The sequence below is a fragment of the Lynx canadensis genome, chromosome A3, assembly GCF_007474595.2.
Source record: "Lynx canadensis isolate LIC74 chromosome A3, mLynCan4.pri.v2, whole genome shotgun sequence".
NCBI lineage: Eukaryota > Metazoa > Chordata > Mammalia > Carnivora > Felidae > Lynx > Lynx canadensis.
The window spans coordinates 66,648,804-66,792,982 of record NC_044305.1 but is presented as its reverse complement, the minus strand read 5'-3'; the positions used below and the strand labels follow the sequence as shown (position 1 = coordinate 66,792,982).

At 38.2% G+C, this 144,179-nt stretch overlaps 2 protein-coding genes across 2 annotated transcripts; one reads left to right on the top strand and one right to left on the bottom strand.

Moving 5' to 3' along the window:
• Positions 1-26,806: 26,806 nt before the first annotated feature.
• FBXO11 (F-box protein 11) lies at positions 26,807-113,146 on the top strand. Its single transcript, XM_030310562.1, has 23 exons — positions 26,807-27,475; positions 86,059-86,186; positions 86,581-86,662; positions 87,084-87,228; positions 89,416-89,545; positions 90,264-90,347; positions 90,428-90,560; positions 92,096-92,202; positions 92,288-92,399; positions 92,714-92,820; positions 93,161-93,298; positions 101,928-102,145; positions 103,332-103,417; positions 104,278-104,372; positions 105,611-105,733; positions 105,822-105,907; positions 106,906-106,982; positions 107,072-107,215; positions 109,509-109,619; positions 110,514-110,621; positions 110,966-111,074; positions 111,703-111,801; positions 111,884-113,146. Exons 1-23 carry the CDS (start codon positions 27,256-27,258, stop codon positions 112,011-112,013), a joined length of 2,772 nt encoding a protein of 923 aa, XP_030166422.1. The 5' UTR covers positions 26,807-27,255; the 3' UTR covers positions 112,014-113,146.
• A 27-nt stretch (positions 113,147-113,173) lies between these two features.
• Positions 113,174-134,685, bottom strand: MSH6 (mutS homolog 6). The gene is made up of 10 exons (XM_030310561.2): positions 134,348-134,685; positions 124,387-124,586; positions 121,942-122,111; positions 118,139-120,683; positions 116,050-116,318; positions 114,849-114,966; positions 114,379-114,468; positions 113,758-113,912; positions 113,450-113,649; positions 113,174-113,345 (listed from the first exon to the last, which is right to left on the bottom strand). Exons 1-10 carry the CDS (start codon positions 134,599-134,601, stop codon positions 113,264-113,266), a joined length of 4,083 nt encoding a protein of 1,360 aa, XP_030166421.1. The 5' UTR covers positions 134,602-134,685; the 3' UTR covers positions 113,174-113,263.
• Between the last annotated feature and the right edge of the window lie 9,494 nt (positions 134,686-144,179).

Genomic DNA, 144,179 nt, shown 5'->3' with positions numbered 1-144,179 from the left:
CATACGTTTGTGGGTCTAGTTCTGGGGTTTCTATTCTATTCCATTGGTCTGTGTGTCTGTTTTTGTGCCAATACCATGCTGTCTTGATGATGACAGCTTTGTAGTAGAGGCTAAAGTCTGGGATTGTGATGCCTCCTGCTTTGGTCTTCTTCTTCAAAATTCCTTTGGCTATTCGGGGTCTTTTGTGGTTCCATATGAATTTTAGGATTGCTTGTTCTAATTTCGAGAAGAATGCTGGTGCAATTTTGATTGGGATTGCGTTGAATGTGTAGATAGCTTTGGGTAGTATTGACATTTTGACAATATTTATTTTTCCAATCCATGAGCAGGGAATGTCTTTCCATTTCTTTAAATCTTCTTCAATTACCTTCATAAGCTTTCTATAGTTTTCAGCATACAGATCCTTTACATCTTTGGTTAGATTTATTCCTAGGTATTTTATGCTTCTTGGTGCAGTTGTGAATGGGATCAGTTTCTTTATTTGTCTTTCTGTTGCTTCATTGTTAGTGTATAAGAATGCAACTGATTTCTGTACATTGATTTTGTATCCTGCAACTTTGCTGAATTCATGTATCAGTTCTAGCAGACTTTTGGTGGAGTCTATCGGATTTTCCATGTATAATATCATGTCATCTGCAAAAAGCGAAAGCTTGACTTAATCTTTGCCAATTTTGATGCCTTTGATTTCCTTTTGTTGTCTGATTGCTGATGCTAGCACTTCCAGCACTATGTTAAACAACAATGGTGAGAGTGGGCATCCCTGTCGTGTTCCTGATCTCAGGGAAAAAGCTCTCAGTTTTTCCCCGTTGAGGATGATGTTAGCTGTGGGCTTTTCATAAATGGCTTTTATGATCTTTAAGTATGTTCCTTCTATCCCGACTTTCTCAAGGGTTTTTATTAAGAAAGGGTGCTGGATTTTGTCAAAGGCCTTTTCTGCATCGATTGACAGGATCATATGGTTCTTCTCTTTTTTTTTGTTAATGTGATGGATCACGTTGATTGATTTGCGAATGTTGAACCAGCCCTGCATCCCAGGAATGAATCCCACTTGATCATGGTGAATAATTCTTTTTATATGCTGTTGAATTCGATTTGCTAGTATCTTATTGAGAATTTTTGCATCCATATTCATCAGGGATATTGGCCTGTAGTTCTCTTTTTTTACTGGGTCTCTGTCTGGTTTAGGAATCAAAGTAATACTGGCTTCATAGAATGAGTCTGGAAGTTTTCCTTCCCTTTCTATTTCTTGGAATAGCTTGAGAAGGATAGGTATTATCTCTGCTTTAAACGTCTGGTAGAACTCCCCTGGGAAGCCATCTGGTCCTGGACTCTTATTTGTTGGGAGATTTTTGATAACTGATTCAATTTCTTCGCTGGTTATGGGTCTGTTCAAGCTTTCTATTTCCTCCTGATTGAGTTTTGGAAGAGTGTGGGTGTTCAGGAATTTGTCCATTTCTTCCAGGTTGTCCAATTTGTTGGCATATAATTTTTCATAGTATTCCCTGATAATTGTTTGTATCTCTGAGGGATTGGTTGTAATAATTCCATTTTCATTCATGATTTTATCTATTTGGGTCATCTCCCTTTTCTTTTTGAGAAGCCTGGCTAGAGGTTTGTCAATTTTGTTTATTTTTTCAAAAAACCAACTCTTGGTTTCGTTGATCTGCTCTACAGTTTTTTTAGATTCTATATTGTTTATTTCTGCTCTGATCTTTATTATTTCTCTTCTTCTGCTGGGTTTAGGCTGCCTTTGCTGTTCTGCTTCTATTTCCTTTAGGTGTGCTGTTAGATTTTGTATTTGGGATTTTTCTTGTTTCTTGAGATAGGCCTGGATTGCAATGTATTTTCCTCTCAGGACTGCCTTCGCTGCGTCCCAAAGCGTTTGGATTGTTGTATTTTCATTTTCATTTGTTTCCATATATTTTTTGATTTCTTCTCTAATTGCCTGGTTGACCCACTCATTCGTTAGTAGGGTGTTCTTTAACCTCCATGCTTTTGGAGGCTTTCCAGACTTTTTCCTGTGGTTGATTTCAAGCTTCATAGCATTGTGGTCTGAAAGTATGCATGGTATAATTTCAATTCTTGTAAACTTATGAAGGGCTGTTTGTGACCCAGTATATGATCTATCTTGGAGAATGTTCCATGTGCACTCGAGAAGAAAGTATATTCTGTTGCTTTGGGATGCAGAGTTCTAAATATATCTGTCAAGTCCATCTGATCCAATGTCTCATTCAGGGCCCTTGTTTCTTTATTGACCGTGTGTCTAGATGATCTATCCATTTCTGTAAGTGGGGTGTTAAAGTCCCCTGCAATTACCACATTCTTATCAATAAGGTTGCTTCTGTTTATGAGTAATTGTTTTATATATTTGGGGGCTCCGGTATTCGGCGCATAGACATTTATAATTGTTAGCTCTTCCTGATGGATAGACCCTGTAACTATTATATAATGTCCTTCTTCATCTCTTGTTACAGCCTTTAATTGAAAGTCTAGTTTGTCTGATATAAGTATGGCTACTCCAGCTTTCTTTTGGCTTCCAGTAGCATGATAAATAGTTCTCCATCCCCTCACTCTGAATCTAAAGGTGTCCAAGGAGGACAGATTTTGAATAGGGAATTATGCGAAGGATCTGAGCAAGGAGTGACCTGAGCTGAGAAGATGACACTGCATGATATGTTCTTGGGGGCAAAAGCAGACAAGAACAGTTGGGAAGTCACTGCAGTAGTCCAGGTAAAAGATTGTGTTTTAGACCAGGGTGGTGGCAATGGGAATGGTGAGATATGGCCAAATTCTGGATTTATTTTGAAGGTAGAGCCAACATGATTTGCCAATAGATTGAGTGTGAAATGTGAGCCAGACAAAGGAATCAGAAAAGCACCAAAGTTTGTGGCCTGACCAATTACAAAGGTGGAGTTGCCATCGACTGAAATGGGGCAGAGGGACAGGCGTTGGTTTAGAGGAGCACATCTGGAGTTCGACTTTGAGCATGTTAGGTTGAAGTGTTTATGATATCAACTAGAGATATCAAATAGCTATATATTTAGGTGTGGAGTTGAAAGGAGAGGTTGGATATAGAGACATAAATTTGGGCACTACCGCATATAGATAGAATTTAATGCCACGAGCTTGGACAAAATCACCCAGAGAGAATGAGGATATGAAAGAGAACAAAGAGAAATAAAGAAAGAAAAGAAAAGAATTCCAGATAGAGAGGAAGACATGTGAGGACAAGAAGGTAAGGACAGAAATCCGGTTCGTTAAGCTAGAACAGGAGTCAACAGATTTTTCTGTAAAGAGCTAGGTCAATATTTTAGACAGTGTGGATCATACTGTCTCTTGCTCTTACTCATCTCTGCTGCCATAGCATGAAAGCAGCCATAGACAACCCCTAAATGAATTGAGAGTGGCTATGTCCAAATGAAAATTTATTTACGGACAGTGGAAGTTGAATTTAACATAATTTTCACATGTCACAAAGTATTAGTCATCTTTTGATTCTTCTCACCCACTTAAATATGTAAAAACCATTCTTAGCTCACAGGCCACACAAAAACAGGCAGCAGGACAGATTTAGTCCACAAGCTATAGTTTGCTGACTTCTGAGCTAGAAGAATATAAGGTGCAATTAGGGAGCAGTGGGAAAATAAAACTGCAGAAGTAGTCAGAGTTTACGTCATGGGTTAGAAATATCAGGTATAAAGTGACTGCTACATGGTCTGCTCTCAATTAATGGTAGATATCATTATTGATTTGATATGTCATTTACAGGGAACTAGCAGACACCTTTAAGGAAGTGAGATTTACAGTCAAAACTGAGACCTAAAATCACAGGATTTAGCATTAGCTAAACCAAGAGACAGAAGAGGATAAATGAGGCCTTCACTGAAATAAGATTGGGGGTGACTAGAGGGGCCCCAAAGGCACCAGCAAGACGTTCTGGGTAATAGTTACTAGAAATGCACACATGGATGATGACTTGTAATGATACTTTAATTTTATAAGACATATGTGGAAACTCATTGTGGTTGCAGGCATGATTCATTTGCAGTCTGTGAATGAAGATCTGAAATCATTAATACAAAAAGATGCTTCCGAGCAAATGAACCATATTTCTGTGATAGAGGAGCATCTTTAATTTATATGCAAGCTTATCAAACTGGAGATAAACATGGTGTGCCAATGTTTGAGTTTAAAGTGCCTGGGTGGCTCAGTCGGTTAAGCATCTGACTTCGGCTCAGGTCATGATCTTGTGGTTTGTGAGTTTGAGCCCTGCCCTGGGCTCTGTGCTGACAGCTCAGAGCCTGGAGCCTGGAATCCGTTTGGGATTCTGTGTCTCCCTCTCTGTCTGCCCCTCCCCCACTTGTGCTCACTCTCTTTTTCTCTCTCAAAAAAATAAACATTAAAAAAAAATTTTAAGCACTCCTATTCTGCTCAGAATCACCAGACACAATGTAGACTGAGTAGTACAGGCCTCCCCCCAAACCACCTCCCTACAGGCAGGGTGGAACTTCGGGTTTACGTCTTCTGGTGCTTACTAGTTGGGTGAACTTAGCCCAAGCCCTTAACTGTATTGGTCTTCACTCTTTTCTGTAAAATGGAACTCATTATATATTTACTCATTTGAAAACTAAAGAACAGGGGCGCCTGGGTGGCGCAGTCGGTTGGGCGTCCGACTTCAGCCAGGTCGCGATCTCGCGGTCCGTGAGTTCGAGCCCCGCGTCAGGCTCTGGGCTGATGGCTCAGAGCCTGGAGCCTGGTTCCGATTCTGTGTCTCCCTCTCTCTCTGCCCCTCCCCCGTTCATGCTCTGTCTCTCTCTGTCCCAAAAATAAATAAACGTTGAAAAAAAAATTAAAAAAAAAAGAAAACTAAAGAACACATTTTTTTTTTTTTTACTTTTCGGGGTTTTTTTTCAGTTAATTTCAACCAAAAAGACAACTGCCCAGAGAACTGACCTGCAAGATTCCCTAACTGTTGTTACCTTAAAATAAATTTTATTTTTTCCCATTGTAGATGCGAGGTATGTTCATTGCAGAAAATATGTAAAATACTGAAAAAGGAGATGTAGGGCCACACAGGGGTGGAGAAACACGCCTGTACCCCCAAGAAAAATCATTATTAAACTTTTGAAGCTTTTTTTTTTGGTATTTCTAGAATTATTATTATATTTTAAACGTTCAAACTTTTTGCCACCATGAAATACCAGCTCTCAGGCTTGCCATAAAAATAACCTGAACATACAGAAATGTATTATTATGGAACCGACATTTTCCATCTTTGGTACACAAAACAAAACTTCACAGTCCACCAACAATATATGATTGAGATTCTTGAGGATGTGCTTCAGGGAACTGTTTGTTGAATACTTAAAAATAAAAATCAGTGTTCCATTTTTAAAGAACAGCTGGCTGTGGATCTTCTGCCGTTTTTGCTTTATGGTCCCTTCTGATTCTTAGCTGTAATTAATTTACCGGAAAGATTTTACAGGGCTGAATTAAGAATGCGAACACGCAGTTGTACGATAAAAGTCTGTGCTGTTGTTCTTCACGTCTCTATATTTTTACAAATCATCACTATTTCTCAAAGAAGCTATCAGACACAGATCAAATTGTATTATGTGGAAACAATAAAGCTCCTTTCACCACAGTTAAGAACATTCTCAAGAATCATCTTACGGCCTGCAAATGAAGTTGAAGGAATATTTGACAAAATCAAAATTCCCATCTAACGAGGGATTGTCCCTTAAAAATTGTTTAGAAAGGAACTAGAGCCATGACAAATTCACACATGGCGGTGGAGCATTTCCTGGCCTTTGCTTCAGTTCTCATATTTCTCTCTTGCTCTTCACAATATTATTGTTGTGAGGGGGGGAAAGGTACATGTTGTTAATGATTTCTGTGCCTGTTGTTTTGTCCACATTCTCCAGAAAGCCCTTTCAAGAGTGTTCTTTGGAATCAGCCTTTATGTACACGCTCCAAGTGAAAGTTGGGCATTTGCCAGTGAATTCAATGTCAGCGTCAACTGTCAGGGTCCAGGAACCCTTCTGTGAGAGGCAGCTTGGGATAGAAGAAAGAGCACTGGACTAGAGTTCTGGGTCCTAATTCTGACTCTGCCACTTATTAGTTTTGTATCCCCTGACTATTGACTTAAACCAAATGAGCTTTTGTTTCCTCATCGGTAAAACGAGAATCATAATAACTGCCCTGCCTATCTCTCAGGGTTGTTGTGAGGAACAAATAAAATACTGCAAGTGAAAGTGCTTTTAAACAAGTGCTCAGAAAATGTCAAACTTTTTTTTTTAATTGTGGTAAAATATACATATAAATGTTACCATTTTACCATTTTAGGTGTCAAGTTCAGTGACATTAAGTACATTCACCTTGTTGTGCAATCATCACCGCCATCCATTTCCAGAATTTTTCATCCTCCCCAACTAAAACATTACCCATGAAACTCTAAGTCCCCATTCCTCCCTCTCCCCAGCCCCAGGCAACCACCATGTTACCTTTTGCCTCTACAAATCTGAGTACTCTAAGTACCTCTTTTAGTGCATCATACAATATTTGTCCTTTTTGTGACTGACTTCTTTCACTTAGTATAAAATTTTCAAGGTTCATCCATGTTGTGACATATATCAGAATTTCCTTCCTATTTAAGACTGAATAATATTCCATTGTATATATAAACCATATTTTGTTTGTTCATTTGTGGACAATTGGGTTGTTTACATTCTTTGGCTATTGTGATAATGCTGCCATGAAAATTAGTCTACAAATATCTGTTTGAGTCCCTGCTTTCATTTCTTTTGGGTATACACTGAGAAATGGAATTCTTGGATCATATAGTAATTCTATGTTTACTTTTTTGAGGAACTTCCCTACTGTTTTCCACAGAGGCTACACCGTTTCACATTCCTACCCATAGTACACAAGGATTCCAATTTCTCCCACATCCTCACCAACACTTGTTATATATATATGTGTGTGTGTGTGTGCGCCATCTTAACGATTGTGAAATAATATCTCATTGTGGTTTTCATTTGCATTTCCCTAGTAATTTGTGATGTTGAGCATCTTTTCATCAGCTATTGGCCATCTGTTTATCTTCTTTGGAAAAATATATATTCAAGTCGTTTGACTGCTTTTCAATTGGGTTATTTGGTTTTGCTGTTGTTGTTGAGTTGTAAGTGTTTTTTATATATTCTGGATGTTAACCCCTTGTCAGATATGTGGGTTGCAATTATTTTCTCCCATTACATGAATTGCCAAATATTTTTACTTTCATTCATGTACCAGAGCCTATAAAAAAAATGTTCAGTCATTCACCATGGAGTTTTAGGAACTGAGAACACTCTCCCAGAGTTTCTGTATATAGACATGATACCATAGTTTAAAGACCAGATGAGAAATTTTCATTGGCAAAATATTTTCTTCTGATTTAAGTAGTAAGAAAAAGTACTTCAAACTTCCCCTACTCTCAACCTGTCTCAGTAAGATATTTAATTTAGTTGTAAGTTGGAAAGTGATTTTCTTTACCTGCTTATACAATAACTAGATAGATTAACAGATTGGCCAACAAAAAGCAAAGAGCTACAGTTATATATGACTGAGGGGAGAAAATAGAGACACTTTTTTTGAGAGAGGGAGCATGTGCATGTGCATGTGCTTATGCACAGGGGAGGAGCATGGAGAGAGAGAGAGAGAGAGAGAGAGAGAGAGAGAATATCTGAAGCTGGCACCATGCTCAGCATACAGCCTGGAGCCCGATGCAGGACTCGATCCCATGACCCTGGGATCATGACCTCAGCTGAAATCAAGTATTGGAAGCTCAACTGACTGAGCCACCCAGGTGCCCCCATACACTTTTTAAAAATAACATATCCTGTTTATGCCTTGCCATTCACCATCCACAAAGGAAAAATGAATAAGCCATAATGCTAGCAAAGAATAATCACCCTCTTCACAGGCAAACTGTTAAATTGCATAGGTGGAAATAACAGTCAAAAAAAATACTGAGTATCTACAGATCTTTCATTCAATAATTTACTTTACAAACTTGATATTCAGCTCTGTGTTAGGCACTGGATACACAGAAATGAGTGGGCACAGTTCCTGCCTTCAAGGAGTTCCCACTCGGGTGGAAAAAATGACCAAGGCAAAAGATAATTACAATACTATATGGTGACTACCAGGGAGTTCTGAGGAGTGTTTCCATTGTGGATAATTCACTGCTGACTTCTATGAAGAATATCTCAGAAGTATCAAGTAGCGACTTATGAAATCCATCATGAAGATAAAACTTTATGAAATGTTAATTATTGTTATTACATTCTTGGTAGTCTTTTAGTATTAAGAGATATGGTGTATAAACCACAGAGCATTTTGTGTCTAAAATTGTTTAAATTTGTTTTCATTATCAAAATAATGCATTCTTTTTATAGAAAGTGCAAGCAACACAGAACTCACCAGAGGTAAACACCACTAACAGTTCACTATGTTCTAGTTCATTTAAGATAGCATCCTAATTTCAAAGGTACTAAAAAGTGGAGAGAAAAAAAAGAATTTTAGTCAGCACTTGAAGTCTAGGGTCTGTATGAGCAGAAGGCAGAGACACCAAGGCAGTCTTAAGCAAACTGTGCAGAAGAATTCACAAGAAATCTGGCTTGCATGATTAAAAGAGGATTATATTCATTTTCATACTAATGTTTTATACTTCCAGGCCTTGTATACTACACTAGGAAGTATCTTTGTATATTGCATTCCAAAAATCCCCGGCTCTTAGAAGATGCTCCCAAAGTTTATGTTTCCAGAGTTGTACTTAATACCTTCTGAATAGGTTAAGAATATGATCTTCGTTGTTTGGAAGATTTATTCTGTATTACTCAAGTGAATCTTTGCCTGGAAGGAGATAAATCTCCAGTTTCTGAAACATTGGTCAATAAGTATGTATTGGTCCCACATGGACAGATATGAAGGAGCACATGACTTTTTTTTTCTCAGTCATTGGCCTGTATTTATTTTCTTTTCTAAAATCCAAAGGGTTTTAAGGAATGAAAACTGTTGGGATGCAGCCTGTCCAACTGTCAGGTCTCTTTCTTTTAAAAACATTAAGGAGACAGCACAGTATAACATAGTACAAGAGGAAAACATGTGTATGCAGACCTAGGTTCTTCCACTAATTAGATGTGTAATTTTAGATAAATCACTTAACCTCTCTAGACCTCTGTTTCTCATCTCTAATTGCTCTACCTAGTTCATAGGTTATTGTGAAGATCAAAAGAAGTCATAAATGTGGAAGCACTTCAAAAAATATAGCACATGCATACTATAAGGTATCATTAATACATACATTTATCATCGGTCTGTGATGCCACTCTTAGACTCAGGCAAGAGGAGCACTTGCCCTGGGTGCTGTGCTCCACAAACACAAACACATTCAACTTTATTAAATATCTAGCAGCACATTCCTAGTATGGCCTCAACTCTGGCAATGGCAACAATATTATCTGGAGTGATTTAAAGATTATATACAGTACTTTCTGGATCTGGCCCAAACTGGATCATCTTAATCAAACACATGTCAGATTTGACCTCACAGACATTCTGGTTAACAATGGAGATGCCATTTAAATGCTTTTGGAGGGGGCACCTGGGTGGCTCAGTCGATTGAGGGTTCATTTCAGCTTAGGTCATGATCTCATAGTTTTGTTGGTGGGTTCCACCATGTTCTGTGCTGACAATGAGGAGCCTGCTTGGAATTCTCTCTCTGTCTCTCTGTCTGTCTCTCTCAAAAAAAAACAAACAAAAAACAGAAAAAAAAAAAAAGGAAAGAAAAAAATTTTTTAAAGATGGTCTTGGAGAAATTAGATTTAATTTAGATAAGAGGGTGAATTGCACTAGGATAGTTAAGTAAAACCATAAAAGATCCTCAAATAAGGAATTGTGGTCTATGGTGGAAAATACTTTTAATTTTGTGCTAACAATAGTTATTTGGTATGGACTGTTGCTTGCTATTAATGATGTTAGCAGAAGCTTACTAAGACATAGATCTAAACTTGCCTATTTCACTTTTTAAAAAAATTTTAATGTTTATTTTATTTTTGAGAGAAAGAAAGACAGAGTGCAAGTGGGGTAGGGGGAGAGAGGGAGACACAGAATCTGAAGTAGGATCCGGACACTGAGCTCTCAGCACAGAGCCCAATGCGGGGCTTGACTGCACGAACCGTGAGATCATGACCTGAGCCGAAGTGGGATGCTTAACTGACTGAGCTACCCAGGCGCCCCGCCTATTTCACTTTTTAAGTAATTTAAAATGCTTTTTAAATTTTTAAAGAAAATGATTTTTCTAAGTAGAAATATGCTAAATGTGACAAATACAATGAAAATGATATTCCAATAAAATAACAGAAAATTAAAAGAAGGGAATAAAAATGTTTGCATAATTAGGAACATGCTTGTATACAACTATATATCTATATATTATATATCTGTGTCTGGAGAGGTAGATGCTATTTTCTATACATTATAGGTAGAGGTATGTTCCCCTCTGAAAAGAGATTTAAACAAATTGAACCACATATTTTTCTTTCTGTTTTTCTTTATGTCTCAGCATGGAAATAACTGAAAGAAAATTTAACACTGTATGGATATAGATATTGCTGATAGGCTGGTGAAAAAAAATTATAAGTGATAGAATTTATATGACAAAATTAAAATTTTGTAGTATTTTCTCTGATAATAATCATGATTGCAGCAGCCCCATTAAAACGTTTGAACATGATCTGTAAAATTTGTGGTTTATTTCCAAATATAAGCACTGATTTAGAAATTTTATTGACAATTCTAGTTGCTACTGCCTCAACAGACTAAAATTTCTCCAATTCTATCAAAGCAAATTTTTTAAACATCTAATATTAAGGAATTACTTTCTTTGCATGAAAATAGTATTAAGATTAATTTTTTAAGAGATCCTTTTTTCTAGGGATGCATATTGATATATTCATGGATAAAATGTTCGGATGTCTAGGATTTGCTTCAAAATAACTGGATATAGAGAGTTGGGTAGTATGGATAAAGCGAGACTGACTAAGCATTAATACTTTTTAAGGGTGGGTGACAGGTCCAGTGGAGTTCTTTATGCTCTATGTCTACGTTTGTAAATGTTTTTACATTTCCATGGTAGAATGTTAAACAAGAAGCTAAGAAGTCTATTGATTTAGGAAAAATTTTGCTATTAGTGTCAACAGAACTCAAATTGTGTGGATTAAAACACTAGAATTAGGGTTTTCCTGGAAAAAAAAGTATAAAATAAATATGTAGTAATTTATGACCTATGTACATCTTTATCTTCCTACTCATCCAAACATCACGAGCCCATCAACAGAACGCCCAAATGTATAATAATAATTAAGTTCAGTCATTTTTGCTATTTAGCTGACTTTCAGTCAAATAAAAACCATTGCTTTATACATTAAATTTTTTTTGTCACAATAACGGTATATTTATCAAGGAAAATGGATAGAACACATTTATTTAATTTTTTTAACCTTGATTCATAATTTTTAAAAATCAAAAATTGGACCTTTTGTATGTAGCCCTCTATCTGCACTCTTGTCCTGGGAACTCCAAATGTTAGGGACAAGCATGCTCTCAGAATTTCCATTTTATTCTTTATTTTGACAGCTAAGATTGGCAGTGAATACCTAGAAAAGTGCTTTTTTTCAACTTATAATTGTCTTCCTCTATATATTGTAAGAAAATATGTGTATTTTTGCTCAACATCACAAATGGGGCTCAGATATCTCTGAATGTTCTACCCAAGGCAAGAACCATGTGTAGTCATAGTAATGTTGACAATCTGCCCCCTCCACAGACCAGTGACCAAAGCAGTCATCACCACTTTAGTGAGAATAGGTGAGATCAAGTTACAGTCATTTCAGGGAAGACTTTAGGAGTTGTTTGAGACCTTTGGAGTAGATGGTCATCTACATCAAGGATGTACTGTGGAGAGTTCTGTTTATAACTCTGGCCTCTTATTTAATACAGATATTAGACTTTTGGACAATTTGTGCAGAGAGAAAGTTTAAGATCCTCTATCTTTTTTTTTTTAATTTTTTTTTTAACGTTTATTTATTTTTGGGACAGAGAGAGACAGAGCATGAACGGAGGAGGGGCAGAGAGAGAGGGAGACACAGAATCGGAAGCAGCCTCCAGGCTCCGAGCCATCAGCCCAGAGCCTGACGTGGGGCTCGAACTCACGGAAGGTGAGATCGTGACCTGAGCCGAAGTCGGATGCTCAACCGACTGAGCCACCCAGGCGCCCCAAGATCCTCTATCTTTTACATGATAGAGACATTTAGCTTCATATTTTCTTAGCTTCCAATTCCCAAACAAGGAGATGTAAAAGGGTGAAGGAGGTTAAGATAATTATCTGGACAATTAGTCCATATAAGCAACTAACAACTAGTTTCTTTTGTCTAAGTCATTCATATATTCCCACCCAAAAGTCCTGTTTCTGTTTGAATTAGCTGTGTGATCGCTCCAATCTCCACATGCAGCAATAGCTGACTCTTCAAAAAAAAAACTTATTATCTCCAGTGAAGTACATTCATACCACACTTCTGCAATTCTAAGATACTTTTGATTGTAGGATTGACCAAAGATGTAGTAACCACTTTTTTAGGAGATAAAAGAAAGGGACTGTAAAATTAATTCTAACCTCATAAACACCAAAATGTATGTGGGGGGGAGAGGAGAATGTCTTAGAATTGAGAAAACACTAAAATATGATTTTTGGAAGTTACTTTAGAATAAGAAAGTTATTATAACTCTTATGGGGAGTGATGGGAGACAGAGAAAGGTGTACATGTGGGCCATTACGTAGGAACAGCATGGTGGCCCTCTGCTCTGGTCAGAAAGGCACAGCATGAGAGCATGAGGACCTAGCAGGAAGGACAGACACCAAGAGTGGGGAGAAGGGGGCTTGAAAGCAGTCATGGGTCAAGTGGAAATGGTGCATAAAGAAACATTATATTAGGAAATTTGCCTATAGCTGGCTCTGCCTCCAAATAATCCTAAGTAACCAGAAACCTACAAGAAATGATCAAGGTGAGCCCTCAGTTCTGTAACTTCTTCCCTTAGGTTATTATCAAAACCTAAGCACCAGACAAAGCACAAGACCTTTTAGCTAGCCTGCTTGAGAAACAGGGCTGAGTGTTCTACCTCCTGGAACATTAAAAATTACACTTAATCTCATTTTAGTGTAATGTTAAAATACTTTTAAGTCTGTATGGTAAGAAATGCAAAATGTTTTGAGACAAAATACCAAAGGGTATAGTCATTAGGTGTTACTGTGTTTACCCAGTAATTGGCTCCTTTCCTATAATGGATGAATCTCTGTTTCAAAATGGAAAAATAAATTAAACAGTAAACAAATTCCCTACATAAAGGTCATATGAGCTCTTTGTAACCAGAATGAGGTATTTCAGTAAGTTTACTGAGCACCTGGTATTTTGTTCAGGTGGCTTGCTTCACTCTGTAAATGCCAATAACTAGTGTTTATAAGTCTGAACTATTATAATGGTCACTTTCATGTAATAATCGCATCCTTATTCTCTGGCTGGAAAAAACAACATAAAAACTGTGAACACTATGTGACTAAATACGGAAAATAAATATGCTTTAATAGTTTGGGAATAGGAACAGTGTTTGAAGGTAGAGAATAGAAAAGAAAAAGGCATTCTGCATTTCCTTGAAAATTTTGATTCTGCTGTCACCACTTCCAAAGTCTAAGTGGGTACAAACAGCCACAAAACATCTTTCTGGCTCCGTATTCCTTATTCCCAACTCCTTTCGAGGTAGAGAAAACACTTTGCTTTTTATGTGTCCTTCTATTTCTTAAGTCCTGGAGAAAAGGAGATCGGGTAGTTACCGAAGGAATTGCCTCTTTGATTGACTGAACTCCTACTATGTGCCAGACACTGTGCTGGACATCATGCAAGATGCAAGATGACAAGATAAAGTCCCTACTCTTCAGAAGCTTTAATGTGGTGTAGGGAGAGTGGTCAGGGATTGGGATCACACAGGTAAATCACTAAACTACCGGGCATTGATGGCAGGTAGGGAGTACCAAACAGGATTGCCTAAATCAGCTTGTGCTGTGTGTCTTGGGGGTGGGAGGGGGGGCAGTGGTGGTGTACCGGAAGGCCTTCCTGGGAAGGAAAGACACGATTTAAGGTCTTAACCAATGAGTAGAAATTAGCCAGATGAAATGCGGCAAAGGAATGCAGAAGAGCCTTCTTGGCAGAAGGGACAGAAATAAAATTGGCAGAAATCAGTGAGTCATTAGATGGGGGCTGGGTCAAAGAGAGAGGAATCTTATAGATGGGCAGGTTGTGGCTGCAAAGGCACAGGCAGAGCAGGCAAAATTGGGTTTTAATGAGATGTTTCTTTGGTCAACTCTCCTTTGTGGAATGCCCCTTTTGTCCTGGCCCAGGTCATGGCTTCTAACCTGGCATCAGTAAAGAATAGACCAGTAACTAATCTCACCCTCTGGGTTTAGCACTTTGGCAAGTACCATCTTTCTAGCTTCCTCCTTGCTCTCCATCTCTGACATTCATTCTTGTTAAACCTCTTACTCAATGCATTTTGCTGCTTGTTTGGCTGGTGTTCCAGATGCCTAATAGCCAGTTAAATTAAACTTACCTTTATAGTTATTGATCTTTCTTTGCTTGAAAAAATACTTACTCAAAATAACAGCTTAGTTTTTTTTTTAATGATTTCCAAAGAAATAGCCAAGAGCCAAGGGCTAAGGGCCAAGAAAGCCAATAATAATGATAATAGCTACAAAAATGGACTTTTGTTGCTTGTCTCCACAGCTTCTTAGCTGTTTCCCACCCCCACCAAGTCTCTCCGTTTTTATTTGAGGAATCCACCTCTCCCCACGCAGCCCATGTGCTTCCAAGGAAGATGACCCACTACCTGGTTAGTTTAAACCAACCATCACATTTCATCTTCCCATGCACAACTTTTGGTTCCAGGGAAGGCTTGTGATTTAAGCAACTGAATATCAGGATATTTGCTAGGCTGCTGGGGCCCAGTCATTCTCCCTAGATGTGGATGAGGGAACATGTACTTTTTGGAGGTGTAGGCAGTCATCTTGTGATCATGAGAGTTGCTGGCTTTAGGATAAAGCTGGTAATGCAGAAGGCTGAGTGGAAAGATGGAAAGACACTGAACCCTTAGTGACTAAAGACTTAAACAATCCTCAGTAAAATAAATTAATCCAAAAGCCTTCCATACCTCTGGACTTTTCAATTTCATGAACCTGTACATTCCTTGCTTAAACCAGCTTGAGTTGTGTTTTTTTGGTACTTCCAACATAAAATATTCTATGCTATACAGTTCCTATTTGTTGAGAGCCTACTATGTGCCAGGTATGGTAATGTGTGTTCTACAGACTAATTTCTACAACCATATTTTTTCTTTTTCTTTACAATTGTGGTAAAATACACATAACATAAAATTTCCCATTTTTATCTGTTTTAAATGTACAATTCAGTGACACAATGTAATACAGCCATTACCACTGTCTACTTCCAATCATAATCATATTTTGAGGTGGGTATTCCTATCCTCATTTTACCAAAAAGAAAAATGATCATCAGAGAGATGCATTAGCCACATCAGATCACAGTTAGTGGTATAGTCAAGATTTAAACCCTAGTCTGTGTGACTGTAAAGCCTAGATATTTTTCTACTTCATTATAGTGCCAAATGAAATTATGAAGCAAGGAAACAGGAAGTCTTGGTTGAATTATCAGCTCAGGGTCCACAGCATAGAGATTAGGATCTTGGGAGGTACAGATCCAAAAAACAGGATACAAGGTAAGGAACAAATAGTGATCAGAATCCAAACCATCAAAGGTTGGACACTAGAGGTGGAAATCAAGGGAACAGGGAAAACCGTTTAGGTTCAAGAAGTAAGGTTGGAAAGGGGGCTCATCAGTGGACGCTTTAAGAATATCTGGTTGTATTTACTCACCCAACCCTGGTTTGTAGGTGAAAAATTACTGCCTTGTTCACTTATTTCTTAAAGGATTTTGACCTCAAAACTAATAACAAATAATACTTTAAAACAAAAAAATAGCCCCAATGCTATGCTAAGCATTCATTAAAATAAGTCACATAATAAAGTTGATCCGTATCAAAAAGGAGACACATCCTGTGATGGGGCCTGGTCCTTTAAATGAGGTCTGTGATGACTGAAGAGCTCTATTACCTTCTTGTTGGGACAAGATGGATTCCAAGCAGTGTTTCCTTAAAAAAAGAAAAAAAAAATTACAAGCTTCTATGCTAAAAGCTGTCCACCTTTGATGAGTATCTCTTAATTGTTTACTTTTTAACTAAGGGTTTTTAACTAGGGCTATTAGGACTCCAGGGTGTTTAATCTGTTGATCTGTTTGTTTTCAAAAGTCTAACTCCTTTCATTTGTGATCCTAGGTAAGCAGTAGCTTGGAGGGTTTTACTTATACAAAAAGATCAGTTCCTTAATTTTCGATTTCCGTAAGTGTAAATTTTTGCAGTGTCAGAGGCTCTCTTGAAGTGGGGGAGGGGAAGTTATGAGAATGGATTGGGTAAGACTCCCCACTGTTTTCACACCCCAAAACCTAGACCTCCACACCAAGGCCCCTTCTCCAGTTGGGTAGTGAACAAAAATACCAACATTTTCTCATCAATTATTTTTTATGTAAATCTAAGTGCTGACCTTAATGATTCACTGCATACTGAATAGAAATATGACAGGGAAAGGAGCTTCATAAAGCCAATGTCATTTGACATGGCTGACACATGTATGAGGCTTATCACCCTTTTCCCTCTAAAGCAGCATTTAGGCCACTAAATGCTCCATGGTTTACATTAGGGTTCACTCTTGGCATTGTACATTATATGGGTTTAGACAAATTGATAATGACCAAATCCACCATTATAGTATCATACAGAGTAGCTTTATTGTCCAAAAGATCCTCTGTCCTCTGCCTATCACACTGTCCCACCTCCCTAACCTCTGGCAACCATTGACCTTGTTACTGTCTCCATAGTTTTGCCATTTCCTGAATGTCATATAGTTGGATTCATACAGTATGTAGCCTTTCCAGATTGGTTTCTTTTACTTAGTGTATGCACTTAAGGTCCTTTCATGGCTTGATCATTTCTTTTTAGTGCTGAATAATATTCCATTGTCTGAATGTATCAGAGTTTATTTACCCCTTTACCTACTGAAAGACAAGACTTATATAGAGAGGTATGAATAACTGAGCAAGTCCACCTACCTGACCAGGTGCCAGGATTATGGTTGGCCTGCCAGATCCATTGAGTTGGGAACAGAAAGGGGAGAGGATGACAATTAGGCCTCCTTACCAGAGATGGCCCATCACTACTATGCTACCATCATTCCTCTGGAGAGAATATGTCGCTTCCACGTTTTGGCAATTATGAATAAAGCTACTATAAACATCGGCGTGCAGGTTTTTCTGTGGACAGAAGTTTTTGACTCCTTTGGATAAATACCAACAAGTGTGAGATTGCTGCATCTTATGGTAACAGTATGTTTTATTTTGTAGGAAATCACTAGATGTTTTTCTGAAGTTACTGCACCATTTTGCATTTCCACAAGCAATGTACAAGCGTTCCTGTTGCTGTTCACCTCACCAGTATTTGGTGTGGTCAGCTTTCTGGATTTTAGTCATTCTAATAGGTATGTTCTGAGTCTCCTTATCTTTTCATTTTTTACCCTTGTCCTCTCCACCCCCACCACTCCTTGCAATAGCCTATCTTTTCAAAAGGACCCATGGAATCTGAGGGCTGTGTGGTAGGTGGCACAAACAAAGCCACATTAGATAAATGATAGAGTGGAAGGCTGAGAAAGGACTGGATCAAGTCATACGGGAGCCCTGGGGAGAGGAGTCACCTGGCACCCTTTCAAACCAATAGCCTTTAAATAGCTGAGGGCAGAGAGAAATTCATTTTCTATTAATATAAAATGTATAGCTCTTTATGGTTAAAATAAAGAATTTATTACATGAATTGAATATAATAATGTTTCGACTTATTTGGAATTGTCTTTCCTTTCACATTTTTCATTCATTTATAACTTGAAGAACAATAGTTTATTCACCAAGCATAGAGGTAAATTACAACTGCAGACTCTTGTTCAAAATTAAGTTCTTTTGTTTTTTTTTCCAGTTTATATGTCACAAAAACAGTTCTAACTTTTCTGAAGGTCTTGTTCTTTTTTTCATTTTTCTTCTGGGAATTTCTGAGCTAGGCAACATCTTGTAAGACACATTCATGGCTTTAAAATGTAGAAAATAACCATCTGTCCCCCAAAACAGTATTAAAAATTGGTGGTAGAATTCCAAAATCAAATGCTACCTCCACCTCTTCTACTGACCAACTTATCTGAGGGAACACACATGCCCATGTCTATGCCCCAGTGAGAACCCCAGTACCATTTTATTAGTAAGCAGGCAAACGCCCAAACTTAATGCTTGGATCAAGGCTGGGTAGAGGCCAGAAGGTCTAAGTGAGGCCTCTTGGGCAACCTTTCCAACCTCAAATCTAAGTCCTGTGACCCACCCTCAAGTAAGCCAGAAAAGAGAAGAGTAGTAGGAGTGAGAATAAGAACAGGACATATAGAGAAGTATGAATAGCTGACTATAAGTCCATCTACCCAACCAGATGCCAGGATGAGACTGGCCTGCCAGACCCATGGAGTTGAGAACAAAAAAGGGAGAGGAGGACAATTAGGCCTCCTTAGCTGAGATAGCCCATCGCTACCATGCTACCCTCACCCCCCCCCCCCCCCCCCGGAGAGAGTATCTGCAAAGCATTCTTCTAGGGGTAGGAAATAAAAAAGCAGGCATTAGACTTGTAAGAAAGGAAAGTGTCTTTCAGTGTCATGATCCTTCCTTCTAGTGAAGTGTCTCCAGAGTCTCTGACCAGGCTAGTCACTTTTTCCATGTGGAGGATGTAATAAGAGGGTAAATAGAGGCAGAAGCTTGAGTGGAAATGTCCTCCTTCATGAGCTCTGACAGAAGAGCTGAACAGCCCTCCTCACCCCACCCCCCACACCTACCCCATTACTTATTTATTTATTTATTTAATCTTTAACAACTGGGCTTAATAAGCAAACTTTGTTCAGCTAAGTTTGTCCAATTAAGATTAGCAGCTCCCTTGGTCATTACCACTGCTCCTTGCTCTAACTTCCTGGGACCACTGAGATGCACAGTTAAGCTTAAGCTGGTCTTCCTAAGAGTTTCGGTAATGGGTCACAACAGGTCATGAAATCAATTTAACTTCCAGGCTGTACTGCACCCTTGGCCAAATATTCACCCCCTAGTTTATTTCCCATCTGAAATCATACCTAGTCATACTGTCCAAAACTGGTCAACAGAGAATATTACTCTCAAAAGACCAAATAAAACAACAAAGAATGGTTGGAAATGGAATGACAATAACAGAAATTCAAGTCCAAAATGAATTCCTATTTGTACCATAACTTGAACTCAAAGACCTTCAGAATCCAATTACTCTTCTCCCTGGTTTCCTGATCCTTTCAGTACCTGTCAGAGGATTCTCCTTCAAGTGCCTTGGGTTCCTTCAGCCTTCACTGCACCCTGAACCTTCTTCCATTACAATGGGTGTAGAGCCTTCAGCACCTTAAAAATGAAGTAACCCACCCAAATCTCTCGAGTCCCATAAATGTAGAAGCAATTGTGACTTCTGCAGCAGCAGCATTTTGCAAACCAAATGATGTTTCTAGGATCCAATGAACAGACAGCCCCTCGTTGCCGTTGCCTACCAGAGATTACAGCAGACTGAGTGTTACCTGGGGGAAGCAGAATAATGTATGGGAAACAAAGGATGAAGAGAGAACATCTTTTTGGTTTCTGCCTTGCCAGGAGGCCTATTAGAATATGTCAGTTTTCCAACTGCTACATGTGAATTTAAATCAGTTGGGATAAACTTCCAAATAAGAGGTTAACTGTGACATAGGACATCTTAGTTGCTTTTAATAGGGACATAGTTGACTTCCTATACAACATCTTCCTCTTTTTCCTCAAAAAACCCTAATTTTTTTCTATGAACCCACATTTCCTCCATCAGCTGACCACATCTGAAGCTATAGGGGCAAGTCTAATTGGTCTAAGAGTAATCCTCACCCTCCCCAGAGGCTCATTCAAGAATGGGCATAGAGGGGTGCCTGGGTGGCTCAGTCAGTTGAGCCTCTGACTTCAGCTCAGGTCGTGATCTTGTAGTTCATGAATTCGAGCCCCACATTGGGCTCACTGTTGTCAGCCTGTCAGTGCAGACCCCACTTCAGATCCTCTGTCCCCCTCTCTCTGCCCCTTTCCTGCTTGTGCTCTCTCAAAAATAAATGAACAACAACAACAAAAAAGAATGGGCGTAGAACCCAATCAGGTACAAAGAGAAATGAGGTTTTCAGAGGTAGCATCCCTAATGTCTAGATCACACCCAAATCTTCCTTCTTTCTCTTGGTATCCTTCCCATGTTCTGAACCCTTCTATTTCCATTTCCCTTTTGAGTCTGGTATTTCTGGCCGAAAAGACTAATATTACATTGAACCAGGTCTCTGTGAAGTGACATAGCTTCCACCTCCACAGCACTCCACATTTATCATAGGCAACCTGGGGGGCCTGGGTGGCTCAGTCAGTTGAACATCCAACTTCAGCTCAGGTCATGATCTCATAGTTTTTGGGTTCAGGCCCCGCATCAGGCTCTGTGCGGACAGTTCAGAACCTGGAGCCTGCTTTGGATTCTGAGCTTCCCTCTCTTTTTCTACCCTTTCCCCGTTCATGTGCTCACTTGCTCTCTCTCTCAAAAATAAATAAATAAACATTAAAAAATATATAATAACAACAGGCAACCCTGTAGTCCGTGCTTATAGCCTTGCAGCTGGTCTTCTCTGCATTTGTCCACTCCAGGTCCAAAGCCTTTTAAACTTCATGACACAGCTGCTGCCGCTGTTTCCTGCTCTAGAACTCCTTAAGTCTATTAACCTTGCTTGCAAGATCTGCTCTCCTGAAATGTATCTTAGCTGGATTATCACTCTCAACAGATTCCTGAATCTGAAGCTTCTACTGATGCTTCCAAAAGCGATAATCTCAGGATCACAGAGGAGTCTAATTTGTCCTCTGACATGTGCTCCTCCCCTAAACCCCACTTCCTCTAGCTTTCAGATTCTCCAGTCCTTGAGTAACTTCTACTACTTCATGTATTACTTTCTGCCACTTCTTTCTCTGCTCCTGTTCCATCTCTTTCTATCATCCCTACTCTTTTCAAGGAGGCCCAAATGAGTTCGTAAATTTTAATCTGGTACTTAAACGCAGCCAATTCTTCCACAAACACAGATACACCTCCAACTGCTGTCTCCTTTCGAGGCCTATGCATCCATTTCCTGACCTAATCCTTGTACTCTCTCTTAAGAGGCTACCACAGTGAGAAGATGCCAGAGTATTCTGCATCTGCCACAAGATCCTTGTTCAAATACTGCCTGAGTGGAGAAATCCTGCAGGGAGGTCTCCCATCAGTCCATGCCTCATCACCTGCTGTCATTCAGCCTGACCCTCCCCTTTGGTGCTGTCTTGTACGTGCCTTGTAAAAAGTTTTCTAGTACTATTCATTTTCTAGGCATACTTCCTTATAACAAGAGCCATGTCTGCTTTCCTACATATAATGCTTATGTGTTTTTGAAAATCACCAAGTATGGCCTGAAACAATACCAACACCAACGGCAATAACAACAATGGCTAACACTTTACTGAGCCCCTTCTATGCACCAAGCACTGTCCTAAGCATTTTATAGGTATTGATTTGTTTAATCCTCATAATAATACCATGAAATAAGGACTACTGTCACTCCCATTCCACAGAGGCAGAAACTAAAGCACAGAAAGGGTAAGTGATTTGCCCAAGTCCAAAGCTCCCTGTTAGTCTGCCACTCTGACATCTACCCACACGTTGGTCACCTACCAGTTCTTCCAAGATATAATACACTCTTATCATTTGGCCTCATCTTTTCTCAGTGCTTGGAAATTGGGTTCTGCTTTTAAAAAGCAAAAATAAAGATTTACAACTGTCTGTCACAGCTCATCCTAAATCTTGAACATAATTAATTTTTTTAAAGAGTGCCATGTCTCTATTATTCCACAGGGAAGGGTATTAAAGTTTGAATCTATAATTCTTTAAAGATAACCTCTATTACAAGTATCATTGGAGTGCGTGCTTACCAGGTTTTCCCACATATACATTAAATTTAAATCCTTAGTTCCAATTTTCACTGTCTAACTGATAAAATATTATCTGAGCATGTACTAAAGAATGAATTTCTGCAGCTTAGTGAGATAAGTCATTCATACTCTAACAAGGATATTTTAAACAGCTGGTTATTCCTTCAGGAAAACCATATTCAGATCAAACTAATTTCCTAAATGACATAAAAGGAGTGAGCAGCTCTGAGGTGTCTTATGTAACTCACTGAGTGCTGATGGCTTGGGACTAGATGATGGAATGACAGAGGAAAGGGAGGCTGAATCTTTGACATGCTAAAAATCACAGTAAATATCACCTGCCAGGTATTCAAATGATTAAAGGGCTTATTTTTTCCACATCCCTATTGTGATAGGTTTTATAAACAAATAACTTTACATACACTATCCTGTTAAGCACCAGTAATTAGTTGAGAAAAACAAACACAAATGTACTTGAAGAGAGAGCAAACCCTGAGGGAATTTAGCCCTCTGAAATTATTCTAAGTGTCTACTGAAATCATTCTAGGAGACTCCTATCCCAAATAAAAACCCCCTTTAAGTTTTTTTCCTGTCACACATAATATCTATCCTAGCTAATTGACAGGAAGGAATATTTACTGACACAGGTGGACCTGGCAATGGATAACAATATCTGGAATATTTGGGGTTTTCATGGGGGAATTGGGTCTATACATACCTGTGAATGGAATGGGCACTGTACTGGCAAACAGTAACTTTGCTACTAAGCAGTTACAGGATTTTTTTTTTTTTTGTCACCTTACCTCTTTGAACTTTAGCTTCCCAGTCTGTCAACTACAGAAATGAAAATTACATGATCTCCAAGGCCCAGTCTAACAACTCCCAAGTTCCACAATTTTAAGATGCCTTTGAACACTTTTGCGTGAAGAAGATTCTAACATTGAATCCTGTAAGATAGACTAAAAATATGTAGGAACCAGTGATCTGGGGATAGGATAATATTTTTTGTTATCTCCTAATAGATGTTCCATTACTGTTAAACTAGTTTCTCTCTTGCACTCCATCAGCCATCATGGCTCCAAGAAAGGGTACAGAGCAGATACCATCACAAGAATGAAGAGGATATGGTACATAAGGAAAGCTCCTGACATTTAAGAAGGAGAAAAATTCCTCTTATAGCCCTGAGGGATGATGGAGAGAAGACAGGGGTACAAGGAAGAGGTAATCAGACCCACCATGCTTACCTTCCATCCCTTCTCAGGGTGGAAACTATGATTGGAGGTATATAGTTGAAGGTATATAGTTCACACAGATTTGGGGAGATCCAGGAAAACTGGGGATAGTGGTTTGCTTCCCTGAGCATGCCTGTGAGAGGCTGAGTCCTCTAGAAACTCAGCTTTCAGCTTGATGGCATGTTCAATATGACGTAAGGAGGATAATGCAACATTGGTGGCGGGAGATGGCTCAATAGATAAGCCTGAAGCAAGGCTCCTGGCTCATCAAGGCCTACATGTGGTATTCAGGGAATCCGGAAGTTCCCATATATCTCAGTGAGAAGAGAGAGTGGCATTGTGAGAATCAATGGACCTGCAGGGACTTGGGGTCAGTCAGTATTGAGGTTGTAGTACATAAGGCAAATGGCTCATGTATGTACTTCAGTCAAGATACCAGCATGATACCTCACAACACTAGAAATGACCAATTTTACCTCTAGACTATCAGTCCTGCTTTCAGACCATAGCAGCCACTCCATACCAGTGGATAACAAAGGACTGGCATGCCTGGCTTCTCTGATGCCATGTAGGCCTTCCCATCCCCCACGGCTGCTACCAACCCACTAGTCACGGTGTAAATTAGAACAAGACACTCCCTTTCTTAAGACACTTTACTTCCATCTATCAGAAAATTGTCAAGTATATGCTGGTTTGTTAGAACAAGTCATCTTACTGCCACATGCCAGAGAACTGTCATAATAAATTTAGAAATCTACGATGCCAAAAAAGTGAAGGACATTCTAACTGTACCTTATACAGTAACCTTTGGCCTTCATACATATCTTGGAATGAGAGGGGGATGGAGAAACAAAATCTCAAAGACTGATCATTTTTATTAAAAAAGAGGGGGCGGGGCACCTGGATGGCTCAGTTGGTTGAGTGTCTGACTCCTGATTTTGGTTCAGGTCATGATCCTAGGCTCGTGGGATCGAGTCCCGCATTAGGCTCTGTGTTGAGCACTCAGCATGGAGACTGCTTAAGATTCTCCCTCTCTCCCCCCCCACACCCCTCCCTCTCTCCTCCATTCTGTCTCAAATTAAAAAAAAAAGAGAGCAAGAGCAATAATGTGGGGACTCAAAAAGGTTAAACATTACAGAAACAAGCTATAATTTCTTTGTACATCTGAATTAATGTAAGTAAATCTTTGACTATGCCATGCCAAATTACAAACTCTTTATGCCCAAGATTTTACCTTTTTATTTTTGGTATTTCTCTTAGCACCTTACAGAGTAATGCAGAAGGGACAGAAGGAACTAATAAGTGCTTGTTGAATAAAAAAGTAAACTTTTAGAAAAGTCAGAATTATGGGTCCACTTATATGTATAATAGTAAATAATTTTCCTCCCCCCTCATATTTATTTCCACCAAATCTAAAATTTTACCCATTGGCACCTAGCTAACAATCATAAAAACCTTAGGTTCTTCAGTTGTTTTCTAACAGCCCCCTCCTCAAATATTTTTTGGAAAAGGAAACTTAGATGTAAATTTCAACATTTTAAGGACCAAAGAGAAATCATCTCAAAATTACAGCATTTTTAAAAACTGAAAATGGGATTATGTAGTCCAAAATAAGTTCTTTTTAAGGTGAGGGACCCTCATTATTTAGAAAGGTGATATGCCCGAAGTCACATAATTAAACCCAGGACTCAAACACCCTGCACAATATTGGCTCATCTCTTCTTGCCCCTCTCTCCACTCCCTCCCCAAGTACATACTTTTCTCCCTCTCAGCGTTATTTTATCACCCTCTGCAACCACTTAATTCCCTATCTCAAACCTAGATAGCAATTGATCAAACTCAAACAAGAGAGAAATCACCCAAAGGTCTGCAAACTAGAGAAATCAGGTAAACTGCCAGTTTTGCCACATCCATAAAATAAAAAAAAGAGCGGAGAGAATTGAGAAAGGGCACTTTTTCTGCCATCACAACAAAGCTAGGGAATAAAAACGAGTTTTCCTTGGGGACAGATTATGCTGAGGGGACCAGATACAGATACCAAAGATAATTCCTCTTGGGTTTTTTTTCTTTTCCTTTGAGTTTGTGGGATCAAAAAATAAATAAATAAATAACAGTCATAACCTCAGCACATTTACTTCTCTCCTTTTTCTCACATATTATTTTCTTGAACATAGACCAAGTTTCCAAAAAATAAATTGACCAAGGTCTATTGCCTGTTTACCAAAACCTCTTCAAGACTTAGGTGACTCCTCTTAGTCACGAAGATTAGCAAAGTACTCCAAACTTCGGTTACAGGCTGAAAGCTCGGTAAATTGGATCTTCAAGGTTTGCAAATACCCTCAGCTGGGCTAAAGGGCACAAAATCTCTAGCGCTCCCTACAGCTCACACTTTGAACGTACCTACCACAGAAAACTCAAGTTACCAAGGATCGACTCCCTAGCTCCACTTTTTTTTTTTTTTTCTGCTTAAAAAATTGGGTGAAGGTGGTGGTGGTGGGGCGGGGGGAGGACTAAAAAGGCGAATCGAAGGATTAATCACTTCTCCCCATTACATCAGCAGCCCCCGCCCTTTCCTTCGAGCACCTCCTCTCCTAGAATCGTCGCTACGCACTAGCGCTCTCTTCGCCCCCCCCCCCCCCCGCTCTATTATATGCCCTGATACCTCCCCATTATCACCCGCCCCACCACACTCCCCTTCCCTCCTTCCCCCTCCTAGGCGAGGCAGGGAGGAAACCCGAGAGAGGAAACAGGGCGTTGAAGGAAGGGACTTCGCCATAAGACCAGAGGCCCCATTGGCCCGAAGGTTGTATGGGCGCCCCCCATTGGCTGCTCTGCCGAAATCCCCGCCCCTCGGCTTCCCCGCCCATTCACCCCTCCCCCCCGCCGCCCCGCGGCCCTCCCCCGCGCCCCTGGCCAGCCCCGCGGCGGGGAGGGACCCACTGGGCGAGTGGAGGCTCCGGCGGTGTCAATGGCTCCTCCTGCCACGGAGCAGCAGCAGAAGCAGCGGCTACGGGGTTGAGGAGGAGGAGGAGGAGGAGGAGGAAAGGTTCCTTTAAGGAGGAGGAACGACGACGCCTCTTTTTCCCTCTATCTCCTCCCTTCACACTCATTTCCCCTTCGCCGAGGAGAGAAGGGGGGGAGGAGAGAGAAGAGGCCGAAGAAAGAGAGAAAAAATTCCTCACAGAAATCTCTTTCAGGGGGTGTGGGGGGAGGAAGAGGAAAAAAAAGAGCTGGGCGCCCCCTGCTCCCTCCCTCCCTTCTCTCCCTCTCTTCTCCTCCTTCTCCCTTCCTCGCCCGCCCGCCCACTCCCCCCGCCGCCTGAGACGCCGCTCGGGAGTCGGCGGGACCGGAGTCTGTCTCCTCACCCGCCGACGCCGCGCTTCGCCTCGGGATCCCCAGGCGGGCGGACGCCCTTTCTTTCTTTCTCTCTTTCGCTCTGCCCGTCTTTCTGTCTCCGTCCCTCGCGGCCGCCCCGCCCGGCGGCCTCGGCCTTCCCCGTGCGTCAGGCCCTCCCGCCCGGCCTCGCTCGGTCTCTGTCTGTCTCCGCCGGCCTTTCTCTTGAATCGGGGTCTCGTTCACCCCCTCCGCCCTTCCCATCTCCCCTTCCCCTCGCCCCCTTTCCTTCCTCCCCCTCCCCACCCCCTTCTCCTGCCCCGCAGCTCGTAGTGCGTGTGTGTGTGTGTCCCTCCGCCAACGCCGCCACCTCAGCCCGGCAAATGAACTCCGTCCGAGCCGCCAACCGGAGACCCAGGCGAGTGTCGCGGCCGCGCCCGGTGCAGCAACAGCAGCAGCAGCCCCCGCAGCAGCCGCCGCCGCAGCCGCCCCAGCAGCAGCCGCAGCAGCAGCCTCCGCCGCCGCCGCAGCAGCAGCAGCCTCCGCCGCCGCCACCGCCGCCTCCGCCGCTGCCCCAGGAGCGGAACAACGCCGGCGAGCGGGGTAAGGCCGCGCTCCTTCCCCGCCGCCCTCCGGCTCGGGCGCCGGCCGGCCGGGACCCGCGGGGAGGAAGGCCGGGGCGGGCGGGGGAGGCCTGTGCGCCCCCGGGGTGGGAGACGGAGGCTGAGCGGAGGCGGGTCCCCCGGTGCCGCAGTGTCAGCCCGGCCCGGGCCCCGGACGGCAGGAAAAACCGCGGCTTCCCCACTCGCCCGGGCTCTCGCTCAGGCCGCGCTTTGTTTGGTTGCGGGGGCTCGGCACCCTCTACCCCCACCCATCCTTTGGCTCCTTCGCTGGCTCACGGACCCCGCAGGAGTCTGTTGGTGGCTGGGGTGGGGGGAGGCAAAATGTGGGATTTCCCCCTTTTCTGCTGCCTTCCACGGTTTAGCCTCCCCCTTCCTAACAGAAGGTGGGGGGGGGACAACTGGGAGTGATCGGGCGGTGGGGCTGGCTGGGGAACTTGTTTTCCCCCTTTTCTCTGTTAGCCTCCCCCTTCCTGTGGAGGAGGGGGAAGGGGGGGAATCCGAGTGGTCTGTGGTGTTGGCCGGGGAACTTGTTTCCCCCACCCCCCTCCCTAGTCACGGGGTAGGGGGAGCAGCGACTACTCTCCCAACCCCATAATGTTTGCTGCGCAGTTTGGCTTTAGTTACAGAACCCCTGGGAAGGACCCGTTAAATCAAGACCTTTAAATAAATAAATATAGAATCCATCGGCCATTTCCAGTCCCCTCCCTCGCGTCAGTGCAGTTACCCTTCGGTTCTATCGACCACCCCTCTCGCCTGTCCTCCCCTAGCAAACCCCTACGCCTCCGTGCTACCCTCCGTCTCCTAGTGGGGTTTGAACGCCCCTTCCTTGGAACTGGCCCCTTGGGAGAGTGTGAGTGTGTGTGCTGTGTCCAAGGCCTAGTGAAATGTGTCATTTGGACCCAACTGTGCAGCTCTGTCTGGTAACCACCATTGTCTAAGGGCTGAAGCTCCCGGGGGTTGGATTCTTGCTTTAGCAAAAATAATGTTCAGTTCTACTTAGATGATGTGGTTATTTTGGGAGATATATGAGGTAGGATGTGGCACCTTGGTCTCCAAACGTAACTATTCTCTTTATTAATTAGCTGCTCTCAGTGGGAGTGGAGGTCAGTACCATATTTATGTGTACGGTTGTTGTTTTAAGGAGGAGGGGAATTGTTAGGAGACATTTTGCGTGTTTTCGTTGGCGGATTAAGGTTAATTTTACATGCGTTGGTTGTCACACCTCCTTTGATTAAGCGAATTGAGATTAAATGCGTTTTAAAAATTATACATTCCTTCCTTAAAAACTGTTTCAATGTTGTACTTAGCTAAAATACTTAAAAAGAGAGATGAGAATCTTTTGAAAAATAGTTCAAAGGGTTTTCACTAGTCTCTGTTACAGATGGTCCTTGAGAAAGCAGTTTGCTGTATGTTGCTTGAAAGAATGTGATGTTTCAAGCCAGTTAGAGGTGTTGTGCAACAGTATTGGTAAATATGTTTTGATGATTCTCGGATACATTTACCATGTTTTTGTAAATTAAAAATATTTGTAGTTTCATCATTTCCTTTCACATTTGCATAGCAGGGTTTTCCTGTGTTCCATTCAAATAATAGTCAAGTCCCCTTCCACCATATACTGTAGAGTTCACAGTCCTTTTTGAGAAAACAATGATACTAGATTGAAATCCTAGCATAGTAAGGATTTAATTGCTGGAAGTGTTTTTAAGATGTACTGATTTGTTCATACCATTAGGGCTGAATCAAATCTGTTTGGCCAAACTTAATTTAGTCCCATTGTGTATTTTAAAATATTTATTCTGAATCTCCTTTTCATGATGTGTGTAATTTCAAACTTAGTTGAGGTACTTTTATCTTGGGTACTTTTCTTAACATTTGTTTGAATTATTAGCCACTAAAGTCTATTTCCTTTTGAAGTAAAATTACTTGGTTGTTGGCATTAGCATACTAGAGTGTCAGTTTCCTTTTCATTCATGTCCATAAGCTGGCTAACAAAAAGATGTTCAAGAAATCAAAATTTCAGTATACACCTAACCAAATAGTAAATCAAATGCACTGTAGAATTGTTGCTTTGCTGCAGCTAGTAGAAACTGTTCTGGTAATTCCATGTTGACACAGAGGGGAAAAGAACTTGCTGATTAGCCTTCAGGGAAAATTCTGTGGGTCTTTTAGAGGGCAGATAAATGGCTTTAAAATGAATAAAACATTAAGATAACTTAAAAGAGTAAAATAGTAAAGATTTTGCCAGTTTTAAGTAAAATATGTCTTTCTACAAAAATTGGCGATTTGATTACTTTTTAAAAACGTACAGTTCACACGAGAAGTTAGTCAAAGGAATAACCTCTCTTTTAAAAGTTTTATGGAGCATGGGAAGTGTCACTATTTTTTGGTCTGGATAGGAGAGGTTTTGTTGTTTGAGAATATAGTGGGTATCATAATTTTGACAAGGTAATTAAGGAACTACAGCTAACATGTATGTGTGTGTTGTACTTTTTACTAACTCTTAATGGGTATGTAGCTCTTGCATTAGAGTTTGGATAGAGTTACATAATAGTGGATCAGACAGCTTTCCAGGTCAGAAATTAAAGTCAGACTCACTGTTTTTAAGACAAGTTATTCATTCAATATAAAAAATTACTTACTTATTTCACATCAAAGGATGGACTTTGGCTTTTTAGTGGTAATAGTATAGTTACAATGTAGTTTTTATTTTTTTTCAAGCAAAAATTTTGTCAGGGTTGGATTTTTGTTGCTCCTTTACCCACAAGATAATTGGTCTAAAAACTTCCTTGATACATCCTTTCACACACACACACACACACACACACACACACACACACACACTTTCTCTTATATGCCATGGCCAGTGTTTGAAGAGGAAAAAAACAGTCTAATACAGTGAATTCTTATGAGGACTTTTCAAAACCTTCCATTGGGGACAATTACTTATACCCACATTGGGAAATATTTGGCCTGAGTGTTTCATGGAATGCTGTCTTCACTCATGTTATCTGTAATGGCCCACTGTCTTAACATAGAATACTAATCATTAGCTGGTTTTGGTCTTTTAGTTTAAGTTCCAGAGTTTAAGATTTCACATACTACTTTAAATTAGTAGAAAATAATTGGTGTTCCACATAGGGACACTTTGATGATATATTCCAGATTCAGTGAATCTGAAAGTAGTGTGGGGTAGATTTTTTTATATTTATTTTCTTTTGAAATCCTGAAAGGTTTTAGCTTTTGCAGCTTGTTGTGATTTATGTTAATATCTTTTTGATAGTCTTTTTCTAAAAGTATGAGGTAAGGTTACAAGTCTGCAGAAGTGCTATGTATTCCGAGCATTTTTAGTTTGTAGTTAAAATTGGTTACTTAAAATAGGTAATAAATACAAATGATTTAAAATTCAGAAGTTTCTTGTCTACACCTGCCTTCAGCGACCAAATTCTCCTGCTTGGAATCAATCGCTATTATTAGTTTGTCATTTATTGTGTTTTAATAAAAACATAAAAAATGAAACTTGACAACTGAAAGTCTTGATATCAAAGTTTTTGAAAATAGGTGTAATTTTTTCTGGTTGGAGAATTCATAAGATTCTTTTGAAGTGCTGAAGTTTTAATTATATAATCATTGATAGTTCAAGAGATTTAATACAATATATTAATGGTATTGCTATTAATTTCTAGTCTGAAGTAATTGTAGAGAATAAAAACATAGTCTTTTTAGTTCCATATTTGTGGGATAAAAATCTCACCGATGACCCTGGAATTAGAGTTTTGTTTTAACTAAACGTGTTGAAATAATGCAGTATATACAGTATATGTGAAATATTCCTAATGGAGCTACATATTATAATATGCAGCAGCCAGGAAACTCCTTAGTGTTCTAGTCATGCATGCTAATCATACCTTCTGTGGGCTTGTTCTAGCTCATGATATTTTACCTTCAGGTTCTTCAGAATAAGGAACTTACAGAATGCAAGAATAAGGAACTTCTGCAACCTTTTTTGACAGAAGAGTTCTGGGCAAAGGACATGATTTTTCCAGTCTTAGGAATTAAGTACTGTGGGCCACTACTCTCCCATCTGGTGGCCAAACCTTCAAAATATTTACATCCATGAAAGGAGAAATGCCACCCAGTTTTTTGTGGGAGTAGGGTGGGGTGGAAAAGAGCCTGTTTTCTCAAAGCTTAACAAGTTATTTGAGGGATAGAAATGAGATAGTGGGGTGCCTGGGTGGCTCAGTCAGTTAAGGTATGACTCTCAATTTCTGTTCAGGTCATGATCTCACAGTTCATGAGATTGAGCCCTGCATCAGGCTCTGTGCTGACAGCATGGAGCCTGTTTAGGATTCTCCCTCTCCTTCTCTTTCTCCTCATCCTCCACTCTTGCTCTCTTGCTGTCTCTCTCAAAATAGATAAACATACATTTTCAGAGAAAACATGAGATAGTGTGACAAGGCTGATGTGAAAATTCTGCTGATTAGGCCTATGGGTTGTCCCTATACTGCTTTTCTCTTTCTTTACTGGAAATTCTGGCAAACCCAAGGACAGGCCAACCAGCTTGGAAACCTACCAGGTAAGGCAAGAACTACCCATAGATCCTGACCTGTTAGGACCCCTGGACTTAGATTTGGGAGAATTCAAGGCTAGTGAGTATTTCCAAGTTTGTTTGGTTTTTTTCCCTATGTGTTTTAATTTTGAAGCTAAACAATCTGTAATAAAGAGTTATTTCAACTTGAGGTTCCTTATAGTCCCCGTATTTATTACTAACTAATAAGTTAACTCTTGTGTTTTTCTTGTCCCACTAGTCTCTGAAGAGTTATTCTGTTTTAGACCTTCCATTTTATTAATTTAATCAGCCCTTTGAATTAATTACATTCTCAACTTCCAGAGAATTCCAGTTGTATGTGAGGTTACTAGCAAAGTACCCCCAAATTGCAGTGTTAACCCTCTGAAAATAAAATGATAAGCAAAATATGCCAGTTGAGACAGTTGGGCAGTATGATAGGGAGAGCTCAGGGGTGCCTGGGTGGCTCAGTCGGTTAAGTGTCCTACTTCGGCTCAGGTCATGATCTCACAGTTCTTGGGTTCGAGCCCCGCGTCGGGCTCTGTGCTGACAGCTCAGAGCCTGGACCCTGCTTTGAATTCTGTGTCTCCCTCTCGCTCTGCTCCTCCCCCACTCACACTCTGTCTCTCTCTTTCAAAAATAAATAAACATTTTAAAAAAATTTTTTTAAAAAAGAGCTCAGAGTTACAGCTAGCTAGTTCTAATCCTGGTTACACTATCAACAAGCTGTTTGACATGGCGAAAGCAATATAAACTCTTGGAGCCTTACATGATTATCTTTAAAATGAAGATGGTAATACTTGTCTTATGGAATAATTAATGATGAGAGATTTAAGTATCTAGGACTTGACAGATGCTCAATAAATGGCAGCTTTTTAAAATAGTAATAGGTGCACCTGGGTGGCTCAGTTGGTTAAGTGTCAGGATCTCATGGCTCCAGAGTTTGAGCCCGCACCAGGCTCTCTGCTGTTAGCACAGAGCCTGCTTCAGATCTTCTGTACCACCCCCATCTCTGCTCCTCCCCTGTGTGCGTGCTCGCTCTCTCTCTCTCTCTCTCTCTCAAAAATAAACACTAAAAATAAAATAGGGGTGCATGGGTGGTTCATTCGGTTAAGCATCCGACTTTGGCTCAGGTCATGATCTCATGGTTTGTGAGTTCAAGCCCCACATTGGGCTCTGAGCTGACAGCTCAGAGCCTGGATCTGTTTCTGATTCTGTGTCTCTCTCTCTCTGCCCCTCCCCTGCTCACGCTCTGTCTCTCTCTCTCTCTCTCTCTCTCTCTCTCTCTCTCAAAACTAAATAAAATTTAAAAATTAAAAAAAATAAAATATTAATAATAGTAAGCAATGGAATCAGTTATATATAAAACTAAACCCAAGAGATAAAATGTGCACGAGTCATTAATTTCTGGCATACCCCAAAATGCAATCTAGGTGACTTGATAAAACCTTAGAGAAGGGCACCTGGATGGCTCAGTTGGTTAAGCCTCCAACTTAAGCTCAGATCATGATCTCACAGTTTAGGAGTTCAAGCCCCGTGTTGGGCTCTGTGCTGACAACTCAGAACCTGGAGCCTGCTTCAGGTTCTTTGTCTGCCTCTCTCTCTGCCCCTCCCCTGCTCACACTCTGTCTCTCTCTCTCAAAAAATAAAATTAAATAAACAAAAAAAACCCCAAAACCTTAGTCTGGTTTATAATTATAAATCATTTTATAGCCAACAAATTGAAATATTCTTTGAAGAAAGAATAAGGAAACAAGAAATGAGTATTTGAAATATAATAATAAACATAGATCACTGTTTTTGCTTATGTACTAGAGTCTAATACACTCTCATTTAACCCTTTTAGCAATTCTGTAAGATGGACATTAGTCAGCAGTGAGTAGTCCTAGTAAATAGCAGAGATTTTCAAAATTGATTTATATCACTGAATCTTCCCATAAACAAGAGGAGAGATAACAAAATACATTTGGCAGAATGTGTCCATCACATTCAGAGGAGGGAATAACCTAGCCCTTGAAGCACATCTGTCTCCTTTCATATCCCATTTATTTTATTGAAGACTGGTACAGTAGTCTGATGCTATATATTGTTAGATACCTGCTTTAACATTTTTTAAATAACCTTCTGATCATAACTTTACCTCTAATGTAGATTTGTCTCTGGAAGAGATTGCACTGATTGGCCAGCATGTTTTTCCAGCTTGTTGAGATCACTAAGTACTCATTGTGTAAAGAGGGGTAGATTTCTCTTGAATTACTCATAAGTTATGAATAAAAGGTGTTAAGTCATTTTAGCTCATGGTTATAGACTAGCCTATTTCAGGAAGCAAAAATGTGAGTTAAATTACACTTCAGTGGTAATTTTGACAGGTTTGTGGACTAAATATCCTTTTGTCACCATAGCTTGATGTCTTTGCATGTATAGCCTGGGGTTTTTATATGTTTGGTTAACACAGAAATGTGCTTAAACTTAATCCTTAGAAAATAGAGAAATGAAACCAATTAACTTCCCTTGTATAATTTATTTTAGTTTAAGGAAATATCAAAAATATGTACTTTGAAAATGAATACATTGTGTATTTTTTGTTTTAAAACATCCAAATTAAGATAGTATATTAAAGCAAATGTAAGTTGCTTATTGTCCCCAATTTCTAAAGATCCAATTGTCAGTGTTTAGTCCTTCTAACAAATGAAAAATTGTGTGTGTTCAAAAGAGGAGAAAAAATTATTAAATGCTGTTCCCTCAACTGGTGAATAAACCTTAAAAAACATAATGGAATATTTCCACATCTCATGAAGGAAGAGGTACAAAGAGAGCCTACTTTTCTGTTTTCTCAAAGCTTTGAAATTGAGTGATAGAAATGGAATAATAACCTGTGCTTTAAAATTATTTTTCTGGTAACAGTGAAAATCTTTACTGATTTCTTCTAGTGTGCAGCATACACTCATTTTCTAGATGTTCAGGTTGGGTTGTGTCAAAATCTTTGACTACTAAAAATTTGTCCTCAGAATGGAATTAACTGGCTCCTATAGGGGTTCAGTCTTTGACATTGATTTCTTTAGTACCATGCATTGATAACTGACTTGAATCAGTTTAGCCTCTGCTGGTTTGCTGCCTTTACTTGAGTTTAATGAGAATTCTTTTTTACACTGAAATATTGATTTTGTATCTTGCATCCGTAGTCTATAACATAGTATGTATAAGACCATGTGGCTTTGTGAGAATCTGACACTTAAGAGGAAGCAGGTGGGGAAGAGAAAGAACATACAGCTCTTTTTTATTCACCTGTTATATTTTGAGTTGGACAGGGTTGGTATATATATGTCACTAGTAATTGTTTCTTCCCATATAATCATACATATTAAAAAAAAAAAACAGGCTTTAAGGGAAATTAGAAGTGAAATAGAATTTAACAAATGGAAAATAGAAATCATTCTGGGTTTGTATCATGGCAGAGAGAAAGGATCAAAGAAGACTTGTTTAAAAGAAATGGAGGTGGGTGAAGATCCTATATTTCGAAATTGAATTGTTGGCAAAGTGATTGTATGGTAAAAGAAATGGTGGAATCACTCATTTTTCTGTGTTTAAAGTAGCCACAGAACTAATTCACCGTTGTGTGTAAATGACTGATATCTTCATGATCCTTTGAAATGCATTTGCATTTTTGAGAAACTGATCCCTTAGTCAAATTTTGGTATTTTAGGCCCAGTAAAAGAGATAGAAATAAGTGATTTGGACAAAGGCTTTGGGTAGGAGTGCTTCCTCAGAGACAAAATAAGTATGTCAGGGGAAGGTGAGGGTGGAATAGTCTTGTAAGAATCACTTCCCTTACACATTCATTGTTTTTACTAATCTACTTCTGACCCTAAAATTTTCCTAAAAGTTTCACATTTTATTTTTTCAAAAGACTAATTTTGGGTTGAAGATTGGGATGGAGAGAAGAAAAAGAATTAGAGCAGGTAGGAGTGACAGTATGTGTGGGTCATTTTAAATTAGCAGTGGTCATTTAAATTAGAAAGTCTGTATGTAATTATACACACACACACACATACACGCTATATATAACCATATATAATTATTTAAATTGTGAAAAATCTATTAGTTTTTTTTTAACTAAGCTTTTTTTAATGTTGATTTTTGAGAGAGAGCATGAGTGGGGGAGTGGCAGAGAGCTAGAAGGAGACACAGTCTGAAACAGGCTTCAGGCTCTGAGCTGTCAGCACAGAGCCCAACATGGGGCTTGAACTCAGGAACAGCAAGATCATGACCTAGGCTGAAGTCGGACGCTTAACCCACTGAGCCACCCAGGCACCCCCCTAAACTGACATTTTAATAAAAATACGCAAGTGCACAAATCATTGGTGTATAGCTTGATGACTTTACACAATGTGAACACGTCTGTGTAGCCAGTAATACCTAGATCAAGAATTAAACGCTACCAGTATCCCAAAGGGGTGTCTGGGTGGCTTGGTCTGTTGAGCGTCCGACTTCGGCTCAGGTCATGATCTCACAGTTGGTGGGTTTGAGCCCCGTGTCGGGCTCTGTGCTGACAGCTCAGAGCCTGGAGCCTGCTTCAGATTCTGCCTCCATTTCTCTGCCTCTCCCCTGCTCATGCTCTGTCTCTCTGTCTCTTTCTCTCTCTCAAATATAAAATAAAAAACAAACAAAAAAACCACTACCAGTATCCCAGAAATCACCATTCTGTGTGTTGTCCCAGCCCCTTGCCTTCCCAGTCACTATCCCCAGCCCTATCTTTCTTACTGCTTGGATTGCTTAGATTAGTTTTGTCTGTTGTCTGTCTTAGGTACCAACTTTATATAACTGTAATCACTCAGTCTGTATTCCTATGTGTCTGGCTTCTTTCCCTCAGTATTTGTTTATTTCAACCATGTTGCTTATAGCAATAGTTTGTTTAGTCTTGTTGATCTGTAATACTACATTGTATGAGTATATGGCAATTTATTCATTCTATGATTAAGAGACATAGAACTTTAATATTTGGCTGTAAGGAATAGTGCTGTGAGCATTTTATGTATATCTTTTGGTGAATACAGGTACCCATTCCTGGTAAGTCTTTTACCTCAACATTATACCATCAGTTTTCTTTTCTCAAAGACAAAGCTTCCATTTACTTGGGAGATAAAACAACTTTAAGACAGATGTGAATATGGGGCACCTTGGTGGCTCAGTCAGTTAAGCATCCAACTTCAGCTCAGGTCTTGATCTCACTGTTCCTGAGTTCAAGCCCCACATTGGGCTTTCTGCTGTTAGCACAGAGCCCACTTCAGATCCTCTGCCTCTTTCTTTCTCTCTCTCTCAAAAATAAACGTTAAAAAAAAAGACAGATGTGAATGTGTCCTCTCATAATTAACGCTGCCAAAACAATTGATTTTATTTCAGATATTAGTATTTTTCTTAAGTCTTTGGTATATCTGCTCTAGCATCCTTTAACAGTGGTGTTAGGAAGTTTACCCGTCACCTTAATATACTTTAATTTTCCCCATAGGTTGTAGTTTGGGTTATTTTGAGGAGGAGGGAAATCGTTTTTTATATTTAGGAATTTTCAAAATTACTGTGGAATTTAATGTGATTCTAAGCCTTCATTACAAAAATTATTTGTTTTTGCAACTGCCATAGTTTGTTTCTCCATTTCAGTGTGGAATCCTTTTTTTTTTTTTTTTTTTTTTTTTTTTTTACTACTTTTAAGCTTACCTTTTTAACGCCTGTGAAAATATTTTGCTTTTATTTGGTTAATTGTTTAATTTATTTTTTTCTGCATATCTTGATTATCCTTTATTAAATTATGCTTATTTTAAAATTACAGAAGCTTCATAGAAAAATTGGGATGCATTTTGTTCTCAAGTTGTTTTTCTAGTCCTTGACCAGATCATCAGTTCCTGATGTATAAGAAGAAGGTGTAAAAGTACCTCTGCCAGTATCATTGATAAGTTTTTCCTCAGCTGAAAGCTTGTGCTGAAGTGTGCTAGTTAGTGTCTTATAAGCTTATGCTCCCCATGATATAAGTATCCCCTGAGAATGGCAGGCCATCAATGACTGAAATGGGGTTCTGTTGTTAAAGAACCACTTGCTTAAAACAGATAATATGGTAGCCTTAGATATCAAAAAGTAAGATCTTATTATTTCACGTCTGTTCTTTCAGCACTTACTAGTTCAGTGTTAGTGCTAACAGTTGTTCTTTCTTGTCCACGATAAGCAGTGTGGAGGAGACTGCTACCTTCCTGTCTTTTTTTTTTTTTTTTTTTTTTTAAACACCTATCCAGGGGCGCCTGGGTGGCTCAGTCGGTTAAGCATCCGACTTCGGCTCAGGTCACGATCTCGCGGTCCGTGAGTTCGAGCCCGGCGTCGGGCTCTGGGCTGATGGCTCAGAGCCTGGAGCCTGCTTCGGATTCTGTGTCTCCCTCTCTCTCTGCCCCTCCCCCGTTCATGCTCTGTCTCTCTCTGTCTCAAAAATAAATAAACGTTAAACACCTATCCATATCAAGTAAATGTTAAATTTGGGGATAAGGAGCCTGAGCTTTTTCATCAAAGTGGCTTTTTTTTTTCCTTCCCTTCCTAGAATTAAATTTCTACATCAGGGGATTTTGAATAAGGTGACTTCTGAGTTGCTTTAAAACTCTTTCTGTGTCATTTAAATTGCCAGTAGAAATCAGTGAGGTCTGAATTTGTTAGGTATTACTATACAGACATGGTTCTTGCCTTTATGGAACTTATAATTGAGTTAGAGACTAAATTTAAATAACATTTGAGACCAGAATGAATTGCAAATAAGGATGTTGATATTGTTTTCATTGTCTTCTGATTCATATTTTTAAGGATACACACACATATACGTGCATACATACATATACCACATTGGAGTTTCATTCATAACCTTATCTGTCCACTGTTTCCAAGTCCAGAGTCTGTTGGAGAGTTTTTTATGAAATGGTATGAAGATGAAGGTTTGTTTTGACTCCCCGTAGTCTGATATATATTCTTCCCTTTAATCATTTATTGAATTACCTCTGTGCCACACTTAGAAAGTTGTTGCAGCCCAAAGTTTAAGCTAAATTATAGCATGCTTGTGTGTAAGTTATTAAGAAAGAAAATGTGCCTAGTGAAAGAAATTACCTGCAGAGTTGGGGTCATTTATCTTGTTTTCATGGTGTAGTCCTTCTTCATTGTATTCGTTATTTTGCTTATATATCCAGAAACTGAAGGTAGACGGACAGGTTTATTTTATTTTATTTTTTTTTTAAATTTTTTTTTCAACGTTTTTTTATTTATTTTTGGGACAGAGAGAGACAGAGCATGAACAGGGGAGGGGCAGAGAGAGAGGGAGACACAGAATCGGAAACAGGCTCCAGGCTCCGAGCCATCAGCCCAGAGCCTGACGCGGGGCTCGAACTCACGGACCGCGAGATCGTGACCTGGCTGAAGTCGGACGCTTAACCGACTGCGCCACCCAGGCGCCCCAGACGGACAGGTTTAAATAAAATTATATGTTGCCAGAATCTAAGATCTTCAATTGCAGAGGTAAAACAACACTTTAAGGTCCTTCATAGCAGCTGTAATCCCACATATAAGTTAGTTGTAAAGGCATACTCTGAAGGTGCTTTTATGGATTTTTTCTGATGCTCTCTTAGTCTCTACTGCAACATCTCACAGGGAAACTTCCCTCTATTTCTGAGTCATTTGAGAACCTCTTAGCTGAAATCTTTAAAGCTGAAAAACAGAGCTGAGACATCTGGGTGTAGTGAACTTGTCCAAGGTTTGTAAAGTTAAGTCTGGTTTTAGAGGGCTACAGAAATGTCACATACCAACATACATATGCATTGATAACACACACAACACTCTCTGAAACTGGGAATATGCACTCCTGATTTTGTGAAGTGTCTAAAAATTTTTGGTGAAATGTTAGCAGTAGTATCTTGGGATGGTGGAGGGAGGTGATTTTTGTTACTTCTTTTACATTTCTTTGTTTTTCAAATACCATATATGGAATCTGGAAGGAAGGAGGTTTGTATTTTTTTAAAAGATTTTAATGGTTGTGATTGATGATTGTGATTATTAGTAGTTGGTTTGATGACATGATCCTCAGATAGGTCATTTTAATTTGAATACAAGCTTGAAACTTTACATTTCTCAGTTCTCTGTGTTTTGAGTGCTTATTAATTTATAGACATTTTTAGTTTTTGTATTCACAGCAACTTTAGGATAATAATTGCTTATATCATTTGCAGGAAATGAAGATGACTGATGATAAGAAAGTCAAAATTCGAATGAAAAACAAATTTGTTATTTGGGGTTTTTTTTTTGAGCCAGTGATACTGTCTTTCTAGGACAAGTTTGTGACTGTAGATTATTTACATGCAAATACATACAGTTTTTTCATTACATACATGCCTGGTTGAATGATGGAAATTTAGCATACAAACTGGATATATGAAAGAAAAGTGAAACTTCTTATTGGTCAGAACAAGTGGCTATTTCTTTTGTACTCTGGTGGTATGGACTCATGTCTATTTGATAATTTTATACGGAGGATTTTCTTCCCATAAAACTGGAGATACCTCTGAAAAAAATAATGACTATTAAGTTGAAACAGATTGCTAAGAGATTGTTGCATCATTATCAGTAAAAAATCTTCCCATTCTAAGATACTGTATTCTTAGAAGTTTTGGATTGTGGAACCTGATGTGTTTGAGAATAAATAAGAACCCACAGTGACTTTCAGAAGATACGGACCTTTGAAGCCTAAATTTATTAGATTTGGAATTAACTTATCTCACACTTGGCCAATCTTCTGATCATCTTATAGACTCCTTATAAACCTTAACCAAGAGAAAACATTTTCTTATTGGAAAATACACTAAAAACCTTCATTGAAAGAGGTGAACTGTTTGTTTTGTTTTTAATGTAGGGGCTACTGTGTCGTTTAGGGAAAATCAGTCATTAAGTATAGATTCTAGATAGTAATTATCATAGTTTTATGAAGAGCTGATTACAGATGAATTTATTTTCCTGAAACAGTGACTTTGGGTAGCTGAAGAAGGAACAAAAGTAACATAGGTGTATTTAAATACAGCTTTTATTCTTTTATGAAATAGTCATATTGGTGTTGTGAGGTTGGGGGAAATTTTTTTAGGTTGAATTATATGGAAGCAACAACTAAAAAATAACGCTAACCATTTACAAATAGACATTTACAGAAATTTAGTAAATGGTTGTTTCTGTTTCCCTTCTTTTTCCTTCTCTGGACTGAGGTTTGTTCATATTACTAATTTAGGTTACTATACATATTAAGTTCATAGATTTAAAAAAGCAGGGGCGGGGGGATGCCTGGGTGGCTCAGTTAGTTAAGCGCCCAACTCTTGGTTTCAGCTCAGGTCATGATCTCATGGTTTGTGAGTTTGAGCCCTGCATCAGGCTCTATGCTGACTGCACAGAGCATGCCTGGGATTCTCTCTCTCCATCTCTCTCTGCCCCTCCTCCGCTCTCTGTGTCTCTCAAAATAAATAAACTTAAAAAATTTTTTTTCTCTCTCTCTTTTTTTAATATATGAAATTTATTGTCAAATTGGTTTCCATTACAACACCCAGTGCTCATCCCAACAGGTGCCCTCCTCAATACCCATCACCCACCCTCCCTTCCCTCCCACCCCCCATCAGCCATCAGTTTGTTCTCAGTTTTTAAGAGTCTTCTTCTGCTTTGGCTCCCTCCCACTCTAACCTCTAAAAATTTTTTTTAATAAAAAAATAACAATAAATAATAAATGCGCTGAGGTTAAGTACCTCAAAAATCAAGAAATAGAAGTTAAATTACTTTGAATGGGCTGTTAAACAAAAAAATGAACCTTCATCTTTATAGGAACAACAAAAAAATGAATAATCACTTAGAAATGTTGAGCCAGAACTAAGTATGGCAGAAAACAATATGGACTACAGGTGAATCAACCTAAAGTGTGTTTGTGTGTGTGTGTAAACACATGATAATGTATCAGAGTAATAAGACTTGTAAAATGTTGCAATGGTTGAGAAAATATGTCTATTAAAAAAAAGCAAGTGTTATTCTAAAGAGGGATAAGCTGACAGGTAACTAAACCTTTCACGTGATTGGAAGTATATGCTCAGAAGATAGCTAGGGAAAATGAATTTAAATTATTTGATGTTTAGAGATATAAAGAACATCTGGTAAACATCTTCAACAGGTCGATAAAGAAGATTATATACTTTGCTCTTTTGGTGTCAGCTATTATGATTAGATATTTTAATTATCGTAGAGATGGTAAATTAGTTAGAAATTATAGAATGTTGGATGTAGAACCATAGTCCCAATTCTTGAGGTTTTTTACTTGTTCAAGGTGGTGGTTGGAATGAACCCAGATCTCCTGACTCCCAGTCAGTGATGATGGTGTTATCTGTTCTTGCTTCAGAATTTTATTAACATTCTGTTCATTTTTTCAGTTTAGTGATTTGTTGAACCTATTGATCAGATAAAGTTTTCTGTAATTTTTTTAGCTGAAATAAAAATTAATTTTGTTAGAATAATTATTAAGTTATAGTTATTAAGTTATTGTGTTCAATAACTTAAAATATGCAAGTAAATTTTAATAGCTTTTTTTTATTAATTGACTTAATTTTTTGTTTTGTTTCAACCAGTTGTGACGGGTTGAAAAAAGGCAGTTATGTTATTCCAGCAATTATATTATTTACTGTTCAATAAATGATACTGAGACTATTGATTATTCATTTGGAAAAAGCATTCAGTTAATTTCCTACTTTGTACAATACCAAAAACTACATTTCGAATGATTAAAGAGCTTGACATTTTTTTCAATTGAAAAATGTTTTATTATAGTAAAAACATTTAACATGAGATCTATCCTTTTAACAAAGTTCTAGGTGTATAATACAGTATTATTAATTGTAGGCAAGGTGTACATCAGATCCGAAGAACTTACTCATCTTGCATTACTGAAACTTTATACCCGCTGAATAGCAACTCCTTATTTCCCCTCTCCCCCCAGACCCTGGGAACCACCATTATATACTCTAGCTTCATAAGTTTGACTATTTTAGATACCTCACGTAAGTGGAATCATGTAGTATTTGTCCTGCTGTAAGGGGCTTATTTCACTTAGCATAATGTCCTCCAAGTAAGAGCTCAGTATTTTTAGAAAATCATAGAAAACTTAGAAGAAAGTACTTTTTCCTCAGCAACACCAAAAAAAAAAATGAAAATCATTAAAGAAACATCAAGAAATTGACTATGTAAGATAAGTGGAAAGTTCTGCGCAATGAAGGTTGCTAATAAACAAAGTTAAAGCAAATGATAGACTGAAAGAAAATTTGCACCTCTCTAACATACAAATGATCAATATCATATGTGAGTTTTTATGAAAAAAATTATACATAAAATTAGCTAAGTCTTTTTTAAAAAGAACCTTTCATCCCATTCCCTTCCTCACTTTTACCCTCTCAAGAAGCAACAACTGTCATAAATTTGATATAAATCTATTCATTCCATTTTTAAGTACTTTAACATATTTGTGTGAATCTGTAAACACTTAGTTGTATGGTGTTATGGTTGTTACTGTGGGAAGGTAAAAGCTTACCTTCAAGGTGTTTCAGTGCAGTAAACAAGAACATAAAATATTCTTTCAAAAAACGTTTAATATGTAAGTGCCAAAGAAATAGATAAGTCATAAGCCTGGCACTCTAGAAATTTTTGAGTGATTGTTAAGTGAATTAATGAATATAGAAGGATATCACATTTAAAGGAAAAGTCCTCTCTTCCCCTGACCTACCACTCCCTAGAGGTAACTCTTAACTGTGTGTGTTTACTATAGAATTTTTTAAATATATGTGTATGTAAACACATACTCTTTTTATTTAAAAAGAAACCATACTATATTAATTTGTAAATTGTGTTGTTTTTTACTTAAATATATCCTGGGCATTTTTCTGTATCAATATAAGTATAAATAGCTCTTTTTTTTTTTTAACAGTTGCAGAATAGTTCATTATATGAATGGATTATGATTTATGTTAAATGTACCTCTATTAATATTCAGGTTCTTATTTTTTGCAATTATAGTAAACATCTTTGTACAAGTATCTTCACATGTTTATGTCACAGTTTCAGTTTCATAAAAGTTATTGAGTCAGAGATATTTGCATTTTAAAGTTTGATAAATGTCAAATTTGTTTTTTAAAACAATAATCCCACCGTTAATATATGAGATTAAATGTTATTGATTGAATGTATACATGAAATACTTAAGAGTGGAGGGGAAACTAGTCTGAGGCTGAAATGGTTTGAAAAGACTTGCCAGAGAAAGTGAATGCTTAAACTAGATCTTGAAGAATGAGTATGTCACAGATAGAAAAAAGGGAAAAAAAGGATATTCTTAGTAAGAGGAAATGGGCCAGAGAACATGGAAGAATTACCAGGACAGATTTTTAACTCTGTCATCATATTCTGTTCATCTTACAGTTCACTTTGTCTTGGTGTTTCTTTTCCAAAAAAGAAGTTAAAGTTGAGTTAGGCACTCTCCACTTCAGGTCTTCCCACGTGTAGAATAATCTAAATTCTTTAACCCAGATTCAAAATGCTCTATACTTTGCCCTTTTTTCTTTATTATGATTCTGTTTTGTCATTGACAGACTTACCTATAAATTGTTTTTGAATGATCCCTGTATGTTGCTACTGTCTTTTTTTTTTTTTTTTACACTGTCAGAAATTTTTGAACTCAGTGGTTGCTTGACTTCAGTGTTTAATCACTTGCTTTTCTGTCTCCATGCTTTTTTGGTAGCTACCCATATCTCAGCCTCAAGTGCTTGCTGTCATTTACATTTATGTAGTAAATAAATATATGTAAGCATAAAGGTCATTTATGTTTAATGTTTGGAGGATTATCAGTAAATATTTGATAATATTTTCTATAGTAAGCTCATCTTGTTCGATGTCCTGAATGTTTTTATTTATAATACTATTTGGCAATGAAGTTTCTGAAAACTTACCAGAAGCTATGGGAATTCCCTATTAATAGATATCTGATATCAGTGTAGGGACTTTCAATACACAGTGGAAATGATGTATTATATATTGCATATATAATATCAATGTATATATTAAGCATAATAAGAAAATACTTTTCAAAGCACTTAAGTAGTAATTAGCTATTTTTATATCCATGACAAAACACAAGGAATTTTGGTAATTCCTGCCCAGTAGTTGTGATATTAATAGACACCATTTATTGATCACTCTATTCTTGGTAGACAGTAAGTGCATGTTTTATTTTTGTAACAGCCCCCATCATGTAGGTAATATACCCCTTTTATATATGAGGACTTTGAATTGAAGTAAAACCTAAGTTTCCATATTAAAATTGTACATTACTGAACGGTTGTGTAGCGGGATAAATAGCAAAAAATGTCTGCTTTTAAATCCTTGGTAGTGGGGCGCCTGGGTGGCTCAGTTGGTTAAGCGTCCGACTTTGGCTCAGGTCATGATCTCATGGTCCGTGAGTTCAAGCCCCGCATCTGGCTCTGTGCTGACAGCTCAGAGCCTGGAGCCTGATTCGGATTCTCTGTCTCCCTCTGTCTCTCACCCTCCCCTGTTCATGCTCTGTCTCTCTCTCTCTCTCTCAAAAATAAATAAACGTTAAAAAAAATTAAAAAAAAATAAATGCTTGGTAGTGAAATTATAGAACATAATAAGTTCTTCTTTCTTTCTTTCTTTCTTTCTTTCTTTCTTTCTTTCTTTCTTTCTTTCTTTCCTTTTTAGAGAGAGAGCACATGCACGTGAGCTGGGGAGAGGGGCAGAGAGAGAGAGAGAATCTTAAAGCCAGTCTCAGATCAATGCACAGCTCGATCCCACAGTGCTGGGATGGTGACCTGAGCCAAAGTCAAGAGTTGGCTTGCTCAACTGACTGAGCCACCTAGGCACCCCAGGAGTTCTTTAAGATGGTGAAAAAAAGAGTGCCTACCCCAAAATATGAGCTATAATGACAGTATATTTACCAGGACAATAATTTCCAGAAGATAGTGGAATACTCCTTCCTTAAAATATAGAGGTAATATAACTTTAGTTTGAATTCTATACCCATTTAAACTATCAATTATCAGCAAAAATGAGGCCCAAAGTCAGGCTATACACAAAATTAAGAGTTCATCACCTATACAAACTTGATGCAAGGGGCGCCTGGGTATTTATTTTTTTGTGTGTATTTTTTTAATGTGTATTTATTTTGAGAGCATGTGTGCAAGAGAGTGCACAGGAAGGGCAGAGGGAGACAGAGAATCCCAAACTGGCTCTGAGCTGTCAGTGCAGAGCCTTAGAGGGGGCTTGATCCCACCACCATGAGATCACGACCTGAGCCGAAATCACGAGTCGGTTGCTTAACCCACTGAGCCACCCATGCACCCCAAAGTAAAAAAAAAAGAGCACCTGGGTGGCTCAATTAAGTGTCCCAACTCTTGATTTCAGCTCAGGTCATGACCTCACAGTTCGTAGTTTGAGCTCCGCATTGGGCTCTCTACTGTCAGCACAGAGCCCACTTAAGATCTTCTGTCCCCCTCTCTCTCTGCCCCTCCCCCACTTGTTCGTTTTCCCTCTCTGTGTCTCAAATAAAAACTAAAAAAGAAAAAAGAATACGTCATGAGTGAAGAATTAGTAAAATATGTTAATAAATTGAGTAGACTTGATTGTAAATATGTATAATATTTTTAAAGGTAGAGCCAAAATACTAGGCAATAACAAGAAAATTGGAAGAAAGGGGATTATAGCATGTCAAGAGTGCTACGGGGTGCCTGGCTGGCTCAGTTGGTAGAGCATGCGACGCTTGATCTCAGGGTTGTGAGTTTGAACCCCATGTTAGATGTAGAGATTACTTTAAAAATAAAATCTTTGAGAAAGAAAAAGAGTGCTATAATTCTTTTTTCACTGAGAACTCTAGGTCATCTTGTAAAAATAGCTATTTCTGTGGCTCTGCAGCCAGACTCTCTGGACGAAATCCTAGCTTATGCCTTACTAGCTGTGTGACATTAAGGTTACTATACCTTCCTGTGCCTAAAATTTCTTATCTACAAATAGGAAGGCAATAACCCTCAAAGTGTTATGGGGAGGATTAAGTACAATACATGTAAAGCCATTAGAACACTACTCAGTACATGTAAACACTCAATATATATTTGCTGCTGCTGCTTTCATTTCTCTTTTACCTTAAGGGTAACCCTGAAAAGAACAGAAATAAAATCTATGGCTTATGAACCAGTAAAACTAAAATAAGAGAATGAAGAAAGCTTAACCCTTAGTGTACTGTCAAGAGCAGTTGCACTAATTTTAGTTTTTTATTTTCTGAGCACTTCTAACTTAAAAAGCTTTGGTATTTTATTACTTTTATTCTTCTTACAGATCTTCCAAAAAGCAGAAAAATTTTTACTTAAAAAAATCAATCTATGTTGCAGTTATATGAATCCATCAGATGCTTTTTGTAAACCTAAGGTACATTATGGAATCTTAGAGATCTGTATTTTGAAATATTTTGCAATTTCTAGGAATTTTATCATTGCCACCAATTATTTCCTGCTGTGTTAAAAAAAAAAAAAAAAAAGATTTGATAAAGCAAGAATGGTGGAATCCACTGGAAAGAAGGTATAGTGAAATAGTCATTTTTTAGGTTTTTTAAATTAATTTTATGTTTTTATTTATTTTGAGAGCACACTGGAGAGGGGCAGAGAGAGGAGAGAGAGAATCCCAAGCTGGCTCCACCCTGTCAGCACAGAGCCCCATGTGGAGCTCAGACTCACAAACCATGAGATCATGACCTGAGCTGAAATCAAGAGTTGGACGCTTAACCTGCTGAGCCACCCAGGCACCCCTTTTTTCAGTTTTGTTTTGGTTTTTAAAAATGTTTAATTTAATTTTTTTTTACTAGCTGTATTGCATCCTTCAAAAAAGGTGTAAAAGAGGATGAGAGACATACAGATAAGATAAATACAAGGAGAGGGGCGCCTGGGTGGCGCAGTCAGTTAAGCATCCGACTTCAGCCAGGTCATGATCTCGCGGTCCGTGAGTTCAAGCCCCGCGTCGGGCTCTGGGCTGATGGCTCGGAGCCTGGAGCCTGTTTCCGATTCTGTGTCTCCCTCTCTCTCTGCCCCTCCCCCGTTCATGCTCTGTCTCTCTCTGTCCCAAAAATAAATAAACGTTGAAAAAAAAAAAAAAGATAAATACAAGGAGAGAACTAGTATTCTAGACCTGGGCTGTCTAGTATGGTAGCCACTTGCCACATGCAACTACTTATATTTAAATTAATTAAAATCCATAGAATTTAAAATTCACTTCCTTGGTCACATTAACCATGAAGTAGTTATATAGAGGGAATATAGCTCTCTATTAGCTTCATTTCACTATGGCTACCATATTGAAATGCAACTATAGAACATTTTTATCATTGCAGAAAATTCTATTGGATATCACTGCTGTAGATGCTAAGTATGATAGTGAAATTGATCATATAAGTGATAGTAATATGGATCATATCCATGAAATTTCAGATTTTGAGACTTGAGATGTTCTGTACCTTCCAGGGATGGTATTAAAGAGTGCAATTTGGGAAAACTAACTTGTCTAAAACCATAGACTTAACCAGTACTGACGCTGAAACTTCCTATGTCCCAACTTTATTACTCTGAAGAGCTTTTTAAAATGTGGGTTATAGCTGTTTACTATATCATAAAGCATATTCTCTTACAATAATATATTAATATACTCTCATGAGTAATAGCTTTTTAAAAACACAAATAATGGAGTAGCATTGTTTTACATTTTTGCAAATCTGGTGTCTACCTTAAGAAAAAAATCAGCTGGATTTTAATATCTACCTCAGCATTTGGTCAGTTGTGATACCCCATGTCCTATATGTAGCTTCTGAAAAACACTGTATACTTGTGAGAAAATGAGAGTGAAAAGGCATATGATGTCTTACTATTAATAATGAAAATAGTTTGGACCTTAGTACTCATTGAAAGTCATCCTTTGATGACTCCCAAGGGTTCCCATACCACACTTTGAGAATACCTTCTCTACCCTAAAGCCTGCCAGTCATAGCCCCATACAGAATTTAGAAACCACATTTAATGCCTTACTCTAGTATATAAATGGACAGCTGATGATTATCAGACACTTGAGAAAAACCTGTGAAGTGAAAGATGGAAGCCAAAGCAGAAAGGTAGAAACAAGTGATTGAGAAGAAGTATAAATGGTACTGGGGAGAAGAAAACTTGTAAGAAAGTAATAACCTCAGAACACTAAGAGGTTATTATATGTGTGAAACCAGAATCAGATGTTAAAAATAAGGACCGTCATAGAGCAAGAGGAGCTCCAAATTAAAAAATCAGAGCGGAGGGGCGCTTGGGTAGATTAGTTGGTTGATTTTGGCTTAGGTCATGATCCATGGAGCCCCACATCGGGCTCTGTACTGGGCGTGAAGCCTGCTTAAGAGTCTCTCCCTCTGCTCTTCCTCATGTGCGCACATGCGCATTCTCACAAAATCAGAGTAGATATGAAGTATGAAAAGTATAATTAAAAATTATAATAGAAATGTTGACAGTTTATGTTTGTAATGTAATGGTAGTGAAGGACTTTGTATACAAAACTTCAAAAGCACATGGCATGAGTCAAAAAATGAAATGAATTTGTTTACATCAGAGTTAAGGCATTCTGTGGATTGAAGGGACATCATGGTAGAATGGGAGAAGATATTTGTAAAATATAAAAACTAACAAGGGATTTAACATCAAGAAAATGGAAGAAACTCCTAAAAATGCAAAGGGAAAAGACAGCCATACCAAAATAAAAATACATAGAAAATATGTAGAGGTTCTAAAGAGGCATTTATAGAAGGAGAAACCCCAAAGCTAATAAGTCTGTGTAGATACACTCAAAATCGTTAGTTAACAGAAAATTTTAAATTAAAACAATAAGATATCACATTTACCCATTAGTTTGGATAAAACAATGTATTAGTTATCTATTTCGTCATAACAGATTACTCCCCAAATTTAGCATCTTAAAACAAAATGTGTATTATGTCACAGCTGTGAAGGACAGAGAATCTGGTATCAGCTTAGCTGGATGGTTTTAGCTCAAGGTCTCTCATGAGGTTGTAGTCCCACTGTGAGCCAGGGCTGTAGTCATTTGAAGGTTTGAGTGGGACTGGAATATCTGCTTCCAGGATAGCTCACTCAAAGCTGTTGGCAGGAGGACTCAGTTCTTTGCTGGTTGTTGGCAGAAGATCTTAGTTCTCCACTGCATGAGCCTCACCACAGGGCTGCCTGAGTGGATTCTGAAGGCTGCTTCTAATAACATGGTGTTACAGATTGAATGTCATGTTTCCTTTCTCCCCCAAAGTTTGTTTAAAGTTTCTATGTTGAAATATAACCCCCAGTGTGATTGTGGAGGTAGGGCCTTTGGAAGCTGACTAGGTCACAAGAATGGAGCTCTCATGAATGGTATTAGTGCCCTTATAAGAAGAGGCCGGAGAGTTAGCTCACTTTCCCCCACCATGTTAGAATACTAGAAGAAGTCAACTGTCTGTAGCTTGGAAAAGGGCCTTCACTGGAACCTAACCATGCTGACATTATGATCTTGGACTTCTGGCCTGTAGAACTGGGCAAAATAAATTTTGGTTGTTGATAAGTCACTCAGTTTATAGTATTTTATTATAGCAGCCTGAGTGAAGACACATGGCATCTGGCTTCCCCCAGAGCAAGTGATCCAAGAGTAACCAAACAGGAAGCCATTGGTGCCTTTTATGGCCTCTTCTTTGAGTGAAATTTCTATTCATTAGAGGCGAGTCACTAAGTCTAGCCAGTACTTAAGGGGAGGAGAATTAAGGCCTCACTCATGAAGGGAGAAGTATCAAAGGATTTGTGGACTTTCTAAAACTACACTGTATAATGCCAAATGTTAACAGAAGTATGGACTCTGCAGCCTTTCCAGAGCTCAACCTAGCAGTACTTAAGAATATGAACACCCTGTGGCCCAGTAATTTCCTTTCTGGATATGTATCTCAAGAGTTTCATAGGGGTTATGTACATGGGTGTTCACTGCAGTAGTATTTGTAGCATCAGAAGTTAGAGTCAACCAGGATGTCTCATATACTGGTTTGAGTGTAGATGGGTAAAATTTGTGAATGCACATTGTATTAGTTTCCTAGAGCTGCCATAACCAAGTATCACAAACTGTGTGGCTTAAACAACAGAAATTTATTCTCTTACAGTTGTGGAGGCTAGAAATCCAAAACCATTGTGTGAGCAGGGCCATGTTCCCTCTGAGACTTTGGATAGAATCATTCCTTGCCTATTCCTAGATCATGGTGGTGGCTATTAATCCTTGGATTGCAGCTATATCACTTCAATCTTTGGCGCAGTTGTCACATGGCGTTCTCCCTGTGTCTCTTCTCATAGCGTTTTCTTCTTATAAGGGCATCAGTCATATTGGATTAAAGCCCACCCTAATGATCTCCTCTTAACTCGATTACATCTACAAAGATTATTTCCAAATAAGGTCACACAGGTAACAGTGGTTAGGACTTCAGCATATCCTTAAGGGATATAATTCAATCCATATACCTGTGGACTATTACTCAGAAATTAGGAGCAACTAATTAGATGTACACCTGCACATAGTATATAGCAGGAAATACAAGAAATAGAATGATGGAGTAGTAAAAATAACATTTTTGTTTTATTTTAAGTTTATTTATTTTGAGAGAGCAAGCACATGTGCACACAGTGGAGGGGCAGAGGGAGAAAGAGAATCCCAAGCAGACTCTCTTCTACCACCACAGAGCCCGAGGTGGGGCTGGATCCTATGACCATGAGATCATGACCTGAGCTAAAAGTGAGAGTTGGACGTTTAACAGACTGAGCCACCCGGGCACCCCAATAATAACATTCATATAAATGAAAAATCAATGTGTAGGAGAGTTCTCCAGAAAAACAAAACCAATAGGATGGAGATAATCTATCTGTATTTATATCTGTATATAATTAGGTTGAGAGATACTGAGAAAAAGGAACTGGCTCACGTGATCATAGAGGCTGGGAAGTAAAAATCTGCAGTGTGGGCTGATAGGGTGTAGAGACCCAGGAAAGCTGATGGTGCAGATGAAGTCCAAAGACTGTGCTAGTGAATTTCTTCTTGCTTGGGGAAGCTTGCTTTCTTCTAATTAAACCTTCACCTGATTGAATGAGGCCCACCCGCATTATGGAGGGCATTCTGCTTACTCAGGAGTTTACCAGTTTAATGTTAATCTTGTCCAAAACACCCTCCAAGTTGACACATAAAATCAAATATCACAAGTCCACTCCATGTCAAACTGACACCCATAGACCTCTTCCTTAAACCATATTTAGAATACAAATAAAGACAATAACAAGGTCATACTTCTATCTAACATACAAATATCCTGTGTGTAGCCAAAAACACCCTAAGCCTTTTCCCAGAGGAGGATGCAAAATCCTGATGTTTAACTCTTCTCTTTGATATCCCATAACTTAAATATTATGTTGTTTTTATGTGTGTTTTGTATATTATGATATAAATTCAGTATACCTTAAATGATGAGATAAGAAAGGGAAGAAAAACAAAAATATTTGTATATACAAACACACAGGCACACAAACATATTCATAATAAAATAAATACATGACAGTTACAGTCCTCTTTTCTGTAACATCACATGGTCATAGGTGGTATTCATAACTACTTTTGCCTACTACCTATTTTATATTACTTTTTCCTTCAGCAGTTAACTCAGCTGGTCATAGTTCTTTACTTGGTACAGTGACCCAAATCTTCCTTCCTGAAAGGTCTGAGCCATTAGTAGTCTTGCCTGAATTGGGTTATAGTTTTCCATTGATTTTAATAACAGCATGATAACATGGAGAGATGTCCTTGGGGATCTCCTATATGCCAGATATACTCTCTTACCTCCATTGCAGAGTAGCAATCCCATTTCCCCTTAGTCCCAACCATTCAAACAGCACAGTGACTTCCTGCTTTGACTGTTTATTCAGGGGCATGAGGTATCTAGAATGTCCAGGTGGCAGTTTTAACTTCCAGTTCAGTGAGATCATTGTTATGTCTCCTGATGGAAGCATTCCTTTCTTTGGAATTAAGACCTATACACCACTAGGAGAGCATAAGGTCATGGAGAGAAGAAAACAAAAATTTTGCAGGTGGATCACTAGGAATAAATAGTGGTGCCACTTCTATTTCTACCCCTTGATTCCTGGATCTATGAATCCTGACTATGGGGGAAACATCACCATATATTGAATACTGATACACAGCCTCCTGGAGAGTCTTTCCCCATTCCTGCAAGGTGTTGCCAAAATGACAAAAAATCATTTCATTATTCTATCAAGCCAGTTGCTTCAGAATGCTAGGGCACATGATAAGAACATTGGATTCCGTGAGCATGGGTCCACTGCTGTAACTTGCATGAAGTTACTTCCCTTGATCAAAAGCAGCATCATATGCAATACCATGAACATGAGTAAGGCATTTGGTCAGTCTACAGTAGTTTTGGCAGAAGGTGTGCATTCAGGGAAGGCAAATCCATATCCAGGATAAGTTTCTATTACAGTAAGAACAAATGCTGCCCCTTTCATGATGAAAGCAGGTCCAATGTAATCAACCTGCTATCAGGCTGATCACACCAGGGAATGGTGCCCTTTAGGAGATTCCGTGTTGGTCTCTGCTGCTGGCAGATGGGCCACTTAGCAATGGCTGTAGCCAAGCTTGCCTTAGTGAGTTGAAGTCCATGTTGCTGAACCCATGCATAACCTTCCTCCTCCACCCCAGCCACTTTGTTCATGAGCCCATTGGAGGGAACAGAGATGGCTGTTCCATTGGGAACAGAGATGGCTGAGAAGAGAGGCTGACTGGTATCCACAGAACAGGTCATCCTATCCACTTGATTATTCAGGTCCTCCTTGGTTGAGGTCACTTCTCCAGGGGCCTTGACATGAGACACATGATGTTTTCACCCATTCAGAAAGGTCTGTCCACATACTTCTTTCCCAGACTTCCCTGTCACCAGTTTTCCAGTTGTGTTCCTTCCAAGTCATCCCGTCTAGCCAAACCATCGACCACAGCCCATGAATTGATATTTAATCACACGTCTGGCCATTTTTCCTTCAAAGCGAAAGGAACAACCTGGTGAACCGCTCAAAGGTCTGCCCACAAGGAGGATTCCCCTTACCTCCGTCTTTCAGGGATGCTCAGAAAGGAGCTGTAGTGCCGCAGCTGTCTGCTTTCAGGTGTTGCCGGCACGTCATGCAGAACCATCTGTGAGCTAAGCTTGAGTTCTTTCTCCGTCGTCTGATTGGAGGGAACTCCCTGTGAAGCTGTAGGTGCGGGCTGGGAGAGAGCCGATACTGTGGCAGGGGTAGCGACTGTGGGCACTTGGGCTGCCTCTTCATGGAACTTACTTGCGCCTTCAGGATGTGTTCGGGTCCCGTGTCATAATACCACCTCCATTTGATGATGGAATGCTGCAGTGTATGCCCATCTTTATGGCGTGGTGGGTCAGGTAACACCCAGGTCATGACCAGGAGCTCAGATCACATGGGAACTTGATTTCACCCATGGTTAAGTGTTAAGTCTCAGCGAGGGCCCAGTAGCAGGCCAAAAGCTGTTTCTTAAAAGGAGAGTAGTTATCTGCAGAGGATGACAGGGCTTCGCTCCAGATGCCTGAAGGCCTGTGCTGCGCTTGTCCTGAAGGAGCTCACCAAAGTTTCCAAACGGCATCCTCGTCTGCCCTCGACACTTTGTGCACCATTAGATCTTTTGGATCACAAAGCCTGTGTCAGAGCAGCTTACACAGCAGCTTGGACCTATTGCAGAGCCCTCTTCTGTTCTGAGCCCCACTCAAAATTAGCACCTTTTCGGATCACTGAGTAAATAGGCCAGAGTCACAGACCCAAATGATGAATAATGCAACAACTTATCATTCACCTTAGGAAGGATATCTCAACATGCCTCATACCACTGGACCCGTAGAAATTTCAAAGAAGTTAAAGGTTCCTGAATTTTTGTCAGATTTATTTCACATCTCCTGCCGTGTAAACTGCACAGTAGGTCCAATCAAGGTGGTGATACCAGTGTGGTATCTTGTGAAAGGGAAAGGTGATCATGATCCCTCATCACACCATATATATAAACTAACAGTTTATATACTGTTATAATAAAGATTAACATTAGATATTTTAGAATAGTTGTCTTTGTATAAACAAGAGAATGAAAATGGAAAATGAAAGAACAAATTCAACAAGAATTTAAAATATGCAAATGGAATTGTTAAGTCTCCCAGAAAACTAGGATCAGAAGACCAAAAATACGGAATATGGGTAAGAAAAAGAGAAATAGTAGAAAAGAAAAGTAGAATGTTAGTCTGGGAGACACAACTCTGAAATCGGAGGGGTTCCAGAAAAAGAAAATAGAGAGGAAGTAATTCAAACACGTATTTCAAGAAATTTTCTTCAAAATAAAAGGACATGAATTTTTAAATTAGAAGGGCCCATAACACATTCATGAGAGTGAATGACAAAAGGCCCTCATTGTGGTAGTACATGATGAAATTTCAGGACATCAGGGGATAAAGAGAAAAGCCTCAAAGCTTCTGGGAGAAAGAGGAGTCACATACCAGTGATCTGGAGTCAGAATATCCATGAACTTCTCAAAAACAAACCTGAAAGACACTTTAGCAATGTCTTCACATTCGTGAGGAAAAACTTAGTTCTGCCTTTAGAATTCATTACTTTTAAGCACACTGTCAATCAAGTGTATAGAAGAAGGTATAATAGTCTTAAAATCCGAGGAAATTATAAAGCCAAAAGTACAGACAAATGGACAAGTCTGACTACATAGTCACATTTCACACAATAAAGATACAGAAAATTAGCCAATACAATTGACAAGCTTGATTTTAAAAGATGTAGAACCCTGTATGCACACAAGCACATACATAAGTAGAACATATACACAATTTTCAAGTATACAAAATTTAAGTTAACAAAAGTTAATTTGTGTTGTCACAGGGGAAATTTTATCAGTTTTCAATCAGTGCCATTTAGAACATATTCTTGGACCTCAACTTAAATGAGAAATCAAGAATAATGAGTTTAAAAAAAACAATAATGAGTTTAAAAATTATATCTAAACAACTTTGAAGAACTAAGTATAGTACTTAATGAGATAAGAGAAAATATAGTAGACATTACAAAATACTAGAACTCTGACATAGACACTACATGTCAGAAGTTGGAGGTTGCAACTAATGTGAACAGACATTTGTGGTTTAAAAATACTGGTTTTTCAAAAGATTGAATATAAAGTAATTAAGTCTTCAACTCTTGGAATAGAAAGATAACAGAAGAATAAAACCAGAGACAAAAGGATAAAAATAAGTATAAAGGAGAAATTAATGAAATAAAAGACAAATAATTGGATCAATGTAAAGGCCAGTAGACAAACTCTACTATTAGGGGAAAAGATACAAATAAGTAATGCTGAGACAGAAAGAAATATAACCACAGATAGAACAAGAATTTTAAGAATCTTAAGGTAACTCCATGAATACTTTGTCAATAACTTTGAATCATAGATGATACAAACAATTTTTTGGAAAAATGTAATTTGCCAAAATTAACCTTAGAAATAGATAACACTGATAAGTTAATCACCAGTAAATACTCAGAAAATAAAAGACAAATTTACACATACCAGCTTCCCAAAGGTACACCAAACCTCAAAATTTTATAGTTACAGAGAAAAAGAAGAGTTCTCCATTGTACCAGACTAATCATTCAACAAGTATTTCTAGAGTGTTTAAACTATGTGCATTAGTGAAATAATACAAAAATATTTGATACGTAAAGTAGGCAAACAGTGCAAGAAGATATAACGTAATCTTATGAACAGGTATACAGAAATCTTAAAATATTAGCAAATTAAACCCAGCTTATATTAATGAAGGAAAACATCACAATCAAGTGGGGTTAATCCCAGAAATGCAAAGTTGTTTTAATACTAGAAAACCTCTTAATGTAACCTGTCACTTCCAACAAGTTAAAGGAGAAAAAAGTAGTCCCTGTACTCATTGAGCAGATATTTAGTATCCATCATAAACCAGGAGGTAGGCATTAATAGTTTAGCAGTGTACAAACCAGAGTCCTGTTTGCATGGAGCTTACAGTCTAGTGTAAGAAAAATTATAATGTTAGGTAATCTGATAAATGCTATGAAGAAACATAAATCAAGTAAAGGGAACAGAGTGATAAGTATTATTAATAAACATTTACATATTAAATATAAACCCTCAGTCTCCTGTTTTTTCCATCTCTCTTCTTTGTCAGCTTGCCATTTATGTTTCCCTGAACACTGTAAAATAATAAGATAATCAAATACTCCTATCCAGAAAATAAGATGACGACCACTAAAATTGGCCAGCAAGGTCGGTCTTGAAATAACTCAGTCATTATCAGTTGAAGTTTAAAAATTTGAGTCTAGGGGTAATAATACATATGTATGGAATATAAACATTTATAATATATAGCATACTTATATAATCTGTGTATTTATATAATTATATAATTGATAATAAAATTATGGAATAAATATATATGGAAGTTGTGTTTCTTAGTAAAAACTTGAAATTCAGAGACTGCTCATATATAATTTTTTTTCTACATAGAATTTTTAATTTTCATAGAAGGAATAAAGGAAAAAACTGTTTTCCTAAGGTTATTAAGTATGGTAGCACAGTATCTTTAGCATAACACTAGAGATATGAAGAGCCGGGAGTTAAGTTTAATTTGAACACAGTGCTAAATGAAGCAAAAGTCATATAGATTGGGGCACCTGGGTGTGTTAGTCGGTTGAGCGTCCAACTTCTACTCAGGTCATGATCTTGTGGTTTGTGAGTTCAAGCCCCACATCAGGCTCGCTGCTGTCAGGGAAGAGCGCACTTCAGATCCTCTGTCTTCCTCTCTCTGCCCCTCCCCAACTTGTGCTATCTCTCTGTCTTTCTCTCTCACTCAAAAATAAATATTAAAAAAAGTCATATAAATTAATTTCACATAGAAAGACCTGTTCCTAATCCCAGATAAACAGTCTCACAAATGCATCCCCATCAGTCATTATTAGGATGCACTGTGGAATATCTGTGGCTTTACAAAAAATGTTTATGTACTCCCAAAACAACCCAAAGTCATGGCTGTTTGTGTTCCATAGTAAGCACTGTATATGAAGGACAGTATTTATTTCAGAAAAATCTGAACTCTTTAATTGGATTTGGAAGATCTTCTTTGGATATAAGTTTGTTGGTTCTCTTTGTTTAATTCTTGCCAAAGAACTAAACTCTCAGGCCTTCACTTCATTAAAATAATACATTAGGAGCTTCTGCTAAAAGATGCTTATAGTAATTTTTATATTTGTGTATTTTAAGTAAGTTCAAAAGCAGAATTGTATAAGGTATTTTAGGTCTCTTTTGTCAGACTCTTAGTTTACTTCAAGATCCTTCCCTCTAGTAAAATAAGGGTTTATTTTTTCTAAGTTGCCTCTGAGACAACAGTCAAGAATTGGGCAGCTTCACAAAAGATGTGTGCACAAAAGGTCTTTGACTTTGCCTAGCCCAGAGGTTTCAGATTTGCAGCCAGCAAACTGATCTGGCCAACAGAATGTTTTATTTGTTCTGCATACTGCTTCTAAAAAATCAGTTGGTTTCCAACATTTTTAAATGTGAAATTTCACATAATCTCAATTCCTGAGTTCGTTTAACATTTCAGATCATCTGATACCACTGGCTTGAATTTCTACATGGCTACAGTTGACCAGGGTTTAGCACTGGGTGAGGATTGCATGAACCATAAACTGTCCATTTCTCTGTATTCCCACCATTTCTTAATGTTTCACTTCACTCATTTTCTTCACCTGTGACTTACATAGGTATTTAAGTATGTGACCCTTGCTAACTTACTGGTTCATGTGGACAGCCTTTTTAAAATTTTTGTTATGGGGTGGGTGGGGGGGCCTGATGGCTCAGTTGGTTGGGCATCTGACTTTGGCTCAGGTCATGATCTCACAGTTCACGAGTTCGAGCCCTGTGTCAGGCTCTGTGCAGACACCTCAGAGCCTGGAGCCTGCTTCAGATTCTTTGTCTCCCTCTCTGTCTGCCCCTTCCCTGCTCATGCTTTCTCTCTCTCTCTCTCTCTCTCTGTCTCTCTCTCAGAAATAAACTTTAAAAGAAATTTTTTTTGTTATGGGGCACCTGGGTGACTCAGTCAGTTATAAGCAACTGATTCTTCGACTCCTGTCATTATCTCAGGGATTGTGAGTTCAAGCCCATGTCAGTCTCTGTGCTAACGGCACAGACCCTGCTTGGGATTCTCTCTCTCCCTCTCTCTCTACCTCTCCCCCCCAATGTGTGCATTCTCTCTCAAATTAACTAAATAAACAAAAGAAAAATTGTTGCTTTTAATTATTATGGCATGGGAAACTAACACTGACTAGGATAAATTAAACGTTTTTAAAAGCCTGAATTTGGGCTAGCATTGCCATCTTTCTTTCCCTAAGCTGTAGTATGTCTTTAGGAGAATATACAGATATGCTTATCAATTCTTTATTCACTTACTCAAAGCATTTGATATGGATTCTCCTGGAGTCTGGTAGTTTCTGTAAGAAGAATGTTGTGACTTCAATGAGGTTTGTTAAGATCCTAATTTTGTTAAGTGATGATATGACTATTAGAAGTAATAATTTTTCAAATCTGTATCACTAAAAAACATTTATTTAACCTCTTTCTGTGTCATTAGGCTAGGCATTTAGTGTAGTTATTTATACTGCTTACTAAATATTTTTGGCTCTCCTCCATCTGGCATTTTCTGACCCCTCTGTCATTGGGCTATGTCAACAGTTCTGGCCAAAGAGTTGTGAATGGAAATGAGTGTGTAATTTCCAGGCCAGTCATTTAATTGCCAGTATGAGCTCTCTTTCCTTCTGCTGCTGCCACTAGCAGTGTTTCAGAGAGTGGCTGCTCCATAGTCTGAGTTCCAGAAGAGGATAATACGGAGCAGAGCTCTTCACCAACCAGTGATAGGTATAAAGTATGCAAGAAATAATTCTGTTATTTTAAGCTAGAAATTTTTGGAGTTCATTACTGCAGTTTAACTTAGCATATCTGATGCTATATTGTAGCAGTGAAGAAAGAATTAACTTATTAATTAAAGCACTTAATTAAAGGTAGCTGTGCTAACCAAAATCTATAACCTGTAAGCTATTAGAAAATTGTTTTTAGTCTTTAGGGTAACTCTTTATTTATAAGTTGTGTCACCAAAGGCCTTAAGTCTTAGAAATTTCAACTTTGTTTGAGAGTACACATACAAGATACTAGCGATCGCTGTACATTTTGCAGAGTCAGCACTGTGTTATGTACGTAAAGTCTGAAGGTGATTAAGGCCTATCATGTTTAATCCTACTTGTTATCAAGGAGGTGTGTGTGTGTTTATTTTTTTTTCACAAGAATAGCATGGAGCTGAAAGTTTTTAAGCAAACTTTCAGGATAGATTATAGACTTTTGTGAGCTGACATAATTTTGTGATGGAATTTTAGAGCTGGAAGAACGCTTAGGTATCATGTAATACAACATTCTTTATAGATGTTGAATGCTATAAAAGACTAAATGAAGAACATGTTCCAGTTACTTACTTTTACATTATTTTTAGGTCTTAAAATACCTTTTGAGAAATTCCAGCTAATCCCTTTGCCAGCTAATATTTTTCTTAGCACTCTTTGTTGACATTTGTATTCTTTTTGCTTCCTCATTTTCCCTTCATTATATTTGATCCTCATAGTAATTCTAAGAGGTAGATAGTTTTCTGCCATTTACAGTTCTGGAGACTGAGACTTAATTGAAGTGAAGTAATCTGCCCAAGATCATATGGCTAAGTAGCAGAGCTGGGATTTGAACAGGTTCTGTTGATTCTAATAATCCATGTTGTTTCCACTAATGTCTTAAATGTATTTAAGATTCTTATACAAATGTAGAGAATATTTTACTTTGTGTGACTATTAAAATTAGATTTGTCAGAGTGACAGGAAACCCAAGACAACAGTTGTCTAAAAAGATAGAAGTTTATTCCCCTCTCTTGTGATTAAAGTCTGGAGGTAAGCATGTAAGGTTAGTATGAAGGCTCTCCACCATGACTTTATGGATCAATACTTACTTCTGTTTTGTTTACTCCACTATCCTTAAACACATGACTTCTGTTTTATGCTTCAAAATACCAGCTCGTGTTCCAGCATTCTATCTAGCAGGAAGCAGAAAGTGTAAAGAAGCACCCTTTTCCTTCCCTTTAGTACCTATTCCAGAAATTATATAGGACACTTCTGCTAATATTCCATTGGCCAATACCAAGTCATATGGCCAACTCATTTGTAAGGGAGGCTGAGAAATGTGGGCTGTATTCTAGATGGTCATCTGCTCAGCTAAAAATCTAGGGTTTGTGACAGACATAGTTGACTAGATTTGAAGTAATAGCAGTTTCCCTCACAATGATGTAATCCGGTTTTGTTTCAGATTGTTTATTCATAGGTATTTATTGAGTACTTATGTACCAAACACTGTCATAAATATATATGATGGTAAACTGCATTAGTTCTTATGTTTATTTTTACAGGTTAGGAAAATTTTTCTCTAAATAGGTTAAAATAGTACCCAGATGTTTTCTTTGCACATATATAAGGAAAAAAAAACATGTTTAGGTTTATATTTATGATCCAATAAAACGTGCTATATGTTTTCAAAGTGAGCCAGTACTTTTGAAAATTTTGTGCCACAACCCCAAAATACTGTATCTAATGAACACTGTGAAACTTTTGAAATAAAATTATAACTTTCACTTAGGTACTTTATAAATTAAGATCTGTTTATAGACCCTTTATTTTGAACACTTTTCAAAAGTGAGACTCTTATGATCTGAATGTAGGTTTCACTTAAGTTTTCTGTAACTAGATTGTTTCAGAGCCATGTGAATGAGCTATTTAAGAATACTTATGGAAATTAGAGTATATTCTCATTTAATTCTGTTCCCTATTAGCCTTACAGCAGAACACCTATAAAATCAGCTAGTGATTATTCTTGACAAAAACATATAAATAGAATTATCATTTAATAATTAGTTCATTAGCTTTTTTTTGTACCAACACATCTGCGGCATTTTAAACTTGAAACAGTATCATATTGAGCTAGTTTAATGAGAGTGTTTTGGTTTTATTTTCTATATTGAAGTAGATTTGAAGTCAAGGGGAACATTGCATTTGAAGCTAATTTAAGTCTTTGTACTAATTGTTTTAGATTTATTTTAGTTATTAAACAGTATTGGTATGCCTAGTGCTATGATAATCACTGTTGAAGGAGGATTCAAAGAAAGAATTGTGCATGTGTGCATATTTTGAATTTGCAGTCACATTTTTATGGTTAAGAGTTTGCTCCCATAGATTAGGTTTGGATTCTTACTCTTCCCTTTTCTTCCCAGTTCTTGACATCACTCTGCTTTAATTGCTTCTGAATTTCTGATTATTACTTCTGTAGTCCTGTGGCTTTCAGCCCTGGTTGTATGTAATGAACAGTAGAGCTTTTTCAGAATTCAAAATGCTTTTGAATGTAGCTTAAATCTCACTCAAACTGGCTTAAACTGTAAGAAAATTTACCTCATATAGTAAGTTTTGTCTTAAGTTTTCCTCAAGGACCTAGGCTGGCTGCCTATCATAAAAAAATGCAACATCTATCCTTGTTTGTATCTACTAGGAAAAGAGAGAAGGACCTCTCCTATCCAGAAGCCAAAAAAGCAAACTACTTCTTGTGCCCCACTGGGCCAAATTGGCTTAGTCCTGTTCATCCTTGAAAAGTATGGAATTACCATAAATAGCCAGACTATGTATATGCAGTGGAATGGATATTATGAAGTAAAGCACAATGCCCATTTCATAGTAAGTGAATTGTGGATATATGTGTTTTTACAGGAGCTACAGCTGATTCAGTGTACCACTAATTTTGAGCTCTACTACACTTCCCAGTTCAAAAAAAAAAATAGGGAAGAAGAAAACGTAATTATTTTTCCTTTTTCCAATGGAACAAAGAATGGTTTTGGTTTAACTTATTTGATTTCTGATGAAGAGGCTAAGTTTGGGTAGCGTTGGTTAAGGCTTCAGGATAAAGTAATTGTTAATTAAGGATTGGATTGGAAGATCTGTATTCATAATTGTCATTTAAATTTATTAACCATGTGGAAATACAGCCAATTTCTAACGTGGTGGCTGTTGTTAGAGGTCCTTTGGCTGTGTACTATCTGGCAAATGAGTTTACCACTCAGAGTACAATGATAAAAAGTATTTTAACTATTTGGAATAAAGCTGCCCAGCGATCTCATTTACCTTAACGCTGAGGCTAAAGCAATAAAGACTTTGAGCAGCATGACATAGTTCTTTTTTTTTTTTCCACGTTTATTTATTTTTGGGACAGAGAGAGACAGAGCATGAACGGGGGAGGGGCAGAGAGAGGGAGGCACAGAATCGGAAACAGGCTCCAGGCTCTGAGCCATCAGCCCAGAGCCCGACGCGGGGCTCGAACTCACGGACCGTGAGATCGTGACCTGGCTGAAGTCGGACGCTTAACCAACTGCGCCACCCAGGCGCCCCAGCATGACATAGTTCTAATACTCATGGTCCTTTATTCTCAGAAAAGTTTCCTAAGCTCCTTTTTAGTGCCTGTTTACCCTATTAATTAAGATATGTCCAGCAAGCTATTATTTTAGATTATCCAAGAAAAGAGAAGTTTATAGTTAGTCTAATGGACAGCTTGGAAGAAGCGACAGCTGACAGCATGACAGCAAGAAAGGGAGAAAAAAAATCTGTAAACTGTAGGAGTAACACAAGAAACCCAGCAGTGTAGGACAATTTATTCTAGAATATAGCTTTATACTCATAAGTGGGTCCTCCGGGGGGGGGGGGCGCCTGGATGGCTCAGTCAGTTAAGCGTTGACTTCAGCTCAGGTCATGATCTCAAAGTTTGTGAGTTCGAGCCCTGCGTTGGGCTCTGTGCTGACAGCTCAGAGCCTGGAGCCTGCTTCGGATTCTGTGTCTCCTTTTCTCTCTGCCCCTCCCCCACTTGTGCTCTGTCTCTCAAAAAATAAATAAATGTAATAAAAATAATAAAATAGCATGAATCTCCCCTCTACAATTCTATAATCAAGTGTTGCATTATTTTAAGGGTATTCTTCTAAAAACAAAATAAGGTAGGGGCACCTGGGTGGCTAGGTTGGTTAAGAGTCCGGCTCTTGAGGGGCGCCTGAGTGGCTCAGTCGGTTGAGCGTCTGACTTCAGCGCAGGTCATGATCTCACAGTTCGTGGGTTCAAGCCCCGTGTTGGGCTCTGTGCTGACAGCTTGGAACCTGGAGCCTGCTTTGGATTCTGTGTCTCTCTTTCTCTCTCTGCCCCTCCCCTGCTTGCACTCTGTCTCTCTCTCAAAAATAAATAAAACATTAAAAAAAAAAAAGAGTCCGGCTCTTGATTTCAGCTCAGATCATGATCTTGTGGTGTATGAGTTCGAGCACCAGATTGGGCTCTGCACTGACACTGTGGAGCCTGCATGAGATTCTGTCTCTCTCCTCCCTCTGCCCCTTGTGCACTCTCCCCCTCTCTAAATAAATAAATAAACTTTAAAAAAAAAAAAAAGATTAAGGTAATTTACTTCAGAAACATTTTCAGTCAAGATTGATTAAAATTCTATTCTGAGGTGCCTAGATGGCTTAGTTGGTTAAGCATCTAACTTTGGCTCTGGTCATGATCTTACTGTTCACTAGTTCGTTCGATCCCTGCATCGGGCTCTGTGCTGAACGCTTGGAGCCTGGAGCCTGCTTGAGATTCTGTGTCTGTCTCTCTCTGCCCCTCCCCTGCTCATGCTCTGTCTCTTTCTCTCTCTCAAAAATAAATAAAAACATTTTTTAAAAATTAAAAAAATATTTCCTGGTGTTTAAAGGGTGTAAAACCCTCAGGTATCCTGAAAAAGTAACTATGAAAACATTTTCTTTGAGGGCTACGGATAAGAAAGACATAGTAAAGCTTTAGCTATTTGTATACAAGAAATTGGACCAAAATCTTTCTTGAGATCTCATCCATTTGTGAATTTATGAAAATGTGCTGTTTTTCCTCTGTGTAAATCATCCAGAGGCTATTACTTTTAAATCTTGCCAAGTTTCCCCCCCCCTTCCCCTAACCCCAATCAGTGCAAATTAGTTTAATCCTAAACTAACCCAGACATCATCAGAATTAATCATTGATGTTGACACGAGTTGTTCCCCAAATCTCCAATTATTTTTATATTTTAATCTTTGAGCTCTGGATGATTTTGAGATGAGTGGATATATTTTGTTGTAGTATTCCTCCTTATACATCTTAGAATCAAGAAGTGGGGGGCGCCTGGGTGGCTCAGTCGGTTGAGCGGCCGACTTCGGCTCAGGTCATGATCTCACGGTCTGTGTGTTTGAGCCCCGCGTCAGGCTCTGTGCTGACAGCTCGGAGCCTGGAGCCTGTTTCACATTCTGTGTCTCCCTCTCTCTGACCCTTCCCCATTCATGCTCTGTCTCTCTCTGTCTCAAAAATAAGTAAATGTTAAAAAATAAAAAATAAATAAATAAATAAGGGAAATACATTTCTGTAAAGGGTAGCTTTAAATAACCCATATTGCTAATAAATTCTGTTAGTGCCATTAATTGTTTACTCTGTAACTCCTTTGTAAGAAGTAAAACTTAGTAAAACCCAAAGTACTTCCAATTCAGATTTTTGCATTAAGCAGTCTTGTGTTTTTCAAGAAGTATTCATGCTCTAGAACATTGTTATTGACATCAGTCTGTGGGATACCACATGAAAATCTGGATAATTTATAAATTTTAAAAAATATTTTTCAGTTCTAATATGAAAAGTTTTTTTCCTTTTATTTAATGATTTACATGACTCAAAGCATTAGTGAAAAAAAATATTTTGGCGCCACCTGCTGTTTAATAGGATATTTCATCTACTCTGGTAAAACTTGAAGGTAGATTTGAGTATGTATATATTTTCTATTTATTCCTGTAAAGCAGAAAAATAATGGAGTTATTTTTTAATCTGCCTGCGCTGCCTTGTGATTCCTATATTTCTGATGCTCAGACTGTTTCCTTGGTAATTTTGGAAATAAGCTTACTGAAAAATATTTCTGTACTCTTACCTCTGCCACTTTTGTATATTCATTCAGTGCCTCTGGGTTCCTGAAGACTTTTTCCTCTACCTTCCTTTGTCTTCCCATGAAAGCTTTGAGTAAGACAGACTCACTGGGCTTCTTACTTAACTTTTGCTTTCTTATGTCCTTTTCTGAAGACCTAGTTTTTCATCCTTCATAGTCTTCCTGCATCTTATCCTCAAGCCGCACCTCTGTCTATTCTGTGAAGTCGTCCCCTGTGATTCTGAGCTACATTTATTTTTACTGCTCTTCTATAGTTTCTTTTATATAAATACAGAAGTAGCATCTTATTTTATATTCATAGTCTCTAATTGTCAGACATGACCTAGTACTCTGGTGTATTAAGAGGGAGAGAGTGAGTTTGTTCATTAGTTGTCATGTATGTCTCTTCTCTCCAAACAAGAGTCCTGTTCTCTGTTGACTGGGGCAATTTATATACTGATTTTGTAGTCTTTAGATAACAAATGTTTATGCACTTTTGGGTATAAAAACTTGAAAATCTGATGCCTTGATTTAAAAAACTGTGCGGGGGTACTTGGGTGGTTCAGTTGGGTAAGCATCCGACTTCAGCTCAGGTCATGATCTCGCTGTCCCTGAGTTTGAGCCCTGCATTTGGCTCTGCTGACAAGTCAGAGCCTGGAGCCTGCTTCAGATCCTGTCTCCCTCTCTCTCTGCCCCCTCCACTGCTCACACTCTGTCTCTCTCCTCTCTCAAAAATAAATAAAACATTTAAAAAATTAATAAATAAAAAACTGTGTACATAGACTAAAGATAAATGAGTCCTAAGCAGTGAACTTTGAGTAAAGTTGATGAGTTTCTGTGCATAAGTAGCATGATGTCTCTTTTGGCTGATCAAATCTTACTCTGTTTCTCCATCAAATTTAAACATTGTTGATTTCTGCTGTGTTGATTTACTTACAGCATTCCTACCACTCACCTCAACCCAATAAAACTTTGAAACATGTATTTAAAGCTTAATTTTACATTTCCTCAACTAAGAATAATATCTCTAGACTTCCTCTTTTGTAAGATGAGGATGGATACTCATAGTTCTTGCCTTTCACCACAAAGGTGGTTACAGCTGTACATTCTCATTATCAAGGTTAATAAATGTTTGCCATGTTGTTAGTGAAGTGTTTTTCAGTGATTTGTACATAAAATGACTTGAGGTTGAAAAATGAGTGTTTACTATGAATATGGAGATATTTTTCTCTGTAGCGCCAAGTATGTGCTAGTTTCTCTTTCTCTACTCCCTAATAGGCCACTCAAAAGAGATCATTCCTAACTAGTCTGATGGGTTCTTTTTTTTACATTTCACCTGTTGCCTTTATCATGTTTTCAAGTTATTCCAAGCTTCTTACTATCTAACCTGTTAATTTCCCTATGAAATTTCTAGGAAATTTTCATTCCTGCAGCTCTTTGGAGTCCTCTTCTGATCTGTAGTTCCTTTGGGCCTGCTTCACAACCTTTATCTTGGAATTTCTTCCCTTTGTTGCTTTTCTGTGATAACTTGATTAATTTCTGGATCCCAGATCATCTTCTTTCTATATTTACTGCCTAGTTTTGTTGAACTATGTCATCAAGTAACTTCCTAAGGAAAGTTATATAGGAGACCAACTTTCTAAGTCTCAGCCTGTCTGGAAATTTCTTTATTCTCCCTTTATTCTTGTGTGGTGGTTTGATCAGACTTGACTTCCTTTTATTGATCAACAGTGAATGTCATTCCTTTCAGATTCACATACCATGATTGTCCTTTACTGTAATTGCATTTTTCAGAGTTCAAAGCTCCTCTGAGGTTTTGAGAGGATTTGACAGCTCCCTCTTCAGTTGTAGCCTCTAACATGCTTTAGTAGGCAGTAGCTTCTTCTGCTTTGCTTCCGCAGTCAACACTCATTTATTTTTGTGTCTTCTAGAAATCCATTGAAATCTTTTGTGTACTGATGGCTTTATCCTGTTCTCTCTTTTGTAGCGGTTTGTATCTTTTTATTTCCTTACTAATAATGTAAGGAGCCTTGGGGATAAAATGAGTCTATCAATCCTGCCATTTTCCCCCAGGTTTTTTTATTTTTAAAAGTTTAGGGGCACCTGGGTGGCTCAGTTGGTTGGTTGAGTGTCTGACTTCGGTTCAGGTCATAATCTTGCGGTTTGTGAGTTCGAGCCCCGCGTCAGGCTCTGTGCTGACAGCTCAGAGCCTGGAGCCTGCTTTGAATTCTGTGTCTCCTCCTCTCTCTGCCCCTCCCCTGCTCATGCTCTGTCTCTCTGTCTCTCAGTAATAAACATTAAAAAAAAAAAAAAAAAAAAGTTTAAAGTTGACCTGTACTAAGAAAGTAACTTGAACATTAGATCCCTATTGATATTATAGTGATTTTACTGTGGCAGAAAATTATTCCTGATTTCATGCTGTGTTTTCTAAATAATAGTAGTATGTATACATACAGCTTTCCATTGGATAATTGCAAAAACTTTATCAGAGAAGAGTGACTGAATCACAATTTGGGTTTGTTTGTTTTTTCCTCTTTTTTACTACCATCACCTTAATCCAGGGTTTTCTGGTTTATTGCCATTATTGAAGGAGTCTTTTTATTGTACCCTAGTTTCTTATATGCCCATTGCTGCCTAAGCCACCTCTTAACAAAAGGTTTATTAAATGTTACAACTCTAATTGAAAATTTTCCTTTTTTTTTTTTTTTTTACCACACCATTTACCTTGGCTTTCAAAGCCTTTTTGTGTGTGTGGCCCCATTGATTCTCAAAAATGTGACTCCTGACCCAGCAGAGGCAGCATCCCTTGGAACTTGTTGGCAGTATAAATCCTTACTCCCATTCTTCCCTTTCTGATTCAGGAACACCGAGGGTGGAGCTCAGCATTGTGTTTTTACAAGATCTCCACATGATTCTCATCTGTACTGAAGTTTGAAGACTGCTGATCTAAGTCCATCCCTCTCAGTTTGCAGGCAAAGAATTGAGGTATAGAGAGGTTAATTGGTTTGCCCAAAGTGATACAACTAGGTAGTTTTCTTTCTAATACTCTACATTTGATTTGACTTTTTATAAGTTGCAATTAGAAAGCAATACAAGAGGCACCTGGGTGGCTCCATTGGTTAAACATCTGACTTCAGCTTAGGTCCCAATATCACTGTTCATGAGTTTGAGCCCCGCATCGGGCTCTGTGCTGACAGTTCAGGGCCTGGAGACTGCTTCGGATTCTGTGTCTTCCTCTCTCTTTGGCCCTCCCCGATCCTACTCTGTCTCTCTCTTCCTCAAAAGTAAATAAGCATTAAAAAAAATTAGAAAGCAATCCAAAAATGGAAAAGTTGGGAAAGGCTTTATAGATAGAGAACATGGGACTTGACAGAACACTAAACTATATAACCTTATGTAAGTAGAGAGAAAACAGACGGATATTGTAAGCAGAAAGAACACAGTGAATAAAGACACATAGATGTAAATACATATGTAAACATATCCTAGGAAGAGAATAGTCTAAGTTGCACTAATACTAGCTCTGCTTCACAGGAGATGGAGATAATATATGTAAAATAATGATCACACTACCTGGCACATTGATAAAATGTTAACTGCACGTTATTAGTGCTGGTGGCTGGGTAGTGTCGATTATGTTGTTGATGTTGTTGTTTGGGAGGTGGTATGGAACAGAAGACTGTGTCTGAACCAAATCCCAGCCTTGCTGCTTACTAGCTGTTTGACTGGAAAGTTAATCTCTCTAAACCAACTATTTTTCAGCTTGTATCTGTTATTATTAATAAGTTATCTTATTTGACACTGAATGACATAAAGCTAATGTCAAAAATCCTATCTTTCCTGAAAGGGTGAATTTTTGTCTTGAATTGAAAAAATTAACAAAAATGGCCAAGGAAAAATGGAAACTTTAATAAGAGCGGAGTAGTTAAATAAATTTAACAAGAGACTGTTGGAATAAATCATGGAACATTTATATTCTGTAGCCATTGATAGCCATGTTTCAGAAAAAATTTCATGACCTATAAACATACTTCATGTTCATGGTACAGTGAAAATTAAAAAGCAAGATATACAAAGCAGTATGTACAGTATTTCAATTATATCATTTGATAGGGAAAAAAACTGGAATATTCTAAAGCATTAATGGGAATAAAATTATGAGTGATGGGATTTTTCAGTAACTTTTTTCCCTTTTGTGTTTTTCTTTACATTTCCTAAGTGAACATATTTTTATAATAAAAAAAAATGAGTGTAACAAATACTTCAATTGTGGCAGGATTGTTGGAATAATTTTATAGCCTCCCAGAATGATATTTTAAAGGGGATAATACTCATTTTTTTCTGTGGTCAGCCCATGGCATTTGTGGATTTCACATTATATTTTGTGCTATTTAAGAACTCCTCTGAACACCCATCATAGGTAGTTTGTACTAGTAATTATTATTTCTACTTCAGCTTTTTTTTTTTTGAAGACTGAATTGGATAATATTAAAAAGGCTTCTAACTGGAATATTTTGAGTGGACCTGGCTAACTTTCAGCATCCCATCTCATTTATGGATGTCTCTGCCAGGTACTGTGTTAAGTATTAATGTTTACAACATTTTATGAGGTAGGCACCATTATTTCCATTTTATGGATGCACTGAAAATCAGACAGAGTAAGGAATTTGTCCATGATTGTAGAGCTAGCGACTAAGCCAAGATTCTAAGCCAAATAAGTACCGTTTTCCCAGTCTGTATTTTTAATCACTGTACTATACTGTATCCAAGTATTATTGATATTTATAATACAAAAAGATCTAAAGAGGTGCCCATTATGAAAATAAAGGGTCTGACTTATATGTTTTGGTGTTTTTGTATAAAATGTTAACTTACTAACACTTAATAAAGACCTGAAATAGTATGATTTTTTTAAATCTTGTAAACATTTCCAAAAGAATATGTTTTATTTCATGATACTCTTCTGTATGATAAATACTCCTAGTAATAAGTATATCCAGTAATATTTACCAAGATTAATTTGTATGTATATATGTATTTTTACTTTTTTTAATGTTTTTATTTTCTTTTGGGAGAGAGAGAGAGACAGAGTGTGAGCAGGGGAGGGGCAGAGAGAGGGAGACACAGAATCTGACGCCAGCTCCTGGCTCTGAACTGTCAGCACAGAGCCTGATGCAGGGCTCGAACTCACAAACCGTGAGATCATGACCTGAGCCGAAGTCGGAATCTTGACCGAGTGAGCCACCCAGGTGCCCCAAGACTAATTTGTATTTAGATAGTACAGTGGTTAAGAGTATGGGGCTCTGGAGCTAGTCTGAGTTCAGATTCTGCCTCTGCTACTTAATATTGCATAACCTTGGGCAAAATGCTTAACCTTTCCTTGACTGGTTTCCTTCTCTGTAAACTAGGAATCAAATAATATGTTACTCATAAGGGAGCCTAGGTGGCTCAGATGTTTTAAGCGTCCAACTCTTGATTTCAGCTCAGGTCATGATCTCATGGTTCTGGGATCAAGCCTCCTGTCAGGCTCTGTGCTAAGAGCATGCGATCCCTGCTTGGGATTCACCTTCTTCTCTTTCTCTGCCCCTCCTCCCCCATCTTGCTCGTGTGTGTGTGTGTGTGTGTGTGTGTGTGTGTGCGTGCACTCTTTCTCTCTCAAAATAAATAAACATTTAAAAAAGTAATATATGGGGTGTGTGAGTGGTTCAATTGATTGAACGTTTGACCCTTGATCTTGGTCAGGTCATGATCTCCTGGTTCGTGGGGTTGAGCCCCATGTTGGGGCTACTTGGGATAGCACAAGAGCCTCCTTGGGATTCTCTCTTTCCTTCTCTCTCTGCCTCTCTCCCATATGTACTCTCTATCTCTCTCTCAAAGTAAATAAATAAACTTAAATAATAATATGTTCCTCATAGAGTTGATACAGTGATTTAGTGACTTAGAACAGGGATACTGTGTTTTTGTTTTTTTTTTTTAATTTTTTTAACGTTTTACTTATTTTTGAGACAGGGAGAGACAGAGCGTGAACAGGGGAGGGTCAGAGAGGGAGACACAGAATCTGAAACAGGCTCCAGGCTCTGAGCTGTCAGCACAGAGCCTGACGCAGGGCTCGAACTCACGGACCGCGAGATCATGACCTGAGCCGAAGTTGGCCGCCCAACCCACTGAGCCACCCAGGCGCCCCAGGGATACTGTGTTTTATTGCTCATCACTTTATATTACAGATACTGCATTTTTTACAAATTGAAGGTTTGTGGCAACCCTGCATCAAGCAAGTCTATCAGTGCTATTTTTCTAACAGCATTTCGCTCTTTTTGTGTGTATGTGTCGTGTTCTGATAATTCTTGCAGTATTTTGAACTTATTCATTGTTTTGTGGTGGTCGTCTGTGATCAGTGATTATGACTTCCTGAAAGCTCAGTTAATGGTTAGCATTTTTTAGCAATAAAACATTTTTTAACTTAAGTATGTATGTTGTTTTTTTAGACATAATGCTATTGCACAACTAACAGACTACAATATAGTATAAACATAGCTGTTATATGCACTGTGAAACTAGAAATTTATTTGACTTGCTTTATTGTGGTAGTCACTTTATTGCAGTGGTCTGGAACCAAACCTGCAAATCTCTTGAGATATGCCTATATGTGTATAAAATATCTGAAACAGTAGTGTTTGCCACATGTAAGTATTCAGTATTAGGTACACTAATAGTGGTAGTACTAGTAGCAGTAGTGGTACTGCTGCTACTACTATTAGTCTAATTACTATCATTATTCATATTATAAAATAAACTTTTGAGACATTCAAATTACATATATACATACATACATACATACGCACATACATACATACATACATACATACATAAGATTGTACTTAGAGTCCATTGAGCTGAAACTTACTTTGCTTCCACTTACTAACTTTCTAACCTTCAGCATTTCCCTGAACTTTAATGTCAGTAAAACAGGCTGATAATATTCTTTCCTGTCAGGTAATCTCTTGATCTGTAAAACATTACTAGAAATCATATAGTTCTAGAAATTATGGTCTAACTTTAAAACTATGAAAGAAAGAGAACTGATGATGCTCTGCCTCCCCTCCCTTCCGTGAGGTCCATTTTCTTTCTTTCAGAAAAATGGTTTCTCAAGTGAGTTGACAACAAAGGTTAAGCATTTAATGCTTGTTAGATTATAATAGTCTTATTCTTATTTCGATTTTCATACTTTACTCTCCTGGTCTTGGTATTCCTTCTCTATAAAACTAAAGTAATAAAAGGTATTTCTAAAAATTTCTAAATTTAATGTGAAAATAAAATTAGGGACAAGCTAAATTGTTTTCTTTTAAGCTGTGTGTATATGGTGATTAACGTACTCTACCTCATATTTTCCTAACACCTTGTGTATGCCTTTAATATGGTGGTTATTATAGTGATTCAGTTGTTTGTATGTCTAGCTTCCTACTGAATCAAGCAGATCTTTATATTCATTGTGACTAACAAATAGTTGGAAATTAACAGGTTTTTAAAATTTGCTGACTTACATGAATCCTAGATTAGCCCATAATTAATGAGGTTTGTCTTAATTGCTGACTTGGTGCCATGGTCATTCTGATCTTAAATTAATGATTCACTTGATTCCCTGGTCATATCAGCTTCTACTTTAGATGTAATGTTGCTTTTGAATAATATCATTGTCTAAATCCACTTAAAGCTACTTAAAACTTATGAAAGTTGCTAACTTTAAAAAGATTCTTTTATTTTTCATCAAGCTAGCTAGAATTACGAACTCTTGTCAATTCTGGGACCCACAGATATTTTTTATATGTGGTATTGATAATTTTGACCTCAATAGGTAACAATCCATTATACATTATATAGCTTTTTCTCAAGGATTGGATAGCACATTAGTATCAAGTATCTATATTATATCATAGTATGTAAATAAGGATAGCTAAATCTATGCTTTGTAACTCTCTGCTCCTACTATAGTATATTTGCAAAGTGATAAAATTCTCTCTTCAAATCACTCATTGAAACTTGAGTTTTGTTGAGAATCTCCACTTGTATGTCCCACAGTACCTCAAAACTCAAAACCCAAACCTGAACTCATCTTTTCCTCCCCATTCCATCCCTAGCTTGCCCACAAAGATCCCTGCCCTAGTGCATGGCACCATCCCTTGGATTGCCCAAATCAGTATTACTCCTGGCTGCATCCTCTTCTCTACCCGCCCCTCATATCCATTCACTCATTAAGTTTTATGAATTTACCTTGTGCATGTATCTCAAATCTATTCACTTCTTCCTTTTTTATTAACCATAGTTCAAGCCATGTTTATCTCTTCTCATTTGTATTTCTGCCATAGCATCCTAAACTGGTCTCCCACCACCATTACCATCCATTTCCAGTTGTTTTTACACTGTTTAAGTAATCTTCCTAAAATACAAATCAGAGCATGTTGCTTGCTGCTCTGTTTAAAACCATTCAGTGGTGGGGCTCCTGGGTGGCTCAGTCGGTTAAGCATCTGACCGGCTCAGGTCATGATCTCATGGTTCATGAGTTTGAGCCTTGCCATCAAGCTTTGTGTTGACAGTGTGGAGCCTGCTTAGGTCGGTCTGTCTGTCTGTCTCTCTCTCTCAAAATAAATAAATAAACTTAAAAAAATATTCAGTAACAATCCTTGACCTTCAAGATAACATCTAAATTCTTTAAAGTGTTTATAGCACCCTTCATAATCCAGCCCCTACTACATGATACAGCCATATGGAGCAACTTGTAGTTCCTGGAGACCTGTGCTGGAGGTGAGCACCTTCAGGTCTTGACACACACTATTCTTCCTGCTTGACTAATTCCCAATTGTAATCAGTCTCATTTTGGAATTTTTTCAAGAAACCTTCACTGATACCCCAGTATCCTACTCCAACATCATCTAATATTGGATTAGATATTCTTGTATATTTCCATAGTACTTTCTGCTTATCCCTGTTAACAGCATGTGACATACTGTATTGTCATCACTTATTTAGTTGTCTGCGTCTCTCCTGAATTCCTGGAGGGCAGGTACAATATTGTTTTGGTTGCTGTGTTTCATTTCATTTCATTCTTTCTTTTTTTTTTTTTCCTTTTATGGTTTGCCAACGTTGGAGCTACTTTCTTCAGATGTATCTCTCTCTCTCTCTCTCTCTCTCTCTCAATTAAAATTTCATTTATTTTTTTGACTTATTTAGCCTGGAGACAAAAACTTTATTTCTCCCACCATCCACCCTCTACCTCTAGCAACTGTCATTCTGTTGTCTGTATTTATGAACTTGGTGTTCAGGGCAGGGGTTGGTTTTGTGTTTGGAGTTTTTTATTTTCTTTTAGATTCCACATGTAAGAGAGATCATATGGTAGTTGTCTTTTCTTCATCTGACTTACATCACTTAGCGTAATGCCTTCAGGATCCATCTGTGTTTCCACAAATGGCAAGATTTCATCCTTTTTTATGACTGAATAATATTCTATTGTGTATATATACAATTTTTTCATCGATTCATCAATCAGTGGACACTTAGGTTGTTTCTGTATATTGGCCATTGTAAATAATGCTGCAGTGAATATGGGGTGGGAGGTGTATACATCTTTTCAAATTAGTGTTTTTGTTTTCTTCAGGTAAATATCCAGAAGTGGATACCAAATGGATCATATAGTAGTTCTACTTTTAACTTTTTAAGGAAACTCTATACTTTTTTCTATAGTGGTTGTACCAGTTTACATTCCCACCAGAAGTGCACAAGAGATCCTTTTGGTTTTTTTTTTTTAAGTTTATTTATTTATTTTGAGAGAGTAAGCAAGTGTGAATGGGTGGGGAAGAGGCAGAGAGAGAATCCTAAGCAGGTTCTGCACTGACAGTGGTGCTTGAAGTCATGAACCCTTGACATCATGACCTGAGCTGAAGTCAAGAGTCAGATGCTTAACCTCACTTGCTTAACCGACTGACACACCCAGGCACCCCAGAGATCCTTTTCTCTACATCGCCAACACTTGTTATTCTAGTCTTTTTGATAATAGCCATTCTAACACGTGTGAGGTGATATCCCTTTTGATTTGCATCCCCAATGATTATAAATGTTGACATCTTTTCATGTATCTGTTGGCCTTCTGTAGGTCTTTGGGAGAATGTCTATTCTAATTTACTGCCCATTTTTTAAATTGGATTGTTAGGGTTTCATTTTTGTTTTGCTGTTGAGTTGTAGGAATTCTCTATATATTTTGTATATTAGTTGTTTATCAGATACATGATTTACAGATATTTTATTCCATTCAATAGGTTGTCTTTTCATTTTGTTGTTCCCTTTGCTGTGCAGAAGCTTTTTAGTTTTGAAGTAGTCCCATTTGTTTATTTTTGCTTTTGTTGGTTTGCCTTGGGTGTCAAATTCAAAAAATCATTGCCAGGACCTGTGTCAAGGAGTTTATTGCCTATGTTATCTTCTAGGAATTTTACGGTTTGAAGTTTTTAATCCACTTTGAGTTTATTTTTGTGTGTAGTGTAAGCTAGTAGTTCAGTTTCATTTTTTTGTATTTGGCTGTCCAGTGTTTCCAACATTGTTTATTGTGTCCTATCTGCATTGTGTATTCTTGGCTCCTTTGTTGTAAATTAATTGACCTTATATGTGTGGGTATATTTCTGGGCCCTCTATTCTGTTCCATTGATCTATGTGTCTTTTTATGCCAATGTAATACTGTTTTAATTACTATGTCTTTGTAATATATTTTGAAATCTGGGAGTGTGATGCCTCCAGCTTAGTTCTCCTCTTTCAAGATTGCTCTGGCTATTCAGGGTCTTTTATGGTTCCATACAAATTTTAGAATTGTTTGTTCTGTTTCTATGAAAAATACCATTGGGATTATGAAAGGGATTGTGTTGAATCTGTATATTGCTTTGAGTTAGTATGGACATTTTAACAGTACTAATTTTTCCAATGCATGAGTACAGAATATCTTTCCATTTATTTGTTTCTTCAATTTCTTTCATTAATGTCTTCTAGTTTTTAGTATATAGGTCTTTTACCTCCTTAATTAAATTTATTCCTGGGTATTTTTTTGTTTTTGTGCATTTGTAAATGGGTTTTCTTTTTAATTTCTAATAGTTAATTCTTCATGTATGCAACAAATTTTTGTGTATTGACTTTGTATCCTGCAACTTTATTGAATTTATTCTAACAATTTCTTGATGTTTTTAGGGTCTTGTATATACAATATGTCACCTGTAAATAGTGACAGTTTTACTTCCTCCTTTCCAATTTGGATGCCTTTATTTGTCTTACCTGATTACTCTGGCTAGGATTTCCAATACTGTGTTGGATAAAGTGGCAAGAGTGAGCATATTGGTCTTGTTGTTCCTGGTTTTTAGAGGAAAAGCATTTAGCTTTTCACCATTGAGTATGTTAGCTGTGGGTTTATCTTATATGGCCTTTACTGAGGTATGTTCCCTATACCCACTTGGCTGAGAGTTTTTATCGTAAATCGTTGTTGAATTTTGTCAGATGCCCTTTCTGCATCTATTGAGATGATCATATGATTTTTTTCTTTTATTTTGTTAACGTGGTGTATCACATTGACTGATGTGTAGCTGTTAGGCCTTCTTGCATCCCTGGAATAAATCCCACTTGATCATGGTGTCTGCTCCTTTTAATGTATTGTCGAATTCAGTTTGCTGATATTTCATTGAGGATTTTTATATTTATGTTCATCAGGGATATTGGCCAATAATTTTCTTGTGGCATCCTTATCTGGTTTTGCTATCAAGATAATGTCTGCCTTGACTTTGGAAGAGTTTTGTCCTCTTCTATTTTTGAAAGAGGTTAGAAAAATTGATATTAAATCTTTGAATGCTTGGTAGAACATAACAAGAACCCATCATAAAAGGAAGAAGACCCATCATATGCTGCCTTACAAGAGACTCATTTTCCAAAATAGATTATATGTTAGGCCACAAAAAAAGTCTTAATAAATTTAAGAGAATTGAAATCATATCAGGCATCTTTTCCAACCATAATGGTATGAAACTAGAAAATTAATTATATAAAGAAGACCAGAGAATTCACAAATTTGTGGAGATTAAATAGTATGCTACCGAACAACCAGTGGGTCAAAGAAGAAATCAAAAGAGAAATCAAAAAATACCTTGAGACAAAAAAAATGGAACTGTGACAGACAAATACGTGGCATGCAGCAAGAGCAGTTCAGAAGGAAAGTTTGTGGCAATAAATGTCTATCTCAAGAAACAAGAAAGTCTGAGACAACTTTATATTTCAAGGAACTAGGAAGAGACAAAAAGCCCAAATTTAATACAAGGAAGAGAATAACAAAGATTAGAGCAGAAATTAATAAAATAGAGAGTCAAAAGACAATAGAGAAGATTAAGGAAACTAAGAATTGGTTCTTTGAAAAGATAACAAAATTGACAAACCTTTAGCTACACTCACCAAGACAAAAGGAAATAGGACACAAATAAAATAAAAAATGAAAAAGGAAATATTACAACTGAGAGCACAGAAATACAAAAGTTGGGAGAGGTTTTTTTTTTGTTTGTTTTAGCTTTGGAAGATTAGAATGAAGTTGTATGCCAACAAATTGGACAACCTAGAAGAAATGGATAAATTCCTAGAAATATACAACCTACCAAGACTGAATCATGATGAAGTAGGAAATTTGAACAGATGAATTACTAGTAGGGAGATTGACTCAGTATTCAAAAACCTCCCAGCAAACAAAAGCCCAGGACCAGACTGCTCCACTGGTAAATTCTACCAGACATTGAAAGAATTAATGGTTGCTCTGTCTCACCAGTAACTCATACGGTGCATGGCACATTTCGTTCGTTCATTCTACATTTATTCAGCAAATATTTGTTGAACACACTTTATGTTCGGCAGTTTAGAATGAGTTGGTCTAAATTTTTTCTGTTGAAATGAAGCCTTGTTTGAGTTTTCAGTAAGTGTTGATAATATAAAAGAAGTGGCTTCTAAAGATTATTATTCAGTGGTCAAAGTGTAAATATTTTTTCTTTTACCAGTCTTAGATAATCCCTATAGTTCATGTTGTTTTGGAAATTCAGAAGTGTGTGTATATGTGTGTAATTAATAACTGAATATGTGAATGGAATATGTAATAATATCTTGAATAATTACATATTATGACTTTATTTCTGGACTCTCTACCTTAAAATATTTAAGAAAAATTTTTAAGTAACATGCTCAAGTTTTAAGTAAAATATTTAAAAACACTTTAAATGAATTTTATCTTGATTTCAGTTTATTCAGTGGATTTTTTTAGTAGTTGGAAAAAGCTGTGGTAGTTCGCAACTGTGTTAGAAACAGTTGTCAAGTGTGGTTCTTTACAATGTGAGACTGGGAGCTGTTTCTAAACACACAGTTACTAGCACAGATTTGCTTAAGTTTCCAATCTGATCTGTGGCTATGGGTAAGTAATGTGGAATATGTATAATATTTGTGGGGTGTTGGAAACCACTGTAAATTAATTTCCATAAACTCTAACTTTAGGTTGGTGTATAACCTAGTGTATAGATTTTGAACCCCATCCAAGCAGTAATACAGTTTTTTTGTAAACCTTTAAGATAGTTAAGTATGTAAAAATTAAGGTATTCTTCTAGTTTCAGAATGTATAGACTTAAGTCTCTTCTTTTGTTGGAATAAATCCTAATATAAATTTTCAATGTATTTAATATCAAAGATTTCAAAGATTATTTTTTAGCTAAAGAAAGAAATGTGCTTATTTTCCAGAAGGCTTTGCTTAAACCTTGGTTCCTATTCATAGTGAAGACTCTGGTATATTAATGTTGGGTTTACAGTAAAATCTAAAAATTATAAAATTAAATCTGTGTGTGTGTGTAAGCATCCCTTTAAATTGCACACTATTATCTTTTTGAGCACTGATAAGGTCTTAATAAAATGTGTGGGTGTGTACACTATCCAATTTGGGTAGTCACTAGTCACATGTGACTGTTGAGCACTTGATATAAGGCATGTCTGAAAATAAATGTGGTAAAAATAAGTACTGATTTTCAAAGATTTGGTATGAAAAAAGAGTGTAAAATATCTCAATTTTGTATTGGTTAAATGTTGAAATACATTTTAGATATCTGGTTAAATTATACTAGAATTAATTTCACTTTTTTTTTCAAATACAGCTACTAGAATATGAAAAATTACATGTGTGGGGGTGCTTGGTTGGCTCAGTCAGAAGAGCACGTGACTCTTTAACGTTTATTTATTTTTGAGGCAGAGAGAGACAGAGCATGAACAGGGGAGGGTCAGAGAGAGAGGGAGACACAGAATCTGAAGCAGGCTCCAAGCTCCGAGCTGTCAGCACAGAGCCCAACGCGGGGCTCGAACTCACAGACCATGAGATCATGACCTGAGGTGAAGTCGGAAGCTCAACCGACTGAGCCACCCAGGCGCCCCGAAGAGCACGTGACTCTTGATCTCAGGGTTGTGAGTTTGAGCCCCATGTTGGGTAAAGAGATTACTAAAAAAATAAACTTAAAAAAAATTTACATATGAATCACATTCTGTTTCTATTAGACCTCTCTGGTTGAGAACATTTCCTAACTGAAAATTATGTTTTCTGTAAATTATGGTTGAAATTGAGCATTTTTTGTATTGAGATTTTTTTTTTAGTTTTAGATTACAGCTTGGCATTTAAATATGGACATTCTGATACTAGGTGTAAAAGTGAAACTATAAAGTTAAAATTTTTTCAACAAAATATTATTTTGAGGGCTTGCTTTTAGACTTCGTTGTTGGAACAAAGCCATAAATAATATTTTATGATTTCTTGATTCTTGGATTGGAGCTAGTATGGCAGTTACCATTGATCGTTCACTTTATTCATTGTTTCATTTATTTATTTAACAAAATGTTTGTTTATTTGCTTCATATGTGCCAAATCTATCTTGGGAATACTTCATAATTTTAGGAGGGAACAAAAAATCATACATGTGCATGTATATAAGTTCATTGGAGTTGAAGGTAGAAAGACATGAAGCAGTTCCTGTCCAGATTTTTATTTTCTGTAAAGTAGTATCTAAGGTCATCATAGTTCACCACTAGGGATGGTTTTTGGGGAATACTCCTTGAATTGAAGAGGTTCTCCATAGATGTGAATCAACATTTTTTTGAGTACCTACTGGACAACAAAGTAGATACTGAGAAAAAATATAAATGAGAGACCTGGCCATCAAAGCTTATATTTTTGTCAAGAAAATATGGCATATACCAAAAAAGTAAATAATAACATAAAGTAGCTATGATATTGCAAAGAATATATGGTACTTACACACTACTACAGATAATTATACAGTACTACAGGAATTCAAAAAATGAAGAGAATACTAATGACTAGAGTTGTTTTTTAATCTTTCTCCTTTGCTTCATATTGCAGTAGTGGCCAAGTGATCTTTTCAGAATGACCCCTTTTTAAATACCTTTTAGAACAGTCAGTGGTAATTTATTATGAGAACTATATAGAAATTTAGCACAGATTCTTTACCTCAGCACAAATAAGAATCAATAACAGTTCTTTTAGAACTGAGCTTTGAGTGCTTTAGAACAAGACAGTGTTTACAGATAGGAAGTTGAGGTTACTATGGCATTACACAATTCAAATTATGTAGCTTTGTGTATCTGTTTGGTGTGAACTTCTGGGTGCAGCTGAGTTAACCAACACCTTTTCTTTCTGTTAGTACCTCTGAATTCCTTACTTTTTAGTCTTTAATATTTGCTGTGTTGATGGTGAGAAGGAAAGGATTCCAGGGCAGGATGGGTGAGTGAGTTAGGTATCTGTAATAATAAGATCTATAGATTTGAGGGTTTTTGTTTGTTTTTAGAGAGAAGGCACGAGTGGGAAAGAGGGGCAGAGGCGGGGAGAGAGGGAACCTCAAGCAGGCTCCATGCTTAGCCTGGAGCCCAATTCAGGGCTCAGTTCCCATGATCTTGGGATCATGACCTGAGCTGAAATCAGGAGTTGGACACTCAACCATCTGAACCACCCAGGTGCCCCAAGATCTATCGATTTTAAACAGGAATAGGAGTGGGGTGAGAAGAAGGTTGTATAGGATGAAAAGTTTTGAGAATGTACTTTTTTGAGTGTTGTAGAAACTGATTGCTAGCAGCATTATAACCAGGGTGATAGAGATATTATCCCCACATGCATACCTACCACAAACATACAGAAATGTAACACAAAACAAGGACAGAAATGTAAATGCGTAGTTAAGCTCTAAAGAAGGAAAGAAGAAGCCAGAAATGAGAGAAGTCAAATCAAAGCAGTAAGTAGGAGTAGGTGCTATTGTATAAAATAGCACAGGGACTTTTTGGTTCTGGACTATATGTCCTAAGGGATCTGGGTTGGAGTTTTAGTGCATATATGGGCATGGGAGATATGTGGTCTTAGGCATTTTCAAAATAGAGCTAGCATTAAAACCTAGGCATATGGCTTAGAACCTGAAACAACTTCCGTAATTGTACAAAAATCTAATTTTTTTTAATGTTTGTTTATCTTAGCCTGAGCGGGGGAGGAGTAGAGAGACAGGGAAATAGAGGATCTGAAGCAGGCTTCACACTGTCAGCAGTGAGCCCAGTGTGGGGCTCAAACCCATGAACCGTGAGATCATGATCTGAACCGAAGTCGGACACTCAACTGACTGAGCCACCCAGGAGCCCTGTCCTTGCTTTGTATTTTGTAATGACCGCATAATAGTCTATTGTATAGCTGTACCAAAGTTTATTTAACAGTTATTGATGAACATTTTGATTGTTATCCCGCAGTATTATAAACAACTGCAGTGAATATCTTGGTACATACTACTTTGCCCATATGTGTGAATATAGGTGCAGAATCAATTCACAGAAATGGAATTCCTTATTAATAATAGCAATTGCCAAACTGCTCTCCTTAAAGCAATTAGGAATCTTTTTTCCCTCATGCTATCCTTTAATGATACTAGTATTTGATCACACTTTTTGATATTTGATAACTTGCCACGTAAAAAATCTCATTGTCAGGGCACCTGGGTGGCTCGATGGGTTAAGCATCCAGCTCTTGGTTTCAGCTCATGTCATGATTTCATGGTTTGTGAGATGGAGCCCCACGATTCTTGGGATTCTCTCTCTCCCCCTCTCTCTGGCCATCCCCCTTGTGTGCTTGCACACGCTCTCTCTCTCTTTCTTGTGCATGCTCTCTCTTTCAAAATATATAAACATTTTTTTTAATCTCATTGTCATTTTTATTAGCATTTAAACTTAATTCTGTCTTGTCTATTCATGTCCTTGGCCTGATTTTCTATTGAATTGTTTCTTTTCCATATTGATTTGTAGGCATGCAGATAAAATAAGGAAATTACCCTTCTGTGACATGTATTGTAAAAATTTTTTTCCTAATAGGTTGCTTCTTGATTATGTTTGTGGTGTTAATTTTCCAAGCAGAATTTTAAAACTTTTTATATGTTACTCAAATTGATTAGCTTTAAAAAAAATCAATATGTTTATTTGGGGGGAGGTGGGGAGAGAGAGAGAAAGAAAGAACAAGAACAAGTTGGGGAGGGGCAGAAAGAGAGAAGGAGACATAGAATCTGAAGCAGGCTTCAGGCTCTGAACTGACAAGCAGTGAGCCTAATACAGAGCTTGAACTCATGAAGGGTGAGGTCATGACCTGAGCTAAAGTTGGACGTTCAACTGATTGAGCCACTCAGGTGCCTCTGTTAGCCTCTTTTTTTTTTTTTTTTTAAACAATTCGTACTTAAAAGTATAATACAAGGAAGGTTTTTTCCTTCTGAACCCCCACAAAAGTAAGTTGCCAGCCTGTTATCCTGCTACCTCCTAATACGTTAGGGTGTATGTTTCCTACAAACAAGGATATTCTCCTAAATCACTGTACTACAGCTATTAAAATCTGAAAGTTAACATTGACCCATTACTACCTTCTAATCTTTTAACTCCCATTCAAGTTTCACTAATTGTCATAATGGCAAATTTTTAGCAAAAGGATCCAGTTCAGAACCATGTTAGTTGCCATATCTCTTCCATATTCTTCAACCTGGAACAGTTCCTTAGACTTTGCTTGACTTTCATGACTTTGACAATTTTGAAGATTATTCAAAACAAATTAGAACAAATTGAGCTTGTTTGAGGTTTCCTCAAATTAAATTTAGGATATATATCTTTATCATAGCAGTTGTGATCCTGTTGTATGCTATCAGGTGGCACACAGTTTCAGTTTGTCCTACTGATGATAGTCATGTTGATCACTTGATTAAGGCAGTGTCTGATGGGCATCTCTGCTATCGAGTTACTGTTTTTCCCTTTCTACTTAATAAGTATTTGGGGGGAGGTACTCAAACGTGCCATTCCATATCAAACTTTAAAGTTAACTATTTATCTCTAGCAATATGAATTTATGGGTTGCTTTCTATTCATTGGATTATAATACTTTCACTGTCATTATGAATTTTGATGTTCCAACATAATTTTGCTAGTGAGTGATCATTTAAGCTGACCTCTGTGTCTTTTTGACACATCTTCATCATTCTTTGAGCATTTTCTTTTCTCTGCCACAAGATATTCCAGGCTTGTTTTGTAATTTCCAACGACCTAAAATCAGCCATTTCTCCAAGGAGCCCTTATCCTTTTTATAAAAAATGTTATCAGAAGCCAAGATCCAAATGTTAGTCATACTCATTGGTACTGGAGTGTCAACTGCTTTCTAGGTTCTGTCAGTGGACAGAGCTAGGAAATATACGCAGGTACATTTATCCACATCCAAACATTTACATATGTATTTATGTATTAGAAAACCATGAGTTCACATTGATAACCTCCAATTCCAGTCTTAACACCCAAGTTCTTATTCTAGTTTTCTTTTTATAATTTAACTCTCTTCTCTGATAGAAACCTGGCTTCCATTATTGTTTAATTATTTGATGAATCCTTCTGTTGTATGCAGCCAATCTTCCACTTCCACCATCCCTTTTCCTGTATGCCCTTCTCTCCTTGCTCTTGCTCTGACTCTCCATTTCAGGCCACCCCTTCTCCCACACAAGCTTCCTTACCCTGTTGAGCTCTAGCACCCTATGCCAGACCACCGTCTGCAAAATGTTGTTTTCATCCTACTTGATATGTGATACCCACCCTCCACTTAGCTGTCCCTCTGCATGGACACCCTCCTCATCCCACTTTGATTCTGACATCTCTTGCCAGGCTACTCTTCTCACCCTACTTGGGCTATAATCATGTATTAGTAAGTCTTCCCATTCCTCATCAAGTGAACATGCTCCTCACCTTTTTTTTAAATGCCTTCCAGATTTTGTGTTCTACTTCTTCTCCGCTTTAACATTACAAAAAATAATTACCTTTGGTTTCTTTTAGTGATAGATTTGTTTGTACTTGAATACATGCTCCATTTTGGAATTTGTTTTGAAGTAAGAAATGAACTAGAAGTCTAGCATTTCTTTCAGATGTTTGTCCAGTTGGCTGGAATTTTATATAAAAGTTGTACGTACCCCTTCTCCCCCTATCAAATTTATGAAGCTTCTTAAAAGTATACTGCATCCATAGAGCTTTTTTTAAAAAATGGGTGTCATTTTTCATATTGCTTTTTTTTATAACAGATGATGATGTACCTGCAGATATGGTTGCTGAAGAATCAGGTCCTGGTGCACAAAATAGTCCATACCAACTTCGTAGAAAAACTCTGTTGCCAAAAAGAACAGCGTGTCCTACAAAGAGCAGCATGGAGGTAAATAAATGTAACTCCTTTTCTTTTTGTAATGAAGGAATTGTTAAGAAACAAAACGGGAAATGTCACCATTTAAAAGAAATTTTTTTTAATGTGTATTTATTTTTGACAGAGAGACAGCATGAGTGGGGGAGGGACAGAGAGAGAGAGAGAGAGAGAGAGAGAGAGAGAGAGAGAGAGAGACAGAATCTGAAGGAGGCTGTAGGCTCCGAGCTGTCAGCACACAGCCTGACATGGGGCTCAAACTAAAACTGCGAGATCATGACCTGAGCCGAAGTCGGACGCTTAACCGACTGAGCCCCCCAGGTGCCCCTGAAATGTCACCGTTTTTTAGAAATAATGATTACGTATGGTAAAAATATTTGCTTAATTAGTTTTCCTTTTGTTTTTGAAGGGTGCCTCAACTTCAACTACAGAAAATTTTGGTCATCGTGCAAAACGTGCAAGAGTATCTGGAAAATCACAAGATCTATCTGGTATTTCCTTTGGGAAAACTAAGGGATAGAGTTAAATACTCTTTTTAATTTTGTTTGATAGCAAAAATTAAAATTTTATTAAATATAGATTAATGGCACATTTTGAATTGAAAAGGTGATACTATAGAATAAACATGAGAACCTGATCTCTTTTGACTGTAATTGTTGTATAAAAATACATTTTATGTGTTTAACCAGTTTCTGAAATGGTACATAACAGCTAAAAGAAAGAATACTTAAGTTAGGACAAAAGAAGGTAAATGTGTATATTATCTATGAAAGTAAAATGCTTATAAAATGATTGTCATCAAACAATAAAAGCTATTCATTAGATAAAATGAAAATAATGCTCTTTACATAATGAGAAAGTTGTCACTACCGCAATAAATAGTTTAAATTCTGTTTGTTAATCTCTTTATAGCAGCACCTGCTGAACAGTATCTTCAGGAGAAACTGCCAGATGAAGTGGTTCTAAAAATCTTCTCTTACTTGCTGGAACAGGATCTTTGTAGAGCAGCTTGTGTGTGTAAACGCTTCAGTGAGCTTGCTAATGATCCAATTTTGTGGTAAGTGAAAATTTATTTCTTATTATCTTGAGATATATTATTTGCTGCCCTAAATGCTAAAGATGGTAGGGAAGTTGAAGTGTGAGGTGGTAGTTAAAATTAAACACTTGAAACAACATTAGAATGCTTATAAATTCCATGTTACCTGTTTATCACAAATGTAGGTTGTTGGTCTAAGCGGTATTTATAAAACAAAAAATGAAGTACTTTCTGTGCTATTTATCAGTTAATAGCAACTGAGTGATTGTGGGAAATGTTCATTTAAATTTAAGCTTTTTAGAAATAGAACTGTGTCTAATTTCAAATAGGTAATTTTTTAAGAAAAAGAAAACAGGTAATTCAGTCTGATAATTTAATGAGAGTGTGTGTAGATTTTGTTACATCACTTTTGGAAAACTGTTAACATCACTGAGTTTGACAGTTGTATTTATGAGCCTTAAAGTATGCAAGCCCTTTGACCAACGTAATTCACTTCTGGAAATTTTTTTTCCTTATGTACAAATTTTTCATAATGGCACAGTTAATAATAGGGAAAATTAGAAATCTAAATGTCTAGCAAGAAGAAATGGACTAATAATGTAACATCTACTTGGAGGATGATGATACAGGCAATTAATAGTGATTTTTACAAGAGTTGCTACTAACATGGTAAAATGCTATGTTCTAAAAAATATTTTTATTTTTTTTTTATTTTTGGGACAGAGAGAGACAGAGCATGAACGGGGGAGGGTCAGAGAGAGAGGGAGACACAGAATCAGAAACAGGCTCCAGGCTCTGAGCCATCAGCCCAGAGCCTGACGCGTAAAAAATATTTTTTAAAGAGCAGAATACAGAATTTTATATGCTATAGAATCATAACTGTAATAAATGAAACTATCTGTAGATAAAAAGACTGCAAGAAAATACCAATTTTTACAGGAAGTGATTAAATAGTTACTATCAGTACATTTCTGAGATTTGTTGGCTCTTGATAATAACGTAAAGATATACAAAGAGTTAATTAGGTTCAGAGTATTTCACTGAAAGCCATCCTTTAATTATTTTTTTCAAAGTTTATTTATTTATTTTGAGAGAGCATGCACATGTGTGAGTGGAGGAGGGGCAGAGAGAGAGGGAGAGAGAGAATCCCAAGCAGGCCACGCACTGTCAGCGTTGGAGCCCAATGCCCGGCTTGATCTCACAAATGATGAGATCATGACCTGAGCCGAAACCAAGAGTTGGGTGCTTAACTGACTAAGCCACCCAGGCAACCTAAAAGCCATCCTTTTAAATCATAACCGTATGAGCCTTTTACAGTAAGGGTGGCCTTTTTTCCCCTAAGCAAATTTTGAAGAATTGACACTTCTTATTTTGGGAGGTGTACTATTTTTTATATGTAGTTACATATTGTTTTTTAATGTTTGTTTGTTTATTTATTTATTTATTTTCTAAATTTTATTTATTTTTGAGACAGGAAGAGACAGAGTATGAACAGGGGAGGGTCAGAGAGAGGGAGACACAGAATCTGAAACAGACTCCAGGCTCTGAGCTGTCAGCACAGAGCCTGACACGGGGCTCGAACTCACGGACAGCCGCTCAACCGACTGAGCCACCCAGGCGCCCCTGTTTATTTATTTTTGAGAGAGAGTGAGTGGGGAGGGAGCAGAGAGAGAGGGAGACACAGAATCCTTAGCAGGCTCCAGGTTTCTAAGCTGTCAGCACAGAGCCAGATGTGGGGCTCCAACTTGTGAACTGTGAAATCATGACCTGAGCTGAAGTCAGATGTTTAGCCAACTGAGCCACCCAGGTGTCCCTATATGAAGTTATATTATTTTAGCCAAAAACCATTTTACATTTAAAATTTTGGTTTTTTATATTCTTATATGTTTTAAAGCATCAGATAATTTTTCTAGTTGTTTTATTTTTATTTTTATTTTCTTTTAATGTTTTTTTATTTATTTTTGAGACAGAGAGAGACAGAGTATGATCAGGGGAGGGGCAGAGAGAGAGGGAGACACAGAATCCGAAGCAGGCTCCAGGCTCTGAGCTGTCAGCACAGAGCCCGATGTGGGGCTCGAACTCACGGACTGTGAGATCATGACCTAAGCCGAAGTCGGTTGCTTAACCGACTGAGCCACCCAGGCGCCCCTTTCTAGTTGTTTTAAAGGACATTTTATGAAGAAATCTTTCATTCCTTTTCTCCTCCAGGAAACGATTATACATGGAAGTTTTCGAATATACTCGCCCTATGATGCATCCTGAACCTGGCAAATTCTACCAGATTAATCCAGAAGAATATGAACATCCAAATCCTTGGAAAGAGAGTTTCCAGCAGTTGGTATGAAGTATAAATGGAAAATACTGATTTATATTTGTAACTAAAAGTTTCTTTTTAAAAAATTTATTTAAACTTAAGAATAGGTTTTAAGGCAATGAATATTTATCAGTCAACAAAATATTCAACAATTTTTTTAACTACTGATGTATTTATTAATAATTTAAACAGTGGCAGTAAGCATCAGTAGCCCAAGAGCAGTTATACTTTATATGGATCTCTTTGAACTTTTTCTTAAATTATTAGTGTTCAGTAGTTGTTTTGAAGTTTCACATTTACCTTAATTTTCCTATGGTCTTTTATGAGTGGTTCTCAGGTAGGGATGGTTTTGCTCCACAGGAGACATTTGGCAATGTCTGGAGACCTTTTTGGTTGTCACACTGGAGAAGAGGATTCTACTGGTATCTAGTGGGTAGAGGCCAGGGATGCTGCTAAATATTTTAACAGTGATGCACAGGACAACCCCACAACGAAGAATTATCTGTCCCAAAATATCAGTAGTGCTGAGATTAGCAAATTTTGTCCTTTCTTACTGGATATTACTGAGTCATAAGCTGTTTCAGAATTTACATTGCACTATGCAACAGAAAATTAGAATAATTAAAACCTTTTTTATATTTAATAAAAAAATATATAATACAAAATTAATTTAGAATATAATGTTTATATTAGTAGTTAATGTTTCTGGTTTTTTTGTTTGGTTTGTTTTTTGACATTTTAGTATAAAGGTGCACATGTAAAGCCAGGATTTGCTGAACATTTCTACAGTAATCCTGCAAGATATAAAGGAAGAGAAAATATGTTGGTATGTTTGATTTGTATTTTTACAAGACTTAAGATGGTAATCTTTCAGTTCTGTACTGATGCTTTTGGTTTTTTTTGTAGTATTATGATACAATTGAAGATGCCCTTGGTGGGGTACAAGAAGCTCATTTTGATGGACTTATCTTTGTTCATTCTGGAATATACACTGATGAATGGATATATATTGAATCTCCAATCACCATGATTGGTGCAGGTATTTTGAGATGCACTGTCATTAAAAATTTAATATATTATTTATGTGATTTTTTTTTTTTTTTTTAACACTAGTGACTTAAAATCCAGGGGAACCTTGGTAATACCTTAATGGTAAGAAAGAACAGGAATATTGCATATCACAGAAATGAAAACATGACAGTTCAGACATTATAGATGAATTTTTTTTTAAGATGTATATATTTCTTGATGTCTGTACTTTGTCCAACTGTCTTATTCATTAAAGAAAGAAAGATACTTGTTTTATCTTTTATTTGAAAATCAAGATGGTTAATGTTTTTATTGCTGTGTTTTTAATGAAACAGATATCCTTTGTAAATTTTTTTTGTGCTATTGGTCAGGTTTCTAAGAATTAATGTAACAGTTGTTGAGCACTGATCAGTCATTTCAAGATTTCTTCTGCCTTTTTTAAGGACACTGTACCTGGACCATTTTAAGATAGCTAGCATTTATTACTTGTAACTGAAATTTTTATTTACTGCCCCTTGTGCTTCCCTGCTCCATTTCCACGATAGAGAATAGGGGGGGAAGGTATAATAAATTTTGCCTAGTGACTTGCAGTACTTTCCAAATCAAGGCCAGTTTAGAAATAAGTTTAAATTGGGAGGTTTCTCTCCTTCTCTACCTACTTATCATCCCCCTTCTTCTTTCCCCTCCTTAAGCTTCTTTTTCTGGTGTTGCCAGAGGTGATTTTATTTTCACAAGAAACCATTTTTTAATCTGTCATTGTATTTGATACTAAATACTATTAGTAGTTAAATATTATTAGGAGTATTGTTATATATGAATGAGTATAATAGTACTCAAATAATATCCACATTAAATATGATGGCCTGTAGAAAAGGCCAGTGAAACATAGTTACCTGATAAAATGAATATTCTTATATATTCAATACTAATGTTTTTTTAAAACTTCCCCCTCATATTATGCTAAGTGAAATAAATTAGACAAAGACAAATACCAAGTGATGTCACTTATATATGGAATCTAAAAAACAAAACAAATAACAGTAAAAAGGAAATAGACTCATAAATACAAAGAACATACAGGTTGTTTATAGAGGGGAGGTAAGTGGACAGATAGATGAAAAAGGGGAAGGAGATTAAGAGGTACAAACTTCCCGTTATAAAATAAATGTCACAGGTTGAAAAGTATAGGATAGGGAACATAATCAGTAATATTATAATAATTTTGTGATGGTGACAGAGTAATTACACTTCCATAGTGAGCATTTTGTAATGTATATAATTATCAAGTCACTGTATTGTACACCTGAAACTAATATGTTAACTATACTTCAATTAAATTTATTAAAATTTTTCTTAAAAAATGAAAAAAAAATTTCTCCTCCAAAAAAAGTACCCAACTTAAAACAATAAAAAGGATTTTTTTTATTATTAGTTTTATGGCAGAATATTTTTACTGATTAAAAAAATTTTTATTTCAGTTTCATCTGATAAATCATGTGCTTTAAAAAAATAAAGGTAATGTGTTTTAAAATATCTTCTCCACAGCACCTGGAAAAGTAGCAGACAAAGTTATAATTGAAAACACTAGAGATTCAACCTTTGTCTTTATGGAAGGTTCTGAGGATGCTTATGTTGGATATATGACAATAAGGGTAAGGAATTTAAGATTTAGAATATGTATGTTGAAATCGTTTAAGGCAGTGGTTGTCTGTTTCAAGCAGAATTTCTCCTTTTCAGTTTAACCCTGATGACAAATCTGCTCAACACCATAATGCACACCACTGCTTAGAGATTACAGTAAATTGTAGCCCTATTATTGATCACTGTATCATCCGAAGTACATGTACAGGTTAGTGTTTCCATTATGTTTTATTATGAAATGAGTTATTGGGGTGCCAGGGTGGCTCAGTCAGTTGAGTGTCCCAACTCTTGATTTCGGCTCAAGTCACGATCCCAGGGCTGTGGGATCCAGCATTGGGCTCTTCACTGAGCATAGAGCCTGCCTTGGATATATATTCTCTCTCCCTCTCTCTCTCTCTCCCCCTCCCTCCCTCCCTTTTCCCCTCTCCCCTGCTCTTGCTCTATCTCTCTCCCTCTCTCTCTTAAAAAAAAGTCACTGTATTGTTGTCCAGTAGATTTTTAAATAAATTTTTCTTCTTACAGTTGGCTCAGCAGTATGTGTTAGTGGTCAAGGAGCATGTCCCACTATCAAGCACTGTAACATCAGTGACTGTGAAAATGTTGGACTTTATATAACAGATCATGCACAGGTATTTTTTAATTTTGTGGGTTTTTTTTCTTTTTTAAATTTTTTTTAAAGTTCTGCTAATGTCTGGGACGCCTGGGTGGCGCAGTCGGTTAAGCGTCCGACTTCAGCCAGGTCACGATCTCGCGGTCCGTGAGTTCGAGCCCCGCGTCAGGCTCTGGGCTGATGGCTCGGAGCCTGGAGCCTGTTTCCGATTCTGTGTCTCCCTCTCTCTCTGCCCCTCCTCCGTTCATGCGCTGTCTCTCTCTGTCCCAAAAATAAATAAAAAACGTTGAAAAAAAAAAAAATAAAAAAAAAAAAATAATAAAGTTCTGCTAATGTCTATTTCTGATTAATTGTTGCAGGGAATATATGAGGATAATGAAATTTCCAATAATGCTTTAGCTGGGATTTGGGTTAAAAATCATGGAAACCCAATTATTAGACGGAATCATATCCATCATGGACGTGATGTTGGTGTGTTCACATTTGATCATGGCATGGTAAGAACATTTATTCTTAATTAAAAAAACCTGACTTCTTATCAGTTAAGCTATTTTTTAAAAGATTTTTATTTTAGGGACACCTGTGGGGGCTCAGTCGGTTGAGTGTCTTGACTCTTGAGTTCAGTGAAAGTCATGATCTTATAAGTCATGGGATCACGCCCCACATCAGGCTCTATACTGACAGCATGGAGCCTGCTTGAGATTCTCTTCCTCTGTCTCTGCCCCTCCCTTGCTTGTAAACACACACACACACACACACACACACACACACACACACATTCTCTCTCTCAAAATTTTAAAAAGAAATTTCAGCATCATATTTTAAAATCAATGTGCAGTAATCTGTAAATTCATGAATCTAATACTATGTGCATGTAGAGAAGATGGTGTCCTTAGGGAATTGATGAATCTTTGAGGGGAGTAAGATCTAATATAGTAGTTCTCAAATGTAAGTGTGCATAAAAATCACCAGATATAATAAATAATATAAATGGGGATTAGGATATGCATTTTTAATAAGCAGTATAAGTGAGTTGAATGCAGGTTGTTTTTAGACTACACTTGGGAGAATTAATGGTTTTATCATTCCATTTTAGTGCTTTAAAATTTTTTTTAACTGGCAGAATTTTAATAAGAGATACAGTGATAATAAAATATCAGTTCTAAAACTGATGCAGCAGTTAATTAGTGTCTTGATGGATAATATTATATTTTAAATACTATTATGTCATTTTACACAGATTTTTAGAGGCACAACTTTTTGAGCTCTCTTAGACCACTATTTTAAAATAATGGTCTTTGGTGTCTATTCAGGTATGCTTTTCATTTAATGTCTAATTTTCATTGAGGCAATTTTTAAGTCCTAGTACAACGTTGGCAACATTTTTTGTTAAGGAGTCTGAGATGGGAGAAGAGGTGATGATATGGTGGGCAAATCGGGTTACAGCGAAGTTGTATTGCTGTTGTATAGCATGAATCAAGCAACAGGAATGTTGGATTCACATATACAAATCATCAATTAGTGAAGGAAATTTTTTATTTTTATTGTTTGTTCCAAAGCCCTAATGTAGAACTGTTTTATTTTTTTTTAATTTTTTTTTCAATGTTTTTATTTATTTTTGGGACAGAGAGAGACAGAGCATGAACGGGGGAGGGGCAGAGAGAGAGGGAGACACAGAATCGGAAACAGGCTCCAGGCTCTGAGTCATCAGCCCAGAGCCCGACGCGGGGCTCGAACTCAGGGACCGCGAGATGGTGACCTGGCTGAAGTCGGACGCTTAACCGACTGCGCCACCCAGGCGCCCTGTAGAACCGTTTTAAAACTGATCTAGACCAGGAGGGAGCACTCTTTTATGAAATTCTGATTAGATTTAATGGTTTCAGACCATCCAGTGCATCATATTCCTGGGGTAACTGTAACCTGAGAAGAATAGTTCATTTAAAATGTAGGCTATAGGGGCACCTGGGTGGCGCAGTCGGTTAAGCGTCCGACTTCAGCCAGGTCACGATCTCGCGGTCCCTGAGTTCGAGCCCCGCGTCGGGCTCTGGGCTGATGACTCAGAGCCTGGAGCCTGTTTCCGATTCTGTGTCTCCCTCTCTCTCTGCCCCTCCCCCGTTCATGCTCTGTCTCTCTCTGTCCCAAAAATAAATAAAAACATTGAAAAAAAAATTTTTTTTTTTTTAAAAATGTAGGCTATAACTTGGGCCTTTAAATAAGAAAGCAGAGTGGGGGAAATAAAATAAATAAATAAACAAGCAAACAAATAATAAAGAGTGGAGATGACCACTTGCCCGTCTCCAGCTGGAATAAAGAAATTGACATTTCACTGTAAATTGTACCTCTGTTTTCCAAAGAATAGAGAAATAGGAAGCATGGGAACTGGGGAGTCTGGGCAAAGGTATGGAGGATATCAAAACATAAGAATCTTGAAAATCTCCCCTTCTCCCCTGGCCTATATTGCCTATAGTTCCTAAATGGAACTCTCATTTTGTAATGGCACCACTATGCTAGTATTTCTCTGCTCGCGTTGCCTTTACACTTTGCCCCAGAGTTAACGTACAATTCTAGTATCACGTTTTTGCATTCCTCTGGTCTCATTGACAAGGGAGATTTGAGGTGCCAAGATAATTTTAATCTGAGTAAACTTCCTCATTTTTAAAAGACCTGTGGTGATGGTCACTTAACTAAAGTTCATCATAATAATTTAGTCCTCATTGTACACCTATATTTGGGCTTACAAATTTTTTAACTTGTTTTTAAACAATTCTAGGCGATGCTACAGATAGATATTTTCATTAAGGATTGATGAAGAGATTTGTAACGTATTACACATTTGTAAGGGAAGGATGGAAATTAAAGCATAACATCTTTTGGTAGGATGTTCTTCCATTTCAGGTATTCTTTTGGCTTGTCTTCTTCATCGTCTTTGTGTTGACAGCCCATGATCGGTAGGATAACATCACTGTGAATAATCTTTCTAAAATTTGGCTTTGTTATCTATAGAACTTCAAAGAACATTAGAATAAACATTTAAAACTAGTTTCTATACTGTCCACTTTCTTTAAATAGACATGTATTCTCTGAATTTTTTTCCTTTACTTGCCTGCTGACATACTTAGACTTTAAATTCCCATACTCATAAGAATTAATCATAAAAGATTTTATACTCTTTATTATAGAGAGTTGTTTTCGTAAAGAAACTACATGCACTAGTATAAAGGACACCTCTAGGATTAAGTATGAACTCGTACAAAAAATGAGGGAATGAACACCTTATATTTCAACCTGTCACCATTCCGTCATTTATATTCTTATTTTTCTCTTGTAAAGATTTGTAACATTTGCATTCCTATAGTTATTGGTGTGTATTTATTCTATATTTGTTTACCTTTAGTCCTTTTATAACAGTTTGTCCATTGCTGAATTTTTTTGATTCATCCTTTGTATGGCTGGACTTTGTCATTTAGCCATTCATTATTTGTTTTTTGGTTTTTTTTTTTTAAGTTTATTTATTTAATTTTGAGAGAGAGAGACAGACACAGAATTCCAAGCAGGCTCCACACTGCCAGTGCAGAGTCCAGTGCCGGGCTTGAACTCACAAATTGTGAGATCACTACCTGAGCCAAATCAAGAGTCAGATGTTTAACCAACTGAGCCACCCGCCACCCCTTTTATTTATTTTTAAAAGAGGGGTTTACAAGTATTGTAGCCTGAATTCTTACCACTTGAGAACACCTACCCCATTACCTTTTAACTTGGCTAACTATACACAGTTTTGAGTGCACTTTTTTCCCCTCTGAATTTTGTAGTCATTTTTATATTTCTAGCATCCAGTGTAGCTGGCAAGTCTGAGATCATTCTGGGTTTTTTTTGTTGTGTTTTTTTTTTTTTTTTTTCTTTTTCTACTTCAGTATCCTTATGTAGGTTTTTGTTGATGTTGTGTTTTACTGGGTTTTTTTTTTATTCCATGTGTTCCTTTCTTTAGAAACTTGGCTCTCTGTGTCCCTTACTATGTTTCTATAGTTCTTTTTTTCCTGTTTTGTTTCCAGTAGGGTTTTTAGCTCTAATTTTTAATGCATTTTGTTTTATGAAATTTTTCTAACGTACATAAAAGTAGAACAGTATAGTGAATGAATCTCCACGTACCCGCTTTCCACTTCAACAGCTATCTCAATTCATGGCCAATTTTGTTTCATCTGTACTTAATCACTTTACTCTCTACTCTCTAGATTATTTTGAAGCAAATCTTGGACATCATATCATCTGTATACATTTCAGCATGTATCTTCAAAAAATGAGGATTCTTTATTTTTCTTTCTTTCATATAACCACAGTACCAGTCTCATTCCTAAAAACAATTTTTCTGTCATTGTTCACAGTTCCCCAATTATCTTTTTTAAATATAAAATCCATTCCAGAGTATTGTTTTGTATAAAATGTAATTAGAATACCACAGCAATACCAAACTGCTATAAAATTTTTTGAGACATTTATTCTTAATTTATGAATTTGACACATGACAGATGACAGAAATTTTGAAATTGCCCTCTCTCATTTTCCTTTATTTTGGATAATCTCCCTTAGATAGGAAGCATAATTTCATGCTTAGTGTGTTTCTTACTCACATTTACTTCTTGTGCCTGGGATATTTCTATGAAAATGATATGGAAATATCTCTTTCTTATGTTCCGTTCATGCCATTAGATCTCATCACTGTAGTATTGGCTAGGCTCATTGGAACCTTCAGCTATTTGGGGAAAACTACCTTGCTAAAGGTAGAAGATAGCATTTGTTAGGTTTCAGCACCTACTCTTCCTTATCCAGATTTTGCAGTATTTGGCAAGTGTTCTGTAAATAGTAGTTTGCATTGCAGACATTTATTTCAATGAAGATAGCATGCTTTTTTTCCTCTATTTTTCATTCTTGTTTTCTTTGGAGAGTTTTAAGAGAAATTCTTGAATGCCTTTTACTTTGTCATATTTAATAAAGACTGTTGTATTTCCAAAAAATTTTAAATGAAAAAGCCCTTCGCCTTTTATTTTTATATCGGTGTTAAGTTTTTAACTTTATAGAAAGTTAATTTTCAAAAATTTATATTAATGTGTATGTCAAGGATTTAGAAACACTTGTGGTATCAAGTTAACAAGCCCTTATTTTATATATGGAAGAAGCTTGGGGTCCCTGGGCAGCTCAAGTCAGTTAAGCGTCCAGCTCTTGATTTCAGCTTGGGTCATGATCTCATGGTTCACATGTTCAAGCCTCACTTTGGGCTCTGCATTGACAGCATGGAGCCTGCTTGGAATTCTCTCTTCTCTCTCTGCCCCTACCCCCCTTTGTGCTGTCTCTCTCAAAATAAATAAACTTAAAAATGTATATATGGAAGAAGCTCTTAGCAATCTGATATCTTTGAAATGATTTTTTGGGATTCTCCAACAAAACACCCTTGCTTTTGGAGTTTTGTACATATATGTTGAAGTTTTTGTGGTTTGCATCTTACAAGGCAAAGTAGAATTCTGTCTATATCCAACTTAACATTTCTGTATTATTAGGCTATTTTACACTAAAGGCATCTCTTAAAACATGCATTCCATTAAAATGTATTTTAAAGCAGAATTACGTTAACTGAACCCTTTAAGCCCATAAGAGATAGATTTCTTTGTAAAATTATTAAACTATAAGTCAGTCAATCATTGTTCTGTAATGAATGTAATCAAATGACAGTTGTAGCAATAGAGAGGCTTCTGGTTTTCAAAGCATGTAGTGGGGGGGCGGCTCCTGGAGCATGTGACTCTTGAGTGTAGGGTCGTGAGTTCAAGCCCCACATTAGGAGTAGAGTTTACTTAAAAAAAAAAAAAGTATGAAAGAAAATAATGTTTTTTGCTGCTTTCTGTTCTTGAAAGCTATCCTCAAACAAAAAATACAGGTTACAAACACCGTCTTTGATAAAACCTAGGAGACATTTTAACCTTTAAATTGCAATGTTGTAAAAAAAAAAATAAATAAATAAATAAATTGCAATGTTGTAGGGGAGCCTGGGTGGCACAGTCGGTTAAGCGTCCGACTTCAGCCAGGTCACGATCTTGCGGTCCGTGAGTTCGAGCCCTGCGTCGGGCTCTGGGCTGATGGCTCAGAGCCTGGAGCCTGTTTCCGATTCTGTGTCTCCCTCTCTCTCTGCCCCTCCCCCATTCATGCTCTGTCTCTCTCTGTCCCAAAAATAAATAAAAAACGTTGAAAAAAGAATTTTTTTTTAATTGCAATGTTGTAAATGACTGCATGCCTATGACCAGGGCAGCCAGTCCAGTTTAGAGCAGATTATAAAACCTTATGTTCAGGAAGATAAATTGATAAATCTGATGTGAATATAAATATATTCAAGTGTTTAAAGAACTGATCACAGGTTTAGGATAGAATTATCACTAGAGACCTAAGCAAAGGAGAACAAGATAATTACTAACTTCAATAAAAAGTTGTATGGCAAAGAATACGTAGTTGTACTTTATGGCTCAGCTCTGAGTAGCACAGTAATCTTAACCAAAATTGTGATATAACTACATTGGAATGATACAGTGTGAATGTGTGTGATGGGAGATAGAAATAGAAAGAGCTAAATTGTTACCTTCTATAATAGGAAGTCAGTGGATAATCCCTAAAACTGCAAGCTGAAGATACAATACAAGTTGTTTTTTGGTGTTTTTTTTAATGTTTATTTTGAGAGAGCGAGCGAGCACAAGTGGAAGGGGCCAGAGAGAAAGGGAGAGACAGAATCCCAAACATCTGTGCTGGTGGTGCGAAACCTGCTTAGGATTCTGTCTCTCCCTCTCTCTCTGCCCCTCCCCTGCTTGTGTGCCCGCTTGCTCGCTCACTCACTCTCAATATAAATGAACTTTAAAAAATAGATAGATAAAAAGAAACAGCTAACGAATGGAAACGGGGGCCATTAGATCAGGGAAAATGAGGAGAGGAGGCTGCTGTTTGCCTTAATAAACTTGTGGATCTAGTTGACTATCTTAGGGGTGCCTGGGTGGCTTAGTGGGTTAAGTGTCCAACTCTTGGTTTCAGCTCAGGTCATGATCTCACAGTTTGTGAGTTCAGGCCCTACATCAGGCTCTGTGCTGATGGTGTGGAGCCCGCTTGGGATTCTCTCTCTCTCTCCCTCTCCTTTCTGTCCCTCTCCAACTCGTATGTGCTCACACTCTCTCAAAGTAAAAAAATAAACTTAACAAAATAACAACAACAACAAATAAATTGCTTTAGTTGACTATCTTAACTATACAGAATCAAAACCTAAAGAAAACAGAAAGAACATCCCTGCATTTGAATCATGTTTACCCAATACATAGCAAAATATACTTGCAGTACTGTATGTTTAGTATAGTCAGTAGATGACAGTGGGCTGTTACTGAAATCTTTATGGAAGCCCAATAAGCAGCACATTTCCTTGCCACATTCTGAACAAATTAAGAAATAAAGCCATGAGGTAGCAGGAGGGGGCTGAAATAGCATTTTATTAACCCTTAAAGAGCTAAGTTGGAGAATACAACCTAGAACAAGAACCACATGGATCTAGTTGTAATTGCACCCCAAAATTAAATAGGCTTACCCACTTAGTCCTAAGATTTGTTTGTGGAATAGTAGCAGAAGGCATGCTCCCTCAGGGCAGCTCACTTCTGTGAGGAAAAGAGTAAAGCTGAATGAGCATACCCAGTTTATTCTTCCCCAAGTTTACCAATCAGAGAAGTCATTCAACTCCCAGCAGAAAGAAACTAGGAGCCTAATTGAACTCCTTTCTCAATAATGAAAACATCAGAAATGTGGATTCATTCCAACCTAACATTAAGTCCATTTGGTCTGAACTCTTTAAATTAAATTTCTTGATTTTTTCTTTGATGCTCAGTTTTGCCATAATAGTCTGTATATATATCCATTATACATCCTTTTTTATTTGGTGTAAAATCAAAGAAGCTTTTCATATTTAAAGAAGTTATTTTTCAAAGTTACAGATAATTTGTGCTTGTAGAAAATGAATCCAGAAACTACTTCTGAATGTTATTCTCAGAGGTGTGTCTTTTTAAAGAGTTAAATATATAGTAAACTATTCAGATTTACATCCTGTTTTTAGCCTCTACTAGATTTTGCAAAAAGTTAATTAGTTCTTACTTGAGTGTTTAGTGTGTGTGAAGTCCTGTATAGCTGCACCAGAAATTAGTATATTCATTTCTATATAGGAGCTTATGATCAGTTAGAAATGGATATGACCAATATGGAAGTAGTACAAAGCAGTACTTAGAGGTAGCATAAGAAAGTACTTAGTATTAAAGAGAATTTAAAGAATGGAGAACACCTTCAGTTTTTGAACGGAGATAGACCAGGAGGTAAAGTGCCATCTTAGGAATGTCTTATTTTTTTCTCTTAATTATTTACTCTTGATTGGATCTTAGAATTTAGGATATCAGTATTACAGTAACTTTGACTCTCATTACAAGTAAGTGAAGCATGTCCAAAAAATAAAAAAAAAAAAATAAGCATGTCTGTTACAGAAGATTTAAGAAATTAAGAGAAGTGTAAAGGATACAAAAAGTCATCCATAATACTTCTCAGATAATCATGCCCTCATAGTTTTGTTTTATTCTTCAAGTTTTTCTTGAAATAAAATTGAGATCATATTTAATGTATACTATCTTCGATAGCATGTAGAGCATAAACATAAGTCTTCAGAAGGGTTTTATTGTCTCTGATTATGTCCTTAAGTCAACTTTTTAGAATTTGATTTCTTGGGGCATTTTTAACAAGGATTTATTTTATTTAATACGTAATAAGTCTTTGTTAAAGGATCTATATATTTATTGGGTAATGGTGTTTATTTGCATTTATTGAATAAATCTTTCCCTATTTTTCTTTCCTGGCTTTGAGTATACTCAGACTAATTAGAGAATTTGTAGTTCTGTTTTACTAAAATACTTAAATCTCTTCGTTTATCATTTGAAATTTAGTGTATATCTGTGTTTTATTCTTACTCAACATTTCTGATACTTAATTTAGAGGTATACATTAAAAAGGTCAATTTTTTTAATGTCATTTCTTTTTGGAAGGTAGCCTTACCTACAGTTTAATTTCTGTGTTTTTCAGGGTTACTTTGAAAGTTGCAACATACACAGAAACAGAATAGCAGGCTTTGAAGTAAAAGCCTATGCTAACCCCACGGTGGTTCGATGTGAAATTCATCATGGGCAGACTGGAGGAATATATGTGCATGAGAAAGGAAGAGGACAATTCATAGAGAATAAAATCTATGCAAACAACTTTGCAGGTGTATGGATTACCTCAAATAGTGACCCAACAATAAGGTATTTATATGTAATTATGGATGGAAATTACTTTGTCACATTGTTTTGTGTTGTAAGAAAAGTCAGGATACTTAGCTTTAACTCTCGGTGTTTTTCCTAGACACCTGACTGCTGTAAAATAGATTTTCCTAGTAAATGTCTATGCATCTGAATGAGCATAACAATTGCTTTTATTTTAGGGTGTTCGTTTTTTAGTGATCTAAGCCATGCATTAATAATATTTTATGAACAATTGCAAATGCTGAGATTTTTATTTTAAATTTATCAAACTGCATTATAAATGGGTATGTAGAGCCATGAACTTTCTCTTGGAACCTGAATGATCTTGTCTTCTCTTTTTGTCTGAGAGCAGGTAGCATAAATCAGGAAAGTAGCTATCTCAAAGATTCTTGGACAGAGTCCAAGAATAACAAAAAGTCAAAACTTTCCTTTAATAGTTCCTACCACTCCCTCTGGCCACAGTAAGGAAACAAACAGATACATTCTGAAAGGCATTGACAAAGACTGTAGAACAGAACTATTATAATTTGATCAATGATAATTTATTTTTAATTGCCAAGTTTTATTTTCCACTGGCTTTATGAAAGTAGATTATGGGATTTCCATCTTGTTAATATTCAGCAAATGTTTCCAGATCAGCTAAAAAACAGTTCTTCTCATTGTGTTAGCTATTTTGGGGGGGGATTTTTAAGAATGTTATTTTGGGGGTGCCTGGGTGGCTTGGTCAGTTAATAAGCGTCCAACTTTTGATTTCGTCTCAGGTTATGATCTCAGGGTTCATGGGATCAAACCCCACATCAGCTCTGCACTGACAGAGCAGAGCCTGCTTGGGATTCTCTCCCTACCCACCGCCCCTTTCTCTCCCACCTCCCCCCCCCCCCCAACCCCTGCTTGTGTGTACCCATGCTCTCTCAAAATAAATATTTTGGGGAAAAAAAGAATGTTATTTTGTCTCAAATACCAGGAGGCTCTTCTAAGCTTCAGGTTTTAGAAAGAACTGCAAGGGAATTTAGAAATCATCTAATCTGAGTCCCTCATTTTACAGATTAGGAAACTGAGGCCCTTAGAAGATGAATAATTTTTTAAGGTCACATGATTATGAGTGGCCTTACAATTTATTGTGTAAAACAAGTAAGCTTGTAGATGTTTGAATAGATGTTTATTTTTTATTATTTATTAATTATAGGGGAAATTCTATATTTAATGGAAATCAAGGGGGAGTTTACATCTTTGGTGATGGACGAGGCCTTATTGAAGGAAATGACATTTATGGTAAGCATGTGGTTTTGCTGTATACAGTCTTGGAGCTTGGCCTTTCTTCTTGACATTAACACAGTGGACCACTTTGAAACCATCCAAATAGGATAATTGATCCAGTTTCTTTAAACTCTCAATAAAGATTATTTCTGATATCTATTTACTTAATAGTCATTATTCACTTAACATTTACTGAGTACCCATTGTGTACCAATCACTATGCCAGATTATCAGTGATGAAAATATAAATATGACCTTAGTCTCAGAAGTATCTACAGTTTCCTTAGATTCACTTCATTAACTTTGGTACTAACTATAAAAGGAAAATACTCCTCATTAAAACTTTTTGAGATATTAATTCAGCAAACCATTATTAGGTGTCTGTATGCCAGACACTGATATGTTCCTGGGCTTTGTCTTTTGCTAATACTTAACATAAAGCTTACTTAGTTTCGGGCATTATTCTGAACACCTTATCTGAATTAAGTCATATAATATTCACATCAACCCTGTGAAGTAGACACTATTAAATATCCCCACTTACTGATCAGGAAACAAAGGTATGATGAGGTTAAGTATCTTACAGTCACACAGGAAGGTAGAATTCCTGGGATTCAAAATTTGGCAGCCTGACTTCTGAGTCTCTACTCTTAACCATTATACCCATACTTCCTACGGTTTTTCTTTTTATACTCCTGGTTCCCTTAGTTTTTTTTAATGTTCATGGACCACAAATATCTTTCTGAATATGACATATTCACAGCCTAATGCTTTTCCTAAAATTGTAAAAATGTTTAACTACTGTGTAATGCAAAACTCTTACTGTGTTGCACTAGGCTCCTTATGTTGACATTGTAACTTTTATTTTTAAATAGGCAATGCACTAGCAGGAATTCAGATTAGGACAAACAGTTGTCCAATTGTTCGACATAACAAAATTCATGATGGCCAGCATGGTGGGATTTATGTGGTAAGTTAATGAATATAGTTCTAGAATGCCATGCATTAAAACCAAGAGAGAGGGGCACCTGGGTGGCGCAGTCGGTTAAGCGTCCGACTTCAGCCAGGTCACCATCTCGCGGTCCCTGAGTTCGAGCCCCGCGTCGGGCTCTGGGCTGATGGCTCAGAGCCTGGAGCCTGTTTCCGATTCTGTGTCTCCCTCTCTCTCTGCCCCTCCCCCGTTCATGCTCTGTCTCTCTCTGTCCCCAAAAAAATAAATAAACGTTGAAAAAAAAATTAAAAAAAAAAAAATAAATAAAAAAAAAAAAAAAACCAAGAGAGAAGGGGTAGGCCACATTCAACTTATAGAGTATGAATTTATGACTCTCTTTAATATTTATACAATAAGACTCTTGTTCTTTCTGCCAGTATATATGAATAACTTACTTTTATAGTGTGGGTAGTGTTCTGTAAAATTCAGTCAACTGACTGAATTTAGGCATAGAAGTATCTTCTTACTAATTTTTTAAAGTTTTATCTATTTAAGAAATCTCTGCCCCCCAGCGTGAGGTTCATGACCCTAAAAAAATCAAGAGTCGCACGCTCTTCTGAGCGAGCCAGTCAGGTGCCCCTAGACTTGAATCTTTTTGAATATTTTTTGAAAAGCCATTTTCTCATTTGAATTTATGTTGAAACATAATTGAGCATCTTACAAAATTGTAAAAACATCTATTAGTTCTATGTCTTCTGTTACCATGATGTCTGAAACTGTTACAACCGATTCAAGTGAGAAAATGCAGGAAGTTTTAGAAAGGTCCTTGTGTAATGCTAGGTGTGACTGTAATTTTTATTTTCAGTTCTAGAAATGTCCATATCTTAAATCTTCTCAAAAATTTTAGTAACCTAAGACCTTTTTTTGAATTATTTCATCAGTAATAAATTTGAAATAACTATTAACTTACTAAATGAAAGATAAGCTTTTTTGCTGAAGAAAATTGAATGCTACTACTCTTTCTATAATAGATTTAAAAGTACAAAGCCGCATAACAGTATATAAACTTCTGGAGCTTAAATTCGTGTAGAGACTACATAAAAACAATGTAATCATTACCTCTTTAACCAGATTAAAAAATAAAAATTGAGATTTTTTTATGATAACTGTTTTTAAAGGGGGAATATAAACTATTTCTAGAAGATATATATGTATATATATATTGTAATGTTTCTAAAAGATATGTATTGTAATTTATTGTAATAAATTTCATTTAGCATGAGAAAGGACAAGGAGTAATAGAAGAGAATGAAGTTTATAGTAATACTCTGGCTGGGGTCTGGGTGACAACTGGCAGCACTCCAGTACTGAGAAGAAACAGGATACATAGTGGGAAGCAGGTAAAATTATTTTGGACTCTTATTTGGGAAACACATTGTTTGGTAAACACTTTCTTGTCATTTGAAAAATAATTTTTTTTAATTTTAGGTTGGCGTTTATTTTTATGACAATGGACATGGAGTGCTAGAGGACAATGATATCTATAATCATATGTATTCAGGGGTTCAGATAAGGTAAACGTTTTCACATTTTGCTTTCGGGAAAAAGTTGGGTGGGAGTATGTGGGGCATGTAGAACTTTCCTTGTTATTTAATGCTCAATCTTTATTCCTCCATATATGTATTCACTCTCTTATCACATGCTCAGCTTTGTCAGAATATAACTTCTCTTGAACGACCTGAAGATGGTAGCCAGTGGCACATATGCCTGCCATAAGTGCACATTTCCTCTGTTCTCCAGTGTAACGGTTGTAGTTGCCAGTGTACTCCATCATACTTGGAAAAGTGGAAGGCTGTATAAAAACACTTATGAGCTATCCCTGGCATGTTGTAGGCACTCGGTAGATGGGAGCTTCTTTTTTTACACTATTTCTGTAAAATTAATAGTTTTTTAAATCCCTCTTTCCTGTATTTTAACAGTTTTAAAAACTGTAATAGTACTTAAATTCAGCCCTTCATTTTATATATGAGGGGAGCATGCAGTAATAGTCGTTTAATCTAACTTCCCTCAGTTTAGTTTGTATATTATTAGGAGACTGTATAGTAGTAATATAATCTATAACTAAGTGTATTCTATAGTAAATAGAATTAAGCAAAATTAAATCAGTGTCTTTACCAATAAATTTTCTCAGAGCATTTTGGAAGGATGCCATTGTTATATTTATTCTTACTGTGATTAATATGAATTTTTCCACTGTTACCTCACATAACATGGATAAGAGAGTAAAGGCAATTTATTTTTTAACGTTTTTATTTATTTTTGAGACACACGCACGCGCACGCACACACACACACAATGTGAGTGGGGGAGGAGCAGAGAGAGGGGGACACAACAGAATCCGAAGGAGGCTCCAGGCTCCAAGCTATCAGCACAGAGCCCAACACAAGGCTCAAACTCATGAACCACAAGATCAAGACCTGAGCCGAAGTCGAATGCTTTAACTGACTGAGCCACCCTGGTACCCTGGGAGTAGAAGCAATTTAAATGGCATTATTTTCTATTGTATCCATAGGACTGGAAGCAACCCCAAAATTAGACGTAACAAAATTTGGGGAGGACAGAATGGTGGAATTCTTGTTTATAATTCTGGTACGTTTAATCTTTCATCTTTTTGTCAATGCTAATTGCCTTTAAAATATACTTTCCAAATAACATAACCTACATTTTTACACTTGTAGGTCTAGGCTGTATAGAAGACAATGAAATATTTGACAATGCAATGGCTGGAGTCTGGATTAAGACAGATAGTAATCCTACACTAAGAAGAAATAAAATCCATGATGGAAGAGATGGTGGCATCTGTATATTTAATGGGGGTCGAGGTATCGTTGTTAATTTTGCATTAGTAAAAAATCAAGTTTTTCATTATTCTTCTTCCATATCTTTAATGATTAGTGACATTACCAATTAATATGTTATAAATGAGTGAATCTCAAGATTTATCAGGTCTTGAGATGGTTTAGGAGATTAGTGCCTAGAGGTAAAGGAGACAAATGTTAACGTAATTTTTTTTTCTTTTGTAGCCATCTTGACTATGCCAGTTGTTAGGCTTTTTTAAGGTAGAATTTGTTTACATCCTCTCTCTGGACTTAATATTTAGAATAGTTATAGGATTATAATAAACCTCAAAGTCCAATTACATAACTAGATGAGAAATTAATTGGGTCTGTAAATATATGAAAATGTCTGTAGTAAAGAAATATTGCTTTGTAACTGTTTACAACTGTGTTGGAGAATGGAATTAATGAAGCCCAGCGGGCATGCCTGGTTTTGTATACATAAAGGTCAGCTCATTTTGCATTGAGGCAAAAGTTCCACAGTCCCTGCCCCTTGCAAATGCATGTTGCTTATAGAGAGAGACTAGGGGAGAATGTCAAATGCAAATTTATCATCATTCCTGAAATGTCAGTAACCCAGCACTGTACATATCTTATACCGGATAGCTAGTTATTGCTACAACATACCAGTCAACAAAGTTTACTACTACAGCCAAGCAGTGATGATTCCATTAATGACAGAGACTCTGAAGGAGCTTAGAATTTAGTAATAAAGTAACATATCTGATAGGAGTATTTACAAGATATAACGAGGAAACACAATACAGTGGATGGTTTTATTTGTAAGGTGTTGAGAAAAGGTTCATGGAGTAAAATCACTCTTGAGCTGTGCCTTGAAAAATAAGTATTCACAGGTCAATGGGGTGGGGAGGTCATTCCAGGTGTAGAAAGCATACTTATTTCAGTTTCATTTGTTCTGTACATATTAACTGAATACTCATGTACTAACAACTGTGATACCGATGCTAAAGATACAATGCTAAATAAAAACAGTACTACATCCAGAAAGTTTATAGTCTAATGGCACATTAAAACAAAAGTCTAGAAGAAACAAAGTGGTTTAGTAAGGCAAAGAGATACTGAAAGGTGAGCCTAGAAGAGGCAGAGCCCAAATCTTAAGAGACTTTGTACATGGAATTCAGACTGGATCTTAGCAAAAGCAAACTTACAGATAGGGACTTGAAGCAATTTAAGGTCAAGACTGAAATACCACAGATGGGTCAAATGTCTACAGAAATTAAAAACCATGTTTCACGTCTTCAGGGGGCAGAGAAACACTAGTACACAACTAATAATTGTCTATACATAATTAGGTTTTATAGGAGTAATATAGCTTAATATTTTAGTGCTGTGTACTTTTACATATAGTAATTCATGTGATCCCCATTATAACCCTGTATGGTAGGTGCCATTATTCCCATTTTACAGATAAGGACATGGAGACAAAGAGAGGTAAGTAATTTACCTACTCAGAGCTAGGAGGAGGTGAAACCAGTGTTTGAAGACCAAAAGTCTAATAATTCCTCAGCTCACTATCGATCATTATGTTATACTCCCAGAAGAGAGAATAATAAATTTGATGGAGAGAAACTAAAAATCTTCCAGAGGATGTGACATTAGGAAGAAAGAGAGTAGGACATTCCGGAATGAGGAAATAATACAAACCAAAGCATTAAGAGATAAAAACGTATAGCATATTCAAAGCATAGGTAATGTAGGAAGACAGAATAGGTTGGGGAATATTTTGAAAGGCTTTAAATGGCAACTGAATTTTAAACTTTATTCTGAAAATACTTTTTAAGCAGAGAGGTATGTGATAAAGCTGTAGGTAACTGGGAAAAATAACAGCAAAAGAGACTGGAGTAAAAGAAATCGGTCAAATAATGATTATTATAGTAATGGCCAGAAATAATCAGGGCTTGAATGAAAACACTGAGGGTGCTGCAGAGGTTCCAGAAACATTTGAAAGGAATTAATTTTAATTCAGTATTTTTAGTGAGAAAAACTATGTGCCAGCCACTGGGGATGCAATGGTGAATGAACTGCACATGGTTCCTGCTACCATGGGATTTCCAGTTATTTGTTAGTATGGTTACATGGCAATTTTCAGTTAAGTCTTACATTCCTTTGAATTACTAATAAACTTTACTTTCAGCTGAAAAGTTAGTCCTGTGAATTTTATACAATGCAATAAGAAACTAAAATACTTAAATACCACCAAAACACCTAGTAAAACTTGTGTGCATTAGTCTTAATCTGAGGAAATATTTTATTATAGGTCTCCTTGAGGAAAATGACATTTTCAGGAATGCTCAAGCAGGTGTTCTCATCAGCACTAATAGTCATCCAGTCTTAAGGAAAAACAGAATATTTGATGGATTTGCTGCAGGTTTGTATTTTCTTTTGTTACCTGTAGCTTGTTTTCTATAAAGTGTTTGATTTTTGGTCTATTCTCTTTTGCTTAATAACTAAAGGTGTAAATTGTATTACAAAAGTGGCTGAATGCCTATCAATTTACAATCGCTTATTAGAGTACCCAATCCAAGTTCTGGATTCTTCTACTCTAAGCCCAACTTTTTTTTTTTTTTTTTCAACGTTTATTTATTTTTGGGACAGAGAGAGACAGAGCATGAACGGGGGAGGGGCAGAGAGAGAGGGAGACACAGAATCGGAAACAGGCTCCAGGCTCTGAGCCATCAGCCCAGAGCCTGACGCGGGGCTCGAACTCATGGACCGTGAGATGGTGACCTGGCTGAAGTCGGACGCTTAACCGACTGCGCCACCCAGGCGCCCCTCTAAGCCCAACTTTTAAGAAATGTCTCTCTTAATGTCCGGTAGTAATTATGAAACATTAATTGGGATAGAATGCAGGCTTGTACTACAGATAAATTCAAGCCCTCTGGCCTCACAAAGTATTACGCATATATTTCAACTTTTTGCCAATGAAGATGACAATTATTTTTATCCCAAATAACCATTCAGCTCCTTTTTTCTTCATGTATATAACTAATGGCTACCTCACCATACTTCTGAGTGTTTATCCTCTTCTTAGTTTGCAAAGAAAGTAGTAAGTTATGAACCATCTGTAGCATTGCTCACTTTGGCAAGGAGAGTGGACTAGTAACAGTGGAAAATAAGTGTTATTCTCAAGAACTCTAACATTTCATCTTATTCTTTAGATATTAAGAGTTAATACACTTGTTTTTATTTGCTGTAGTGCAGGTTTCTTTTAGGAAACTGTATAATGTGATGATGTATCTACTGTTTGTAAATTTTACTTCAGGTATTGAAATTACAAATCATGCGACTGCAACACTAGAAGGCAATCAGATTTTTAACAACCGGTTTGGAGGCTTATTTTTAGCATCTGGTGTTAATGTGACAATGAAAGGTATGTTGGAGTCTGCTCTGCCTATAAATATAGAAAATACGCCATGAAAAAATAGTGGTATCAGAAGCCATTGGTATTTGACTGCTTTGTCAGTCTACCAAGGCCTATTTTCCTGTTTACCAAGACTGCAACTCACCTATTTTCTAAGTTTCAGGTTGTTCTAAACAGTTGGAATCTCTTACACAAGGAAAATCCTTTAAGGTGTTTTACTCAATTGGCTAGCCTTCTTTAAAGATATTAAAAAGTGACTCTTCTTTAAAATAATTCTATCATCTATTTTTATCTTAAGTCTTCTATATTTTGTCTTTGTCCTCTAGAATTTTACTTATTTTTTTTTATTACAGACAACAAAATAATGAACAATCAAGATGCCATAGAAAAGGCTGTTAGTAGAGGCCAATGTTTATATAAAATATCAAGTTATACCAGCTATCCCATGCATGATTTCTACAGGTATATTTCTAAATTACTTGAGTCTTGCAAAGGGGGAGTTCGTGATTTTTCTTTGTGTGTGTGTGTGTGTGTGTGTGTGTTTTCTAAACTGGCAATACCTAACATTTTTAGATCTCTTTCTCTTAAGGCAGAGGAAATGGGGTATTTGCCAGTGGAAAGAAAATATAACTGTGAACTTTATATTTGTCCACATTGAGTTAGTTCTGTGGTCAGTCTACTTGAGGATTGTGTGTTGGGGACCATAAATATGAAAATATAATACTGCAGTAACTATTCCTATCACTAGAAAGATGGAACACAATGCTTATATTGTTTGCCTAGGAGTTTCAAAGTAAAGCTGTCATTAAGTGTTCCATATACCCTAGTCACTGAGTGGTTTTTGACTCCCTTCTCCCCCAAGTTGATTCAATACAGACTTTGATAGGTTAAATTGCAAATCAATGGCTTTTCTCAGAAGACACAGGAGATTCACTTATTACATTTAAGTCCTTTTGCAGAATTAATGTGGCATGGGGCCACAAAATGGTTTTGGTCCTCTTTTCTTGTAAACCAAAGGTCATAGGGTGAAATACCATGTTTTGAGGAAATCTCATGTTCAAGAAAAATAATGTAAGCTTTTGCTTTTTAGATGTCACACTTGTAACACCACAGATCGAAATGCCATATGTGTGAACTGCATTAAGAAGTGCCATCAGGGACATGATGTAGAATTTATTAGACATGATAGGTATGTAGCACACTTACTTGCTCTATTACCCACTTATTTTCCCCCTCACTTTCCTAATTTTTGGGTTTTCATTTTGCTTTAGGTTTTTCTGTGACTGTGGTGCTGGAACACTGTCTAATCCTTGTACATTAGCTGGTGAGCCTACACATGATACAGATACACTATATGACTCTGCTCCACCTATAGAATCTAATACATTGCAGCACAACTGAATTCCTTCCCTAAAGAAAAAGTCCTGCCATTCTAACATCATAACTTAAAACATTTTTTTTGGAAGAAGATTTAAAATATTTGCCCATGCTACAGGAAGAGACTGTATTAAAAATGGATACACGAGGTCAGTTGACACTATGAAGCTCAAGCTACCAAAAAGAAAGTGGCAATATATTGACTCAGGATCTCAAAGCTGGGTGTTTTAGCATTACTGTGTAAAGACTTTTGAAGGGACAGAAGTGAAGAAATAAGCTGCAATTTTGTACAGATACCAACTTCTGAAAAAAAGCTGGTGTTTTTACAACTAGCATTGAATGCAGTCCAATTTGCAGTAGTACTCTTCAATAGACAAGCAGCTTTGTTGCTGCCTTTATGGACATGGGTACCAATTGCTTTTGTAATATGGTAAAAATGTGAGCTAGCACTTCTGCGTTTCTTTTGATTTTTTTTAACATGTATTCAGATTGAGAAATATGATTTTAATGCTTTAATCTCATGTAGTTTGTTTTTAATTTCAAGCAAATCTTCTTGTACTTGAATGTGCCCTGTTTTGTTAGCACACCTAGACTTGCTGTAACTGTACTCATGTCCCAGTATGTACGTTCTTTCTATGAAAGAGAAAACACTAATCTTAAATTATATCCAGCAATGTTTCTGGTATCCTTTAAGAAAAGTTAAGACTATTATTTCCTTCCCTTCCCTGTGCAGCATTCAAAAATCACCCCTAGAAAAAGTGAGTGTTTTAATGAGACTTCCTAGGAAGGGATGCACTGTAAAACAAAAGTATTCTTGTAACTCAGTTTTGTGAAAGGTAAAAACTACTATGTTTTAAAGTACACTTTAGAAAGTCTCTTCAAAACAGTCCTGTATTTGAACTCTGTTCATAGTTTTTTTTTGAACAGTTTAGACAAACTGCTGGAAATTAAAAACAATTTCCTGCATTAAGCTGAGACAAGTATATATACAGCCCTATACAGTTTCATAGCTCCCCCTCCCCCATTTATGTGTATTGGTGACAGTGGGTATAAACAGCCTGAAAGTGTATGCATGTACCATAACATCTAGACTTAATATATTGTGGAGTATTCAATAACCATTATGTAGAAGGTAGATAAGAATTAAAAGGGTTTAATTTCCTAGAAAGAAAATGGAAAAATGGTCATTTTTAAAAAATAAAGTTTATTAGATCATAATGTTGTCTGAATTTACCACCTTTGTCAAAAAGTCAACTCAGAGCTTCCAATGTAGTCTATAATTCCTTAATCAAAGTCAGCAACTTAGGGACAGCTTCAGCATCTATAGTCGACCTTTCACTAGCCAGGCAAACTTCCCTTAAAATTAAAAAAAAAAAAAAAATTGAGTTCACATCAACCATCCCCCTTTATGGTTTTAATAAGGTTGGCTGCATGGCAAAATTATATCCAAGTATAATTACCGAAATAATCGCAGTGATTGGGTCATCTTCTCAAATTCTCTTGCTTTTCTATGTCCCTTTTGAATAATCTCCTCTGGAAGATTAGCAAGCTTTGCTGCATTAAAGCCATAGCTTTTAGGACAAGCTCCCTTAATGAATTTATATAGGAAGGTAATAGTCTCCTGGCTCGGATCCTCACATTCATTTTCTACCATGCATGCCTAAAAAAGAAAAATATTTTATTACGTTATATTCATGTGCTAGTAATGGAAGTACCTGACTGGATTCCCTCAAAAATCTAACCTTTTGCATAAGCAATTTACACATACCATGTGTCCCAGGCGCACTGCAACGTTTTGAGAATAATCTTCCACTAATGAATGGTAATGGGTAGAAAACAATGTACGACACTTTATGTTCTCAGCAAGTTCTTTAACAACTGCATTTGCTATTGCTGTTCCATCAAATGTTGCAGTACCTCTTCCTATGAAAGTAAAATATGCATAAATTACATATCTGCCTAATACCCAAAAGGATCTACCTTACAATAGAAAAAAAGAAAAAAACCAAGATAGAACCGTAACATCAATTAGTGCATCCAAATAATAGGCCCTGTTTAGCTAAATAGGTCTGGTCTCATTTAGCAGCCCTTGGAGTGGGATGCATTTCTTTAAAGCATACTGTTCAGGTACCAGTCATCTTCAGAAATGTCCTATTGGTTTCTCCTTAAATATCCATATTTTGATAGATTAATTACCAAGGCTTGAGATCTCTTAATACTGAGAACTTTTTCACATTATCTCTTCAATTTCTTATCTCCAACTATGGTCTGTGGCGCAAAGGTGAGTGCATTCTTTTAGAGAACTGTCCTGTCAACCATCTTCAAGAAAAGTAATTCTTTGTACTAAAGTTTTAAAAATAGCCTTCAAATGGAAATTGTAATGTCTTACCTAATTCATCCACAAGCACCAGAGAATGTGCTGTTGCGTGTGTAAGGATACTGGCAGTTTCACTCAGTTCAACAAAAAATGTACTTTCACCTAAAACACACACATATGTGAAGGAGAGCTTTAGAATCCTAAAACAGTACATTCATCTTTAAGGTTCATATTCTTTGAATCCATGAGCTACCCAGGTTAAATCTTTTTACACAGATTACGCATGCAATTCTTGAAACAATAGAATGATTTCAAATGTCTGAAAGCATTCCAGAAGAAAAACATCAAATTTAAATGACTCATATGCACGCAGATATATTTATCTGATATATCTGAAGGCAGATATATTTATCATTTAAAACATAGAAATGAATTGTCAAATTCATCAGATGTCTGATATATCTGAAGGCAGATATGTTTATCACTTAAAACACAGAATGAATTGTCAAATAATAAAGCCTTAGGTGGAAAAGAAAACTCACCTGACATTATTCTGTCTGAGGCACCAAGTCTAGTAAATACTCTATCAATAGGTGTGAGCCTGCATACTTCAGCAGGTATGTAACAACCCGTCTGGGCCATTACAGCTAACAGGCCAGCCTGTAAATGGAGGAAAAGGTCATTTCTAATTGGCATTAAAAACATAGATACATAGACAGATACAGATCTATATATATCCACAAGACAGCAACGCCAAGCTAATAAACATTATCTTTCATAAGAACAATTATGGTAGCAGTCAGGCACTCCTAAAAGGCAAAGCGAAGCCTAGAGAAGGCAAAAGGCTTAGGGCCTAACTGGCTTGAAAACCTCAGCCTGTGAGGTCTGAACCCACTACATCAGTGATTTTTAACCCTGGCTAGCTACACAGTAGAATCACCTGGGAGCTCTTTAAAATTGCTGATGCCTAGAAGCAATTCCAGACCAAATCAATCTGGGAGGATGGAACCCTCCTGCACTTTGTCAAGCTCACCCCATTTTCATTTTTTAAGATCACCTGGAGAGCTTGACAGAAATACAAAAAAATCAAAACCGATCAATCAGAACCGTACTGTCCCTTGCTAGTTAGGAAATTTGATGACCATAAGTATAAGATTATACAGGAGAGCAGGGGGTCAGCAAACATTTTCAGTTCAAGGGCCCAATGTCTCAGTCACATTTTTTTTCCTTTTTATAACCCTTTAAAAAATATAAATCATGGTTTAGCTCAGTGGCTGGCCAACCCCTTATGTATTTATTGTCTTCCCTAAAAGCAGTTTCCAACAGTTACTCGAGGTCATAAATTTTATTTGCTTTCCTATCTGAACAAGTCAGTCATGGTTTTTTATAACGATTCCCACAAATGAGTCGAATTAAAGGACAAACCTGCAACATTTTCATTCATTATGAATACACCTACCTTCAGAGGAAATGAATCCAGTCAAGTCAAAGTTTATAAAGACACAACTTGAAATCTTCCTTGCCTTTTTATTTTTCTAGCCTTTTTAAATATAGGCTTCCTGTACATCAGACATTTGATGAAGTGAATACAATTCTGTTTTATAATACATTTTTCCTTTGTTTCCTAGTATTCTAGTGACTGAACTCTGTTATTAATGTGCTATTTGGAAAAGGGCCTAAATATGTAATATATTCCTAAAGCGTACAAGTAACTTTGTTGTAAAACCTTAAAGGTCAGTTTACCTGTCTCATGAGTGTCGACTTGCCCCCCATATTAGGTCCAGTAACAAGCACACAATAAGCTTTGCCACTTTCCTCCTCCTCTTCCTCACAGCCTATTAGAATGTCATTAGGAATAAAGTCATCTCCAAAAAAAGTCTTCGTAATGCAGGGATGACGTGATCCTCTAAGGTCCAAGAAGGGGGGTGTGTCTTCTTCTGGAAACAGAATTACTGGACGACACATAGGACCATCACCCCCTCGACTGTAGTTAGCCAGGCACAGTAAGACATCTGTTAAGGTAAAAGTGAGGCTTGATTTTTGAGGTCTGATAAACACAAAGACCCAACTAATTAATATAAAAAGCCTGCTGGGGATTGTGTCTCCCTCTCTGTCCCTTCCTCAGCTCACACCCTGTCTTGTGTCTCTCAAAAGAATAAACGTTAAAAAAAAATTGTTTTTAAACAAAACAAACACTTTCTCAGTGGAGGGTGGTGGTATGTTCTACTTGCTTTTCAGACATAGTGTTTTTTCTTTTCTTTAAAAGGCACTCCAGAATACATAAAATGCTTTGTTAATGCATTCAATAACCTAAAATCAGTCATCAGCCTAAATGTTTTAGGGGTCTTCTATTATAGCATTTGTAATGAAAAGAGAACTCTCATTTTTGGCCCCAAATCCCACTTCTCACCCAATCTCAAAAAGACTTAGTCCCCTAACATCCAGACCAGAGGAATGCCAGGGGAAGCTAAGAGATACAACTGGGAAATGCTATACTGACCTATTTTACTTGATCTAATCCTGGAGCTAACACTTCTTAGAAGCAGAATGTTTTCACAATAGGCACACTGATATAAAACAATCTTTTTTTTAAGTTCTTTTAAATGTTTATTTTTGAGAGAGAGAGACAGAGGACAAGTGGGGTAGGGGCAGAAAAACAGAGGAAGACACAGTTTCTAAAGCAGGCTCCAGGCTCTGAGCCATCAGCAGAGCCTGATACAGTGATCAAACCCATGAACCTAAGATCATGACCTAAGCCGAAGTCGATACTTAACCAACTGAGCCACCCCAGGTGCCCCTAATATAAAACAACCAAGAATAAATTCACAATTTTGAACACCTGTGCCGAGGGAAGTTGTTTGTTTTTTTTTTTTTTTTTTTAATTACCCACTGAACTATTCAAAGCTGTACTGGTTTAAGGAATAAATGTGGCACAGGGGTGCCTGAGTGGCTCAGTTGGTTGAGCATCCGGCTCTTGATTTTGGCTCAGGTCGTGATCCCAGGATCGTGGGATCCAGTCCCTGAACGTGGATGGGGCCTGCTTGGGATTCTCTCTCTCCATTGCCCCTCTCTACTGCTAGCATGCACTCTCTCTGTAAAATTAAAAAATAAAAAATGTGGCACAAAAAGGATGCCAATTCTGGACAGCCGTGTTCAGTTCAAAATAGTTCTGTTACAAATTTGGTTAGTTTTTAAACCACAGGGAAAAAAACCTAAACTGAAACACCAAGGGCTCCAAGTAAGTTGGCCATGAAATTTATAGAAAAAGGATATTAAGCTTTTGAAAAGGTTACCAAATTACAAATCTATAAATCAGGGCTCTGAGAAATCAACTGCAGGAAAGAAAGTGTGATAATTTGGGCTAAAAAAGATCCAAATCTTGAAATATGCATGTAAAGAAAAGAGATGCACTGAAAATACAAAAAGGATGCAAAAGTTAAAATTAAGAAGTGATGGGCCAAGATTTTTTAAGCTTCTATTTTTTGTTAGACTAAATTAAAACAGTATCAAATACTAAAAAACTCCACTGTAAAGGAAATTTGATCTAAAACACATTGCCTCATTAAAAGTACTAAAAATATTTTATCTTTTGTTCAATTATTCAAGTCTGAGTAAGGCCAAAAAGTGAACAACTTAAATTGCTATGGACAAACTAGTCATTTTGTCTAGTGAGGAGGCAAGCATACACACATCAAGACGTATATACCTTGTTATCTATGTTCAGAGATACACCTCACTGGCAACTCTCCAATGGATGTAAATCTTAATGTACAACTAGGACATAACGCATCACTAACCAAAGCTTTAGGAATAAACTTGTTCAAAGTCTTACCCAATACTGCGATGCACTCAACAGCAGACTGCCAGTCCTTGTAATTTTTATCAAAGTTATAGAAGAGTCGCCGCATGCAGTCTTTCAATGATACGTCTCTCCGCTCTTCAGCGTTTATCAGATTAGCCAACTTCTTCTCAATAGTTTTGGTCCAGTATCGTTTACAGCCCTTCTTGGTGGATTTCAACTCATATTCTTCTGGCAAATTACGAGTGATGAAATTCTCTGGAATTTCCAACTGGTAACGGTTCCTGCCAATCCCCCAGTAGACAATGGTCCTACAGCCAATTCGACTGCGCTGTTTCTCCAAGTATTCCAGGAGACTCTGTTCATTTTCTCTTATGTCAGCAAGAGCTTGGTCATAATCAGGGTCAAATCCTGCTTTGGGAGTAATTAGTCCAGTCCTTCGAGCCTTTTCATGGTCAAAGGCTGTATCCCATCGGTTCAGTTCTATAGTCAAATCAGGAAAACGGCCCTCAGGATTTTTTGTCTGCAAAGTGATGACTTGCTTAAGGATTTTAGACTTAAAGTTGTCAGCAACTTCTTCCATAATCTCTATAATTTTACATATTACTTTGAATCCTTCTAGAGCAGAAAGAAAATCAATAATCTTTTTTTTGCTGTATGTAGTTTCTTCATACATTATAGCCCTGCTATCTGGGTGGTTCTGGCTCTTCAGGGGAGACCCAACATTATGAATTTTACTCAGCAGCCTCTCAAGGTCTGGAATCTTCTTTAGAAGGTCTGCAACATCAGAGATTTTGTCAGGCACAGCCATGAGGTCTTCTATAGCATCTAAACGATCATTGATAGCATAAGGGCTACAGAGTGGGGCACAAAGCCACTGCTTTAGGAGCCGCTTACCAAAGGGAGTATGGCAAGTATCAATCTTTTCTAGCAGGGTCCCTTCAGTAGAACCATTTGTTCCATTCAGGAAAATCTCCAAGTTGCTTAATGTCACAGCATCTAGCACCATCCGTTGATTGGCTTTTGCAAAAACAGCACCAGGTCTTGTAGCACTAACCCTGTCAGAATCCAAGGGAATGTATTCTTCAAAATTAGCCATTGATAAAAGCTCTTGATCAATAAGGCATTTTTTGAGGTAGAAGACACAACCACCTAGAGCAGAGAGGGCCAATTCACTCTTCTCTCCTGGTGTTAACCCAAGAGAATCAGACTCTGAGGTCATACCTTTAAGCACCTGGGGTAACATCACCCCACTGTCCTCATTTAACTTTTCCTTAAAATATGCTTCTTCAAGGAGAGTTCTCAAAGTTTTGGCTGCATCCCAAAACTGGGAGCCTGGTATCAGACCTTCCTGAAGAGAGGAGGATAATGAACCCTTCAGAATCATCTTAGTTTCTGTTGAGAGATTTCCTTTCTCAAACAAGACTTGTACTGGAGGGTAGTGTGCCACTAGAGTCCTAAATCTAGAACAGTGGCGATCATCTGGAAACTGACCTATGAAAAACTTTCCCAGTGAGGTATCAACAAAGCATACTCCATACACTCGAGTGTGGCCAGAGGAATCCTCCTCTTTTTCTTTGAGGCTAAGAAGATACTTACTGTAGTTCTCAGAGGGGTCACCTTCCAGTACACTGTAGGTCTGTGTACCCTTGGTAATGACTCTACAGATCTCCCTCCTCACCACTCTGTCATACTTAGATATATGTGCCATCTTCCGGCATCGTGCCTCCATCATTTCCGGGGTCTCAGTCTGTTCCACTCGTGCTACTTTATAGCCCTTCTGAACCAGAGAATCAGAGTATCGGCCAAATGCAATTTCAGGGAAACCAGAATGAGCCCAGTTGCCTTTCATGAATACCAGCCCGAGTTCATTGACTCCAATAAGAGCATCCATGTGGTACAACTCATAAAACTTCCCCACCTTATAAAAAATAACAAGATCAAAGTTCTGAGACTTAATCTGCCACCACTTCCTCATCCCAGGAGTACAGGAATTAAGGAAATCCTCAGGCACATAGAGTGTGGATGCATCAAAATCGGGGTGATCAGGTCGCCTCCTGTGGAGATCTCGTCTCTTTTCCTCCTTAAGCCACTCTAAAGTTTCATGATACCAGAAAGTGGGGCGACTACTATCCTCACATCCTCCACCAGTGTGGGCTTGAGATTCAGAATTCTGAGGGGCAGAGAAAGCACTCAGAGTGCTCTTGGTTTCTGATGAAATGCCAGTTGATCGTTTGGTGGCCAAGGGCATTTCCTTCCTTGAACTTTTCCTTTTGAGAGCGCCATTTCCAGACACCATTTTCTTCCGTTTTGAAGCAACTTTGACAGGGCTGTCCAAGCCTTCACTGTCACTGTCCCCCACTCCACTGCTTATTTCATCACTGCTTCCTTCCTCCTTAGCATCTGGCTTGAATTCCACATCAGAGCCACCAACATCACTCTCAGAGTCTGATATGACTCTTCGTTTTTTTATCTGGCGGCTACTTCGCCTAGATCCTTGCACCTTAGGTGGCACTTCTTCTTCACTTTCAATTTCCTTATCTTCTTCACTCTTATCTGATGAGTAAGTTGCACCTACCTGGCAGGCAAGGAAAGAGTTATTTAAATATAAAACAATCTGGAAAATTACAGTACTGCTGTGAAGTATTTCTCAATACTTCCTATGTCAAGAGAAGAACCCATCTCCAAAAATGAGAAACTATTTTTTTCCTCAAAGAATATCAGTTTCAATAGTATCACATTATAGGATTAAGTGATTCTATCATGACAGTTCTATCTTATATAATAGTGATGCAGCCCATTAGCATGACCGTACATCACAAATGCCCGTAAAGTGATGCCCCCAGGAACAGTCAGCTGTGGAAATAAACAACTTTAAATAACTCCATTATCTTTCTTCCAGGGTCACCTCTCCTCTTACAGATGGACATATTACGAAATTTGCCACTTTATAAATTCTTAAGTGTTAAGAAAGTAGTAAGCAATCTCTACTGGTTCTAGTCCTTGCCCTTCCACAAACCAGCTGTATCTTCTTGGGCACGGCACATTCACTTATTGTGGATCTCCCACATACGTGAAGTCACAGGAGGCTAAATGATTTCTGTATTACCATCCAGTTCTAAACCTTTGATGAATGTTATGATCCCTGCTCTCAACCTCAAACATAAGATTAAAAACACTTTTCCTCTCATTTCTCTTAAAATACCCATTAGATTAACTTGTTTACTCCCTATCTGTAATAGAATAAAACATAGAATCTCTTCAGCACGTGGCTCACTAATTTCTTAAATTAGAGAATAATGACCACGTTTGTTTTAAATGAACCAATTATTTCTTCCTTAACAGAATTTAATTCAGTCAAATAGTGACCACTAACATTTGAAACCCAGGTTGTATGTCAAGGTTATTTAACCTTTATTCTCATCCATACAAAATACAACAACAAAAAAAAGGAATGAACGCATAAAACCAGGCAATTAATTACCAGGGCTTGACCACACCCTCCTATAGAGGCTTACTACCAGATACCATGACCAATTTTGTCACCATGTCCTTACTGTCCTGAGCTCATTACTTGTTACCAAAAATGGTTCTACCTCTTACACGATGTGTCCTCCACCACGCTTGAAGCTGTAGAACTTAAGCAAAATGACTGCTGAGATTCTAATCTAATTTAACCTACAGTCCTGAGGAAATACAGACGTATGTGTACAAATATTAAAGTGTATATATATGCAAACAACATATAAATAAGAGAACATCACTTTGCACATCCACCCCCTCCTTCCATCACTCTCCCAACAGAAGTAACAACTGACTGTTTAACAATGTCCCACCTCCATCTCTTCTTCTTCCTCTGGTTCTGAGGGCTCATCACACACTGCCAATTCAAGCCTCTCGATCTTGTCTTTATTCAAGGCTTCATCTGCACGTTGCATTGCTCTGAGTATTTCAGGCTTTGAACTATAAAAATGACCTCCTTTTTGTGCTTCTTTCGATTTTGAACCTAAAAAATTTACATTTAGATTTAATTTATATTTCTTAAGCAAATCTTATTCTTATAAATAGGACCTGTTGGTGGGGTAGTGGACTCAACCTACAACACCTGTCCTAATGAACAAGAATGATGAGAATCTAGTTTTTAATTTAATGACCCATTACTTCTGATTGATAATAGACCAGGAAAGCCTACAAGGAAGGAATTCTCAGGGAAAAAATTACCAGTGAAACTTAAATTACCTATTTTACCTCCTTGAAGTTGCCTTAACTGTTGGGTCATCCAGGACCACTTCATCTCTCTTCTAATTTCTTGGGAAGTGGCCCTAAATAGATAAAGCCCACCTCCTCTTCAGGTGAGGCATGACATGTAAAAGGTGTTTGTGTTGAGACCCTTTTTTTATTACTTCAGGAAGGCCAAAACTACACCGTCAGTTAAATGGAGTTATGATACTAAGTTTATCCCTAAGTTAAATAGGATATATTAAAAACACACCAAAACAAAAAACCCTCTACTGGTAAGGATACTAATATTTTGGAAGGGTACCCCAGTTCAGACTTTGAATGTTTTTTGTTTTAAAGTTAAACTGTCTTGTTTTCAAGCAAAACTCTTTCTTTACTCCTTGCATTTAAAGAGCTGTAATTTTAAATGACACTATCCACTGAGCAAAAGATTAGATGCAGAAGATCACAAATCTAATGGCACAAACTAGGAATGTCTGTTTTCTTCTAACCAAATATAATTAGAAAACCTGCATTTGTCTACATTTGAAAGCTCCAAACATGGCGTTATTTCCTTCTTTCTACTGAATACTGAAACTAATAGTACATGCTAAAGTGTCATGGAATTTGCAACTTTAATGAGCTGCCTAAATAAAATAAAGGTACAATTTTTCATTTTTCTATAGAGCTGCACCAACACTACGAAGTTAGGATAATCAAAATCCATTGGAGGGTGGCTCCTAACTTCCTCCAGTGCCTTGTTTGCAGCTGCACTCACCCCCCAGCTATCTAATGACATCATTCCCCGAAAAACCCTGATGCAAACTACTTTACCATCCTAAGACCAAAAAAAAAAAAGAAAAAAGAAAATTAAAAACCTACTTTTCCTCATCCACGCTATTGCAATGATTTAGAAATTTAAAGGGTCAAATGCAGTATGCAGAGGGTGCCTTTACAAAATAATGACAACATAAATGCAAAATTTTTTGGTATTTTTAAAGTCATACTGCCAAAGCTTTGTTTAGAATCTCCAAATCAGTCCTAGGAAAAGATCTTATTTGTCATGTAGTTCAACTCTCTCACTTTATATATGAGTGAATAGTATCTGAGTTGCTTTGTTGGCCAAGATTATACAGCAAATTAGTGCAGGAGACCGCACCAAATTTCCAGATTCTCTTTCTGTCCTGCAGGTCAGATTTCTGTGCAGGCTGAACTTTCTTCAGTATGCTCTCCTTGCCCTGCAGGATGAGCGGTGCTAGGACCAAAAGGCATGATTCCCAGAGATTCCTGGGAAACTGATCCTTATTCTGACTCCAAAACACTTCAGTTCAACAACATCCTAGCCTGGAGAGCCTGGGGATAATAGATAAGGACTTATTCATCATCAAGTGTATGTACAAGCACTGAATCCTGCGAACATCATGTGCATGCACTATATAATTCAAGAAACTGAGAAGGTGCACCTGGCCCAAGTGAGGCCCCACAGGCGGGACTGCTGATGTCTAGGACCATAAAAAAGCTGGGCCTGGAAAAAGAAAGTTATGGTTCCAGAAATCTGATGTAAAACTCACCTCAGACGTAATCATAGGTGAGGATTTTGAAGGCCAGGTAAGCATGCATCTCCATCTGTCCTAGAGAATGACACTGATTTATATGCTACATATCCTGACTGCATTGCCTTTCTCTTGGACCCTTGAAGATGAGGACACTGTCGATTTACCTTTTTCATATCTGAATTTGGTATTTTGGTCCAAATAAGATCTAATCATGAAAACATTTTTCCTTTAAAGGCATGATATTGCCATAAGTCAACTGAAAAGACAGAAAAATTCCACTCCATGCAACAAACCTGCTGAAGACCAGCTACAGCATCTTATATTTTCCCCATCTATCTTATCCTTTTCCCATGCTGGAAGCATTTCCTGCCACTCCTGAAATTTATTGGCATAAAATACACTTAATTTCACTGTATAGGAGACGGAGACACTTGTGCTCACGTGCATGCGTGCTTGCTCTCTTGCACACTCACTCTCACAAACATTCTGCAGAGTGGACTCCCTTACCTGTATATGGCTTTAATAGCCTTCTGCTAACCCAGCCCCTTGTTGGGCTGTCATCAAAAAACTGTACATGAACTCGGACAGACTTCCCTTTCTCGCGGATGAATGTTCCATCAAAAGGGTGGTTATAAACCAGGCAAGGCCACCAGGGGTAACCCTCCATCTTGGCCCAAACCAAATCACCTGGTGAGAAGTCACAAGAACTGTTGCCAAAAGGAAATATATAACTTGGTTAATATTTGGTTAAGTTGCATTCAAGGCAATTACCTACAAATAAAAGCAATTCCAAGGAAGGTATCATTAACACTCCTATGAATTCTGGCATTAATATTCAAGCATAAAAAAAATCCTAGAATTAATGATTTTTAAAAACCAGATGTTCAAGTCATTTTAAAAACATAAGCAAATATCACAATGCTTATTATTTAACTATTAAGACAAACACAAATATAATGAATTCTGGTATTAAGGTGAGAAACTACTTCTCAGAATCATTCACAGTTTAAAAACTATAGCAGAATTCTGGTAGAATAACAATGTTAACAAGACTCATTGTACATGCTCTGCAAGTTATAATGCATCACATCAATGCCTGCATACCACAATATAGTATATATCAGGAACAGGACCTGACCCACAGTATTAATAAAATACCAAGCATACTATGTAATTTGCTAATGATATTAAATATTACCTCATTAGACTCTGCTTGGAATCAGTCTCCAGTCAAGCTCCTATGTATTCCACACATTCCAAAAGCTACCTAGCACACTACTATCCTTCACTCCTAAAAATCTAGTTCTATGAGGGGCACCTGGGTGGCTCAGTCGGTTAAGCGTCCGACTTCGGCTCAGGTCACGATCTCACGGTCCGTGTGTTCGAGCCCCGTGTCGGGCTCTGGGCTGATGGCTCAGAGCCTGGAGCCTGCTTCCGATTCTGTGTCTCCCTCTCTCTCTGCCCCTCCCCCATTCATGCTCTGTCTCTCTCTGTCTCAAAAATAAAATAAAAAACATTAAAAAAAAAAAATCTAGTTCTATGGAAAATGTCAGTAAAGTGCCTAACATCCCTGAAGTATTGAATACATATGCCTTTAGACTTGAAAACAGAAATTCAATCTTAACAAAATGATTTGGTCCTGAAGGTTTCCTGAGAAAGGGAAAGGAGGAGAGGGTAGGGAGAGAAAAATCTAGCTTAAAAGACTACAGCAGATGTACACTTGAAACTAACATAACACTGTATGTTAACTAATTAAAATTAAAATATAAAAATAAAAATTAAAAGACTACAGCACAGTCCCTCAGTGATGAGGAAGCCACAACAGCTGATAAATTCTGCTCACGTACTATATACCAAGATTTTCTAAACTTGCTTAAAGATTTCACTGAATAACTGCAAAAGTAAAATAAGTATGACAAACAGGGAACATTTTAGAATAGCTTCCGTTAGTCTCCTGGGGCCACTGTATTCAGACCCAATAACGAAATTATTCCTTTTCTTCAAAAATGTGAATATGGAAACCCCTAGGCTAGACAATTAGAAGAGAAAAACAACAGCATGATGCAGCTGGGACTTTTCAAGGGCCTTTACAGTATGTGCATTCTTAAATCTAGAGCAACCTACACAAGCAAAGATCTATAAATATTGCCATCAAGCTCACCACATAGGTCATCTTTAACAGGAAGCTGTGACTGTACAATTTCAAACAAACTTCTATTAAGTGCCTCCTGGCTACTAACATCCATTAACAGGAGACAAAGACCCTTACAGCTGTGCAGAATGGTTTGTTTACAAGCCTCTCTACTGTCAAGCAGTCTTTCCCTTGACTCCAGCCAGGTAGCCACTAACCACACAGCCTTTGTACCAAAGTACCTGGGACTACCCTAAAGCTGGACTTTTATTTCTGCTGCTAAAGGAAGGAAACATCTTTTGTCTTTGTAAAGACACTAACAGTTGTGAGTCTGAACCGTGGCAATAATTTTTACAAGATTGGCCAAAGAGCAAATACATGTTATTTCAATGAACATGTCTCCCCTCATGAAGCGTATTTCTGTATAGTCTTGAGACATCAGGCTTCAAATTGTGTTATCCAAGCAGATTTTTCTGAAAGGGGGGACCAGTCAGGATACCTATCTGTCAAGCCTGGCTGCCCTTCTCAAAGACACTTAAATCCCTTAAAAGATGGAGACTCAGGTAAGGTTTTGGTGTGTTTGTAGCTAAGCCTAAACCCAATCATTGGCTAGTTTGAGGCAGTTCCTCCCCAAGTATTGAAGTTATTCAGTATACGTAGATGAGCCCTGAGCCTGACCATTATGGAGCGAGGTTTACAAAGTGTTCTTGGTTTGGAGTGCCTGGCTGGCTGTCTGTGGAACATGAAACTCTTGACCTCAAGGTTGTGAGTTCGAGCACCACATTGGGTATGGAGATTACTTAAAAAATAAAATCTTTAAAAAAAAAAGCGTTCTTGATTTGTGAAATTAAAGACAACTATTCTTCTTGCCTGTGTGTACAGAGTTATGCAGGGTAAGGACTAAGGGCTGAACTGGACACCAGCTGTTTCATTACATCTGTGTCTTATAACAGTTACAAATTCTCGGGGCGCCTGGGTGGCTCAGTTGGTTAGGCAACCGACTTCGGCTCAGTTCATGATCTCACAGTTTGTGAGTTCGAGCCCCACGTCAGGCTCTGTGTTGACAGCTCAGAGGCTGGAGCCTACTTCAGATTCTGTGTCTCCCCCTCTCTCTACCCTGCTCACGTTCTGTGTATCTCAATAATAAATAAACGTTAAAAAAAATTTATAAAAGTTACAAATTCTCAAGGATGGAGTTAGTGCATAACAGACTGACAAGAATGCACATCTTGGTAATACATTTTTTTAAGTTTATTTATTTTGTGACAGCACAAGCGGGGGGGGGGGGGGGGGGGGGGGGGGGGGGGGAGAGGGGGAGAGAGAGAGAATCCAGAGCAGGCTCCACGCTGTTAGCACAGAGCCCAACGTGGGGCTCCATCCCACAAACCATGAGATCATGACCTGAGCCTAAATCAAGAGTTGGACACTTAACCAACTGAGCCACCCAAGGTGCCCCATCTTGGTAGTACATTTGAAGTTCAAGGGAACAGGATGCCTCAAATCCAGTGGAATTCTGTTTTGCCTGATATGAGGCAACAGAGCACTTGCAGGAATCTCAGTTTTCTTATGGGATCCCAGAAAAACTGTCATGACTAGATCAAAATTCTTGAGCCAAAAATGACATGGCCACACCTGCCTCCTGAAAATTCCTTTCTATCCTCAAGTAAGAGTAACTCAAGTTTCTGAGACCCAAAGACATGAAAAAAAATTTTAGTTTTATACCTAAACTTAAGATGTAATAAAATATTACTGTTTTAACATGAATAAGTTCATTAGTTTTATCCCAAACCATTTATACAAATGTAGTGCAAATTGTAAAACAAACTGTACAGTGGTATTCAAAGGTCTCAAAAATAATTAGAAAAGATAAATTTCCAAAGCAACCAATTTAAAAATTCAGTGGGTGGCTCAGTCAGTTAAGCATCCAACTCTTGATTTTGGCTCAGGTCATGATCTCACAGTTCGTAAGATTGAGCCCCATGTCAGGCTCTGTACTGATAGCAAGGAGCCTGCCTGGGATTCTCTCTCCCTCTGCCCCTCTCCTGCTCATCCACACTCTCTCAAAATAAATAAATTAACTTAAAAATTGTTAATATCTTTAAGTTTATCTTGAAAGGCAGATAGCCATACTTACTGGAGGAAAAAAAGCATAAAAAGCTAGTTTTGAAATAAATTCCTTATTTGTAAAGTTAAAATTAACTGTTCAAATTGTTTTTCAACATCACCATACCCTAAATATAACCTTATACTTAAAGAATCTTACACACAATCTAACTTTTCTGCGGTTAGGAATTGGCAGTAAACTATAAAATGCTAAGGCTAAAATGTTTAGTAATATGCACTGTTCCTCTACTAATGCTAAAAATGACATTTTAAAAATTCCAGCCCAGGAAACAGTGGTTTCCAGCCAAAAAGAGAATTAAGTGGGTAATAAAATACACTGTTGTATACTGTGTAATAAAACTAGGTATTTTAAACATTTCAATTAAAAATTTTCTTCACTTAATGCTAACAGAGTTCTTATTAAATCTATTAATTTTGTGGGTACACTCCAATTGTTTAAAGGTAATTTTAAAAATTTAATCTCAAAATAAGTAAATAAAAAATTTCTAGCAGTTGTGTAGTTTCCAAAGAATACCAAAATAAAAGGAACATATATTTTAATCCATGCAAATATTCAGGTTTTCCTACCAACACTAAATCCTGTCTTTTAAAATATGGAAATATAGGGGTGCCTGGGTGGCTCAGTCAGTTAAGCATCCAACTTCGGCTCAGGTCACGATCTCACAGTTTGTGAGTTCGAGTCCCACGCGTCACTAAGAGCCTGCTTCAGATTCTGTATCTCCCTCTCTCTCTCTGCCCCTCCCCCACTTGTGCTGTCTCTGTCTTTCAAAAATAAATAAATGTAAAAAAAAAATGTGGAGGGGGGGCGCCTGGATGGCTCAGTCGGTAAGCGTCTGACTTCAGCTCAGATCATGATCTCCCTCCCAGTTCTTGAGTTCAGGCCCCATGTTGGGCTCTGTGCTGACAGCTCAGAGCCTGGAGCCTGCTTCAGATTCTGTGTCTCCCTCTCTCTCTGCTCCAGCCCCACTCACACTCTGTCTCTTTCTCAAACATTAAAAACAATTTTTCTTCTTAAATTTTTTAAATATGGAAATATAATGCAGTCTTGAAATATGCTATAATTTGAATACCTGCCAGTTTTTCATACACTGGTTTTTATAAAAGCCTGATAACCTTATGAAAATCACATCCACCTATTTCACTAGCTCTACTTAAAACTTTGCCCAACAGTCATGTATTAACTGTATTTTAATATTTGGCTATGTTTTCTGACAATCTTAACATTTTTCCCTTTTCATATAACTGTATTAACAAGAATCTTTAGCCCTATGCAAATCAAATTTGAAAATATCTGGGCCAAAAAGTCACCTCACATCTAAATATTTTATTACAGGGGAACCTGAGTGGCTCAGTCGTCGGCTCAGGTCATGATCTCACAGTCTGTGAGTTCGAGCCCCGCGTTGGGCTCTGTGCTGACAGCTCAGAGCCTGAAGCCTGTTTCAGATTCTGTGTCTCCCTCTCTCTCTGACCCTCCCCTGTTCATGCTCTCTCTCTCTGTCTCAAAAATAAATAAATGTTAAAAAAAAATTTAAACATTTTATTACAATGTAAAATACATTGGCTCTTCCTAAAGCCCAAGCTGAAATGCCAAAATAAATACTGGAATGATATCTTACAATATACTTATAAATAAGATCTAAATAGGGTGCATGGGTGGCTCAGTCGGTTGAGCTTCCGATTTCAGCTTAGGTCATGATCTCACAACTCATTAGTTCAAGCCCACTTGAGCTCTGTCTGTGCTGACAGCTCAGAGCCTGGAGCCTGCTTTACATTGTGTCTCCCTTTCTCTCTGCCCCTCCCCTGCTTGTGCTCTATCAAAAGTAAACATTAAAAAAATTTTCTAATCCAATTATGACTTTATATGTTTTTAAAGTGTTAATATAAATGTTTCTAAATCTATTTAAGTAATCTCTACATCCAACATGGGACTCAAACTCACAACCCCAAGATCATGAGCTGCAGGCTCTTTCCACTAAGCCACCCAGGCACCCCAAAAATGTTAATATACCTTAAGTGTTTAATATTCTTGAGATTCTAAAGATAGTGTTAAAAAAAAAAAAAGGAAAAACCAGATAGCTCAGAAAAATAAATGTAAAAGCCTTCATACAACTAGGGTGCCAAGCTGTCTCAGTCTGTACAGCATGCAATTCTTGACCTCAGGGTCAGGAGTTGGAGCCCCATTTTGGGCATAGAGCTAATTATTAAAAAACAAAAAACAAAACTCATACAACTAAAACTGAGAAATGACTTAGTAAAGCTAAATATATATTGAACAGATCTTTAAAACTATGCTTTAAAAAAAAAAAAATCACGTTTTTGCTTTCCTTTTGGTCCATAATTTTGTTTTCAATTACTGATTGTGCTCCCAAATTTATAATCAACTTTTTGAGCTATCTACTTAAAAAAAAATTCAGTAGGTACCAAAGCACTGCTAGAATCTGCTTCTATAAACAATAAAAGATGTCAAACAAAAATATGTGCATATAACACAAAAGCACTTTCAGACCAACTTCAGAAATCAGCTACCAGTGTTTGCACCTAACTCTCAAGGTGGACCATTAGAGCAGACTTCCTCTACCCTCAAATAACTAAATGCAGTACTGAGAAAAGAGAAGTAATCAGAGCAACTAATTCCAAGGCCCCTACAAGACCTACCCCCCTACCAGTACACCTCTGCCCATATATACCCTTTCCTTCTCATTCAGCTTGGGTTAACTGTTACCCATCACTTATGCACTAAGGATCTAAGGTGACCATATAAACTGTCATCCAAACTGGTGTCTACTATTTTCTAAACAGGATCAGAAAAGAAACCTAAAGGAAGTTTAAAAAAAACAAAAACAGGTTCTTCGTGGAGCAGCTTAATTCCATGCCTTAGAGCAGGGAGGGGAAGGGTCATCAGAATGAATGTTTTCAAAAGTCCTGAGGTAATGTTAAAAAGTTGTAAAAGCTCACAAGAGGCTCCCACAGACCAAATTATGACAAGCTGAGCATCTTTAAATACCCGTTTTAATTATATCAATTAAAACAAGTTAGGTCTGTGAAACTGAGTCCACAGGATACTTTTTAAAAGGGCTAGAATTCTTTCTCTTACAATAATATTATATTGATGTCATATTAGTTGGAAAAGTATACCGCTATCTACAAATACATTTAACTATGAAAATTCTTAGGAAAGGACTTACAACTAGTACAGACAAGGGTGCTTAAAGATTTGCCAGGTCTGACCACTCCTCTGTGAATGTGGATGGGGCATACACTTCAAAGAGAGACAATTATCATTGAAATAAGATTGTAAAAAATAAACTAGCCAAGATTTGTAATAATAATTTTAAAAAGCCAGATTTAAAGCGCTCAAATTTTAAAAAGCCATACGTATTACAGCTCTCTCAATTATCTTAGTCAAAAATAAAAAGGGGGTTCATGACTGAACCCCTACACACCTCTCAAAGGCTCACTTCTCCTTTCCTTCAATCCACAATTTGCTGGACCTTCTTCCTGAACCAGCTTCCTAACACCCCCTTATTCCCACCATAGCCTAACTCCTGTCTGTCTGCTGGGTTTCACCCCAGAGAGATGAAAGCCTACCCTGTCATATATACTCTCTTCCCCTCAACAAAGCTCACAGAGCTCATACACTCTGCTCCTACTCTAAGAATTACTCTTTTGCTTGTTCTATATAAGGTTGTATCCTGGACCCATAATGCCTAATACTGTGCCTGGCAGAGCAGGTACATGGGCATTTGTTGAATGAAGGTCAAATCTATATACTGGAGTCTCTTTAGAAGCTTAGTATCAAATGCTGATCTTTCTTGAATACTCTGGGAACAGCCCCTTTAGCAGGTGGTCAAGTGTAAACAATGTCATGTTTTTACAAGTCTCCTGAATTCAGACCTCAAAAAAAAAAAAAAAAAAAGGAGCATGTACTTTTCAATACATAAAACACAACCACACAATAAATGCGTCCTTTTAGCATGGATGCAAGAATAGTCAACTCCTGTTCAAATAAACATTATAACACATCTTGCATTTCTTACAATGAATGATGAAAAATTTTATGAAAAACATAAAATTATGTTATGGAAGATACACATGTTAGGGGAGGAAAAATGTTTTTCCTCTAGCCTTCTGAGTTCTTGGCTAAGACCCGCAGTAATAAAAGATTAACGAAAGAAAACCAAACTGAGGTTTATTAACATGTACACCTCCTGCATACATTGGAGATACTGAGGGAAACAGTTAACTCCCAGAGATAGCTCCAAGTTACCACCTTAAATACCATCGCAGCTAAAGACAAAAGAAAGATGGAGGAGGGGTGGGGAGAGGGACAGGTCCCTTACCAGGGAAAGAACACCCAACAAGGGTTGATTGTTAAGCAGATTTAAGTCAGAACCATCTCCATTAGAAAAGTTTTATCCACTTTTAGTTATCTTTCCTCTTCGTGGTTCAAAGCAGGAGACATCTTTACAAATGGAGGTTTCCCTTATAAATGTAAATTGATGAGTAAAGTACCCTTTTCAAGAACTGCTCTAGTGTCTGCAGTTTCTCAAAAAGAAAGCTCAAGGGGTGCCTGGGTGGCTCATCAGTTGGGCTCTTGACTTCGGCTCAGGTCATGATCGGGCTCAGCGCAGTTTAGGACTGACTCCCGCTGCCCCTTCCCCGCTCGAACACTCGCTCTTTCTCTCAATATAAATAAACTTAAAAAGAAAAAAGAATTTTGACAAATTTCATATATTGAAAAAAAAAAAGAAAAAAGAGCCCCAAATAATCTCTAAGCCAGAGGCATACCCTACTACTCTTCACACAACTACATAAACTCACTGCCTGAAAGGGTCGCTTAAAGGAAGGTAACACTATAATTACACTTAGACTTCACAATCTGTAGGACACCTAAAACTAAAGACATTTGGATTACTCAGAACCACTAACACTTCAATCTTGAATGAGTTGGTTTTTTTTTTTTCTTAACCTCTATTTCTTCATCCTTTCAAACGGCTAGGCATTACATTTTGTGCCTAATACAATACCTGGGATACAGCAAATACGAGCTTTTCAAAATGTCGCCGCTTCTCCGACAAAGGCCAACCAAGCCGTGGAACAGCACCGAACTGCTCGGAGAGCTAGGACACCTCCCGGCCGGATTCCCCACAATCGTGGCGGTATATCCCTGTCCAGGGCCAGCTTAAGGCCTTTCCAATCTCACTCTCAACTGCGAAAAAATTACAGTGCCCCCTACTCCCATGGAATCGTCAACAAAAGAGACACTGTATCATAACATCTTTTTCAACTCCACACCACACTTCCACGTGTGTCAAAATTAACACGGCTTCTAAATTCTTCATTTGTTGGTGCATGTTCGGCCTACCTATGGGATGACCCAGCCGGATCCCAGCACTTTCTGCTCTCCCCCCCACCTGCCCCGCCCCACCCCGCCCTGCAATTCTCCTACCAATCGGACCCCTCGGTCTGCGACGTGATACACCCCCGACGCACACAGCTCGTGGCCCACCCCCACTCCCACCTCCCCAACAGCCCACACAAGCAGGCCGAGGGCCCATCGCCCCCACAGTCTAGGCGTCCAAGGCTCAAATCAAGCATCAAAGTGTGTTCCCCGAACGTCTAATGGCCCCCAGTTCACTATCCCAGCTCTGAAGGAGGAACCTCCTCCTCGAATCCCAGTCACTGCCGCGCCCCCACAGCCTCTGGGCTGCAAGCGTTCATCCTCCCCGCAGACATTCCTCTTTCCCGCCACCCCTCCCCCGCCGCAGGCAAACACCACCCCCTCCCCCGCCCTGGGTGCGCACCCCGCAAGGAGCGTGCAAAGCTCCCTTCTCTTCCCGCCCCACCCCCAACGCTCCCATTTCCCCTTTCTTCTCGCTACCCCAACCAGTTTGCACTCCATCTCTACCGCGGCCTCCCACCTGGCGGAACGCATCTCTTCCCCCGAAGTCTGCACGTCTCCTCCCCCCCACCCTTTCTTCCTGCAGCCAATTTCCTGCTGCCCTGTTTACATTTTACGCCCCCTAACGCCAAGGCTACGAAATCAACCCCTGCACTGTTTCAAGCCAAGTATACAGCCCCACCTCCTCCGAGCCCAAGGCCTGGCTACGCACCCCGCAATCCTCCAAAGCAAGCCTCCCTTCCCCAGGCTCCCTGCGCCCCGCCGCTGTGCCCCCGCCCTCGGCACCCCCCCCCCCACATACACCGCGCTACCTGGGGGGGACCGCGGGCGCGGCCGACTTCCGCAGCCCTCCATTGATGTTCCTCGCCTCGGGTGGCGACGCAGAGCCCGCTAGGGGCCCAGGCTCGGCCTCGCTCCAGGCCGCATCCCCGCCGGGAGAAGCGGAGGCCCGGGTAGCAGCGGCGGCACCACCGCCTTCACCTGAGGCCCTGACCGAGGCCTTGTTAGCATTATTCAGCGCTGGAGACTTGGGGAAGAAGCTGTACAGCGTGCTCTGTCGCGACATAGCGACGGCCGACAAGGCCCAACCGCTCGGTCGGACCCAGCGCCTAGAAGCTCGGAATTAACCGCGCGGCGACTGCTGGCGGGAAATCTGGGGGGAGGTGCGCTGCGCAGGAGGAACACTGGCCCCAGCGGCCAATCGACAGGCGCTGGGGCGGGCGCAAGAGGCGTAGCGGCCCGTGCGCGACCTGCCCCGCCCCCTCGGGGCGCCAGGCGACGTGAGGAGGGGAGGGGCTGGCAGGCCGCGCGGGGCCCCCGCACCCCAGGGCAAGAATGGCAACAGGCCTGCTCCGCTCCCTCCGTGGCTGGTCGAGGCAGGAACGCTCGGGCCGGTAGCCGGCGGCAGCCTCGGAGCCGCCGCTTCGGAAAAGCCAGCCCTCTGTGGAAGGGCGGTGGCGGGACCGTGAGCTGGGGGAGAGCACGCACCGCGTGGGCATTAGTGGCCGGGGTGCAGAGGGCTAACCCAAGGGCCGGGGAAAGCGGCCCTTGCGGAGAAACACCTTCCCGCGCCTGCCTGAAAAATTCCGTGGTTAGAGCGCTTCCGCCAGGAACTCGAGGGAAAAAAGAATTCAGTCTGCAGTGAATCAAGCCCCCTGTTTATCCTGAATTTTCAGAGTGTTGCACTTAGTAGGCACTTGATACACTGCTAAGTGGCAGGCACTTTATGTTTTTTTTTTTATTTTGTTTAATGTTTATTTTTGAGACAGAGCGTGAACAGGGGAGGGGCAGAGAGAGAGGGAGACACAGAATCTGAAGCAGGCTCCAGGCTCTGAGCTGTCAGCACAGAGCCAAACGCTGGGCTCGAACCCACTAACCGTGAAATCATGACCTGAGCTGAAGTCGGATGCTTAATGGACTGAGCCACCCAGGCGCCAGGGCACTTTATATGTTTATGAAAACCTGCCGGCTACACAGAGCTTTCCAATTTGTTTACATAGACTAGTTGAATCTGCCCAATAACTGATGGAAGTACCTCAGGTCCACAGCTCCTTATCTGAACCTTTTGGACCAAGTGTGTCTCAAAATGCAAGGTTTTTCAGATTTGGAAAGTGATGTGGAAAGGTTCAAAAAGTTCAGAGTGAATTTTTGAGAAATCTTTGGTGTAAAATGGTGGCTTTATTAACGCACAGGGACAGGACCCGTGGGCAGAAAGAGCTGCACTGGGGTTGTGAGGAGCAATTGATTATATACCTTCAAACTGGGAAGGGGTTAGAGATAGCTTAAGTCTCTAAGGAAGTTTGGAAACAAGGTTTCCAGGATGGGGGGGGGGGGCTAGCTGTTGTAAGGAGGTCATTTATTACTGTCTAGTAAAACCTTAGTAATGAGACCCTTCAGAGGTGTATCAGTGGGCCACATGCTTGGAGGATGATTGCTAACATATATCTTGGGGGGTAGAGATAAAAGAAGTTTCCAAAGGAATATTTATATGTTAAAGGAGACCTACAGGATCCTGGAGGTCAGAATAATGTGAAGCTAAGATTGCTTTTTGCCCTTAGCAAATATTAACATGGAGGCAGTTGAGTTCCTAGAGGAAGGTCATTCTGCCTGTCTCAAGGACTTGTCAATGGGCTAGAAGTTGTAAGGAAATTTAATTTTTTCTTTTGTCTTTGTTCTCCACATCAAAAAGATGATAGGGTGTGACTGAAGTTCCCATTCTCCAAAGCCAAAAAAGAAATAGGAAGACTGACACTTCTTTGGCCTTAATCCCAAATTATGAATAAGTAACTAAAATCCAGAATCCTGGAAACCAATCCCAATCAGCAACAGCTGTGCTTTGGTAAAAACCTTTGTAGGACCAGCTCTCTGCTTTATTCAGGAAGGCTGTGCTCTACCACAAGTTCTCCTTTGCTAGACAAAAAGTAAAACCAACATTGTTTCAAATATATTTGAGAGGTGCTTTCTTCCTTCTGTGGGTATAATATGTGACACCCCCAGAGATTCTGGGGCAACACCCTGAAATCAATATTAATGCAGTAAAACCTGTTCAATTCACAGTAAGTGGGATAATTATAGACCATCAATAGCCTCAAGTAAACTCAGGTCAAAATTTGCTACCACGTGAGTTTGCCACAAAACTTGGTTTTCAGAGATATTTACATTTCAGAGTTGTAGGCAAGGGATTGTTGACCTGTATTATATCTCCACACTATGGCTGTAAAGACTGAGGTACACATGGTGCAAGTAAGGTGCCTAAAATCAAACAGCTAGAAGTGATGGAGTAGGGATTTTAATCCTGGAGAGATGTTTCTGGGGTCTTGTGTTGTTATTATTATTTTTTCAGTGTTTATTGTTTATTTCTTTTTGAGAGAGAGCAAGTGCGTGCGCGCACTAGGAGAAGAGGGGCAGAGAGAGAGAGAGGGAGATAGAGGATCCCAAGAGGGCTCTGTACTCAAAGCAGAGAGCCCAATATGGGACTCCAACTCACAAACTGTGAGATCATGACCTGAGCCAAAGGATGCTTAACCAACTGAGCCACACAGGAGCCCCTGGCGTCTTGTATTATTAACAGAAATGTTATACTGCCTTCAATTTAACATAATTTCATTTCACTTAATCCTCACAACAAACTTGGATTAGATTGAATTGTATGAAATTGCCAATACTGAATTCTTTTTAGGAATGAATCAGTTATGGGACTGAGGTTAAGTGCCACTGCTTTTAGATAGATCAAGAGCTAGGCTCCATCTCAGCCTACCAGCCTGGTAACTGAGTAATTTTACTTCATTGAACTTGTTTCTTCATTGTTATTGAGAACAATCCTAACTTGGGGCCAAATTTTGGAGGCTACAGTCAGATGTCTCCCACATCTAACTTTTCATTAAGAGTCTAAAAAGTAAGAAGTCACACCACACATCTTAGAATTCTCAAACACACAATTTTTTCGTAGGTGAGATCACCCAACCATCTCCAGAAGGCACATAATGTTTGTAATTATAAATGAAGAACACCCAAATAAGAGCAGACAGAACAAGCTACTTAATCAGTGCTTGCTACAGCAAGAGACTCAGCTACCATCACGGGCAGAGATTCAAGGGCAAGCTAAGGAGTAGGAAAGCTTCACAGTGAGCAAAGAGAAGGCTTCAGATGTGCTCTGATTAGAAGTAGTTGGCCTGGGGCGCCTGGGTGGCGCAGTCGGTTAAGCGTCCGACTTCAGCCAGGTCACGATCTCGCGGTCCGTGGGTTCGAGCCCCACGTCAGGCTCTGGGCTGATGGCTCGGAGCCTGGAGCCTGTTTCCGATTCTGTGTCTCCCTCTCTCTCTCTGCCCCTCCCCCGTTCATGCTCTGTCTCTCTCTGTCCCAAAAATAAATAAACATTGAAAAAAAAAATTAAAAAAAAAGAAGTAGTTGGCCTGGGGAAACTAGACATGGGCTAACTAGAAGTAGAGCATCCTTTGTGGTTGATTTGGGAAGGATATTTAGCCTTCTCTGATCGGTCCTGAGTTGGAAGAGGGAACAACAACAACAACAAAATAGAGAACCTGACCAGTCATTCACCAAGTCCTGACAGTTCTGGGCCAACTGCTGCAGAAATATTTGGTTGCTGCAGAGGTTGTGGTTTGGCTTCAATCTACAGCAACTAGCTCAAGAAGTCAACCATATCTGCAGCAACCAGTCCAGGGAGCCAAACAGCATCCCTGATAGCCTTTGAATCTCTGCAACATGCAAATGGTGGTGGCTGTGACTCCCTTGCTGTAGCAAACTGAATAAATAGCCTTTGCTCGTTCTCATTTGGGTGGTCCTAACTATTTCCACATGTCTGACAAGAGTCTTCCAGGCCAAGGGAACAGCTCCTCAGTGAAGAGCAAACACCCAGAGGTTGGGTGTAGCGAGGAGGCCTGAATTGCGAGAGAAGAATAAGCTGGGAGGAGCAGCAGGACAGGAGGTCAAGGAAGAAAGGCTAGGGTGGATTATCTGTGCCCTTATGGGACTTTTGACATTGACTCAGAGTGAGCTGGGGAATCATTGCAGATTTTGAGCAGAAAAGTGACCTGATGTGACACAGACTGCAATGTTGATAATAGAGTGCAGTGTAAAAAACAGTAACCTAACTCAGCTCTCTTGTTCTTGACAGAAGAAAGTATGGAAATAGGGAGAGTGCAGTCTGCATAAAGTCTAGGAAAAAAAAGAGCCAGAAGAGCAAGAGAAATTAGTGGTATTTATATCTGAAAGTCTGGATGTATTTACTCATGTATTACTCATCAGTGGGGGAGGGTGAAATATCCCCCAAAACTTCATCATGTGTGCTCTGCACCTGTGCTCCCTAAGCTCATGCAACATCTCCTCCAACTGAATTCTTGCTTTGTGCCAGGCTACTGATGTTGGCACAAGGGATACAGTCATGGGCCAGAAGGGCATGTCCAGAGGAGGTAGAGACTACTGAGAAAACAAGCCCAGTCCCAGTGTTCCTATCACTTTTGATAGGGATTAGGCTACCACCATGGTTCCCAAACTGGGCAGCAAGGCATCCCAGAGAATAAGAGAAAATTCATAGGGGAACGAGGGGTATTTTAAATTTTCAAGGGAAACTCAGCAACATCTGTTGGACACCAAGCAAAACTACTACAGGTAGTTTACAGTTTCAATATTAAATCATGTTACATTGCTTTTGACAATATTATTGGGGAGGAAAAACAACATTTTCTCTACCCTCTTAGGTTCACTTCTTGGAAGTCTGTAAATTTAACTGACAAAATGCAGATTAGCAAGAGAAAAGAGACGAAATATTTTTGCATGCAGTGCAAATACATGTGGGAGTACTCAGTGATAAGTAACTCACAGGAGTGGTTAGAATTTCGGGCTTATATGTCTAGTTTAGTGGGGGTAGGAGAGAGGAGGAAGAAAAGGCTTCTATAAGGAAGAACAAATCAGGGGTTTTTTTGTTTTTTTGGTTTTTTTTAGAAAAGACAAATTGGGGGTGCCTGGCTGGGTCAGTCAGTAGAACATGTGACTCTTGACCTCAGGGTTGTAAGTTTGAGCCCCACATTGGATGTAGAGACTACTTAAAAATAAAATCTTAAAAAAAAAAAAAAAAAAAAAGGAAAGAGACCCCTGGGTGGCTCATTCGGTTAAACATCCTATTCTTGACCTTGGCTCAGGTCATGGTCTCACAGTTCATGGGATAGAGCCCCCAGTTGGACTCTGCACTGGAAGCTCAGAGCCTGCTTGGAGTTCTCTCTCTCCTCTCTCTCTGCCCCTCCCTCACTCTCACACACTCTCTTTCAAAAAAAAAAAAAAAAAAAGAGGAAAGACAAATGGGTTTTTACAAAAACAAACAGAAGATGAGAAAGTTTGTGATAATTGTTTATGCAGGTATGAGTGTTCGTTTTCATGGCCAGGAAACTCCCCAGGAGAAGAGATTTATGACAGCTTCATTTCTCAGAACTTGCTGCTTTTAGTCAGATAAAGGAAACTCCAAGAAGACTTCTTTTGGCATCTGTTACATCTCAAATGTCTTCAGCTTAAAACACTTAAGCTGACACCTGGATGGCTCAGTTGGTTGAGCAACCAGCTCTTTATTTTGGCTTGGGTCTTGATCTCACAGTTTGTGAGTTGGAGCCCCGTGTTGGGCTCTGGGCTAACAGCACGAAGTCTGCTTGGGATTCTCTGTCTCTCTGCCTCTCCCCTGCTCTCTTTCAAAATAAATAAATAAACTTAAAATATTTATACAAATTCTTGGGTTTTGAATGGATCCTCACACATCATATCTTTGTGAAACTGAGTTTTTGGTGTTTTCTGTGATAAAAAGCAACTATCATGTGTTATAAAGAGAAGCAACAGGCCCAAAATGGAATAACTTGGGCCAGGACAAGTCACCAAACCAGGGCTTATTACCTAACCTAATTGCAGTTTCAACCTTCTTCAGAAATTTTCAACCTATCAATAAAGAATTTTCTTATTTTGTTAAGTATTATTTTTATTTAAATAATCTCTACACCCAGCTGGGGCTCAAACTCATGACCCTGAAACCAGGAGTCACACACTCCTCAGACAGGGCCAGCCAGGTGCCTCAGAGTTTTCTAATAAGCATCAATGAGGTAATCTGTCACATGGGCCCTCTCTATCCCCTCCCCAACCCCACACCCCAAAGAAATAAGAGATAATATGCACAATAAGACCCACTGCCCTTCCCCCTAAGGAAAGGCAGTCTTGCCTGAAGCAATCCTTTCTTTCGCTTGTAACTTTCTTGTCCCACCCAACTTTCTACAAACACCTTCTCTTCTGTACAGTTCCTCAGAGCACCCCTCACCCTGCCAGACCAGGTGCTGCCCATTTCAGGAATCATTTAATAAAGCCAATTAGATCTTCAAATTTATTTGGTTGAATTTTTTTTTTAATTTTTAAAAATTTTATTTTATTTTTCAGTAAACTCTACGTGCTCAACGTGGGGCTTGAACTCACAACCTGAGATCAAGAATCACGTGCTTTACCGGCCAAGCCAGTCAGGTGTCCCTGAACTTTGTTTTTTTTTAACACATGAGAAAAATGAATGTAGAGTAAGGGTGATGGTGTCCAAATCTGGTCCCAAAGTTGGAAAAGTGTGCAGTGCCCAACTAGCACACATTCCATTACTAGGTACAGGTTATTTAAGAATGAAATACAATTTTTTTCTTTTAATATAGATGTTTATATATATATATTTTTATAAATATATATATTACATATATATTTTTATATAATATATATATTATATATAATATATATATATATTTTTTTACTCTACCCTCTTAGGTTTATTTATTTTTTTAATATATGATTTATTTTCAAATAGTGATGGCATTGTTAGGACCTAAATGTTTATTAAGGTGTATGGACATAAAACTTAATACACAGAATTGTTAAGTATTTCTTTTGGACTGGGGGGGTGGGGGGTGGGGGGAGAGGGTTGGTGAAGAAAGTACTGAGATACTAAGAGCACCAGAGGTTTAGGACCTAGTGGTTCAGAGCTCTGTACTCAAACTCTGCACTCAAGCTCTGTACTTGATGTTTCAAATTCCAACTAAGCCACTTACTAACTGCATGACTTTGTTGGGCAAGACATTTAATCTCTCTCTGTGCCTTAGTTTCTTCACCTATTAAATGGGAATGATGATAAGAGGACCTACTTCGTGGGGTGTGATAAGGATGGAGTAATAAGACACTGTAAGGCCCTCAACCCAGTGCCTGCCACACCATAAGCACCAGAGAAATGAGACAGTCATATACAGAAAGCTCTTAGGATTTTCCAGAAGAATGCGATGCTCTGTGTGCTCTCTGCCTATCCAAGGAGCAGGCTGACTCAACAATTCTTGCCTTTGTCTTGGGCTTTAGGAGATAAAGTCAACTCCTAGCCCAATCACCCCATCGTCACCAGAAACTTGCCTATAGTCTGAAAAAGTCAGGGTTTTTTGGTCAGTGGCAAGGAAGGAGAGTCCATAGTACAACAGGAACCACGAGGCATCTCATCCAACAAAGAAGAACCTGCAGTTGTTATGGGGGAGGGTGGAGGTTAGAAATGTACCTGAGGGGCGCCTGAGTGGCTCAGTCAGCTAAGCATCCGACTTTGGCTCAGGTCATGATCTCACGGTTTATGAGTTCAAGCCCCACGTCGGGCTCTGGGCTGACAGCTCAGAGCCTGGAGCCTGCTTCAGATTCTGTGTCTCCCTCTGTCTGCCCCTCCGTTGCTTGCACTCTGTCTCTTGCATTGTCTCAAAAAATAAATACACATTAAAAAAAAATTTAAAGATTAAAGAAGTGTACCTGAACCCATGTTTGGATGGGTTCAAAGCAAAGTCGAAATCTAGACTGCAAAATGGACCCAAGGCTGCATTTCCTTGGAAACTACTAAATTCAGATAGATGTAGAATGGTGTGCCCCCAAATCCTTTATCTAATGCTGTCCACCTGGGTTGTAAATTGAAGTTGCTTCTCTGTGTCAGAGTGCATCAAATACTCCAGGCAAGAGTGGGATGTTTCATTCCTGCTGATACAATTTCAAAGAGCAAAGTTTCTGCTGGTCTCTGCATGTAGAGATTGGAGATCTCTTGACAAGTATAAGTAAGCACCAGTCTTCATGGCCCTGTACAACTAGGGCTTAGCCTTGACAGAAAGTGTTTCTTCTTTAACTTTGTAGCTGGCTTTGTCTTTGCTGTCCCTGCCCCATGAATGGCAGGGCACATTTTTAACTTCTCATTCCTTGCTAATTTTTACTTTCTCAGTCCCCAGAAATAAGGAGGGCAGGAACTTTGTGGCAGCCAGATAGAAGGAGACAGGAGCTGTAGCCTGCCTTTCAGGCAGGGAGGGGACAGAAGTCAAAGGCACCTGTGTGCTCCTCAAAGTGCCCAAGGTGTGCTAGAGGCACTGAGGCACTGAGCCTAGGCTCTGTCGCTCAATGCCTCCACCACAGGGAGAGAGAGCTGCAGCCTCGGTGTGTTTCCCCTTCACCCCCGGCCCCCCACCGCCCCTAGCATGCTTCTCAGACCAGAAACAGCAGCGGGAGGAGGGCTGGTTCAGGTCTTTCCCTGGCTGCCAGAGCCATCTGGGTGGACAGGTTTTCTAATAACTAGAGAGGCCCTTTCATGTTTCAGATGGTCTCAGCCTCTGATCTCCAAAGTCTGGCCTCAGTGTCCCTTCCAAGCATCCTCTGCCTCCACTGCTCACTGTTTGATCCTGGGGACCCCACATACAAGTTGTGGCAGTTTGAGTGTGAGAATGTGTGAGTAAATTACTTGCACTTGAGCCTTGGTCTTCTTTTTTTTTTTTTTTTTTTCAACATTTATTTATTTTTGGGACAGAGAGAGACAGAGCATGAACGGGGGAGGGGCAGAGAGAGAGGGAGACACAGAATCAGAAGCAGGCTCCAGGCTCCGAGCCATCAGCCCAGAGCCCGACGTGGGGCTCGAACTCACGGACCGCGAGATCGTGACCTGGCTGAAGTCGGACGCTTAACCGACTGCGCCACCCAGGCGCCCCGAGCCTTGGTCTTCTACTCTGATCAGTGGGGATTGGACTAATCCTTACCTCATAGGATTATTGGGAAAATAGAATGAGGTGAAGTAAAGGCACATAATGTGTGCCCTGTAAATACCAGTCCCTTCCCTCCCACATGCTGTCTCAGCCCCTGCAATGCTCTTGCCCACTTCCCTTCACAGATTCCAATCCCACAAAGCCTTTGCCAGCTCAACTGAATTCACCGCCCTCCCCTGAACATGCTGTCCCCAGACCAAGATACCAAGGTGGAAGACACCAAGCAGTGGTTTGAGAGCTCTGGCCCCAACTGCTGTGGCATGCATGTGACCCTTGTGACATGCCTCACATTGTCATTTGCCATTTTACGGTGAGCCACAGAATGATGGAACTGGATGAGACCTGTGGGGACCCACTCAAACCCCCAAAGTTCATATAAAGATTATTTTAGGCTGAAGACATTTGAAATTCAGCAGATACAGGGGGAAAAAATGCCTTCTCGGAGTTTATCTAACTAAAATGAGGGCTGCCATAAATTCCCTCTTTGGTGTGGTTCAGCTCCCAGGAGACAGACCTAGAGCAAACATGCCCTCAATCCCCTCCCCAGGGAAGCTCTATGGTTCCAAGACAGAAAGACTAT

Coding starts and splice junctions, on each gene's coding strand:
- FBXO11 (XM_030310562.1), top strand. CDS start 27,256: ATGAACTCCGTCCGAGCCGCCAACCGGAGACCCAGGCGAGTGTCGCGG. Junction 89,546..90,263: donor AAGAGAGTTTCCAGCAGTTG/GTATGAAGTATA, acceptor TTGACATTTTAG/TATAAAGGTGCACATGTAAA. Junction 109,620..110,513: donor ATTTGATGGATTTGCTGCAG/GTTTGTATTTTC, acceptor ATTTTACTTCAG/GTATTGAAATTACAAATCAT.
- MSH6 (XM_030310561.2), bottom strand. CDS start 134,601: ATGTCGCGACAGAGCACGCTGTACAGCTTCTTCCCCAAGTCTCCAGCG. Junction 116,319..118,138: donor TGAGTGCATCGCAGTATTGG/GTAAGACTTTGA, acceptor TTACCTTAACAG/ATGTCTTACTGTGCCTGGCT. Junction 113,913..114,378: donor GGTGCTTGTGGATGAATTAG/GTAAGACATTAC, acceptor TTACTTTCATAG/GAAGAGGTACTGCAACATTT.